We start from the raw sequence: 121896 nt of genomic DNA, 5'->3' as shown, positions 1-121896 counted from the left end.
AATTTAATTTGTAATCTTTTTTTATATGTTTAACCCCCTGAACACACACAACAAATGTTTACTATCTATCTTTTTCACTCTGTATCGAACCGTATCGTTCTTAAACTGTATCGAATCGTATCGAATCGTTCGGCCGTAAGAATGTAGCGTTTTTTAATCGAATCGTAACCTGTTTATCTAGATACATATCGAATCGGCTTCATGCCAGAGATTCCCAACCCTACTAATAACCATAAATAGTGCATGTAATTATTATGATGGTGACCGATTGAATTTGGCTGTAGGTCCTGTGTTCCACTTCTGGGGGTCGTTCGCACTGTATTGTCAGTCCATTGCCCTGTGTTTCCTCTACAAATATTTACAGCTAAAATACAGTTCAGACTTGAGGGAGGAGATAAATTGCGTGGGGAGGAGTGGTGGTTGGCTGCTGCGTTATCATCAGCCAAGAGAGGGGAGGAGGGATTACATGCCCAGTCCGGCGGAACATCCTGCAAGCACATCTGAGACTGCACAGAACTCTGCGCAGACCCACAAGTCCAACGCACAAGCTTGCTAAAAGGAATGCAGCACGTGTCCATTCTCACGCTGGTGAAAAGTTGCGTTCAAGTGTTGTAGTAGCCGCCTGGATCTGCAGTTGTCGTGCGCCGGACTGAACCGAACCGAGCCTACAGGTTGTTGTGGGCCCGGCTGGACTTATGTGTTTATGTTTGAGTGCACAGCGGTGGGACATCCGGAATGGGGAACCCGTAGACGGAGACTCGCACGCGCTCGCGCACAAAATGGATTTGAAGGGGACCACTTTTGGAAGGTAATGATAGAGGAAAAATGCTCTTTTCCCCCAAGCAATGGAGCAGAATGATTAGGTATGTGTGTGGGCATTCGCTATTGTGCGTGGGAACTGCACCTCATTCTGTAACTTTTTTTTTTTTTTTTTTGCAGTGTATACAATTTCGTTCTAGCCAAATAATTTGTGTTATTTCATTTGTAAAAGTACTCATAGTCTGAATTTAACCATTTATTTTAGGACAGTCGTCACGACCGTGGAGAGCTTTCCAAAGTTGACACTTAAGAGCTTTAAACCCTTATTGGGCAAGTTACTATTTTTTGGCCATTAAAAAGCATTTATTATTACATTATGTAAAATATATTAATCATAATTGTGTTTTATGCTATAGTATTTAAAATATATTAATCACAATTGTGTTTTATGCTATTTTTTTTTTTTTTTACAATAGTAATTACATTTATAAATTAATGTATTGTCAAAAACTTGAAAAATGAATTAAAAAAAAACAATACACACTGGTTAAACCCCAAGTAACACTCTAAAGTTATTATTATTATTATTTTTTTTTTTTTGTCGACAGCTTTTTTTATCTACTAGTGCTAAACTCACTTGTGGGTTGGTGCATCGAGGCCAGAAGAACAACAAATTTGTTCTCTTAACCAGTGGTGGATGAAGATCTTTAAACTCTTATCGGGCAAATTACTATTTTTTGGCCATTAAAAAGCATTTATTATTACATTATGTAAAATATATTAATCATAATTGTGTTTTATGCTATAGTATTTAAAATATATCAATCACAATTGTGTTTTATGCTATTTTATTTTACAATAGTAATTACATTTATAAATTAATGTAATGTCAAAAACTTGAAAAATGAATTTAAAAAAAACAATACACACTGGTTAAACCCCAAGTAACACTCTAAAGTTATTATTATTTTTATTTTATTTTTTATTTTTTGTCGACAGCTTTTTTGTCTACTAGTGCTAAACTCACTTGTGGGTTGGTGCATCGAGGCCAGAAGAACAACAAATTTGGTCTCTTAACCAGTGGTGGATGAAGATCTTTAAACTCTTATCGGGCAAGTTACTATTTTTTGGCAATTAAAAAGCATTTAATATTACATTATGTAAAATATATTAATCATAATTGTGTTTTATGCTATACTATTTAAAATATATTAATCACAATTGTGCTTTATGCTATTTTTTTAGAATACTATTTACATTTATAAATTAATGTAATGTCAAAAACTTAAAAAATGAATTTAAAAAAACAATCCACACTGGTTAGACCCCAAGTAACACTCTAAAGTTATTATTATTATTTTTTTGTCGACAACTTTTTTGTCTACTTGTGCTAAACTCACTTGTGGGTTGGTGCATTGAGGCCAGAAGAACAACAAATTTGGTCTCTTAACCAGTGGTGGATGAAGATCTTTAAACTCTTATCGGGCAAGTTACTATTTTTTGGCCATTAAAAAGCATTTATTATTAAATTATGTAAAATATATTAATCATAATTGTGTTTTATGCTATACTATTGAAAATATATTAATCGCAATTGTGCTTTATGCTATTTTTTTAGAATAGTATTTACATTTATAAATTAATGTAATGTCAAAAACTTAAAAAATGAATAAAAAAAAAACAATCCACACTGGTTAGACCCCAAGTAACACTCTAAAGTTATTATTATTTTTTTTTGTCGACAACTTTTTTGTCTACTTGTGCTTAACTCACTTGTGGGTTGGTGCATCTAGGTCGGAGGAAGAACAAATTTGGTCTCTTAACCAGTGGTGGATGAAGATCTTTAAACTCTTATCGGGCAAGTTACTATTTTTGGCCATTAAAATGCATTTCTTATTACATTATGTAAAATATATTAATCATAATTGTGTTTTATGCGATATTATTTAAAATATATTAATCATAATTGTTTTATGCTATTTTTTTACAATAGTAATTACATTTATAAATTAATGTAATGTCAAAAACTTGAACACTCTTAAGTTATTATTATTATTATTTTATTTTTCTGTCGACAACTTTTTTCGTCTACTAGTGCTAAACTCATTTGTGGGATGGTGCATCTTGGCCAGAGGAAGAACAAGTTTGATCTTTTAACCAGTGGTGGATGAAGTACTCACTTTAAAAAATTATTCACTCGCATATATCAAACTTTTTAACAAATTACGTCACACTGAAAAAAAAATGGTGTCTGTAAATAAGTCACGGATATCTACCTCATAACTATCGCTTAGTTGTATTTTTTTGTTGTTGTTGTTGCTGTATTTTTTCTCCGATATGTTAGATAGTAACAACGGCTTGTATCGCGAGCGCCTGCCATTCTAAACTTTATCCGCATGTAATTTTTTAAACCCGTCATTACCCGTCGACGGTATGTTTTGCCTGTCGACGCATTTACGTCATCGATGACGTCGACAACGTCGACTAGTCGGGACAGCTCTAATACATACAGAGATCTGAGTCAACATTAAGGAAAGAACCAGAAAAATCATTGACTGCTCAGTTTTATTTACAACTATGCAGAATGGATAAAACAAACAATAAAATGGACCTCACTGTAAACAGAATCTTAACAAGCTTAAAAACAAAACAAAAAAGGCTTAATTGCGGATTGCAAGCAACTATCAGGTGCATACCGCCATCTACTGTACAAGAGTGTGTTGGTTTTTAATTTGTCAATATCTTGTTCACCTGCCTAATCTTGCTTGTACTTGTGTTGCTGCCTCTAGTGCTCAGTTACGATATAGTTGCACGGGGCTTATTGATTGCGCCCCAGGCATGAAAATGAAACTAGCAATTGACAATGAGACAAAAAAAACAAAACAAAATAACGTGTAACGCAGGCAAAGTGTTGGAGTAGAAAGTACAAATACCTGCAGTAAAATGAAGTGAAGTAAGAGTAAAAAGTACCACTTCATATTTGTACTCAAGTAAAGTACAGATACACAAAAATATACTTACCGGTAAGTACAATAACAAAGTACTTTTACTTCGTTACATTCTACCACTGCTGTTAACTTATAGGCTGTCATTGACGGCGCTAGACGTATAATTTACTTTGGCTGGGAGGGGCGAATGAACGCGCTTTCATTTGCCCCTCTCAGACAGATTAGATAGAGACTTTTTAATGGCGGAAGTGTTTGTTGTTTTTAAGCAAAAGAGACAATGCATTGACCATCGTAATTCCTGGATATGACAACTTTAAACAATAGATGGGGAATAGCTTGCTTCTCAAAATCTGTTCCATCATTATAGTTACCGCTGTTTGTTTCCTGTCCCTCCATGTCATTCCTGTCTTTGTATTTTCCTTCTTATGAGACACCCAAAAACAGTTTGACATCAATTGACATTGCAGCTCTCATTTTACATCTTGGTTACATTTGTCATCTCATCTTTCACTGACATCACTTAAGAAACACCAAATCTATTCTATCTATTAAAATCTACAGATAGACGACCTGTATTTAAAAGTAGGGAGTATAAATTAAGTAAAAACACTTAAGAAAAACAAACACTCGCACATAATACAGCTGCCTGTAACTTCCTACCACGTCTGTTGGGTGTCTTGACGTAACCAGGAAGGCACGCCTACAACCTGTGAGGAAAAAATTCTAACCTCAAACCTCAAATTCACGGTAAAAGTTTGGCAGGTGTGGTTGCCAGGATGTAATCATTAAAAAACTGGAAAAGCATAATAATGTAAAAATGGTTTAGTGCTTCAGTAAGCGTCAATTTAAGGTTTTAGATTTCTTATTCTTTTTTTTTTAAACTGAAAATCAAAATAGTATAAATTTAACATTGTTATGTTTTATTCGGTAATTAGGATGTAACTACTCCTGATGGTGGTGGTATCATGTCACTCCTTTTCTGCACTGCAAATTTATAACGTCTTAATTAGATTATTTTTCTTAAATCTAGTCAAAAAAAATTTCTCCATCTTGTTTTCATTGTTAAAGACTTGTTAACAGATTTGGCGTCATACTATTCCGCTTTAAGTAAATATTACTACTTCTTATTATTAAACCCATACATCTAAAAGTTGGTCATTTATCACCAAAATCAAGAAAGAAAATGCTTTCAAATAATGTTTTGAACAATATCTATTCTTGAATTAGGAACATTTCTGACAAACAAGCTTTTTTAAAGATTAAATACACTAATTAGTTGCTTAAAATAAGTCAAGCTTATTTTCAGCAAGCTATTATTTCAAGAAGTCTTAAGTGAGTAAAATTACTCGAAGTGGTGGTCGATAATTTCACTGATTTCTAGTAGATTTACATTGAAAACAAGGGAATTTAACTAGTCTTAAGGAGATGTGTTTTCCCCCACTGCACCAGTCAGGATTTGAACTCAGGGCGTGGGTTTGCATAGGGACGGTAGGGACAAAACACTACCAACTTTTCAGGATGCTCAATTTGTCCCCACCAACTTCTAAGCAACCTTATTTGTGTTATTTAATGACTTCAGTTATATAGGTCATTTAGATTGTCTTCCCATATGTTTTGATGGTTGTATATGACCCCACCATTATTAAGTGAATTATTTTCATTATGTTCAGACTTACAAGTACCCCTTTTCACTTGCTGAATGTGCCGGTCCATTTTTTTAAAAAAAAACTCCTAAACGCACATTTGATTGGCTTAGGACTTGAAACACACCCACACATATTAAATGTTTTTTTTTTTCAGCCAGCAGCAGCCACGATGAGAAATGTAAAAAGACGTCAATGTTGTGGAAGTGGGGAACATACCACTAATTTTGCTACTGAAAGTCCGACCTGCATCAGTTAGCATAACATTAAACTGTGTGAACTTGCTAACCTGGCAAACTCAAGCAGGAAGTTGCTTAGAGAGGAGTCCTCCTGTATGTGTTTTCTACTGCAAACGTTAAATTAACTGAGAAATGTAGTGAACTGAGGTTTAACCTTTCTCCCCAATTTGCCCTATTTTATTCATGCTGTCTTAAAGTAGCCCACAGGAGCTTTCATTTTTTTGTTGAGTTTGGCTGTGCTTGTGGACAAAAGCAGTAGTGTTCGACCTGAAGGACGGCTCCAGTTTTATTTATTTTTGTTATTCCTTGACAAAGTTTTTTCAGTTATATTTACAGTAATGTCTTTATTTAGACAATGTTAAGTGACCTTCAGACAAATGTTGATTTTTTTCCCCAATTCCTGGATAGTTAAGAGATGAATTACAAGCTTGTATTTTTTGTGTGTTTTAATATACTTTAAGTGATTTTCAAATAATGCAATTTAAATTTGCTCATGAAATCCGGACATTTTTCAAAAGTTTTCAAAAATGTTTCTTTGGTAGTTTTTGAAAACAAAAGTTTGAATTGAACGGTGTACTGTAGGTTGAACCAATACACATAAAAGTTGGTATACAGTAAGTCAATCCAGATTTATTTTGCACTGATCATTATGAACGACCCATACCCGGCAAAAACTGTACATGCAGGTTATGCTGTTATATCGTCCCTCCCAATATTGAGACCAAACATATGCCCTTGATTTGAACCCACACTTATTTTGTCAGTCAAACATGCTAACTTTTGAGCTACTGTTGACCAGTTGGTGGGGGTTCTGTGGTGTTTAGAATATTATGAAAACATGAGTCTGTGTGAGCTTAAAGAGTGTACTGGCAGGTGAAGGTAGCCTAAACAGTAGTTAGCACACCTGACTGCCACAGTGAAAGTTTGAGTTCAAACTGTAGTTGGAGAGCAAGAAACGGAACACTGTGATTTCACCACCATCAGAATGGTTAGATTACATACAAACTTTATTTGTAATTTGAGGTGAAACAACAGTTGTACATTATATAAACATATTAGCGATCGACCGATATGGGTTTTCAGGACCGATACCTAATGATATAACGATTATTAGTATTTAGAGGGGCCGATAACTACTTTTTGGAGCATATATTTTTTTGCCGTAAAAGTGTAAAAATTGGCGTGAAAAAAATGAATAATGCAAACACTGAACTTCATTGAAATGACTAAAGCATGTTTTTGATGAATCACACCAATAGAAAATAATATCTAATAATAGGGTGTGGTATGGTTAAGTGGTAGATTAGTTGTTCCCTAACGCGGAGGTTGTGGGTTCGATTCTCCGCCCTGATGACCTCGTCTAAGTATCCTTGAGGAAGATACTAAGGGGCCGTTTACATGGTGACGCTCTGAGAATACGACAAAATACATGTTTCCGTTAATATGGTTCCGTCTCCATTCAAAAGATGTCGTAATTACATGTGGAAAAAGATGTAGTATTCATGCCAGATCCTAGGGGGCAGTGCAGATTTACAAGGTGACAGTCAGTTATGCACTTCCTTGACACCATCAACCTCCTCAGCCCGGAAGACAACATACCCGCTCACTCCAAGCAGTGGCATTTTAATTTTGCTCCAAAAGGCACAAAAATGCAAACAAACATATTTAAATTAAACATATTATAAAAACAGTAAATTAAAGGTGACATTCCGCCATGTTTGTTGTTTTCAATGTTTAGTAGCAGCGCTGCGCAGGCCAGTGCTTAATTTGTAAATCATAAGGTGCCAGAACGCAAAGTACATTTGACAGCGCAGGGATGATGAGATGGGCACGAGTCCCGGAACATACGCAGAAAATGGTGCTGAAAACAACACACCTAAGTTTCAGTTTAATATAAATGTTATGACATCAATTTACAATTATTTAGGCTATACTCTGCACAGCACGGGCAATTGCCCACATAACCACAGGTGGGGCTTACAATACACAGTCAGCAATTACCGTAATTTCCCGAATATAACGCACACTTTTTTCCCCCCAAAATCAACTTGTAAAATCATGGTGCGCATTATAAACGGGTACATGGATGGAGACAGAAATATATACAGTGGGGAGAACAAGTATTTGATACACTCACATTGGGAAAACCCATTGGCAGTGTATCAAATACTTGTTCTCCCCACTGTACATATTATGTACGGTATATATATATATATATATATATATATATATATATATATATATATATATATATATATATATATATATATATATATATATAATCCGTTTTTTTTTTTTTTAATTGACATGGCCATGTTGTGTTGAAAAAGCGCATGCGGCGATCCGTTGCTGACCATTACGGTACGTGACGTCACCATTTTGTTTCAGTAATACTTCACTCTGATCGCTCGAATTATTTTGTCTGTGTTAAATTCTGCTTTTTTCACTCTTCATAAAGCACAGAATTTAGTTTCTTGAACCCATTTGAGTCAACGTTTATTGCAGCTCCGGAACTCAAACCATAACAAACGTAACAACACAGACTTCCTGTGTCCGTCAACTATATCTGTTCCTCGGGAAACTCAAACCCAAATAACAATAGTTCCTATTGTTGCTGTCGTGTCGACAGCGATGAGCTCTCTCGGATTTCCGACTTATGTTCTCACTTTCATTTTACCGTATCAATCCATGGAGGAAACATTTATTCATCATGATGAAACGAGTAAGTTATATAGCAGCCTTTAAAAGAAAAGTCACATCTGTTTTGTTTTCTCCTGGATTCTGGTAAGTTGAAGAAGTTATCAGATTTTATTAGAGTGCATATTGTCAGTTTACGGTAATGTTCTGAACTACCAATGTGCTATGCTTGTGCTGTGTTTCACCAGTCAGTAAAATGACATTTCTGTATCTGTACACGAGCTCTGTTTTCTTGTATTCTTCTATTTATTGATGCTAAAATTAGGCTGCGCGTTATACACGGGTACAATAATTTTACCTAGATTTTACAAGTCAATTTTGGGTTCGTGTTATACATAGGTGCGCCTTATATTCGGGAAATTACGGTAGTTTCTCAACAAGTCTAACTTGTAAAACATTAAAAAAATAAATAAATAATCTGAGATTACAATAAATAACACAAATTCCCATTCCAAAACTTATTCTTTTGCGAGTTTCATCCCCCCCATTTTCTCTGGCCCCAAAGTTCCCACCGCCTTACAAACCCGAATTTCCCATAAGCCCATAAGCACTTGTTGCTCTGGCTATTGGTGGTCCACCTGTCTGACTGCTGGCGCTGTAGCTGGCCCCCACTCCGGGTGGCGCTGAACCTGACCAGCTGCTGCCACAGTAGCAGCCTCCTGCCCTGGTTTGGCTGGCACCAGGTCCTGCCCGTTAGCATGATCGCTGCAGCTGCCCTCAGCTAGATTTTTGGGGGATTTTATGGGTGAAACATAGTAATAAAACAAGGGTCGCGATGCAGAAATCGCAGACATTAAGGAGTGGTCGAGATTTTTTTTTTTTTTTTAATATATATTTACCCTTTTAAACGTTTTTTTCTTAATTTTTCTTTGTTTGGATTGATTATTTTATCATCTAACATTTCGGAGAAAATGCGACAGTAACAAAAAAAATACAATTAGGCGACAGTTATGAGGTAGATATCCGTGACTTTTTTACAGACGCCATTTTTTTTCATCGTGACGTAATTTGTTTAAAAGTTTAAAATATGCAAGTGAAAAATTTTTTAAAGTCTTTTTTTTTTTTTTTTTTTTTAAACGAAATATTAGACATCAATTAATGATTCTAAGCTTAAAATGATGGACATTTTGACTAATAAATATAATTAATTACCTTCATTTTATGAATGGGTTGAAACAAAAGCGGTTGCGCGACGTCTGTAAACAGGGTTTCAAGGGTAAAACGGACAAATTTAAAATATTTCTGGGGCTTAAAGCAGTAATGTGAAGTAATTTCATAACATGCCAAATAGGGTCACAATTAAAGTAATTAAACATTGTCCAACAAATAAAGCATGAAAAAATAATTTATATGTTGTATATTTGACAAAATAATTGCGTTTCCGAAGTTCGAGCCTGAAAGGGGACGAACCCGGAAGTGCTACGTCACACCGGGAACAGCGATGGCAGCCATACGGCCGCCATACAAAGCCCTTCAAACAATGATTCAAATAGCGATATAAGCGATAGATCGAGCGCCAGGGAGGAGATCCAAGTTTTTGAAGAGTTGGAGGAAGAAGAGGAGGTTGGAATTTTATGTTGGACCTAACATGTATTAGCCAGACGCCAGGATGCAAATAATGTGCCTAGACTACCTGACATGGAATGGATACAAGACCCATCGAGATTACAAGATTGGTAAGATATAGGTTGTTATTATTTTCATGATTTGAAGATGCAGGCATTTGCACATAATTTTATGTTTTTGTCTATCTGATGACATTCTTAAAAAAAATAATAATAAGACTTCATGTTCATTTTGGCAGATCCGGCAGCTCTCGTGAATATAAAATAATAATATAAAAACGTTGGGGGGAAAGAAGGAGATGAGTCGTTGATGGCTTTCTCCACTTTATTGTGGCAACAATAAGAAAACAAAATAATAGCGGACTGCCGCCACATTCGACCGCGAAGTTTTGCTTCTCGCTGATCTCCTCCTCGCCTCCTACTACTCCAGCGTCTCTTAAACGGATCGTGCGTAGTGTCTCGTTATGAGCTTTTTGTTTACAAATGTATCGAACACACGACGTGCTGACAAATTTGTTTCTTTATTACCACATGGAGCTAACAGTACAACACGGATCGGGGCTCTCGGCAGGAAGTGGCGTCTGATGGCGTGAGGAAATGTAGTTTTTTCACACAAGCGAACAGATTACAAAGCACCACTTCAGTGTTGTCCCGAGACTACATTTCCCATGATTCACTGCGTGACCTGCGCGCTCGCTGATTCGCTGTCAGACATTAAAAGCAACGCGCTTGTTGTTGTCACCTGTCAGCGGCTCTCGTACAGTAAAACACAAACTACACGGCTATCAAGCGATCACCGTGAAAGAAATGCCGAACCGTACAAATGCAATGCAATGCTTGAAGCATGAAGGTGGAAATACATAATACAAATACAAATAAATGTGCACAAACTCACCGGCGGTGTGTGTCGGCAACGTGACCGTGAATTACCGCGACGCCGACCCGCTTATATGCACATCCACACCCCTTTCCCGACTGACAGTGGATTAACCCTTTCGGACAAGATCGTAGATGACGCACGATTTAAACACGCTTAACCTAGCGAGTGCAACAACAACTATGATCGGGGATTGCCACGAGTTAACTTTCAGCTAACGTCGCTAGCTTATACTGTTCATTCCACAACAGTTGGCAGCTCTGCTTTGACAAAGTCATCAGTCATCTATCCAAAAATCACACTTACTTTTTGTCAAATCCTTGATCATAAGCAGATCGGTTAAGGAAGCAGGCATCTTCGAAGTGTTTGCAGCAAAGAACACTACTCAATGATGGCGTGAAATTCATTTGCTTCGTGCGAACGAAAGATGTCCATTTACGTGCCCTGCTATCCTTTGGCCACTCATACAACTTTTCGTTTGAGTGAGAACAAAACATCGCCACACACCGCCGTGGCATCTTACCGAGAAGCAATGCAACAAACAATACTGTTCTATGGCGGACTTCCCTTGCACTTCCCGGTGTGACGTCATTTCCGAAGATTTCCGAAGATTGCCGAAGAAAAGCATTTTCGTTGTCAAGGGCGTTGCTATGGGTTAAACAAAGAATCTGGAAGGGTTGCGTTAAAAAAATATAACGAAAATATGCTTATAACTGTGTAGCCATTGATATTATTCAAAAACATGGTTGGCCTACCTTACTTCAAATTATTGCTTTAATGCGCCATGAATCTGCTATGGCAGCATATAGACATATTGTTCTATCAAACACCACACTTCTTTTGGCTTTTAACTGCTTTTTCAGTCTTGTCTGTGTTTTCCGCCATATATACATATACATATATGTATGTATGTATGTATGTATGTATGTGTATACATAAAAAAACAATATATTACAATTTCACGCACTTAAAATTGTGGGTGCGTGCACAGTCATGGGAGTTGGCAATACAGCGGTCGTGAGAATCTGAGTTGGAGTCCCAAAGGAGATTAACTTGAGCATTAATGGAAAAAGTATTCACCCAGGAAACACACAAACACATACAAGTACACCACATTTAAATGTAACCGATCCTATTAACATATGGAATGTGCTGAAATGCCTTATTACAGCCAAAGTCTCAACTTAATGTGAGAAAGACACACATACTCACGCACACCTATAGGCATTTACACAGTGTGTGTGGTACAAAAGAAGGGACAGTGTGTGCCCAAACCAGAGAGGAGAATAGTCTCGCTGATGATGACAACAATGTCTCCTCTGATCAGTCTTTGCTTCCCTTCAGTCCAACTACACAAACACACTCACACGCACAATTCCGTCAGAAGCAATTAGAGGACATCACAGTGCAACACTCAAGTCCATTGATAGCCTTACAACAGCGCCCAGAAAAACAGGGCTGTACCGAAAGACAAAAGCCCACACTTGAGTTTTCTTTAGCCAAGAGGTTCTGGTGACACAGGTAAATATTTGCCTTCATTAACTTATTGACTGCTAGTATTAGGGGTGTGACAATTTATCGAAATTGTGATATATCGTGATACTTTGTCTCCCAAAAGGTTATCAATATACTCCTGCCAAGAATCGATATATCGTTGGGGCGCTTACAGCTTGACCACCATTGGCGCTCAATTCGTTTGAAACGGGAGGGATCTCAGCTCAAACAGATTGGACATCTACTCTTGATAAACTCATTCCAATTCACAGCAGGAGGATGAAAATAGCTTGTTTTTCTGTTTATTAGTTGTTTTGTAGAATGATTTCCTGTCCAATGTATCAATAATTGTTGTATCGCCATATCGTGAGATCATCGTTATTGTGGGCTTTGTATCGTATATCATATCGTATGGTCAGTTACCAAGAGGTTCCCACGGTCCCACCCCTACCGGGAACGTTCGTTCATTTGAAACCAGAGCATTCACAGTAATTCTGTCCGATTTTCAGGGCATTTACAGGTCACTTGCTGTTCATGTTAAGGCATTTACAGGTCATTTCCTATTGAGTTCGAATCACTGCCTATTCATTTGAGTGATTCCCAGGTCACTTCTTGTTCTGTAACTCAAAATAAACAGGAAGTGACCGATAAAATACCCCCAAATCAAGAGACTTTAATTGAAAATCAGGTTAATGACCTTTAATGGCCCAAAATTACTTCATTGCCTGACATTGGCTGCCACTGACGCCCATAGACTTTCAATTCGTTTGAACTGTGAGCTGTGAATTGGAATGTGTTTATCACTTGTAGACGTCCAATCCATTTTAACTGGGAGGTTCGGCAGCAGTTTTTCAGACAGTGAGTTAAAGAAACACATACTGATATCGTTCTGTACGCAGAGATGGGTAGAGTAGCCAAAGATTTTACTCAAGTAAGAGTAGCGTAACTTCTAAATAGGCATGTGCCGCTACGATTTTCTGACGTTCTGATAACCTTAAGCCAAAATATCACGGTTTCATGGTATCACGGCATTGCAAATACAGCTCTAAAATGTGTTACTTTGAGACATCTGGGTTTAAAAAAAAAAAAAGATCATGAATTTTATTTTACAAAACATAATAGCAGTTTGGAACATAAGTGAAGTGTTAAGTTAAAATATATTTTAAAAAATAACAAAATATTCTAAAGAAGAAATAAATTCAGTTCTTTAGGTGAGCCTAAACCCACAGCAACAGCTCAACATTGTTACCATCAGAACAAAAATAATTGAATTATTTTCCGTAAACGCACATGTGTATCATGATACACACGCTCTCTTTCTCAACACAGTTGCCAGAGAGGAAAAAACGTTTTACTACCGTTAGACACGCTAACACGCTGGAGTTAACTCTCGTAGCTTGTGGGAAACGTTCATGACAGTGTTTACTAACCCTTTAATTTTGTATAAATGCGAAATCCTATTGGAGGTATATCTTCTTCGACAGCTACTCTCTGCAAACATGTTCTACATGTCAGTTGGCCCTTCTCCTCTATACCACGGTCGTCTGTAACTTTTCTACAGCCAAAGTGTTCCCATTCCAGCGATTTCGTTTTTTTCGTGCGGGAAAAAGTTCAGGAGTTTCACCTCCTCCAGCCACCGTGTAGCACAGCTGACTCACTGACACAGAGCTATGTAATAATGTAACATAAATATATATCTACAGCAACAACCGGTGGGGGAGGGTTGAGCCTTGCAGCTGCAGGCGAGGGATTTCTTTTTGTATTATTGGGACATAAAAAATAGCTAATACCTTATGGACGGTATGACAGAACATTTTTCCGGTTTTAAAACCTTGACGTTTTCATACAACGGTACACCTTGAAACCGTTAATTGCCACATGTTTACTTCTAAATAATATTACTAAGATAAAAGTAAAAGCAGTCATCCAAAAATGTACTCAAGTCCAAGTAAAAAGGTATTTGTTGAAATGAATACTCAAAGTAGTGAGTGAAATTGTAAATGCCTACAATGTCTGATACTTTCAAATACTGTAATGGTAATTTTTTTCTCAGCACAACTTAATCTATATGAACTGTTATCATTATACTGTACTATAACCTATTACATGACCATATTAGGCCAAAAAGACACAAAAATAACTGAATTCAGGCCAAAACAAAAATATGAAAACTCACCCATCCAAAGAGCATGAGTCCCTTTGGGTGGAGAAAAAAACAATTATTACCTCTGATTGTTATAATGGAGTCATGTGGTTATTGTTGTGACCAGTGTTGTTAATCTTACTTTAAAGTAATTAATTACAGTTACAAATTACTTCTCCCAAAAAGTAATTGAGTTCAATTACCTGAATGTGAGAGTAATTAGTCACTTGGAAAAGTAAGTGGCTTTACTTTTCATGCCCGCCACCCTAACCAACATCGTAACGCATAGTAACGCACGCCTTTCCCGTCTCAGTAACGGTAACGGCGTTGCCAAGATGAGAAAAGATTAGATTACTCACTACTGTAGAAAAAAACGCCGATAGTAACGCCGTTATATTCTAATGCCGTTATTAACAACACGGAAACGTTCATGACAATGTTTGCTAACCTTTAATTTTGTATAAATGCAAAATCATATTTAGAGGTATTGCCCCCTCGGCAGCGACCCTTCGCAAACATGTTTTACATATCGGTTTTCCCTCCTCCCCTAAGTCGCGGCCGTCTGTAACTTTTCTGTAGCCAAAGTATTCCCATACCAGCGAATTTGTTTTCTTCGATGGGGAGAAAAGGTTCAGGAGTTTCACCTCCTCCAGCCATCGTGTCGCACGGCTGTCTCACTGACACTGTGCAAGAAAATGGTGGAAGAGGGTTGAGCCTTGCAGCTGCAAGCTAGGGATTTCTCCCTACATTTTTGGGACATAAAATAATAGCTAATACCTTAGGGACAGTATGATGGCAAATTTTTGCGGTATTGAAACTGTGACCTTTTTATACAACGGAATACCTTGAAACCGGTAATCGGCACATATCTAATGCCAACTAGAATTAGATAATTAGATATCTTGACATTTTAGCAAAAATATGTATGCTACGGTGCTGCTTCTTTTTACACTGGATAGTTTTAGGTTGCAGCACTACTTGATATGTTTAACATTTGTTGCAGCTCTGTGTAATGTCAATTCAAAAATAAATTGAGTGGGGCAAAGCTGTCATAATTGTTGTGTATTATTTTTTCACCTAATAATTAAAAATGTACAGTATGGTGGCATATCGACATCATGATTTACAAGGACCCATATCTTGATATTTTTTCCAAATCGCACAACATTGCACCCACTTGTCACCCTCCTCTCAGTAAAGGTGCCAGTGAGTATGTGTTGCAATGACACATTGACAGAGAAGTGCAGGAAGGCCAGTAAAAAAATCCGAATTCTAAACTTTTTGTCTAGAGTGTAGCATACTCCTTCATCCGTAAAGGCTTTCCACTCAGTGCATAGTATACAGGTGTTATACAAGAGGAGTTATACAAGAGGGGTTTTGTGTTTAATACAAGAATTGAGTGCTCTCTGAATTTAGTGGAATCAATGGTTACAACAAACAGATGTACTGTAGGTGTGCCAGGGGCAAGAAGGATGCTTGCCAGCATGTTTGTGAGCGTTGGAGTGCTCTCAGTGTGTAATTAAATAACACAGCTGACCCACACAGACGCACCTGTGGCCCTGGGTAAAGCTTGCGCTGTGGATGTGTGTTCATCTTGCTGCATTAAGTGTGGTTTTGTAACATCCCCAGATGTGATTCTTTTCCCAGGGATTTATATAGGCTTAAATTGCACACGCAAATGCAGGGCAAGACTTGACTAATGCAGTCTATCGTAATACATTTTTGATTATAAAAAACTGATGAGATTTGGTGTAGATGACGTCTATGATATACTGATCATCAGGAAATTGATTTTAATATTCATCTGAAGCATTGTTTTTGAATTGTTCTTAGGTTAGGATTTTGCATTCTAACAGCAATTTTTGGACTATAAAGACCAAATTATACCGGATGCGTTTGCAGTCCTGGTCCGCCAAGTTATGTGTTGACTGTGTGCTCCGCAGTACCTCAAAAATAGGACAAAACACACCGGCTGCGGTGTGGCAGCTCTGTCCCGTCGTGAGCTCTCACCTGATGGCGGGCATTAAAAACAATGACAAACACACGGAGTCTGTGCTCCACAGAGAAGCAGAGAGAGGTAGACTTGATTTAACTGAACATTTTTTCCAGATTTTTTTTTTTTCTTTTACCATGGGTAAGTATCCTATTAAGTAGAGAAGTCCCGATCGATGCCGACCGATCGGGTCCGATCACGTCATTTTCAAAGTATCGGAATCGGCAAAAAAATATCGGACATGCCTTTTTTTAATATACAGTGCCTTGTAAAAGTATTCGGCCCCCTTGAATCTTGCAACCTTTCGCCACATTTCAGGCTTCAAACATAAAGATAAGAAATTTAATTTTTTTGTCAAGAATCAACAACAAGTGGGACACAATCGTGAAGTGGAACAACATTTATTGGATAATTTAAACTTTTTTAACGAATAAAAAACTGAAAAGTGGGGCGTGCAATATTATTCGGCCCCTTTACTTTCAGTGCAGCAAACTCACTCCAAAAGTTCAGTGAGGATCTCTGAATGATCCAATGTTGTCCTAAATGACCGATGATGATAAATAGAATCCGCCTGTGTGTAATCAAGTCTCCGTATAAATGCACCTGCTCTGTGATAGTCTCAGGGTTCTGTTTAAAGTGCAGAGAGCATTAGGAAAACCAAGGAACACACCAGGCAGGTCCGAGATACTGTTGTGGAGAAGTTTAAAGCCGGATTTGGATACAAAAAGATTTCCCAAGCTTTAAACATCTCAAGGAGCACTGTGCAAGCCATCATATTGAAATAGAAGGAGCATCAGACCACTGCAAATCTACCAAGACCCGGCCGTCCTTCCAAACTTTCTTCTCAAACAAGGAGAAAACTGATCAGAGATGCAGCCAAGAGGCCCATGATCACTCTGGATGAACTGCAGAGATCTACAGCTGAGGTGGGAGAGTCTGTCCATAGGACAACAGTCAGTCGTACACTGCACAAACCTGCCTTTATGGAAGAGTGGCAAGAAGAAAGCCAATTCTCAAAGATATCCATAAAAAGTCTCGTTTAAAGTTTGCCACAAGCCACCTGGGAGACACACCAAACATGTGGAAGAAGGTGCTCTGGTCAGATGAAACCAAAATTGAACTTTTTGGCCACAATGCAAAACGATATGTTTGGCGTAAAAGCAACACAGCTGAACACACCATCCCCATTGCCAAACATGGTGGTGGCAGCATCATGGTTTGGGCCTGCTTTTCTTCAGCAGGGACAGGGAAGATGGTTAAAATTGACGGGAAGATGGATGCAGCCAAATACAGGAACATTCTGGAAGAAAACCTGTTGGTATCTGTACAAGACCTGAGACTGGGACGGAGATTTATCTTCCAGCAGGACAATGATCCAAAACATAAAGCCAAATCTACAATGGAATGGTTCAAAAATAAACGTATCCAGGTGTTAGAATGGCCAAGTCAAAGTCCAGACCTGAATCCAATCGAGAATCTGTGGAAAGAGCTGAAGACTGCTGTTCACAAACACTCTCCATCCAGCCTCACTGAGCTCGAGCTGTTTTGCAAGGAAGAATGGGCAAGAATATCAGTCTCTCGATGTGCAAAACTGATAGAAACATACCCCAAGCGACTTGCAGCTGTAATTGGAGCAAAAGGTGGTGCTACAAAGTATTAACGCAAGAGGGCCGAACAATATTGCACGCCCCACTTTTCAGTTTTTTATTTGTTAAAAAAGTTTAAATTATCCAATAAATTTTGTTCCACTTCACGATTGTGTCCCACTTGTTGTTGATTCTTGACAAAAAATTAAAATGTTATATCTTTATGTTTGAAGCCTGAAATGTGGCGAAAGGTTGCAAGGTTCAAGGGGGCCGAATACTTTTGCAAGGCACTGTATATATATTTTTTAATTAAATCGTTTTCTAATTGTATTTAACGTTACAGACATCATATGTTACACTCATCCAGAGTCTTTAGCATAGGCTTAAGGTAGGGTTATCAAATTGATCCCGTTACCGGCGGTAATTAATTTAAAAAAAAATTTATCACGTTAAAATATTTAATGCAATTAACGCATGCGCTGCACGACCCACTCACGCATTATCGCATTCAATCTGTAATGGCGCCGTTTTACCTATATATAGAGCTAAAAGGCAGCGTAACATGATTAGAGTGAATTTTGGCAGCAGTTTTTTAATTGGCTAAAGCCTTACAATCCCTCTCCCTATGATTAGAAATTTCGTGGGAAGCAATGTGGGGATGAAAGGTAGTAATTGATCTTTTTCGTAACACCCTATGTTATTTCCCAATGCAGAGAAGATATATCAATTGGTACCACTACGCACAGTCATGGGTGCACTTCCCATCATGCATTTGGTCACAACCGTTAAATGGCTACAGTATCATTTACTGACATCTCAACAAATACACTAGATGGCAATATTTAGTCACAATATACAAAGTCACATTTATCCTTTAAGAATTACTAGTCTTTCTATCCGTGGATCACTCTCACAGAAAGAATGTTAATAATGTAAATGCCATCTTGAGGATTTATTGTCATAATAAACAAATACAGTACTTATGTACCGTATGTTGAATGTATATATTCGTCCGAGTTTTATTCATTTTTTTCTTAATGCATTGCCAAAATGTATATGATCGGGAAAAATTATCGGGAATGATTGGAATTGAATCGGGAGCAAAAAAAAGGCAATCGGATCGGGAAATATCGGGATCGGCAGATACTCAAACTAAAACGATTGGGATCGGATCGGGAGCAAAAAAAAACATGATCGGAACAACCCTACCATTAAGAAATAAATTATCTTAATACATTTTCTGATTCTGATGACCTTATAGCTTCTGCTATTGCGTTCAATGCAGCTTCCTTTTTCATTTTTTCCTTATAAAAAGGATGTGCTGCATCATAAATAACCTCTGTGACTTTCCACCTCCATTATGAAGCGTTCTTCGTCCATGTTCGCTGGTGTTTAAAACGTGAATAAGCACCTGGCCTGTTGACTCCAGGCCTGGCTACGCCCTTTTTGATGGATGATTCTCTGGGAAAAATAGATAATAGCTAAAACCATTGGCAGGCTCTGGCACGTTGGAGAAGGTCCGCAGTCAATCCGTAGTGCTGTCGCGGGCGGTATAATTTGAACAATAGGATAGAATGAAACGGCTTGTTTCTGGCGCAACATCTTGCCGGACTCGGACCGCAAACGCGTCCGGTATAATTTGAAGACGCACCTGACGAGGAGCCGCTGCCATCAAATCTCGAAGAAAATGTTATTTGTTCACAAATAGGTCGTAGGGATATTCAAAACAAAAGTCATGCCGCTCCGGAAATTGGATAAATCTATGAAGAAGTATCAAGTATACCATAAGTACAATAATGAAGTGATGGTAGTACAAAATCAAGCTCATTAGCCTGTAAAAATCTATATATATGATGCACTAAACCATAAATTGTAGGGTTCAAAGCAGGGGGAAAAAGTAGCACTTTCTAGTCTGAATATTACAGTATATAGGAATTAATTTTGCATCAAGCCATTGTCCTCACCTAGGTCATGGTTGTGTGGGAACTATCCAATCTAATTTTGGACCCTGGTAATCTGGTTGTCAGTTAATTGCAGTGTGTGTTGGTGTGTGTGTGTGTGTGTGTGTCTTGGGGATGGTGTGTAATTTTTAATATTGGAATAAAAATGCACTAATTATTTTTTTGGTTGACTGACATATAATTTAATATTAGAATACATGTTTGGGTATGTATAGAACCACAGTATACTGTATGTATATACACTGTTGGCCAAAAGTATTGGCACCCCTGCAATTCTGTTAGATAATGCTCAATTTCTCCCAGAAAAATATTGCAATTACAAATGCTTTGGTAGTCATATCTTTATTTATTTTGCTTGCAATGAAAAAACCCAAAAGACAATGGGAAAAAAATTAAATCATTATCATTTTACGCAAAACTCCAAAAATGGGCCGTACAAAAGTATTGGCACCCTTTGAAAAATCATGTGATGCTTCTCTAATTTGTGTAATTAACAGCCCTTGTTACTTACCTGTGGCACATAACAGTTGGTGGCAATAACTAAATCACACTTGCAGCCAGTTAAAATGGATTAAAGTTGACTCAACCTCTGTCCTGTGTCCTTGTGTGTACCACATTGAGAATGGAGACCAAAGAATTGTCTGAGGACTTGAGAAGCAAAATTGTGAGGAAGCATGGGCAATCTCAAGGATACAAGTCCATCTCCAAAGACCTGAGTGTTGCTGTGTCTACCGTGCGCGGTGTCATTAATAAGTGTAAAGCCCATGGCACTGTGGCTAACCTCCCTGGATTTGGACAGAAAAGAAACATTGACGAGAGATTTCAAGGAAAGATTGCTCAGATGGTGGATAAACCTCGACTAACATCCAAACAAGTTCAAGCTGTCTTGCAGTTCGAGGGTACAACAGTGTCAACCCGTACTATCCATCAGTGTCTAAATGAAAAGGGATTCTATGGTAGGATACCCAGGAAGACCCCTCTTCTGACCCAGAGAAATAAAAAAGCTAGGCTGGAGTTTGCTTAAACTTACCTGAGAAAGCCACAAACGTTTTGGCAGAATGTTTTCTGGTCAGATGAGACAAAAGTAGAGCTTTTTGGGAAAAGGCTTTAACATAGAGTTTACAGGGAAAAAAAACAAGGCCTTCAAAGAAAAGAACACGGTCCCCACAGTAAAACATGTTGGAGATTCCCTGATGTTTGGGGTTGCTTTGCTGCCTCTGGCACTGGACTGCTTGACCGAGTGCATGGCATCATGAAGTGCGAAGACTACCAACAAATTTTGCAGCATAATGTAGGGCCCATTGTGAGAAAGCTGGGTCTTCCAGCAGGACAATGACCCTAAACACACTTCAACAAGCACTAGAAAACGGTTTGAGAGAAAGCACTGGAGACTTCTAAAGTGGCCAGCAATGCGTCCAGACCTGAACCCCATAGAACACCTGTGGAGAGATCTGAAAATGACAGTTTGAGAAGGTAGTGGCACCCTTCAAATCTCAAGAGACCTGGAGCAGTTGGCCAAAGAAGAATGGTCTAAAATTCCAGCAGAGCTTTGTAAGAATCTCATCGATGGTTCCCTGAGTGGTTGTTCGCAGTTATTTTGTCTAAAGGTTGTCCTACCAAGTATTAGGCTGAGGGTGCCAATACTTTTGTCCGGTCCATTTTTTGAAGTTTTGTGTAAAATGATAATGATTTAATTGTTTTTTTCATTCTCTTTTGTGTTTTTTCTTTGCAAGCAAAATAAATGAAGATATTACTACCGAAACATTTGTAAATGCAATCAGTATCTGGGAGAAACTGAGCATTATCTGACAGAATTGCAGGGGTGCCAATACTTTTGGCCAAGCGGTGTATGCATGCATATATACATATATATATATATATATATATATATATATATACATATACATATATATATATATATATATATATATATATATATATATATATATATATATATATATATGTATATAAATTCTATATATCTCTGCAATTATATATATATATGTATATATATATATATATATATATATATATATATATATATATATATATATGCGTGTGTGTGTATATCTATTTGCAAAATAATGAACATATTCTTAAGTACATTATGTCAGAAGTTGACAGTGACATCACCAGTCACTATGGCAACACATTTTCCAAAGTAACGATGGGGCATGGTAAAATTCCAACAGTGTGATGTGGATTAGCAGCATTTAAATCCTGCAAGAATGAGCCCAACAATCACATCCTTGCATGCATGTGATAAAATAATCAAGTAATAAACTAACTTCACTACTAAAACAACAACCACATATTTTCTTTGTGTTGTCAGGTTTATGAATTGTAGGGTTCCGGCCAATAAGAGATACCAGCCGACGGAATATGAACATGCTGCTAACTGTGCTACACACGGGGTGAGTCACACAAAAACAAACATAGCACGTGTAAAATCCCGGAATTAAATAGTTGCAACTCATTGTTTTTTATTTCCTCTATTTCCATGACTACTAAGTATATTTTTGCTGAGTGATGTCTGTAAAGTGAAATCCCTGAAAAAGATGCAGAGGATTGAGGCAAAACAGCAAGGATTTGGGGCTCTCTGCTAGGGACACTGGACCATAATCCGCGATTCAGCCTGTGGCGTTCCCTAATCTGCTGTAATCCCTGAACGCTTTTGGCCTTGCGGGTAGAATGAGTGAATGAAAGATGGAAGTGAGCAGGGAGAAATCGGTTATGCTGACAGTTAAGCCTCACGCAACAAGTGAAAGGCGAACCGCGGATCACAAGCAGTGACATGCATGTTCACCTTGCGTAAAGTATGACATCATTCAACAGAGGTTGCAGTTGTGCAAGGATCCGGGCAGGAATGTTAATAATGTCAGTTTCAGTGCCATTAATGATGAGTGGCGTCTAATCACGTGGCTTGTAAAAACTGCATTAAAACACTTTATATGAGTTAATCTCTAGTGGATGCCAAAGGTAGCCAATGAGTTAAAGACGACTGAGAGGAAAACAAATGTTCTCGCACCCAGCACAGTGAAAAACAGACACAAATACAACAAAAGATTTTTTAACGGATTTGAATGATTTGAACACTTGAGTTACTACATTATTCTGTATTATTATTTCGTATGGTAAAGCAAAATTACTATAGTTTAAGACCTTAACACAAAATGCCTAGTTTGATTCCCTTATCTTACTATTCTTTTTGAGAGTTTTGTGTTTCCTCCAACATTCTGCTGATGGCACTTGTAAAACAAGCCACATTTTATTTTCTTGCTTTAGAGAGCAGTTAAGTTTAAATTCAGAAAATGCATGCAATTTTTATTGGCCATTCATCCATGCTTTCATCATTGGGATAATGGGTGTGTTGGATGACCAAATGATTTTTTGGACTGGACTGCTCACCTGCAGAGCATATATAAGCAAACAACCATTCGTATTAACACCGGTTGACAATTTAACACCTTTAATTAACCTAACATGCATGTTTTTGGAATGGAGGGGCAATAAACTTAAACCTTTTACATTCACAATAACAGTGTCTTTTACTGGGTATCATGGATATCCATTCCTTTATTCAATATGCTCGATATCCACATTAAATCCACGTATTCGGACATGCTTTCACTGTTGTCACGATCAGGGCTGTCAACAAACTTGCAGGGGCCCGGGGACAAGAGACCATTATAGGGCCCCCCCCAACCCACCCCATCCCTGCCACCGGCTTGTCACGACAACATCCGCAGTACTTTTAATGCTTTGCAAGCAACGACAGTGTAAATTTTCAAATTATTTGAGATGGACAGTTACATTTAACAGACTGTAATGTGATGTGACACAATATAAACAATTTCCATCTATTGTCCCATGTAGGCTAGAATACAATACAACTGAGAGTGCTACGCCTGCCTGCTAAGCAACAAAACAGTATAACTAAACATTTATAGCGTTTGCTATAATACACAGTAGGTTGTAAACCCAAGATAAATTCAGCCGCCGGACCAGAGTCTGTTCAGCCTCGCGCACCTGCTCCCCACAGACTAACATATATCCCTGATCCCCCATCATCTTCTCTCTCCTTGGCTCAACATGAGCAGCATGTCTTGTCATACCACAGCTCAATAGGCTACAAGCGGCTGGTGACAGACTCGAATCAGGCTTTGATCACGGTGATCGCGTATGTAAACGTTCAGTGTTAGCGGCTGTTGTTCACTTACCGACATCACTGTCCACAGCCAACTCTAGCCCTAATTCTCTGGCTTCTGGTCCCCCTTTTAAAAACCTCATAATTTTTTTCTCGTTCACCTCTATATCTTCATCTTTTTCTTTTTTTTTTTTCCTTTTCTGCACACCTGATTTATGATGACTCGCCATGTTTAGAGTTGATAACAATGACAGATTTTAATTTACCGCTTCAGGGCACGTACGTAGTGTAGCCTTGAGTGCGCCAGAGCGGGGTCAAACCATTCTCTGCTAAGACAGAGTGGGTGGGGGGGGGACGTGGTGCAAAAAAAGGGAAAAAAAATATTTGAAATATTAAATATGTTAAAGTTTTTAAGTATATATCGAGTAAAAATGATATTTAATCAGACAATTGCCACGTTTACATGGAGCCAAATATTCCAATTACAATCGGAATATTTGTTCAAACCGAATAAATGTGTTCCATATAAACACCTCATTCGGAATGAACAGGCCCAAACCGAATGGAATTTCATTCCGATTCACAGGGGTGGAATATTCCTTTTCCCAAACCTATTAGAAGTAAAATTATATCATGTAAACAGGGAAGCGGAATGGTGTCTGGTTGCGTTCTTTCTGCGCATGCTCCGTACTGACGTGGTGACGTCACTTGGTGACGTAAGTAACGTCACTTGCAACATGGCTTCCAAGCACACGCACAGCGCACCCACACAACTTTTTAAATGAACGGCGTATCATTCTGAAGTTTTGTTTCCACTCGAAAAGTTAAAACAGCAGCTGATCTGACGATCGATCTCCATGTTTTGCAACGTGACGCTTTGTTTTGATTAATCTGCGCATGTCAGACGGCAGTTGTCAAACGTCCTTTCGGAATAAAGGCAGTCACATGTAAACGCTGGATCAGAATAGATGAAGTGACATGTAAACAGCTGATGTGAAATTAACATTCGGAATGATTTGAATCGGTATGAATAAAAGTCAGCATGTAAACGTGGCTAATGATTTAAATAAAAAAGAAATATGTGAATGTTACGTAAAATAAATTAAGGGTCATTCAGGGGCCCCTATGGTCCTGAGGCCCGGGACAACATACCCGGTTGCCCCCCCCGTCGATGGGCTTAGTCACGATACAAAAAAATCTCAATTCGATACCGATGCTCCAAAGATACTCCATACTATTATCGATATTACATAAATAAAAATAAAAAAAACACAATTAAACGTTAATTTTTTAAATGAACTATTTCAGTATTTTTCCACTGGTGTTTGATATTTCTGACGCCCCCCAAAATTTCCTCAAGTTGCCCTAAAGTTAACAGGAAATTATCCATAATGTACAGAGATCCTGAATGCCCCAATATGTAATGGAAGTGACACAAAATCAACAGGAAGTGCCCCACAAATTAACAAGGAAGCAACCGAAAATGTACTCATTGTCTTCCATTGACAATGTTCAGTTTCATTTTACCAGTTTTTTCACACATCATTCAAGGTACACACAATACATGGTCATATACAAACAGTTCATCTGTTAAGATGCGCGAACAGGATACTCCAAACAAGCTATTTAAAGCTTTGAGTAGGGGCCCAGTTGGACAGCATACACGTACACACACCCATACACATCCATACAATTAACTATGGAAAATTTCAACGTCCAATTCCGTTTAATTGATCCAGTTGACAAGGAAAATTAAAAAATATCCTCTCTTATCAATAGTTTCTAGTAATAGTGCAAAATTATAGACTCCACCATCAGTTGACAAGACAGCTCCCGCAGACATTGCACCACGAAGGGTGCCGACCCAGGCAGAACATTGAGTTGGCTTTCACTGCGATAAACTCAAACACACGCTGCGTTCTAATGCTGGATTTACGTTAAAATAGGATGAAGGTTTCACTGCATACAAGCAGGCAGGAGTGTCTCAAGAGTGATTTGGTCGATGAATCAAGGTAATTATTATATTAAATAGCACCATGCATGCACTTTGAAACATTGTGAAAAAAATCAATGGATAAAATTCGTGTAACTTTGGCTTGAAATATTTATGTAAAATGAATGCTAACTGCCCATTTTTTGCTTTTAACCAAGATTCTAGACTGTTTTACGTCCATATCAATAGAAATTCTGCAATTTAAGCATTTATTTACTAGACTTTTCAACTTAAAAATCTCTTTGTGACGGCTGCCATGTTGGATTCAACAATACCGTAACTTTGGCTTGAAATATTTACGTAAAATGAACGGTAACAGCCTGTTTTTTGCTTTTAACCAAGAATCTAGACTGTTTTACGTTCACGTCTATAGAAATTCCGCGATTTAAGCATTTATTTACTAGAATTTTCATCTTAAAAAGCTCTTTGTTTCGTGACGGCAGCCATGTTGGATTACACAATACCGTAACTTTGGCTTGAAATATTTACGTAAAATGGACGATAACTGCCCGTTTTTTGCTTTAAACCAAGAATCTAGACTGTTTTATTTTCATATGTATAGAAATTCCGCGATTTGCAAGAATTTTCAACTTAAAAAGCTCTTTGTTTTGTGACGGGTGCTATGTCGGATTTGTATCTCTACACAATAGCGGAATTCAACCTAAATAACTGATTGTATGTAGAAAAAGGCTAATTTTGCTTTTGTTGAGCCATATTAAAATGATTCTGCATGCTTCCATCAAGTATTAAGTTTCTGATGTGAAAATTGAGTGATTTATTAGCTGTTGAAAACTTGCACTAAATTGAAAAAAAAAAAAAAATATGTTGCTATTTCGGGCAAAAACTAGAAAACTAAATATTGCTATTGATCCTGAAAATATAGGTGGTTATCCCTGCATTTGGTGATTTTTGTGCATGTAGTGTAAAATTGGAGAATTTTATAGCCATTTTAGGTTATGTTATGCTTGTATAAACAAAATAATTAAGCAGTATTTTATTAGGGAATGACTGAATTTTTAAATGTTGCTGCTCATAGAGACTCATACAGTTGTGGTCAAAAGTTTACATACACTTGTGAAGAACATAATGTCATGGCTCTCTTGAGTTTCCAGTTATTTCTACAACTCTGATTTTTCTCTGATAGAGTGATTGGAACAGATACTTTGTCACAAAAAACATTCATGAAGTTTGGTTCTTTTATGACTTTATTATGGGTGAACAGAAAAAAGTGATCAAATCTTCTGGGTCAAAAATATACATACAGCAACGCTAATATTTGGTAACATGTCCCTTGGCCATTTTCACTTCAATTAGGCGCTTTTGGTAGCCATCCACAAGCTTCTGGCAAGCTTCTGGTTGAATCTTTGACCACTCCTCTTGACAGAATTGGTGCAGTTCAGTTAAATTTGATGCCTTTCTGACATGGACTTGTTTCTTCAGCATTGTCCACAAGTTCTCAATGGGGTATAAGTCAGGACTTTGGGAAGGCCATTCGAAAACCTTAATTCTAGCCTGATTTAGCCATTCCATTACCACTTTTGATGTGTGTTTGGCGTCATTGTCCTGTTGGAACACCCAACTGCGCCCAAGATCCAATCTTCGGGCTGATGACGTTAGGTTATCTTGACGAATTTGAAGGTAATCCTCCTTCTTCATTATCCCATTTACTCTCTGTAAATAACCAGTTCCATTGGCAGCAAAACAGCCCCACAGCATAATACTACCACCACCGTGCTTGACGGTAGGCATGGTGTACTTGGGGTTAAAGGCCTCACCTTTTCTCCTCCAAACATATTGCTGGGCATTGTGGCCAAACAGCTCGATTTTTGTTTCGTCTGACCACAGAACTTTCCTCCAGAAGGTCCTATCTATGTCCATGTGATCAACAGCAAACTTCAGTTGAGCCTTAAGGTGCCGCTTTTGGAGCAAGGGCTTCCTTCTTGCACGGCAGCCTCTCAGTCCATGGAGATGCAAAACATGCTTGACTGTGGACACTGACACCTGTGTTCCAGCAGCTTCTAATTCTTGGCAGATCTGCTTTTTGGTGATTCTCGGTTGAATCTTCACCCTCCTGACCAATTTTCTCTCAGCAGCAGGTGATAGCTTGCATTTTCTTCTTGATCGTGGCAGTGACAAAACAGTGCCATGCACTTTATACTTACAAACAATTGTTTGCACTGTTGCTCTTGGGACCTGCAGCTGCTTTGAAATGGCTCCAAGTGACTTTCCTGACTTGTTCATGTCAATGATTGTTCAAGTCAATAATCACTCACAAGAAATTGCTAATTCGTGTTGCTGTATGTATATTTTTGACCCAGCAGATTTGATCACTTTTTCTGTTAACCTATAATAAAGTCATAAAAGAACCAAACTTCATGAATGTTTTTTGTGACAAAGAAGTATCTGTTCCAATCACTCTATCGGAGAAAAATCAGAGTTGTAGAAATAACTGGAAACTCAAGAGAGCCATGACATTATGTTCTTCACAAGTGTATGTAAACTTTTGACCACAACTGTATATGCTTAAGGGAGCTGCCTGTTTTGGTTTTGGGTCGCTAGCAGCGTTGGTTTTGAAAATATTTGAATTTTAAGCACAGACTTCATAATGATATTGACAGGACACGGGCACCGGGCCGATTAATCGGAGGGCTGCATTGTTGGCATGGCAGTCAAAACTGACTGAGTGGAATCGCAGACAAACAGCTTTCTTCGTTGAAAATTCTTGTGAATAAATGTGCAAATCCCTGAATTCTTTATAGATACGGACGCAAAACAGTCTCTATTCTTGTTAAAAGCAAAACAACGTGCAGTTAGCATTTATTTTACATAAATATGTCAAAGTACGATGCTAGTTTCTTAGGGCCCAAATACACCAGATGCATGATAGGTTCCGGTCCGGCTCAATGCTGACTGCGTGCCATGCAGTACGTCAAAAACAGGCAAATCATACCGGCTGTGCACGGCTGCGGTCCGCCAACTCCGCTCGCGTTATCGCGCGCTATAATGTGCCATTTAAAACAACGAAAAACACACGGAGTCTATACTCATCAGAGAAGCAGAGAGAGAGCACATTTTTCTTTGCATATTGATATTTTAGTTATGTCTGTCTCTTAATTCCAGATTGACTGCATCATGTTGAGATCAGGGCTCCATGTGTGGGGGCTAGGGGGGCGGGGCCCTATTATGCCCTTGGTTGTGTCGGTGGGTTTATATCTTTGTGCACATTTAAAATTTAAGGCACATAACATCTCATAGAGCTGTTATAAATAACTGTTAAATATTCTGTAATATTTATAAAATGGATAGCGAATTATATACTACACCAGGGGTGGGCAAACCGGTCCTCAAGGTCCGCAGTGGGTCCTGGTCTTTGTTCCAACTGACCCAGCACAGCTAGTTTAACCAATGAGGTTTCAGCAGAAATGAGAAGCACCTGACTGCAGTCGACTGATTACACGTGTAAAACAGCAGATTGGTGAAAAGGTGTCCTCTTTTGCAACAAAAACCCGCACCCACTGCGGCCCTTTGTGGAATAGTTTGCCCACCCCTGTACTACACGAACTTAAAAACAGCGTATTTGGAATTGGTGTCTCAACAGATTCCTGTGCCCAGCGCAAACTGTTGGTTTTTCAATTAAAAGTCAAGTAAAATGTAGGAAAGAAAGAGAAACGTCTTTAATAGACCACCAGGTCGAAACTTGTGGGTGTCTCTTTATTCTCTTTCGTACTTTTCCCCCTCAACTCTGTATACAAACCGACATTGTGCGTGCGGCGGGCACGAGAATTTCTGCAGTGGAACCACTTCCAGATACGCTTTTTTTTCCCCCCTCAAAGTTGTCAGCATGTCGTGTGTTTGATATCATTGCCAGAAAAACACACATAATAGGACACCTTGCAGCTTCGCTTTTAATGCTATCCTTATAATAACGATCTGCTGCATCGTATATCACTTTGTGACTTTCCACCTCCATGATGAAACGTTCTTCGTCCATGTTCGCTGGTGCTTAAACCGTGAATAAGCAACTGGGCTGTTACGTCCAGGCCCAGCTCCGCCCATTTTGTCAGATGCGTGTCCGGCAAAAATAGAAAATAGCCTATACCATATACCATATACTATCCGGAGCACTGACGCGGGCGGTATACGTTGAAGAATTGGATATAATGGGAACGGATTGGCTCCGGCGCTATTTTTTTACCGGAGCCTGACTGGAACCGCAACGATCATGCATCTGGTGTATTTGGGCCCTTAGTCAATGTGGTGGCCGCCTTATGTAAACAGAGCTTTTCCGGTGAAAATTCTTGTGAATAGCTGCTTAAATCCCTGAATGCATTATAGATATGGACATAAAACAGTCTCGATTCTTTGTTAAAAGAGCAAAAAAACGGGCAGTTAGCATTTATTTTAACTAATCATGTTGAAGTATGATGCTAGTCTGTTAGTCGATGTTGCGGCCACCTTATGTAAACAGAGCTTTTCCGGTGAAAATCTTTGTGGATAAATGTTTGAATCCCTGAATTCTTTATAGATATAGACATAAAACAGTCTCGACTCTTTGTTAAAAAAGCAAAAAAAACGGGCAGTTAGCATTTATTTTACGTAAATATGTCGAAGTAAGGTGCTAGTCTGTTAGTCAATGTGGCGGCAGCCCTACAACAGAGAGCTTTTTACGTTGAAAATTCTTGTGAATAAATGCTTAAATCCCCGAATTATTTATAAATATGAATGAAAAACAGTCTCGAATCTTTGGGATAAGAGCAAAAAACTGGGCAGTTAGCATTTATTTTACATAAATATGTCGAAGAATGATGCTAGTCAGTTCCGCAATGTGGCGGCAGCCTTACAACAAAGAGCTTTAACGTTGAAAATTCTTGTGAAAAAACGAAAATAATAATTCACTTGAATCCTCGAACAAATCCTTCTGTTTTTACAGTATGTGGTGCAGCTTTCGTACTTTTTCAATCATAATCTGGCGTTGATTGCTGCATGTGTCGCTGCGACCGACTGCGAATAACTGAAGTGGATTGTGGGATGGCCCCCTACTTGAAGGCGTGGCGCAGTGAAGGTCGAATCTGACCAGTCAATATCATTATGAAGTCTATGATTTTAAGTTTCTGAAAATAGGCCCCCTACGGATCCCGAGCCTCGTCAACTGATAGTGAAGTCTATTGCGAAATCAAATTTTCTACAAGAAAACAAACCTGTGGTCATGCAAAAACAGATATCTGAGTATTGATACTTTTGCAATCAAATATTATCCCCCAGATACATTTCTGTTTTGATACTTCAATATGTTTCACAACCCCAACACACTTTGTCCTCAATAGTGGGACTAATAATGCGCTGGATTCTTTTTAGAGTGAAGAAAAAGTGTACTAATGTAATACATACATACATATAAAGAATATGGGGGGAAATGGCCAAACTGCTTTACTCAGATGCCTTTTTGTACAATTAAAAAAACTACTGGTCTCTTGACAGTTATGGATTCTACCGAGCCTGGTGGGTGGTTCTGTGCTGTACTTCCTGTCAGGGGACCTATGGCATCGCATTGCTGCCTGGCTATATGGCAGCGGACTCACAGGCCTCTTTGTCACCTCAACACTCTTCCATGCTGCTGCCTGGAAAATCAGCCACCTCAGGTGTTAGTGCGTGTGGTACATGTGTGTCATGATTTGCCAGATGCGAATGTTTGTGCTCCCAATTGCAAACACAGTTTGTTCATTATACTGTTAATTATGACATAGCCAAAGGTGTCGAAGTAAACAACAGATGTGACCTGGTTGCAAAGATTCTTCAACACATTCACACATCACAGACATCCAGTCATGTGGCTCTTTTCATCCTTCTGCTGTGAATTTAAATGAGTTTATCACAAGTAGCGTCCAATCTATTTGAGATTGTGCGAATCAGCGTTCGTTCATTCCCGACCGCTCTAATGGTCAAGAAAAGAAAAAAGGAGCCTCTCCCAAATGACTCATGATGAGACGTGTAGAACACCGTCACACGTTATCAAGTCTGGGTAGTCATACGTTACACATTTGCTTGAGTAATTTTTTGAGAAAAATGTACGTCTAAGAGCAGTTTTACTAAGCCATACTTTTTACTTTTACTTAAGTAGATTTGTGAAGAAGAAACGTTAGTCTTACTCCACTACTTTGGGCCACACTAGTCGTTATATTTCTCCTCTTTATTCTACATATTAGAATATACCTTTTTTGCCAGAGATGCCAACAGTGGCGCTACCAGTTTCACAAATGAGACGTTGCAACAACAATCATATGACTTTAGTATACCAATCAGACTCAAGATTGCCGATCTATGATCACGCCGGCCTGTTCAATCACGTGGCGTCTTTAGAGCATTGTAAAAATTGAAGTATCTGACACAGAGTGCTGCCGTCAACATGACTCGAAAGTGCGGCTTTCCAAACAGGAAAGGGTTACTTATCGACTGCATTACATGTCATTGTCTTGGTGACCGGTAGCTGGCTAAGCGACCAATCCAGCCTGACAACTGCTTCTCTAAGCAGTTGTGAAAACTTGATTTTTCCATGAATGATGAATCAAAAATCGCACATGATACAATTACTTTATAGCTCTTTATATTTATTCATATTTTTTTCATTTTGGCACTCCTGTGGTTCCATAGATACAGTATTACTTCTACGTACGAATTTAATTTGTTCCAGGACCTGGTTTGTAAGTCGAAATGGTCGTATGTCGAGTGGGATTTTCCCACAAGAATAATTTGGACTGGGTTTTACAAGTTATTTTTTTGTTTTTTTGTTTCATATCCTGCACCAGGTTAGCCAATTAGTGGGAGCTCAATAACATGTAAAATTGCCTGCATCATAAGACACTCTAAAACATAGGCAAAAGATAATGTGTGAGTGTTTTCTCCGTGAGCCTTTGAAAACAAAACATCTTTGTGAAAGTGCACTCCTGTGGAAAGAAACTTCATCATATTTAAGTTCAAAGACTGATATTTATACAAGTTAAAAATAGCTCTGTGAGAAATTCATAGTTAATTGTCAGTTCATATAATTTAAAAAAGAATCGAGAAGTTAATATAAACTACGCAATTTTTTTTACCCTGGCTATTAAAAGAATCGGAATCAAGAATCGTTTGGAACCGGAATCGAAACGTGGTATCGGATCCGTTCAAATTCAGCCGATGCCCAAACCTAATCATAATAATGTAACGAAATGGGTTCTGATGTGTTTGCATGCTGTTCCTGAATGCACTGTGTGACTCATGAGAGAGAGCGGTGCGGTAGAGTGGGAAGTTTTTACTTTTTTTCCATGTTGATGTTGGCGTCGGCACAGGCGGTTTTTGCTATGGGCAATGTGGGCGACCGCCCAGGGCGCAATCTATTTGGGGGCGCACAAGCGCCCTCGAGGGGAAAAAAAAAAAAAAAAATCCGCTAGTTTTCTAGACTAATACCGTTCATTTACACGTCTAGTTAGTAGAGTGGGCGCTAGGGCGCCCCCAGAGGCGTCGCGTCCCATTAGGCATACGCAGGCAATTGCCTAGGGTCCCCAGCCCGCAGGGGCCCCCAGAGGGCCACGAGATTTGGCACACAAAGATTTGGCATACTCAGCTTCCGCGCACTGTTGAAGCTAAAAGTGTTGGGTGTGATAAAATACCATGGAATTATTTAGCAGATTATCTATCAATTCTGTTATCAGTCCCAAAGAGTATGCATGTGTATACTACTCCAGTCAGTTTTGACACTGTAAGTATGTGCAAAGAGTGGTACACTAAGACCTTTAAGAAAAGTCTTTACTGTAATATTGGTTTTCACAGGCCACCTCATTAGTCATGTCAAGAAATGGTGATTTTTCCAAGAAAGTCTATTAATGGGTCTATCGTATTCCTCGTTGAATACTCCATAAGAAAAATATAACATATATGCATCTAAAATAATCCTAAACGATTTTATTAGCAATTTTAATACTCCTTTTAGCAAGGTTCCTTGGGTATGCGGTATGCCGCTGCGTACGTTCCCATAGCAACCAGTCCTGTTATTGTCCTACGTCACAAGTGCTGCATATTCTGAGAACGAGAATAGACCCTACCCACCGACGTCACAAAATCACGTGATCGCTGTATTGTTCCGCCCCATTGTCCGTCATTTTGTGTCTGTATTATCAATGGTCTCAATTGATCGAGCAATTTATAATGCATTTCATGGAAGCCCCGGTGTTATCTGACGCCGTAAACTCATTGGATGCGTTGCATAAAAGGGGTTATGTGGAAAAGCTTCAGTTTATCCATTCGCCAGATCCATATTTCATGCCTAAATCGATGTTTTTCGACCCGCTGTCTTCACCGTCTTTGCCTGACCCTGATATTTACAACTATCTTGTCCACACAAAATCCGCCTATTCTCACGAAAGTCTGAAAAACTTTAAGAGCTTGGAGGCTTATAAATGCTACGTTGCTGGTTGGGTGAAACAGGTCCTCGTACACGAAAATTCGGCAGGAATCTTGTGCTCGGAAGGTGAGTTACGAAATTTTCAATTCAAAATCTTTTGTTCTTGCTAACATCCACTGTCAAGTCTAATGTATTTCATGTCATTTGTCAATGGAGCTAGGGCTTTTAATGTTTATATGGTTTAGCGATAGCACTCTCACTACATACATATATAATATGTAATAAATATGAAGTACGATAGCACTACTCCAGATTGTCCCTAGTTGAATTTATTTTTTGGCTTTTGACCTCAATAGTGAAATTGTTAAATATGTTAAAATATTTAATGCAATTAACGCATGCGCTGCACGACCCACTCACGCATTGTCGCGTTCAACTATAATGGCGCCGCTTTACCTATGTATAGAGCTAAAAGGCAGCGTAAAATGAGTAGAGTGAATTTCTGGCAGCCTTTGGAGCTTTTTTTTAATTGGCTAATGCCTTATTATCCCTCTCTCAACAACTAGAAATATCGTGGGAAGCAATGTGGGGAAGAAAGGTAGTAGTTGATCTTTTTCTTAACACCCTATGTTAATTTCCAACGCAGAGAAGATATATCAATTGGTGCCACTACGCACAGTCATGGTTGCACTTCCCATCATGCATTTGGGCAGAACAGTTAAATGGCTACAGTATCATTTACTGAAAGCTCAACAAATACACTAGATGGCAATATTTAGTCACAATATACAAAGTCACATTTATCCTTTAAGAATTACAAGTCTTTCTATCCATGGATCCCTCTCACAGAAAGAATACTAATAATGTAAATGCCATCTTGAAGATTTATTGTCATAATAAACAAATACAGTACTTATGTACTGTATGTTGAATGTATGTATTCGTCAGAGTTTTATTCATTTTTTTTCTTAATGCATTGCCAAAATTTATATGATCGTGAAAAATTATAGGGAATGATTGGAATTGAATCGGGAGCAAAAAAAAAAGCAATCGGATCGGGAAATATCGGGATCGGCAGATACTCAAACTAAAACGATCGGGATCGGATCGGGAGCAAAAAAACATGATCGGAACAACCCTAATAAATACGATTACTTACCTTCTTTTTATGGCTAGGTTGAAACAAAAGCGGTTGCTCGACGTCTGTAAACGGGGGGTTCCAGGGTAAAACGGACAAATTAAAACTAGTTCGGGGACTTAGTCATTAATCTGCTCTGGCAGCATATAGACATATTGTTCTATCAAACACAACAGTTCTATTGGCTTAAAATACAGCAGTTTATTTCAAAGAGGGGTGCAACAGCAGAAACTGCTTTTTCAGCCTTGTCTGTGTTTTCCGCCATATATCGTTTCTATTGTCAGTTCGTACAGTATTATGAATATATTTAGGTTTCTTTGTAGTTAGAAATACCTTGGAAGCAGAACAGATAGCATTCAACTTTGGAGGTTCCATTGCATCTTAGAACACTTCCGCTTATGATTAAAGTGATTAAATGACTCAATAGAGTAGACCTGACTGCAATAGTCCATCGGTTGACAGCATTTTTGAAGTCCCACATTCTTTTCTTTCAGTGATTATGGAGGATTGAGTGGATTATTATTGTGAATCATCCCAGTGCCATTGTGTGTGTATTTAAAGTACTGTTCTTATTCCGCTTGCTTTAACCTTATATAACAGCATCATCGCTTTTCAAAGGATTTAAACTCGCAGAACAAAATGTGCAGCTCCTTCTAGATGTGTGTACAGTATGTGTAGATATTTTCATCGTTTTATTAAATATTAGTTATTGCTGTGTAGTATTAGATGTGCAATTGTTGTATTGACTGTGTTTCATCCTGGAAATTTCTTTTTTAACCTTTTTCCCCCCTTTTTGCAGAAAGGTGGAGCAACTTTTCCACATGTGTGACCGGATGGCCATCTACTTCTTCATAGCGGCTTCATACTCTCCCTGGTAGGTCTGTTAATGAGACAAATAAGATGATAATGTGGTGTGACGGGTGACCCAGGTCACGGCGGAGTTGCTGTGACGTTTGCCTGACGTGTGTGGACAGGTTGATGCTGAGGGAACTGGGCCCGTGGGCATGCCACATGCGCTGGCTGATTTGGGTCATGGCTTTTTTCGGGTCAATATATGTCTTCTTCTTCCATGAGAGGTAATATCATCAAACCAAAAAACTACAGTATCAAATACTCTGTCAACTGAGGCATTGTCAATTTCTGTGGGCAGGTACAAGCTGGTAGAGTTGCTGGGGTATGTGGCCATGGGAGCTGTTCCTGCTCTGGTCATCCTGTCTATGGCAAGTAATTTGAAGCATTGTACTGCATAAAAAAAAAAAAAAAAACTCTTGTAAACATGGTAGCGTGCTTCCTGCCATTGTGCAGGCACTGAGGAGCAGTCTGGGAGTGCAAAACGTCTTGCCAGGTGGCAACACTTCAGTTTTTTGTTGCAAGGTCAACTGATGGGTCGTAGGCAAGGGAAGGATATGCTCACTAAAACTCCAAAGCTTAGGCTGACAAATATGGCCTGACATCTGTCCCTACCTGAAAAAACTTGTAAAAAAATAAGAAGTACACAAAATTTTGGGGAGAGGAAAATTGATTCTCCACAACATACCATGAGTAATCATCCAACCACAACAACAGCCACAATTTCACAAAATAACGAAATACACATGGTTCATTAAAAAGCGCAGTTTACAAAAGATAATACAGTGAGCAAAACAAGTATTTAACACCCTACGATTTTGCGTGCTCTCCTACTTAGAAATGATGGGTGGTTTTGAAATTTTCATGGTAGGTGTTTGTCCACTGTGAGAGACAATCTAGAGAGAAAAAAATATCCAGAAATCAGTGTGATTTTTAAACAATTTATTTGTATTATACTGCTGCAAATACACATTTGAACACCTGTCTATTAGCTAGAATTGTGAGGCTCAAATACCTGTTAGTTGCCTTTAAAAAGTCCAACAAATAAGTGAAATGAAGGTGTTATTATTATTTCATCAGACTTTTTGAGCTGTTCGAAGTGGTTAGTTGCATATAAACACCTGTCCACCCCATACAATCAGGAAGACGCCAATTGCTAACATGGTCAAGACCAAAGAGCTGTCCAAAGACAACAGAGACAGAATTGTAGACCTCTACAAGGCTGGACAGGGTTACGGGGCATCACCGTGAAGATCTGCTAACAAAAACTGGAGTTCTAGACAGCACACAGGCTCTCGCTTCGTTGTCATTGACACGCACTGCTGCAAGTTCACCACCAGTTTTGCCCAACTCTTGTCTCATCCAGTCTTTCCCGCTCTGAATTTTGCCTTTGCTGCTCGTCCTGTGAATGACCGACAGTGCTGTCCTGCTCATCATTTTTCCGCTCCGTCTCAAATTGGAAGGGCAGAACCGATGACATGTTGGTGTAGCAAACGAGTGACACTGTGGAAGTACGGCAGCGCTGCCATGTGACGTTACCGCCCAGAGTGCATTGCGTAGTCAACAACAATGGCGACCTACTAGTTAAACTAATTTTCAAAATTGGATGAAAACGAAAATATTAAGAAAGGTTTGAATATCAAATTATTATGAATGAATGAATGAATGAAATTTTTATTGTCATCATCATCGGTATCATTGACAATTACAAAATGTGATATGATTAGCCCGAAGAAAGAAAGAACCGAAGAAAGACAAGGGCAGACGGGAGAAGCATATGCTTATCAATACCCGTCCCCCTACAGCCAAGGACGCACAGTCAAACATGGTAGAGTTGCATACATCACATTACATGAGCTTTTCTTTTTTTTTTTTCTTTTTCACATGAATAATCTTCCCAAAAGTTATTAATTGCCATGGCACTTAAGCAATGTTGTCGATTAGTGTGAGTTCATTGATTAGGGTGATTGTCAAGTTTGTGTAGGGAGGGATAGCCGAGGGAGTCATGGAGGCCCACATCCGCTGCAATCCGCTCAGGTGGGTTAATCGTCATCCGCCCTGGCCCTGTTCCCGTGAGCGAACCTTTCTTGATCCCGGATCTCCGTAATGATTTTCGTCACCATTTGAGCGGCGGCATCACTAAATGCTGCTTGTTCCTTCTTCACCTGGGACAATTAATCACAGGCCTTGTTGACAGGGTCACCGGTGTTACGAGCAATCTCCATTGCCTCTTTGTGTTGCCGCATCACTCTCACCGAGAATCGGTGTATCCAGAGGGCACCAATAAGCAGCGGGAGGGCGAGCGCCAGCAGTGAGCTGAAGATAAAGAGGTCTTCCACGTCCTCAATCTGGAGAGCCGTCAAGCATATGGGCCTCCATTTTCCCCAGGCATCCTCCGCATATCCAGACGTGAAGGTGTTGGCCGGACATGGCCGTCGGTTAGGTGTAGGTCGCATTGTTGAAAAAATTCTGTCCAGTGAACTTAGCGTCCAATCAAGCAGCTCCATTGTACGGTTGTTGAGATCACACAGCAGGCACGTGCACGAGCAGATTGGTGATCTGAGTTTGCTACAGGGCATATTTTCAGGGCGTAACTCATACAACATTCTTTTAAGAACTACAAGTCTTAATGTCCGTGCTTCATTTTAAAATCATGCATGGCACGAAAAGTTCCCCTGCTTAAACCAGCACATGTCCAGGCCCATTTTAAGTTTGCCAATAACCATTTGGATTATCCAGAAGAGTCATGGGAGAAGGTCATTTGATCATATGAGATCAAAATGGAACTTTTCGGTCTTAATCCCACTCATAGTGTTTGGAGGAAGAAGAATGATGAGTACCATCCCAAGAACACCATCCCTACTGTGAAGCATTGGGGTGGTAGCATCATGGTTTGGGGGTGTTTTTCTGCATATAGGACTAGACGACTGCACTGTATTAAGGAGAGGATGAACAGGGCCATGTATTTGTGATTTGATTTGGCAGAATAACCTCCTTCCCTCAGTTAGAGCATTGAAAATGGGTCGTGACTGGGTCTTCCAACATGACAGTGGCCCGAAGCAGACAGTCGGAATAACCAAGGAATTGCTTCGTAAAAAGCATATCAAGGTTCTGGAGGGGCCTAGCCAGTCTCCAGACCTAAACTCAATAGAAAATTTTTGGAGGAAGCTCAAACTCAGTGTTTTTCAACGACAGTCCAGAAACCTGATTGATCTAGAAAAGATCCGTGTGCAGTCTGTGCAAACCTGGTGAAAAGTAAAACTTGTCAGTGTGGTTCAGTTGGGGCTTCACGCCAGCGAGTGATCGCCGGCCCAATGTTTATTCTTGAGTGTACTGGTAGCCTCCCTTTTTTTCCACCTCGGACAAAACTTTTTGTCTCTTTTTTTGCTCTGCCATATTTCCAGAATTCGCGTCAAAGCGTTCGCATTGACTTCCATCTTAATAATGAATGGGGAAAGAGGGGAAGTGGCATAAGCCGTAAAGCAGTCAGCACATTTGTAGTTTTTTTTGTGTGGCAGGGTTCCTGCCACCCTTCTCAAAGTGAATTAGCACCGGTGAAAGCAGTACAGACCCCCTCAAAATATATAAGAGGTGTCATTCAACTAGTAGTCAGTCAACATATCACAAATGTTACGAAAATATTTTATAAAGGTTGAAATGTCACCTAGTATTGCTTTCCGTATTGCAGGTGGACCACGAAGGTGTGTGTGAACTCGCCATGGGAGGAGTCTTCTACGTAGTGGGTGTGGTCTTCTTCAAGAGCGATGGTTTCGTCCCCTTCGCTCACGCTATTTGGCATCTTTTCGTGGCAGCCGGAGCAGGAATTCACTACTACGCCATCTGGAGGCACCTCTACTTGCCTCAGACCCTCATGGAGACCTCCAGGTGATGGCGAGCCTCTCTCACACTGAGAGAATCCATTCCAAGTTGCTTGCTGAGAAAACACAATGTCTGAGGCAGAAAAAGAAGTGGTCTTAAATAAATAGCTGCTATTTGATAGGTCAGAGACGATAATGTAACTACTCTAAACAAGTCCTTGATGATAGTAAAGCACAGCGTTGAAACCCTTGATGCCTGAATTTACATAAAGCATTGGTGGAATACGAATAGTATTAATACAAAATATAGAAAATTAAATTGAAAAAAATACAGCGAAAAATCGGAAAATCTTTTAAAATAATTAAAATGATATATTTTTAAAAAGTTGAAGTAATTATAGAAAATTAAATAAAAATTGTATTTAACAATAAATGTTTTGGGTATAATTAAAAAAACATTATGAATAAATTGGAATTGTTCTCATAAATTCATCCTTTTTTACTTTTATATTGTCACATTGAAAAAAAATCTTTATAATGTTCTTATTTTTTTTCCGTCAATGCTTTTTGATGTACAGTGATCCCTCGTTTTTCGCGGTTAATGGGGACCAGAACCAGCAGTGATGAATGAATAACCATGAAGTAGCGCACCCCCCCCCCCCCCCGCTCTAATTTTTTTTTGTGTGTTCACTGTATTTATTCAGATTTTTCATTGGAAAGAGATACATATAAGACTTTTTTCTTCAATATATATTTAAAAAAAACTTTAATGTATATATAATTTCAATAAATTGTTTTTATGCACTTCAAATGTAATAATTATAAGTTTTAAACATGTTACTGTCCCACTGAAAGAAAAAATGTTGACGCCCAATCTATTTAAAAAAAAAAGTTGAAAAGTGTTTGTCTTTATTAAATGCGTTATTGAGTGACTACTCAAGCTGCTCACTTACACACAATGAGTTGCCACAGCAAGTTAAACTTTGAAATCTCGGCCTACCAGCGCCTCTGGCAAGATCAAAGCTTAACTGTTGGTCAATCATCGTTCACCCTAATAAGCAACTCCAGTACACTGCCTGACCATTAAAGAGCAGGTAGAGGGAGAGTGAGACAACGCGATCGGCTCGGGACGGCTCATCTGTATTTAATTTTTTAATTGAAAAATCCGTGATGGACTGAGGGTGCGAAGTTTGAAGCGCGAAGTAGCGAGGGATCACTGTATACAGTATATGTTACGCGTACATTCAGGCAGCACTAAATCACTAAATATGCTTCTATAATCATTTTGAGAGGACTAGTCATAGTAGAAGTCTTTTATTTTCATTACCTTATAGGTACAACATTGATTTGCAACAACGTTTAGATGACCAATATTTGGTTAAATGAGAACTCTGAGATGAATATTAACAGCAAAAGAATATTTTACTCTCCTGGGTTTTAGCTTGCATCATTTGCACTAGGTGGAATACCCAAGGTTATGTTACACTGTACATTCAGGCAGTTTTAAGGCAGGAAATCAAGCCTAATTAGAATGTTTTTCATTTTTTTCCCTCTGTTCCAATGCATCAAATTTCACTTTTTCACTTTTGTTAATGAAAAATGAAAGTACTTCAAGTTCACAAGCTGGTGCCGTGGTGCCGTGTGATATTGAATAAAATCCATTTTTTATCACAATAATGACATGCCTTGATATAATACATTTGGTGAAAAACTATCAATTATGATAGCTTTTCACACTTTTGACTTGCCATTAAATTGACCTGCAACAAATGTTAAATGCATCAAGTAATGATGAAACCTAAAACTATCCGGTGTGAGCATGAGCAGCACAGTAGCACACATACTTTTGCTCAAATGTAAAGATAGCTCATTATTTACTAATACTTATGTGTGGTTTTGAATTTTAAGACAGCTGTGTATTAAGTTAGAATAATAGCAATAATAAATTACTTATAAAATTGGAACGAATTGTGTTGTCTGTGTTGATTAATGTGCTACTACTTTTGTCTTGCATGCATTACTCATGTACGGTCAACAGGGGAAGCCAATTTGCTATTGCGTGGCGATAGGCATATCTGGTGTCTGATTGCTGGTGCTAATATGGCATACGGCAGGGGTGTCCAAGAGATGTAATGAAAGCAAAATTCTTGGCCAAAACTGAATATCGGAAACACTTGGCCGAATAAACGAATAATACTCATGTAGGCCTATACAATTCAACTTTTTAATTTTTAAAATTTCATTATTTTCCAATGAATCACATCACAAGAGGAGTACGGTTTTTCACACTTTTCGGTGGTAATATAAAACTGAGAATGCAATTTTAGCTATTTTTGGTGCAGAATTTTCGGTCACATCTATAGTGTCCAAACTTAAGGGCCGCTGTGGGTCCTGGTTTTTGTTCCAATTGAGCACATACCGTTTAACCAATGAGGTTTCTGCTAAAACAAGCAGCACCTGACTACAATCAACTGATTACACTTGTTAGACACCAGATTGGTGGAAAGATCCCTTTTTGTTGAAAAGAAATCCAGCATCCACTGCGACCCGATATGGAATAATTTTGGGACCCCTGGCATATGGAATCCAAACTTCAGCAAGTCAGCAAAGTTGGGCGCCATCTGCTGGCCAAAATGTGCATTGCAGGAACAGGTCTAATTATGGCGATAATGACAAAATAAAATAGGAAGTTTTATATCATTTTGGCTACACATACTGTACTGTACAGCACTACTATGCAGCAGTAGTCTCATCATTCAGTTCAGTTCAAATTTGTATGAACAATATCAATGCTCATTTGAAGTGAAGGTTCTTTGATTTGATGACGCTCGAGTCCTTTACAGATGAGGTAAAATGTCACTTGCAACTGTTATTTTTTTTTGTTGCCATATTTTTGTCAAAACTTTATGCACTTTTTACTAATAAATCCCTATACTTCAAAAACTTCCCCAAATGTTTTGCAAACACCTCTGACCGGCAAATCTGGAGGCTCTGGAGATATTTTTTCCCCCACATTTTTCTATAAATCAAAATGATTTGTAAAATGAAATTAAGTTGCATTAACTCTTTCAGTGCTATTGACAATGATAGATTTCCATTCATCCTTCTCCCGTGAATTGAAATGAGTTCATCATTAGCAGACGTCCAATCCATTTGTAGGGGGCGGGTGGCAGCAAATTAACATTTGTTCACTCACTGCCACCTGTCCCACTTCAGATGACTTGGACGTCTATCGCTGTCAACGGCAGCAAAGGAAAAAAGATAATATATTACTGTAAACAGATGTGTTTTTCATCTTTTTTCCTCTCATGATTAGGCATGTATTTACAAAAAGTGCTGCAGTATAAAGGTGGATAATTTTGTTCATGGATTACTCAAAGGCTCCCAAGTTCAAATCTCAAGGACCATTCAGCGAAAAGTCAGTTGTGAAAGATTTCAGCTCACCCTCAACTCTAAACAGAAGCAGGTATACAGCTTGGACACTGATGTTGGTTTACATGCTTGTATAGGGTGACGGAGAAGTAGGCGTTTGCTGAGAACGTGACGTGTGCCCCTGCATGAGTGTTGTGAGCGCTCGCAGTTGGAGCGGCATGGCCACGTTGGCGTCTTGGTGCCACTGCGGTGTAGTGACGTGCGGTGGTGGGTTCAGGACGCTTTGTGCAACACCAGGAGTCTTCAGGAGAGCGCACAACTCCTCCCCAAGAGTTACTATGGAAGCAAGGTCCTCTTCGTCCTCGCACCATGAAACAGATCCACCACTAGATACTTTCCTCAGTTTAGAAAGGAACAGGGACACCCTATGGATGTTAAAAAAACAAAAACATTACAGATCATACAGTTCTCACGAAATTTTCAACTTGATATTGATACTCAAAAATATAATTCAATTTTTGATAGTACACAGAAAAAACAGTGTTTCTCCATTGCTGGTCATTATTATTGTGAAAAAATAAAATTCTCGAACTGCCCAAGAATAAACAGAAAGTGACCCAGAACAAACAGGAAGTGACCCAGGAATACACCAAAATCAACAGAGACCGAGAGTGACCCGTAAGTACCCCAAAACCAATGGAAGGTTGCCCATAATGCCCAAAAATGTACCAGAAGTGAGTAGTGACCCATAAGTACTGTAAAATTAACAAGAAAGTACAGGTAGTCCCCAGGTTACAAATGAGTCCCGTTCTCACGCTGGCGATGTAACCAGAATTTCCTCGTAAGGCGGAATGAACCCTTTTAAGTACCCCAAAAATTCACCCTAAATCTCAAAATAACTATGTAAAAACTTGTATTATACGTCATTGTACTGTCCTTACCAAGACGTTCCAGCTAAGTCTTAGCTAGACAGCGAGCTAAGCTGTAATCTTTCCCCTCTCTTGCTCTTCGTGTGCGCAAATACGGTCTTCTTTGTGTGTACATGCGCTCTTACTCGCGTACGGAAGTACTATCTGCTCTATATGGTGGCCGAGAGGTGTCAGGCGAAATGCAAAGTCCAAACACTTTGCAAATAGAAAAAAAGCACGAACCCAAATTACAAACGCTTTGCAAAAGAAAAAAGCACGAATGCAAACTGCCACAACACGATCCCCAATTCCTAAAGCGTGATTGCAAATTGGCAAAAGCACGAACCCAAATTACAAACACTTTGCAAAAGAAAAAACCACGAATGCAAACTGCCACAACACGATCCCCAATTCCTAAAGCGCGATTGCAAATTGGCAAAAGCACGAACCCCAACTGCAACAACACGACAGCAAATGGCTCGCAGCACGAATGCAAATTGTCACAACACGATCCCCAATTCCTAAACAGCGATTGCAAATTGGCAAAAGCACGAATCCCAACTGCCACAACACGACAGCAAATAGCTCGTAGCACAACAGCAAACGGCTCACAGCACAGCAGCAAAATCACGCAACACAACGGCAAGAGGATGACCCGGAAGTTTAAAAAAAAAAAAAAAAAAAAAAAAAGACGACACTTTATACACTTTAAATGTGCTTTGTGACCATCTATACGGACCTCCATGAAGTTGCCCCCATCAGACGCAAATTTATATAAAAATGATGTCAATCGTTTGTGCTGCAACGGTTTTGTAGCTCCAGTGTTATGCTTTTATTGAGATATTAATTTCGAGTGGTGACATCACTCGTAGCTTTTCCTCAGTTTAGCTCCCGAGGCTAATGGAGCGTACCAACTCTCTCAATAACAGAGGGGTGCCATAATAACTAGCACGACCATAACACAAATTCGGGTCCATTTTGCAGTAAATTGGGGGCTTGAGATACTAATTTCGAGTGCTGACATCCCTCTAAGCCCCTCATTTACAGCAAAATGGTTCCGATGTGGTGCCATTCGTTTGTGCTACGTTCGTGTTTGCTAGTTCTTAGGACACCCCAGTTGGGATTCGTGCTTTTGACAATTTGCAATCGCGGTTTAGGAATTGGGGATCGTGTTGTGACAATTTGCATTCGTGCTGCGAGCCATTTGCTGTCGTGTTGTTGCAGTTGGGGTTCGTGCTTTTGCCAATTTGCAATCGCGCTTTAGGAATTGGGGATCGTGTTGTGGCAGTTTGCATTCGTGCTTTTTTCTTTTGCAAAGCGTTTGCAATTTGGGTTCGTGTTTTTTTCTATTGGCAAAGTGTTTGGACTTTGCATTTCGCCTGACACCTCTCAGCCACCGTAGCTGTACGTTTCCTGCGCCAAAATAAAAGCATGCATCACAAAACAAAAGTCAACATTATAATCGAATACACAGTTCTCTAAAGGTCAAAACAGTCCTATTAATAAAGTAAATGAAAAATAAGATACTGTGATGTACAATAAGGTACTGTTGGTTGACAAAGTGGCGGACGAGACTCTGGCGTCGTAAAATCAAAATCAAGCCAAGTTAACCCAGGGACTACCTGTACTATAATAACTCAATGCCTGCCTTTGACATCGACAACACCCAATTCATTTCAACTGGGAGGACTAACTGTGAATGCTCAGCTTTTAGTGCCGTTGACGGCACGAGACGTCCAATTTTTTTGTACTAGGAGCGAATGAACTTTTGTTCATTCTCACGTCAGTGGCAACCAGTGAGTTAACAAGGAAAATGCAAAGATATTCTCCATTATTATCAAGAGTAGTGCAAAATCAAATTTACCCCCATGAGAACAAATTCTGGTGACCTGTGGTAGTGCAAAAACAAATAATTGAGTATCGATACTTTTGCAATCAAATATCATTCTGGATGCAACATTTCGGTATCGATACTTCAATACTTGTGACAACCCTAATAGATTGACATGCAGTTAGAGTTAGTTAATATTGTATAACATTCCCTGAGCCGACCTGGGTATTAGGTCATGTGATCGTGATGCCAGCTTAGCAAGGGCGCTTATCAGAGTGGTGATGACGCGAGGGGCGGGGCAGCTGGCTCCAGGAGGCGGGGCAGATGATGTGATCTCAAACAACACTGCTTCTAAAGTCTCAAAACAGGAAGTGATGAGCTTCACGGAGCAACGAGCGTCATATGACACAGAAAGGTACTCGCCAAGCACCAAAACCTGAAAACGGACACATTTAAAATCAAATCAATTTGGAGAACATCTTAACACTCAAATCTATGCAGCTATTGCAATATCAGTCAGAAACCACCATTTAAAAAAATATCTTTTTTACCACATGTGTGTAAATTTCTTGTTTGCTGTAAACATTGGACGTGGCTCCAGCAAACTCCAGCAGCTCGTGGGATTGGTCCATAACCAAAGAGGGGTGAAGTTTGCACAAGCTCGTAAGCTGTAGGCTGAACACCCTGCAGAGACAAATTAACCATGTTGAAACAAGCCAACTTGACCACAGAGGATTAGCACTTTTTTCTTCTAGTACGTGCTACCTGTGTATCTCTGTGATGTACTTAGGAATGTTAAGGAGGAGGCTACTTCTCTCCAGGAGTACCAGAATCACTTGGCCTAAAAGCTTCTTGTCAGCCACCTTTGACATATAAGCATTTGTGAGCACACACTTTTCACTTCGTAGTCACGTAACCTAACTGGCTTACTAAAGGTTGGTAAAGACGCCCCCAAAACATTAGTTTTCCTCACTTTGACGACTGTGTTGAAGAAAATGTGGAGCAGAATAGGGACGATCTGGGCACACTGAACAACTCTCGGCCAATCTGCAGCCTCGGATAACAGCTCGAGGAGTGTGCTCAGTCGGTCAATCGTGTCACCTGTGCAAAAATGACACAGACACAGTTGTTAGTAATATTTGTGCAGAATTAAATGTTGCCTATAGTCTGGTCTGGTGTTGTCATAACACCTCCGTGATGTTCGCCCCCTATTAGATGCAAATGTATATAAAAATGATGTCAAGTTTTGTTTGTGCTGCTATCGTTTGTAAGATATTTACAATTATTTTATAGGTCAATCTTAGGTCAATCAGCCCCCCCTTTTGAATAAAAATGGCGTCAATTGTTTATGGTTTGTTTCTGCTGTAAAATTTTTTTGTTAGTGCTCGTTTTTGAGACACTGAGATATTAATTTCGAGTGATGGCGTCACGCAGCCCCCCATTTATTGCAAAATGGACCCGAAATGGTGCCATTCGTTTATGCTAGTTTTGTGCTGTAAAATTTTTCGTTTGTGCTATCGTTTTATACATATTGAGATATTAATTTCGAGTGATGACGACAATTGCAGCCCCTCCGTCGCAGCTGACTGAGCGTACTAACTCTCTCAATAACAGAGGGGTGTCCCAACAACTAGCGTAAATGTAGCACAAACAAATGGCACCCCTCCAGGTCCATTTTGCAGTAAATGGGGTCTGCGATTCACATCATTCAAAATTAAAATCTCAAGCCCCCCCCATTTACTGCAAAATGGACCCGAACGGGCGCCATTTGTTAGTTCTACGTTTGCGCTAGGTGTTGGGACACCCCTCTGTATTTGAGAGACTTGGTACGCTCCTTCAGCCGCGGGAGTTGGATACAGAAAAGCTGCGAGTAACGTCATCACTCGAAATTAATATCTCAATAACTACAAAACGATAGCAGCACAAACAAAACTTTTTACAGCACAAATGATGCGTGCGATTGACACCATTTTTTAATCAAAATGGGGGGGGGGGGGGGGGGGGGGGCTTAGCACAAACGATTGACATCATTTTTATGCAAAAAAATGCATCTGATGGAGGGCCAACTTCACAGAAGTTGTCATAACTTATCCCTATTCCACACTAGGGTTGTCAAAAGTATACCGAAAGTTTGTATTCTGATATTTGATTGCAAAAGTACTGATACTCAATTATTCGTTTTTTGTAGTGCTGCAACGATTAATTGATTAACTCGAGTATTCGATTAGAAAAAAATATTTGAATAAAACTTTGTTGCCTCGAGTATTCGTTTAATTAAAGTGGTGTTGTAATGTTATATTTTGAAAGTGTTTACATTTAGTTTATTGATTAGGGTGGATACCTTGCCCTCTGGTCTGCCTCATTTCACATGGCTGAATCAAACTGCTCCCTGTTAAGACCAGCATAAGCCAAGTTTTTCTTTGGGCTAATGTTTTTTTAATGCATTCATAATTAAGTTTATATGTATATTGAGCAGTTTCTTGTGGGAATATGAGTCTGAAGCATTTGTTAAGAGCATTGGAAAAACCCCGTATTTTATAGCATTTAAGCTAGCGTACTTTTGCCATGTAAGGTAGCCAGTTGTTCTTTTGTTGTACATACTCATTTATTTTTAATACCATTTGAGGCTCAGCTATTTCCATTTTTTATGTTCCTTTTCCGATTACTCGATTATTCGAACTAACTAGTTCATAGATTAATTGACTACTAAAATAATCGATAGCTGCAGCCCTAGTTTTTTGTACTACTGTTTTTGCACTACAACAAAAATCGGTCATGTGTTAAATTTGATTTTGCACTATGGTAATGTAGATTTTAGCATTTTCTGCCATTGACGGTACTAGATGTCCAATTCATTTTGGACATATAGGGGCAAATGATCAAATAGAAAATCATCACAGCCAGCCGGCTTAAATTAACTGAATTGGCAGACAATAAGTTAATTAAGGGTCACTTCCTTGTTAATTTTAGGGTATTTCTAGGTGACTTCCTGTTCATTTTTGGGAGATTACATTATTACTTCTTGTACATTTTGGATCATTTCCTGTTGATTTCAGGTCACTTTCTGATGATCTTGAGGCCATTCCCAGGTCACTTCCTGTTAATTTTTGGGGCAATTTGAGGAAGTTTTTGTGGTGAAAAATAACAACCACCAATGGAGCAACACTTCGTTTAAAAAAAAAAACATAAAAAAATTTTTTTTTTTTTTTTTTTTTTAATGTCGCATCGAAAATGGCATAGAGCATTTTTTGGAGTATCGAGTTAAAAATGTTAATATTGTGACATCACTTCCAACCTACAATGTTTTAAATTCAAACATAAAATTGTGTGATTACCTGAGCCTGCTTCACTTCGAAGAAGGAAAAGAAATAGGCCTCTGTAAGACGGATTTCGGAATGCGTCCATTAATGCCAGGTTGCGACCTCCCGAATCAGAAATGGGAAGGAACATAGACCTGCAACACATGTTGGTTAAAAAAAAATTAGCCCAAGTACACGCCCCACCCAAATCTGGCAAATGTTCATCTATCAAATGTGCACCTGAGTTGCAAGAGCAGGGTAGCAGAGAGACAGGGGAGGTCCAACAAAGTATGCAGAAGCTCCAGCGCACTAGCCGGTGTCACCATAGAGGGCAACAGATCAACAAAATCATCCACTACCGCAGGGCTGTCCCACGCTAAGAACTGTGAGACATAAAGCATATGCTCGTCAGCATGTATACAGTGCTGGCCAAAAGTATTGACCCCGCTGCAATTCTGTCAGATAATGCTCAATTTCTCCCAGAAAAGGATTGCAATTACAAATGCTTTGGTAGTAATAGCTTCATTTATTTTGCTTGTAATGAAAACACACAGAAGAGAATGGGAAAAAAAAAATTAAATCATCATCAACTTACACAAAACTCAAAACAAGTATTGGCACCCTTTGAAAAATCATGTGATACTTCTCTAATTTGTGTAATTAACAACACGTGTTACTTACCTGTGGCACATAACAGGTGGTGGCAATAACTAAATCCAACTTGATGCCAGTTAAAATGGATTAAAGTTGACTCAACTTCTGTCCTGTGTCCTTGTGTGTACCACATTGAACATGGAGAAAAGAAAGAAGACCAAAGAACTGTCTGAGGACTTGAGAAGGAAAATTGTGAGGAAGCATGGGCAATCTCACGGCCACAAGTCAATCTCCAAAGACCTAAATGTTACTGTGTCTACCATGCGCAGTGTCATCAACAAGTGCAAAGCCCATGGCACTGTGGCTAAACTCCCTAGATGTGGACGGAAAAGAAAAATTGACGAGATTTCAACGAAAGATCGTGTGGATGGTGGATAAAGAACCTCGACTAACATCCAAACAAGTTCAAGCTGTCCTGCAGTCCCAGGGTACAACAGTGTCAACCTGTACCATCAGTTGGCGTCTGAATGAACAGAGACTCTATGGTAGGATACCCAGGAAGACCCCACTTCTGACCCAGAAACATAAAAAAGCCAGGCTGGAGTTTGCCAAAACGTACCTGAGAAACCAAAAAACCTTTTGGAGGAATGTTCTCTGGTCATATGAGAGAAAAGTAGAGCTTTTTGGGAAAATGCATCAAGATAGAGCTTACAGGAAAAAATGAGGCCTTCAAAGAAAAGAACACGGTCCCCACGGTCAAACATGGCGGAGGTTCCCTGATGTTTTGGGGTTGCTTCGCTTCCTCTGGCACTGGACTGCTTGACCGTGTGCATGGCATTATGACATCTGAAGACTACCAAAAAAAATTGCAGCATAATACAGGGCCCAGTGTGAGAAAGCTGGGTCTCCCTCAGAGGTCATGGGTCTTCAGCAGGACAATGACCCAAAACACTTCAAAAAGCACTAGAAAATGGTTTGAGAGAAACCACTGGAGACTTCTAAAGTGGCCAGCAATGAGTCCATACCTGAAACCCCTAGCACACCTTTAGAGATATCTGAAAATGGCAGTTTGGAGAAGACACCCTTCAAATCTCAGAGACCTAGAGCAGTTGGCAAAAGAAGAATGGTCTAAAATTCCAGCCGAGCCTTGTAAAAAACTAATTGATGGATACCGGAAGCGGCTGTTCGCAGTTATTTTGTCTAAAGGTTGTGCTACCAAGTATTAGGCTGAGGGTGCCAATACTTTTGTCCGGCCCATTTTTGGAGTTTTGTGTAAAATGATCATGATTTATTTTACTTTTCATTGCAAGCAAAATAAATGAAGATAATATTACCAAAGCATTTGTAATTGCAATCATTTTCTGGGAGAAATTGAGCATTATCTGACAAAATTGCAGGGGTTCCAATACTTTTGGCCAGCACTGTACATTTACAATTAAGGATTGTAATTTTTTCCCAGTTGTTTTACCTTAAGAATATTTGGAAAGTTGCGTGTGTACTGGGGAACTTGGAGTTGCACATTCTCGAGGTTTAGTCGCAAAAAGCGCAGAAGCTCGTGGGCTAAAAAAGGGTCATTAAAGAGCTCGGCTGGGTACCGACCAAGCACTAGGTTCCATACATAGTCACAGTCTACAGCAGCCATTTCACCTATAAAGAACAACAACAACAAACAAAAATTAGTGCTCAGGTATTTACTATTTAGGTACAAACATTTTTTTGAAGAGGTGTTTGGCTCCCACAAAAAGAGCAGAATGAATCTAAAATAGAGGTGTGAACATATGGTAATACGGTATACTAGTCCTTCTAAAAAAATTAGCATATTGTGATAAAGTTCATTATTTTCTGTAATGTACTGATAAACATTAGACTTTCATATATTTTAGATTCATTACACACACCTGAAGTGGTTCAAGCCTTTTATTGTTATAATATTGATGATTTTGGCAAAAATGTCAAGAAAAACCAAAAATACCCATCTAAAAAAATTAACATATTTCATCCAACCAATACAAAAAAAGTATTTTTCAATTAAAAAAAAAAAAAGTCAACCTTCAATTAATTATATCAGCTATGCACTCAATACTTGGTCGGGAATCCTTTTGGAGAAATAACTTCTTCAATGCGGCGTGGCATGGAGGCAATCAGCCTGTGGCACTGCTCAGGTGTTATGGATGCTTCGATAGCGGCCTTAAGCTCATCCACAGTGTTGGGTCTGGTGTCTCTCAACTTCCTCTTAACAATATCCCAGAGTTGGCAGGCCAATTGAGCACAGTAATGCCACGGTTAGTAAACCATTTACCAGTGGTTTTGGCACTGTGAGCAGGTGCCAGGTCATGCTGAAAAATGAAATCTTCATCTCCATAAAGCTTTTCAGCAGATGGAAGCATGAAGTGCTCCAAAATCTCCTGATACCAAGCTGCATTGACCCTGCCCTTGATAAAACACAGTAGACCAACACCAGCAGCTGACATGGCACCCCAGACCATCACTGACTGTGGATACTTGACACTGGACTTCAGGCATTTCCTTCTCCCCAGTCTTTCTCCAAACTTTGGCACCTCGATTTCCGAATGACATGCAAAATTTGCTTTCATCTAAAAAAAGTACTTCGGACCACTGAGCAACAGTCCAGTGCTGCTTCTCTGTAGCCCAGGTCAGGCGCTTCTGCCGCTTTTTCAGGTTCAAAAGTGGCTTGACCTGGGGAATGTGGCACCTGTAGCCCATTTCCAGGTTTCTGCAGGTCCCCCAAGGTCTGGAATCAGCCCTTCCTCAAAATTTTTCTCAGGGTGTGATCACCTCTTCTGGTTGTGCAGCATTTCCTGCAATACTTTTTCCTTCCCACAGACTTCCCACTGAGGTGCCTTGACACAGCACGCTGGGAACAGCCTATTCGCTCAGAAATTTCTTTCTGTGTCTTAGCCTTTTGCTTGAGGGTGTCAATGATGGCCTTCTGGACAGCAGTCAGGTCGGCAGTCTTGCGGTTTTGAGTAATAAACCAGGGTGGGAGTTTTTAAAAGCCTCAGGAATCTTTCGCAGGGGTTTTGAGTTAATTCGTTGATTCAGATGATTAGGTTAGTAGCTTCTTTAGAGTACCTTTTCATGATATGCAAATTTTTTGAGATAGGGATTTTGGTTTTTCTTGACTTTCTTGCCAAAATCATCAATATTAAAACAATAAAAGCCGTCAACTACTTCAGTTGTGTGTAATGAATATATATATAAAAGTCTAATGTTTATCAGTACATTACAGAAAATACTGAACTTAATCACAATATGCCAATTTTTTTTTAGAAGGAATAGTATCACGATACTTTGTATTAGGTTATCGGTATAAAGGAACCAAAATTTTCCATGAGAAGTCCCAGTGAAGAGATCGCTTCAATTGGTTCGGCTATGATGAGACAAAAAAAACCTACGTTTACTGTGAGGTGTACTGATCAATGTCCACATATGCGGACAAGTAAGTTCGAGAAAAGTTAACGAGTATGAAACCTATGGTATAAACATAACGTGATAATTTATCCGCGTTACTACGGAGAAAATATCGTCATAACGATGGTCTAGCTTGAAAATCGTTAGCCATGGACCGGGACGTCCAGAGAGCGGTAGGGGGAAGAAAGGAAAGCTTTGCCCAGGCATGACTATCCCACAAGCCCCGTAAATGCTTACGCCACATGTCAGTTTGTTACAAGCCGATGTTACACAAAAATAATAAAAACATTTTAGCGCAGAAACTGCCTTTTCATTAAATCTACCTAAAAAAAATTAATGTTATCCAAGCAAATTGTTCTTTTTTTCGTGATTATTAGAATCAATAACTGACGCGTTGACCTGGGCCAGTGGCTTATTTCTTTTATTGTCTACCCCTGCAACGAGACGTACAAATGCGCGCATATGATAATGTTGTGCATATTACTTGCCATGATTGAGATAGAACTGTGCCACGGGCAGTAGGACTCTGGTGAATGTCAAGTCTGAGCTGAGACGACCAAAAAGCGCCTTAATACACGGGAACACCCGGTAGACAAAGGACGCATCCTCTACGCACACACAGTCCAAGATAGACACCGCTTCCACAAGACACTGGGGAAGACACAAATACAATACACTCATTAGAAATTAGTTTTCCAACATAAATAACACAAAAATACTAGTCGCACAGTAATTTCGGAACACAGTGTATCTGACCATCTCCCACACAACTGTAGTGTGATTGAGGAAGAAATAAAGATAAGCTCACAGCTTTTTGTAGATCCATATCTGTCCTCTTCTGGGCCTCTGAAGATTGAAAATGAAACATTACAGCCGTCCAGGTACACACAGTGTATAGAAATACCAACACAACACTACAAAGTCTGTTTATCAAGAGAGCTGTTGCTCACCTATATGCAATAGGGAAAAATTTACTATATTAAGAAATCATTGCTTTACATCCAACCCGAGTATGACTCTTAAATTGATTTTTTATCCCCCAGAGTATTTAACTCATTGCATGCCATTGATGGCGATACACATCCAATTCATTTAAACCGGGAAGACCGGCTGTGAATGCTTGTTCATTTATCGCCCCTCCCAGTCAAAATGTATTGGACATCTAGCGTCGTCAATGGCAGCCAGTGACTTTAATGAATGCCCTATAAGTGGGGAAAAAAATAATCATAATTTATGCCTGAAAGGATTAAATTCACATGCACTGACAGTCGCACACATACTGCGATCACTCTGTTCAATGAGGCGCTGGCAGTACTGGAAGGCCTTTTCTCTTAGGCGTTCCTTCGGTGGAAGCAGGCGGCTGGAGGAGGATGTGGCAGAAACCATGGAAACCACAGACCCGTCAATCTCCGACCTATCGTCTGTAACACAGCGTGACACAGATCAGAGCTTGAGATGACTACAGATGTCCACAGATAATTGCGTTGTTGCTAGATAAAGAATTGGAAATAGAAAGTGCAATCAGATGAAGAGTTTGCTATGATACAAAGCAGAATTATCAGATTTGTCAGCTTAATGTCATTTTACAAAAATTCAAACTAAGAATTTGTTTTTTGAATTTTGTTTCTGAAAGGGTATTGTGTAGCGTTTACCCAAGATGCCAGCTACACAGAAAAAGCAGAGCTTGTCGTGCTTTTGAAGATTATAGACGGCCAATCAAATGACATCCAATAATTTTTCTGTGGATTGAGTTTATTACTAGTAGGCATCCAATTCATTTAAAGTGGGAGGGTGGCAGTGAATGAACATTCAATTATTCGCTGCCAGCCCTTCCACTTCAAATAAACTGGATATCTAGCACTGTCAATCGCAGCCAATGAGTTAAAAAAATAAACTTCCCACCAATTAGTTCTTCACTAAGGAAATGTCCATCCATTCATTCACTGTCACCATACCACTTCAAATGGATCGGACGTCTAGCGACGTCAATAACAATGAGTTAAGTGGCGTCCGACAGAGCCATGATAGGAATTAATTTACAGTCAACTGAGTATGTAGCAGTTTAGTATTAAAAATAGAAATGTACACTGTATATATATTATTTCAAAAAAACCTATCGGTACAGTATCAGCAGTGGCCAATAGCACACAGCTGAGTGTCGGAATTTTGTATCAGGAGCCAAAAGTATCAACACTAGATCAACGTAGTGTGAAAAGTAGTAGTAGTAGTGTGAAAATCCTTGGTATTTGAGAATGTTTGTTCAAAATGGAATTTTCACATAGATACTGTAGATTCACTACACAAAGTGGAATTTTTTTTTTTTTTTTGAATTAAGATCGTCTAAAGATGTGAGAAAAATATGAGACAAAATGATATTAATCTAAGAAATAGTCTTTAGAAAAGTATTTTTATGAGCATTTAACTCAATGGCTGCCATTGACAGCAAAAGGCGTCCAATCCATTTTCAAATGGAGTGATAAACTCATTTCAATTCACAGCAGGAGGATGAAAAAAGACAAGATTGGCTGTTCATCATCATCAATGGCAGTCAAACAGAAATTGTAAAGAATACTGTTTTTTTAAGGGTCTCAAGTGGATAAAAATGGGGGTAAGAAAAGAAACTGTCACATGAATACACAATCTACGTAGATTAATGAAATGACTTTTCATTATGCAGATATTAAATCCACAACAAACCTGAGACAGTGAGAAACAAGTTGCGAGTGCTTCTGGATGGCTCATGCTTTAGATAGAGGTTATTAATTATCAGACAAAGGATTTAAAGTGGAATAGAAGCTGTGAGAGCATTTAACCGATTTATATTCTTTGATACACATGCAAGGTGCAGCTCCCAAATTCACTTCTTACCATTTGAAAATGAGTGAGAGAGGGAAAGACTAAGCTGTAACTTGTTTGCTGGAAATGATAAAAACACAAAAGCATGTAATCTGAAATTTTCTGAAAGCTTTCATCCCACCAAATATTCACACTTGACTTGAGGTAAAATTGAGGAGATTATAAATGGACTCAAGTGCATTAATTTTGGTTAAATAAAGGCTGAATTAGTGCTGTATGATGTGACAATCTACAGTATAATTGCCAAAACGATGGAAAATATTCTGTATATATTTTACTATTGTCATTGTTGCAAGATACACCTGTTCCTGCAATGCACAATTTGGCCAGCAGATGGCGGCCAATTTGCACACACTTGCTACATAGATGGGATTAAATAATTATACAATTGTAGTACCACTACTGTAGTTTCCCTACAAAACAAAAAACAAATATATGTAAGTACTGCATGCAATAAAATTGAAAACAGCAGCTGCCATCATCAGGAGGCGGGACAAACAGCTGTCAATCAGTAATGACGACAGAGGCTCTGTGTATAATGATAATAACAGTTGTCTGCTCGGATCAACACATTTGCTATAAACAAAATGGAAAAATTCACTGCTTGTTTTGTCTGCGTGTGAGGGGGAGGAACACAACTATGTGTCCCGGTCCTTACTGGATTGTGACTGCAAATCAAAGAAGAATTAAAACAAATTTCATTTCTCTTGCCTTGCCAACCAGCTACATGAAAAATAAGTAGCACAATGCACTAGTTTGTACAATCCTGACCTGACGTGAACTGCTTTGAATGTTGAGCTCATACCAGCGTCTGTTATGGTGCCACCAGACACAGAGTGGAAGGTGAGGAGCCAATGTCGTAGCATGGAAAAGGAGTAAACATTCATCCACTGGTCTTCAGTAAAAACTTGACCTACACACAGCACTGTGAAGAAATCTCCTGACACCGTCCCATCCAGCTCCGCTATTGGCAGCGGCTAACGGAACATACAAAAGGCAGGAAGTTTGAAACAGTACAGTGGCTTTTTGAAAGACAAATGTTAATGATATCACTCAAATACTAGTGTTGCAGCGATACCAGTTTTTAATGTCAATGCACAATCAGGGCTGCAGCTATTGATTATTTTAGTAATCGATTAATCTATCAACTAGTTAGTTCAAATAATTGAGTAATCTGATTAGGAACACTTAATGCATTGCAGAATAAATTTTAGGAGATTTAAAACAAAGTCTTGCTAAGATTACACTTTCAAAAGAGGATTAAATGCGAATAAAAAATAAAATTCCTGAGTGTTTCTTCAAACTATGCAGGATTGCACTTTCGTTTAAAATAAATTAAAATACCTGGGCTTAGCCTCAAAATGTATAGAAAAATAAATAAATGAGGATCTAAGTATAACAAAAGAGCAATTGGCTAACTTGCATAGCAAATGTCCGCAAGCTCAAATGCTATAAGATAGTAGCATTTTTTTAGTGCTCTAAACAAATCGTTATAACACCTATTCCCACAAAAATTGCCCAATATACAGTACCAATAAAATAAATTACAAATGCATAAAAAAACATATTAGCTCAAACAAAACTTACCTTGTGTTGGTCTTAACAGGGAGCAGCTGGACTCATTCATGTTAAATGAGTTGTCATATTCACTGTTGCTACTAGGGGGCAGTGCATCTATGCAAATCAATAAAACTAAATGCAAACATTTAAAGCAAAATTTGATTCAAACCTTTTTTCCCCTAATCGAATTACTCAAGTTAATCGATTAATCATTCCAGCATTAGTTACAACTATCTTATTTCTCAACCAATTCTTAACAGATTATTTTAACAATGTCAAAGCGTCAGGTATTTATTCAGTTGCTGCCAATGACTGCGCTTGACGTCCAATCCATTTGAAGTGGGAGGATGGTAGCGAATGAACTCATTCGCTGCCATCCTTCCACTTCAAATGGATTGGACCGTTGGACGTCTTCTAGTGATAAACTCATTTAAATTCCCAGATTGATTGATGAATGGACACCACACTATTAGATGTTTATAATCAACCTGGGAAGGGCCACAAGTGCTCCTTTTTCTACAGCAATGTGCATAGCTGGTGCCCATTTTGGGTTGGGCGACTGGCGGTTGGAAACTAGATCTTGTGCATATTGCGCAGCGTCGGCATGTTATTTCTTAGTCCTCTCCGTTGACGTCATTTTAGTGCCGTATCGGTACTACAGATACGAGCATCGGTGCAACACTATCAAATACACACCTGACGTGACCTGGATCCAGTGAAGAATCCTCCTGAAGAAGCCCCACCTCCTTGCGTAGTGCTTGCATACCGCAGCCAATCAACAAGCTTTTTACTTAGAAGGGTTATGTTATCTGTAGTGATTCAAATGTAGGAAAATCAAGGCTTAGAAAAATATTATTTGTAAAAGCAAACACTACAAATTGAACATTTGAAAGGGGCTTTTTTTTTTAATTTTCTTTTTTTGAACATTACCAAGCTATACTGACAACTTTGCAACTTACCTTCTGTAAGACTCTCAGGGCTGTGTGTAAGGATGATGTTGACAATTGGCAGGGTATGTGTGAATGAGTAATTCGGCCCCTCTGAGGGTCGGTTTTCCAGACTGCGGAGGAGCTGAGCGCAAAGAGCTGACAAATCATCTCGGGATTCAGCCTGTTTGGAGCAAAATGTGGACAAATGCTCAGTAAAGTGAGGAATTGGGCCAATCATGAACAATACACAAATATAAAATTTGATAAATACATTTATAAATTAGAAAAAAGAATGTTTTCATATTCTAACCCGATCAAGCCCATTCCAGTCAAAATTTTTGTCCAAATGAGAAGGGAGGTATAGGTCCCTTTATAATGGAACAAATTGTCTTTACCGTGCACGTTTGTGTCATTTTTCCCTTTCTCTCAGCGGTGTTTTTGTTTATCGGGAGTGTATTACGGTGGTCATATACTGTAGTGTGTATACTCATATGTTGTCCATTAAGCTCCTTTTGGACTTGTAACCTGCTAAATTCCTGTTTAATGTGATGTGGGATTTCCATGTGTCATGGCTTTCAGACATGGAGAGATGTACAGGGAATTACCCAGGTTGGATACTTTCAGACTTGTGCCGTCTTGGCGACGCAGCGCTTTCTCTGCGGGGAGGGCGGGGGACGGAATTTTACAACCTAGACATTACGTCATTTTTGGTTGGCATCGGCAACAAAATAAACCACATATTTCCAAACATGGACGGTTGACGGTCTCTTCCTCAGCTCCTTGATCCAGTAGCAATTTAATTTCGTTATGTTTCCAATTTAATTTAGTCATCTTTCCACTTTTCCATGTTGATAATTGCGATGTTTGTTTGCCCCTTTTCATCTAACTGTGAAGAAAGAAGAAATGACGATCGGCCCACTATGATATTTACATGATTCGCCTTCGCGCGGTGACACTGGTCATAACCGGCTGCTTTCACACATTATGCTTCACGGTTAAGTCCCGGACATTACACTAGGACACGACCCGTTCAATGTCCGGGACAGTGGTACCTCTACATACAAATTGAATTCATCACAAACGTGCCTGGTGTATTACAATGATAGACCAAGATGAAAATCAAAAGCCCCCCCCCCCCCCCCCCCCCCCAAAAAAAAAACATTGGTTAAATCCAATTTGACTTGTTCAATCACTGCCGGCCCCCCCAGTCAAAATGGATTGGAAGTCTATCGCCATCAATGGCAGCAAAGGTGTTGTTAAAATGTGATCGTGCTTTTTTTTTTTTTTTTTTTATTAGACGGTGGACTAAGTCAGGAGGGACAACCACTGCCTAATACAGTATTTCATAGACTTCATAACCTATGATGTGATGATGTCTATGAGTATTATTTCGTATAATAGTGAGTCATTTAGCCAAATGAACTTAAGCATACCTGAGAGAGCAGCAGTGCTGCTGCATGGCTATTCAGCTGACCATTGCTGTCCTGCTTGTAGATGTCTGCCTGACCAGTGAAAGGCAGTGCCTCTCTGAGCACAGCTGAGCTCAGCACCTGAAGCTGCTCCACAGGTGAAAAGAGGAGCGGTAGAAGCCTCTTTTGAAGCTCGAGTGGCAACCTTTGGGATTAAAAAAACATGGGATCAGACACATGAATAAACACTATATATTGGACTACGAGGAAACTGGGGGTTTGCAAAGCATGGGTGGCAAATACACTTACAGTGGTATGAAAAAGTATCTGAGCCTTTTGGAATTTCTCACATTTTTGCATTAAATCACCATCAAATGTGATCTGATCTTTTTTAAAATCGCACAGATGAAAAAACAGTCTGCTTTAACTAAAAAAAAAAAAACACCCAAACATTTATAGTTTTCATATTTTAATGAAGAAAGTATGCAAACAATGACAAAAGGAGGGAAAATGAAAATAAATAAGTGAACCATCAAATTTAATATTTTGTACCCCCTCCCCTTCGGCAGCAATAACTTCAACCAGATGCTTCCTGTAGCTGCAGATCAGTCTGGCACATCGATCAGGACTAATCTTGGTCCATTCTTCTCTACAAAACTGCTGTAGTTCAGTCAGATTCCTGGGTATTTCGGGCTTGAATCGCCATCTTTAGGTCATGCCACAGCATCTTGATGGGGTTCAAGTCTGGACTTTGACTTGGCCACTCCAGAACTTGTATTTTGTTCTTCTGAAACCATTCTGAAGTTGATTTACTTCTGTGTTTTGGATCTTTGTCTTGTTGCAGCATCCATCCTCTCTTTAGCTTTAACTATCTGACAGAAGGTCTCTCAGGTTTTCCAACAAAACACCCTGATAAAGTTTTGAATTCATTCTTCCTTCCATTAATGATCGCAATTTGTTCAGGCCCTGAGTGAGCAAAACAGCCCCAAATCATGATGCTCCCTCCACCATGCTTCACGGTGGGGATGAGGTGTTGATGTTGGTGAGCTGTTCAATTTTGCCTCCACACATGATGTTGTGCGTTACTCCCAAACAATTCAACTTTGGTTTCATCAGTCCACAAAATTGTTTGCCAAAACTTCTGTGGAGTGTCCAAGTGCCTTTTTGCAAACATTAAATGAACAACGTTTTTTTTTTTTTTTTTTTTTAAGACAGCAGTGGCTTCGTCCGTGGAGTCCTCCTATGAACACCATTCTTGGCCATAGTTTTACATATAGTTGCTGTGTGCACAGGGATATTGGACAGTGCCAGTGATTTTTGTAAGTCTTTAGCAGACACTCTAGGGTTCTTTTTTTACTTCTCTGAGTAATCTGCGCTGAACTCTTGGAGTCATCTTTGGTGGACGGCCACTCTTTGGGAGAGAAGCAACAGTGCCATTCTCTCCATTTGTAGACAACTTCTCTGACTGTCGATTGATGAACAGCCAGACTTTTAGTCTAGAGATGGTTTTGTATCATTTCCCAACAATCAACAATCCTTGATCGCCGGTCTTCAGACAGCTCTTTTGACCGAGCCATGATTCACATCAGACAATGCTTCTCATCAAGACAATTTTTAGCAGGTGTGTGTTTTATAGTTGACAGGGCAGCTTTAGACCACTCATCAGTGATTGGGTACACACCTGACTTAAATTGTTTGGTAAAAATTGATTTCAATTGCTCTTTAAGTCTCCTTAGGTAGAGGGTTCACTTTTTTTTTTTTTTACCCCTTCTATCATTGTTTGCATACTATCCTCATTAAAATATGAGGACCTATAAATGTTTGGGTGGTTTTAGTTGAAGCAGACACAGTTTTTACATCTGTCTGATTTTGACAGAGATCAGAACACATTTGATGGTGATTTCATGCCGAGATGTTAGAAATTCCAGAAATGTAAGAAATTCCAAAAGGTTAAGATATGTTTTCATACCACTGTACTTGTAGCTACTACGAGTCAGAGGATAAACCTAAAATACTTTGAATACTCTGACACTTGTAATAAAGACTTGTAACACTTACGTCCTTGTGTACTTGGTGGCAGAGAGAATTAGGTGCAGCCTTTGCAAGGAGTCCACAGTCTCGTGCCCATATTCTTTTCCTTGCAGCAACTTGATTAATCTGTTATAAAACTTTTGCAACTCAGACTCCTGAATCTCTCTGAAACAGTGAAACACTCATCAATAAGCTCGTATGTGGCATTTTATTTAGTTTTTCATATTATAAAAAGCGGAGGAAATGCGGAAGCTATTTCGCAATGGCATAAACAAAAATTACCAGTGGCAAAAGTGTCAATAACGGAAGATATATGGCTATTACATTCGTAAGGAATAGCTGTTTCACAGACTTACCTTGCTTGTTTAATTAAACTTTCGGAACCGTGAGAATACATTTTGCATTTTATCCAGTTTGGTAGCGTGCTAACACTTCCGCCTGCAGCGGAAGGTAAACAGTTCAACTTTTTATAGAGTCCGGCGGGAAACAGGATTTTACAGATTCCGTTTTTGGGTCAACGCAATCGTTGACAATACATAAATACGGCATTTAACCCTTTATAGAGCATGTGACTATTTTTGTAAAAAAATGATAATAATAAAAAAAACATACGTAAATTAAACATAAATTGTGGTGTACAAATATGTGAACGTCAGGTGTCAATTACACTGTAATTTATTAAATAATATTGTATTTCTAATTTTTAGATATATAATTATATTTATATTGTAATGAAACGGTTGAACTCTCTCTCTCTCTCTCTCGCTCTCTCTCTCTCTCTCTCTCTCTCTCTCTCTCTCTCTCTCTCTCTCTCTCTCTCTCTCTCTCTCTCTCTCTCACTCTGACAGTTTTGTAGAAAAACTGTCAGACAATAGTTGAACTTCTCATTTTCTGGTTATGAAAACATATATGCACTTTAAAAGAGACACAGCGGCACGCCTCGTCGGACTTTTAATTTTCACCCGTCTTTACTGACTGCTTATCGTTCACATCTCAGGTAAACCCAGTTTGACTTTTGACTATCGTCCAGTGAAATGCAGTATTGGTCTGTTTACCTTCGTACAAATAATGTTGTTAGGATTTTTTTTTTTGTTACATTGTTGCATGAAGAAGGAATAATTTTACGATTTTTCTAACCGCATGCATAATACAACAAGGAAACGTCTGCATTCTTCTGATGTTCACGCTAGTACAAAAATATTTCTCACTTCTGAGTGTCATTTTTAGAAAGGCGTTTATTTAACATTATGTTATAGGAAAATATTTAAATTTATACTGGGGCAAACACAGAAAAAAATTAAAGGGCAAAACCTTTTTAACTTACACATAATTCATTGACTGCCATTGACGATGATAGATTCATCCAATCCAATCCATTTTGGATTGGATCGTCCGATGAAAGGTGCTTTAAAAATGTATACTGGAAGCTATAATATTAACCCCTTGATGCCTAAATTTACATTTAACAAATATACACTCTATTACAAATTAATATCACATTGAAACATACAGTTAAAAATGTGAAAATTCAAATTGAAAGAAAAAAGTTTAAAAAAAAAAATATTAAAAGTATTAAAATGAATTACTAATACATTTCAGGAACTATTCATTAATATTTTTTCCTTTTTATAATTTTTTAGTATTAAAAATAGTTCTTTAAAATATTTTTGAAAATTCACCCCCCCATTTTTTAATTTATTCAACTATTATCTTTTTAAAAAATAATTTTGTATTTTCCAATTTTTTGTTATGTTTTCATTTAAATCTATATTTTGTAGTATTGTTATTATTTTATCGTTATTATCATCATGCATCTATACATTCCCCAAGTGCTTTTTTTATGTATATTTATGTATGGTATAGGGCCGCAGCTATCGATTATTTTAGTAGTCGATTAATCGATGAACTAGTTAGTTCGAATAATCGAGTTATCAGATAAGGAACATAGAAAATTAAAATACCTGAGCTGAGCCTCAAAAGGTATAAAAATAAATACATGAAGATCTAAGTACAACAAAAGAACAATTGGCTAACTTACATAGCAAAATTCCTCCAGCTTAAATATTATAAAATGCTACTGTTTTTTTTACAATGCTCTGAACAAATGGTTCAAACACATATTTCAACAAAAAACGGCTTAATATACCAACAAAATTTCGACTGCATTAAAAAAAAAAATTTAGTTCAAACATAAACTTGGCTTATGTTGGTCTTAACAGGGAGCAGCTGGATTCAGCCATGTGAAATGAGTTATGTCATATTCACTTTCACCACTACAGGCCAGTGCATCCACCCAAATAAATAAAACTAAACGCAAACACTTTCAAAACAAACCATTACAACACCACTTTAATTAAACAAATACTTGAAGCAGAAAAATTTCATTTGAATCTTTTTTCTAATGAAATTACTCGAGTTAATCGATTAATTGTTGCAGTATGGTATTCACATTGTATGTGTTGTAGTAGTTAGTAAAATAAGATTACCATGTCTATTAAAAACATCCATTGACAGGGCTAGACGTCCAATCCATTTTGACAGGGAGCGTTGAATGAAAATGCGTTCATTTGCCCCGCCCAGTCAAAATGCGTTGGACATCTCGCGCCTTGGCACTAAAAAATAATCATTCAACGCCAGCAATCTCAGTTCAAATGCATTTGACGTCTATGCCTTTAAAAGCAACTTTTATTTTTACTAAGTTAATGTTTTTGCCCAATTGATACTTCCCACAGAAAATGTATCTGCTTTTTCACCCTAGTGAAGGCTGGCTTACCTTTTAAAAACAATGCAGGCATTACAATCGTCCACTCACTACTCTTTTCCCTCTTGGATTCAGGCTGACACACACATATCATATTTCTTAAGGCTTGAACAATGAAGTCTTTATGATAGTTTGCACACACCTGACCCATTTGCATCTACATCAGACAAATTCCAGAGCAACATTTAATGATGCATGATCATAGACTTCATGAAGTCTATGGCATGATCTTGTTTTAATCGAGGTTTGATACAATATAATACTGAAAGGTTCATCTGTTAAGGTTAAGAAAATTTATGAATGGAAGAAAGAAATGCCTACAATCTGACTCAGAGGTCTATAACCTTTATGAAGGGCTACTGATTAATGAAAATGGCTAACTGCTCAAAAATATGTCGATGGTTACTAGCATAGAGATTTAAAAGCTATTGCTGCACAGAGATTGGCATATATTTTTAGACTAATGTCAAATCCATATTTGCAGGTCAAAAGGTAATTGTAGTATTTTGTTATTCATGTTTTTTTTCTGCTATTTTCTTGCTTACGGCCATAATCGGAGAGAGGAGCCAAAAATTGTACTCAAGTAAGAATAACGTTACTTCAAAATAATATTACTCAAGTAAAAGTAAGAGTAGTCGTCCAAAAAAATGTACTCAAGTACAAGTAAAAAAGTATTTGGTGAAAAGAATACTCAAGTAATGAGTAACATTGTAACTGCTTACAAATTTGATTTTTTTTTTTTTTTAAACAATGTTGTTTTTTTTTCTCTCAGAACAGTTATGTATGTGAACTGTTGTTACAATGATACTGTACAATAACCCATTGCATAACCACATTAAGCCAAAGAAAACAAAACAAAACAAAAAAATTGATTGAATTCCGACAAGAGAAAAATGACAGAAATGAAGCATTATTTGTCCAAAAAGCATGAGTGCCCTCTAGTGGAGAAAATAGTTCCTGGTTTGAATAATGGATACTGTAGTTCCTTCATGGTTACCATTATGAAATTAAAAGGATCATATCTCTACTTTTCCGTGGTCAATCGGTGCCAAATAAAGACTGGGAGAGAGGTTAAAATCTGTGCTTTCGAGTCAGTTTGAGGGCAGCGCTCTATGTCAAATACTTCATTTGTTACGGTGCTTTAAAGACGCTACACGATTGAACAGGCTGGCGTGATCATAGAACGGCAAGCTTGCGTCTGATTGGTATATTATAGTCATGTGATTATTGTTGCGACGTCTCATGAGTGAAATTGGTAGAGCTACTCTTGGCATCGCTGGGAAAAAAAGAAATATATCTAACGTATTGAATAAAGAGGAAAAATGTAACGACTCCTGTAAAGCCCAAAGTAGAGGAGTAAGAGTACCGTCTTTTCTTCACAATCTACTCAAGTAAAAGTAAAAAGTATGGCTTATAAGTACATTTTTCTCTAAAAGTTACTCAAGTAGATATAATGGAGTACATATAACACGTCACTTCCCACCTCTGCTTACGGCTAACAAACTCCAAGGTTTCCTTACATTGTGGCATTGCTAAATTGTTTAAGGGCCATTTGCATGGCTTTGCATCATGACTGCCTATTATGTCCCCCTTCCTGCTCCCCCCCAAAAAATAATATGAAGCATTGACCTAATTTCACAAAAGAAAAGGAAGACAAGTTAGATCAAACAAATGATAAGAGATTCAGCTGTGCAGATTGTTGTTGTGGTTACCAAAAGTAATAAATCTAGTTCACATCAAGTGAAGGCATGTTCAGACAACAAAAATTCCAGAAATGTGAATGCAAAAGGCACATTTCTGATAAACCCAGTGTGCCCTGTTGCTCCTCATACAATATCTAAAACGATTGATTTTATTTTACAAACTTATTAGGATCACTGGCGAGCAAAAAAAGTCACCATAATGCATGATAACGTACAAAAAAAACAACAATGTGCTATTCGTAACGAAAAGAAACTAAGTTGTGACTAAATAAAAACTAAACCAAATAAATACAGTTAAGTTTTTGGGATATGAAAAACAAGAAAAATTGTCTGATGTTGATCGTGTCGGCGTACTGATGCTAAAGACAGCTAGAAATTAAGGCAGCTATTTCTTGTGACTTTAAGCGCATTTCTTGGTAATTTCCAGTAGATTTTGAGTTTTTTTCTGACCACTTCCTGTTGATATTAGGTAATTTCCCTTCATTGATAATGAATTGGGACCATTTAAAATAAATGGCAAATTTTGGTGGAAACATTCTTTTATTATTATTATTTCTAGCAAAAACTGTATACAAGTTGTGTGTGGCTTGATTTCCTGAATTTTTGTAATGTGTAAATTATGTGAATTGGATAGAAAATGTAAGACTAGATGCATTCGGAAATGTTGACATTAATTTTTTTTTTGCTTTTGGAAATAAATGAGGCTTATTTTTTGGTCAAAAAACCTGTGCGTTTGCTGCAGCCGTAAACAATAGGGGCAAAATCAAAAGGGGAACAGTGTCGCATTAATACATTTTTGGAACGTTTGGAAGTCGGAACGTTGAGAATCAGTGCATGCGAGGCGCCGACAAAGTGGACAGGGAAAAAAATAATATATGTGGAGAGCTTTGCAAAGCATCACGACAATAATATTAAAAAAACAGAATAGAACAGAATGCAGATATTTAAGATTAAAAGGTTATTCAAAAAAAAAAAAAAAGCTTTAAAAAGACCTCAAATGCAATAATTAAAGAGAATGTTTTTTAGCGTACTTAAAAACATTAACTGTTTTGGTTGACTTAACTTCTGTTGCGAGTTTACCCTCAGAGAATGTTTAAAGACATCCAACAATGCCATTTCATGATATCAATCAAATACCAGAGCTGTTTTGTATTGTTCTGAAAAGCATTTCTAAGCTGTTTCACCAAAAGCTGTCACACAAGCTCACTTACTTTAGAACAATTTATTTTACATGTTTACAAACTACTAAACCTTTGAAATTTTGAAAATACCTTAAATAAATAAATAAAATACTGTTTGTTTGTGTTTTTTGTTTTTGTTTTTGTTTAATGAGAAGTAAAAGAGTGGCACTGAACCTCGCATCTAAATTTCAGTATATGCCCAAATCTACTATCCCATTTTCACTACTGTTGTCACAATACAGTACTAAAATAATACTCAATATCAATACTTAATAAAATACTCGGTAACATTTTCGATACTAAAAAAATACAGTCAAATGTTAACATTTTCAGTTTTTTTTCTCCATTTATGGTCATTATTTTTAAGCTCCCCCCTCTAAAAAAGAAAACCCTCCCAAAATTGAATTTCCCTAAAATGTACAGAAGGTAACAGGGGTAGCCCACAAATCATCAGAAAGTGCCTCAAAATCGACATGGAGTGACCAATGAACCGGAGGTGACCTGGAAATGCCCCAAATCAACAGGAAATGGTCCAAAATGTACAGGAAATGACCTCAGAATGCCTCCAAATGTACCAGAAGTGACCCAAAATCAACACGAAGAACAAGACGAAAACTGGTTGCCGGCGAATGGCCAGCAACCAGTTCAGGGTGTACCCCGCATACTGCCCATAGTTAGCAGGGATTGGTTCCAGCGTCCCTGTACCCCCCGTGAGGATAAGCGGCTCAGAAAATGACTGAATGAATAAATGCATTGGGCTACTGCATTACACTGAAACAAGCCATAAATGAGAAACTGATTTTAATTCAAAATTGGATTTTTCACTGATTTACAAAATTCCATCTAAAACTCCATTTAATTTTTATTTTCCCTTATTTCCTCAAATCTAAATGCAAAACCTCAATTTTAACTATTCAAGAACATTTGATGTACATTAAAATTGAAGATAATGTAAACATAGACTTTTTTTTAAATAATAAAGATATAAGTAACACACATTAACAAAAATAAGTACAAATCACTTACATTATGCACAGTGAAATGGAATATATTTTGATGATGAAGCAAACGTTGACCTTTTTTTTTTTTTATTATAAGGAAATAAATAAGCAGCCATACATAAATGAACAAAAATAAGTCCAAAGTGCTAATTAACATGGAAGATGTTCTGAACTTCCCAAATAATATAAAATAAAATAAAATAAAACCTCATCAACTCTTTCCTTTCTCTTAAAGATTTGATAAATTTTCTGTTGCACTGCCCTTTTAATTCAACAAGCTTGTTTTTTCCCCTCTTTTTGTTGTTCCCAAAAATGTGCATTTGAACCAATCAGAGCTAACTATCCATATGGATCACATGTCAGAATGTCAGCCAATTGAACGGACTGCAGAGTCCAGGTTTTTTTTTTTTGCTGCCTGCCTGTGCACAGCAACGCGACTTGTTAGAGAAAAAGAGACCCTGGGAAGAACTACGTAGAATAAATAAATGAATAATAAACATTGGTGGACATGGATTACGTTACACAAGCACTTTATTAGGCTTGTTGTTAACACTGTATGTAAATCTGACGTTGGTAGATTGGTAGATTGTTTTCTTCTTGGAGATGAGATGCGTGGGTGCCAGCGTGGCAGGTTTTTTTTTTAAACAGGGGTTTTTGCCAGTTGGCGTCATATTTACGGTGGCAAAGCACCGCACCCTGAATCTTTTACCGGAACAGCATGATGAACCGCTTTTAATCCTGCCTGTAAGTGCCCAAAATGAACAAAGAACAGATTGCCTTCCATTTAAACCCCAAAACAATCAGTTGCTGAGAATATCCAACCAAGTTTGTCAATACGTAATATATGAGGTAATACTAAAGAGATAGATTTAGCAATTGTCCTATTCCAATTCCAAACTGGAGTGCATCTAGAAATTGGGGCGTGTCAGGCCATACGTCACAGCAAAGCATTAATGATGCTCCTAAAACACTTCACAACAAAGCACCAATGATAACACAAGGAGCTTGTTAAATAAAGGTTTTCCTAAACATCTTCCAAATTTAATTTACTCTAAGTTCTTGTATTTAAAAATCTAACTAGCTAGCTTCCGCTAGAAGCCTCGTTGACGGGCGCGTCACTAAGGTTAGGGTTGCGAACAGGGTTACCTTTAGACCATGTGCCAATTATGCATTACCATTGACGCCCTCATTTCAAGACGCTCCTCCGTCTTGTGAGATTAAGATAAATCCTTAATTCCTATTCTGCCATTTAGTTAGACCCGCTGCAAAATATTGTCTAACTGGCATTCTGATGAAAAAGGCAGTGGTAGATGAAGTACTCACTTTTTTTTACTGAAGTAAAACTACAGATACAGGTGCAAAAAAATACTTAAGTACAAGTATCTAAGAACAAAATTTACTCAAGTAAAAGTACAAAAGTACTTACCGGTACTTTAAAATTTACTAGTAGAGTAGTAGAGAGTATCTTCTCCCGATGGAAAAATTTAATATACCGTATTGGCCCGAATATAAGATGACCCTGATTATAAGACGACCCCCTCTTTTTCAAGACTTAAGTTTGAAAAAAGACTTTGAACACCAAATTAATTTTTATACAGAAAATAATTACTGTACATCTGAAACAAATGATTATAATAATATATTTGAGAGAAAAAGCATGGTATTTTGCCTCATTCAAATCTTAATATCTGAACATTTAAATATGTAAGCTAAAGTGCAATCACATTCGTAAATGAATGGTTTCTGGTTTTTGAAATGTAAATAAACCAATCTAGTGTGATAAAACAACAAAATTGCAATAACTGCATTAACCATCAAAGGGAAGTCTAACTGTAACTGTAGTCTTGAAACAAATCTGAATAAGGAAAAACATTGCAATAAAATAATGCAAACTGGTTAAACTTGAGAGTAGCTGAGATCTGTCATGATAGAACATCGCTTCAATGATATCTGGTGCCATCTAGCGTCGTGAATGGGTATAACGTCTAGACCGCGAATATAAGATGACCCCCTCTTTTTCAGTCTTATTTCAATGCAAAGAACACCGTCTTATATTCGGGCCAATACGGTACATGTATATACAGTATATACACCCATACATGCATACAGAGATCTGAGTCAATATTCAAAGAAAGAACCAGAAGATTCATTGACCGCTCAGTTTTATTTAAAATGTGTAGAATGGAAAAAGCAAGCAACAAAATTGACTGCACTGTAAACAGAAGCTTAACAAGCTCAAAAATTTAGCTAAATGGTGGATTGCAAGCAACTATCACATGCATACTGCCACCTACTGTACAAGAGTGTGGTGGTTTTTATTGGTCAATATTTTGTTCACCTGCCTAATCTTGCTTGTACTCGTGTGGCTGCGTCTAGTGCTCAGTTACGGTACAGTTGCATGGGGCTTATCGATTGTTCCGGAGGCATGAAAATAAAACTATCAATTCACAATGAGAAAAAAAGAAAACAAACAAAACTAACGTGTAGAGCAGATGACAATTTGAAAAGTAGTGGAATAAAAAGTACAGATACCTGCTGTACAATGTAGTGAAGTAAAAAAAAAAAGTACCACTTCATAGCCTATTTGTACTTAAGTAAAGTATAGATACACAAAAATGTACTTAAGTACAGTAACAAAGTACTTTTAATTTGTTACATTCCACCAAAGGAAAAAGGGAAATGCAATGTTTGGCTTGACCTTGCCTAAACATGGTCCATCTTCTCAATTTCTAACACCAAATCCGAAGCCTGCAAAAGTGGCAGTATAAACGCTGAGAGGGCACAATGCAAGGGATTTCGAAGACTATGAAAGTGAAACATGCTTGTGCGTAAATTGCTCTGAAATTCGAAATTAGGCCGCTACTCACATCTGGTGTGGCAAGGAGGAAGCAGAGATAAATATTCTCACCAACAAACTCTAAAATAAGAGAAAAGAGAAGAGGAAGCATATCTGCGGTTTCTGTAGAGGTGTGTGCCTCGTGCATGCTGACATGTCTGAGCGTATGTGTGTTTTGGTCTGTGTTTTTGAGGTTTCAAAATCTGCACTGAAAACTAGCATGTACACAGTAAATGTGAATACACAACTTTAAATATTATAAGTGAACCAAACTCAATTTTAAACTTTTTTTTTATATATATAATTATTTGTTTTTAATTCCCTTAAATTTTCTGAGACATTAGTTAGCACAAACTTTCAGGGACAGTGGTCACTGCAATGGACAGCTATTCAAAAGCCGATAATTATGACCTTTAACCTTATATAGAGCAAATGTTTAATCTATCTATCTATCTATCTATCTATCTATCTATCTATCTATCTATCTATCTATCTATCTATCTATCTATCTATCTATCTATCTATCTATCTATCTATCTATCTATCTATCTATCTATCTATCTATCTATCTATCTATCTATCTATCTATCTATCTATCTATCTATCTATCTATCTATCTATCTATCTATCTATCTATCTATCTATCTATCTATCTATCTATCCATATGGCAGAAAACACAGACAATACTGAAAAAGCAGTTTCTGCTCTTGCACTCTTATATATATATATATATATGTATATATATGTATATATATGTATATATATGTGTGTATATATATACATATATGTATATATATATATGTGTGTATATATATATGTGTGTGTGTGTGTGTATATATATATATATATATATATATATAAATATATATATATATATACATATATATGTATATATATACATATAAATAGGCTATATATGTATTTATTAATAATCATTATTGTATTTTTTAAGGGCTTAGCTCGATTTATGTTGTTCGCCCCAGGATACCATACCATTTCACTGAATTTGTCTAAAATTTAATTTTTTCTCCCTGACTTGACTTTTTTTTGCATTTTTCATGTCAGACCACATGAGATGGAAAACGGCACACTGGGGCTACTTGATGATGTTGAGACCCGGTGGGAGAACGTCGAGTGCAAACGCTATGAAATTTGCCGCGTCATCTCTCCGGCGAAGCTCACTCCCTACCTTCGACAGTGCAAAGTGTTGGATGAGCAAGATGAAGATGAGATTCTCAACTCCCTGTTGTTGGTCTCCAAAGCAAACCGCACAAGTATGTTGTCAATGAAGTTTCCTTCTTTTCTTTTCTCCTTTTTTTTTTTTTTTTTTGTTCATAAGAAACTTATCTAGGAAAACATTTTGAACAACATTATCTCCTCAGGTCGCCTTCTTGACATCCTCCACTCCAAGGGAGAAAGGGGATATGTGGTGTTTTTGGAAAGCTTGGAATTTTACTATCCTGAGCTCTACAAACAGGTTACAGGGAAGAATCCCACTCGTCGCTTTTCCACAATTGTAGGTGAGACAGACATTTTAAAATGAATTACCGAGTACACTGTAAAAACAAACAAACAAAAACACCTAACTCAAATTTACAGTATAATACTGGCAGCTGTGGTTGCCAGAATTATACCGTTAAATATACTGGTACATGGAAATCGTAAAATGTTTAGTGACAAATTAACAACAAACGATTATAAATATAAATAAAAAAACTCTTAAAACCACCGAAATGCGAAGAAAACTGCTTTTGGCACAGTTACACAATGAACACACAAAGACATGCATACATTAGTTTTATTGTAACAAGGCATTCATTCAAAATTGTATTTTTTCAATGATGTGTAAAATAACAGTTCAGAAAAACACAAGTAACCCCAACCTCCATCTCCTAATAGTATTTTCCCTTCCTATCTACATGCAAAACCTCAATTTTAACTACTTCAGATCAGAATATAACTTGACATACTGTAGTTTGTACATTAAAATAGAATACATAATGTAAACATTGACTTACTTATATCTTTATTATTTAAAAAAATAACATACATTTACAAAAATAAGTACAAATGACTCTTATGGTATGCACATTGAAATGGAATATATTTTAAAGGTAATGTAAACATTAACATTTTTTTTTCAATTACAAGGAAATAAATAAATAGGTTAATATAAATTAACAAAAATAAGTCCAAATGTAAACATTAACATGGAAGATATTCTGAACCTCCCCATCAGAACAACAACAAAAAAAAGCCTCTTTAACGCTCTCCTTTCTCTTAAAGATGTTTTTTTTTCTTTTTTTTGTTCCAGAAACCATGTGCATTTATACCAATCAGAGCTAACTATCCATGCTGGTCACATACCAGTCTGTTAGCCAATTGAATAGACAACTGACCAAAGTGATTTGCTGCGTGCATGCGCACATCGATGCGAGTCGTCAGGCTTGGCCCAATTACATATTTTTCCGTTTGAGTTTGAGTCAACTCAATTTGAGGATCTGCTGATATCGAACGCTAATCTGATTAGAGAAAAACAAGCTGATGCAAGTCTAAAATATTTCCATACTTCAGACATGATCACTTGTTTCTCCTGATTATACTTTAATTTAAAATTTTTTTGGACAATATCCATATAAGTCTGGATTAAAGATGTCATCCCGATCGATCGGGTCCGATCACGTCATTTTCAAAGTATGGGAATCGGCAAAAAAATATCGGACATGCCTTTTTTTAATATATATATTTTTTATATTTAAATTGTTTTCTAATTGTATTTAACGTTACAGACAAAATGTTTTACACTCATCCAGAGTAGTTTTGGCTTAAAGTAGGGCTATCAAATTTATAGCGTTAACGGCGGTAATTAATTTTTTTTAATTAATCACGTTAAATAATTAATGCATGCTCTGCACGACCCACTCACGCATTGTCACGTTCAATCTAGAAAAACGCCGTTTTACCTATAGATAGCGCTAAAAGGCAGAGTATAATGAGTAGAGAGAATTTTGACAGCCTTTGGAGTCATTTTTTTATGTGGCTAAAGCCTTACAATACCTCTCTCAGCAATTAAAAATAACGTGGGAGGCAATGTGGGGAAGAAAGGTAGTAGTTGATCATTTTCTTAACACCCTATGTTCTTTCCCAACGCAGAGAAGATATATCAATTGGTGCCCCTACGCACAGTCATGGTTGCAATTCCCATCATGCATTTGGGGAGAATTTAAATGGCTGCAGTATCATTTACTGAAAGCTCAACAAATACACTAGATGGCAATATTTAGTCACAATATACAAAGTCACATTTATCCTTAAAGAATTACAAGTCTTTGTATCCGTGGATCCCTCTTACAGAGAGAATGTTAATAATGTAAATGCCATCTTGAGGATTTATTGTCATAATAAACAAATACAGTACTTATGTACTGTATGTTGAATGTATATATTCGTCCGAGTTTTTTTTTTTTTTTACCATGTTTATTTACAAACGTTTTCAATGAGCAACAAACGGTGACTATCAATTTCTATCAGTTGTTGGCATTTTCTACTGTCTTCTTGACATACAGGAGACGAGATACACACATACATAAATATAAAACAACCCAAAAAAAAAAAAAAATTCTCCGCATGAAGAAATGTATGTCAAGCTATACAACTGTATACTCTACACAAGTACATTTCCCCAAAAATATATGCTATACAAATTGCAATACATATACACAAAAACACAAACACCTTGAAGTACTCATCACATTTTCTTTTCTTTTTTGTTTTAACCAAAGTCCATGTATACATCAAATGATGACAGGAGGAGAGGAGTAGGGGTCTGCTATAAATTCAAGTGTTCAAAAATTGGTTGCCATACAATCAGAAACTTTTGAGGGTTCCCTGATACCTCATACCTTAGTTTTTCTATATGTAACACTCCTATAAATTCCCTAAGCCAGGTTTCAAAATGGGGTGGGACATCAGACTTCCATAATTTTAAGATACACCTTTTGGCTATTATCATGCCGTAAGCAATCACAAAAGTCTTATCATGACCCAGTTTTTGCAATGTTTCAGAGAAACCAAACAGAGCAATTATGGGGTCAGGATCAATTGGTGTTTTGAATACTTTTGAGTACCATTTAAATATTGATGACCAGAATTCTCGAATCCTTGGGCAGAGCCAAAATTGATGTGCTAATGTGCTATCCATTATCTTACATCTTTCACATACGGGTGATGTTTGTGGGAATATTTTGTTTAACCTCACCTTTGAATAATGTAACCTAAGAACAACTTTATACTGAATTATCTGTAGCCTGGAGTTAACAGAACATTTTTGAATGTCACTCAGCGCTCTCTGCCATATATCCTCCCTGATTGTAATATTGAGATCCTCTTCCCATTTTTCTTTAATCAAAGATGTGGAACGAGTATATTTACTCCAAAAATTTTTTACTAGTGAAGAGATTAAATGTTTAGATTCTGGGGGCACCATTAAGATTTTAAACAAATCGTTTTCCGAAGGGAGACAGTTGGATGTTGGGATGTTTTGTCTGACATAATTCCTCACTTGTAAAAATCTAAAAAAATGACCTTTAGGCAAATCATATTTTATTTGTAATTGTTCAAATTAGCAGAATTTATTGTCAATATACACATTTTTAATCGACTCTATACCCATCTGACTCCATTCCCTAAAAACCGGGTCCGTAAATGAGGGAGCGAAAGCATGATTATGCCACATTGGAGCATGTACAGCTGTGCTAGGGAGATTGCAAAATTTACGAATCTGCAACCAGATTTTCTGGGCGTGCAGCATGATAAAATGTTCTCCTCTCTGAGATGACAATGGTCTAGGCGAGGAAAAAAGAATTGCCCGGAGAGATGTTTTTGGGACTAAACTATGTTCTATTGTCAACCAAGAGGGAACATTCTCCAACGACACCAAGTCAGGATTAATTTGCTAATACACCATGACTCTTACGTTGGCTGCCCAATAATAATGCAAGAAACATGGCGCACAGAATAGCAAAACAATACCTCCAACAAGCCAAGGACTGTGGATTCGTCCGAGTTTTATTCATTTTTTTCTTAATGCATTGCCAAAATGATCGGGAAAAATTATTGGGAATGATTGGAATTGAATCGGGAGCAAAAAAAAAAGCAATCGGATTGGGAAATATCGGGATCGGCAGATACTCAAACTAAAACGATCGGGATCAGATCTGGAGCAAAAAAACATGATCGGAACAACCCTAGTCTGGATGCATATTTTGTTGCTTTGCAGCCCTTAAAAATAAAAAAAACAAAACACTAAATAACTGCAGCCTAAAAACCAGATCTTTTTCACCCGATTCCGAACCTCTGATAATGATGCCATCGGGCCTGATTTATGATCAGATAATCGGATCGGGAACATCCCTAATTTTTACTATCATGATTTTCACAAAAAAAAAAGAAAGAAAATCTAACGCAAAATAGATATTGCACTAGGGCTGCAGCTATCGATTGTTTTAGTAGTCAATTAATCAATGAACTAGTTAGTTCGAATAATCGAGTAATCAGATAAGGAACATAGAAAATTAAAATACCTGAACTGAGCCACAAACGGTATGAAAAATAAATAAATGAGGATCTACAGTAAGTACAACAAAAGAACAAGTGGCTAACTTACATAGCAAAAGTCCTCTAGCTTAAATGCTATAAAATGCTAAAGAATTTTTTTTTTTTTTTTTTACAATGCTCTGAACAAATGGTTCAAATACATATTCCAACAAAAAACGGCTAAAAATACCAAAATTACGAATCCATTAAAAAACATTAGCTCAAACAAAAACTTGTTGGTCTTACTTGTTGGCTCATGTTGGTCTTAACAGGGAGCAGCTGGATACAGCCTTGTGAAATGTCACCACGAGAGGGCAGTGTATCCACCCAATCAATAAAACTATGTGCAAACACTTTCAAAACAAACCATTACAACGCGACTTCAATTAAACGAATACTGGAAGCAGCAAAGTTTAATTTGAATCTTTTTTCTAATCGAATTACCAAGTTAATCGATTATTTATTGCAGCACTATATTATACCATTGTTTTATGCAGCTACTGGTACAGTGGGGCAAATAAGTATTTAATCAACCACTAATTGTGCAAGTTCTCCAACTGGAAAATATTACAGAGGCCTGTAATTGTCAACATGGGTAAACCTCAACCATGACAGACAGGATGTGGAAAAAAAAACCCAGAAAATCACATTGTTTGATTTATAAGATAAGAATTTATTTGCAAATCATGGTGGAAAATAAGTATTTGGTCAATACCAAAAGTTCATCTGAATACTTTGTTATGTACGCTTTGTTGGCAATAACAGAGGCCAAAAGTTTTCTGTAACTCTTCACAAGCTTTTCACACACTGTTGCCGGTATTTTGGCCCATTCCTTCATGCAGATCTCCTCTAGAGCAGTGATGTTTTGGGGCTGTCGTTGGGCAACACAGACTTTCAACTCCCTCCACAGATTTCTATATGGAGTTAAGATCTGGAGACTGGCTAGGCAACTCCAGGACCTTGAAATGCTTCTTACGAAGCCACTCCTTTGTTGCCCTGGCTGTCTGTTTGGGATCATTGTCATGCTGAAAGACCCAGCCACGTCTCATCTTCAATGCCCTTGCTGATGGAAGGAGACTCTCACTCAAAATCTCTCGATACATGGCCCCATTCATTCTTTCCTTTACACGGATCAGTCGTCCTGGTCTCTTGCAGCAAAACAGCCCCAAAGCATGATGTTTCCGCTTCCATGCTTCACAGTGGGTATGGTGTTCTTTGGACACAATTCAGTATTCTTTCTCCTCCAAACACGAGAACCTGTGTTTCTACCAAAAAGTTCTATTTTGGTTTCATCTGACCATAACACATTCTCCCAGTCCTCTTCTGGATCATCCAAATGCTCTCTAGCGAACCGCTGACAGGCCTGGACATGTACTTTCTTCGGCACTTTTCTTCTTTCTCTGGCAGTGCAGGATTTGAGTCCCTGGCGGCGCATTGTGTTACTGATAGTTGCCTTTGTTACTGTGGTCCCAGCTATCTGTAGGTCATTCACTAGGTCCCCCCGTGTGGTTCTGGGATTTTTGCTCACCGTTCTTGTTATCATTTTGACGCCACGGGGTGAGATCTTGCATGGAGCCCCAGATCGAGGGATATTATCAGTGGTCTTGTATGTCTTCCATTTTCTAATAATTGCTCCCACAGTTGATTTCTTTACACCAAGCGTTTTACCTATTGCAGATTCAGTCTTCCCAGCCTGGTGCAGGTCTACAATTTTGTCTATGGTGTCCTTCGACAGCTCTTTGGTCTTAGCCATAGTGGAGTTTGGAGTGTGACTGACTGAGTTTGTGGACAGGTGTCTTTTATACCGATAATGAGTTAAAACAGGTGCCATTAATACAGGTAACGAGTGGAGCCTCGTTAGACCTCGTTAGAAGAAGTTAGACCTCTTTGAGAGCCAGAAATCTTGCTTGTTTGTAGGTGACCAAATACTTATTTTCCACTCTAATTTGGAAATAAATTCTTTAAAATCAAACAATGTGATTTTCTGTTTTTTTTCCCACATTCAAACCTGTCATGGTTGAGGTTTACCCATGGTGACAATTACAGGCCTCTCTAATCTTTTCAAGTAGAACTTGCACAATTGGAGGTTGACTAAATACTTATTTGTCCCACTGTGTTTTACCTTAAATTCAAGGGTTCTTTGTTGTTGTTGTTTTGTCTTCTTTTCTTTGTTGCCTGGTGAATATAGCTCATGATACTGGCCCAACATATTTTTCTTGTCTCCACTCTGCAGTCGAGGAGGGTCATGAAGGTCTGACCCAGTTTTTGATGGATGAGGTGGTGAAGCTGCAGCAGCAATATAAAGTTAAGACCCTGCAGCACGTTGAGCTCAGCAGGAAGAACTGCACCCTGGAGGATGAGCAGAAGAAACTGCGGCTTGTAAACCAGGAACTTCAGACTTCACAGCAGAGTAAAAAAATCTTACTCTCCCTAACAAGTATACTGTACTTGACTGCTCGGTGTGTGGGGATGCTTTGCTCTCCCATGGGACAATTCCTGTAGATTTTTGGTCACCTCTTTTTAATTTAGGATAATTTTAGCGTCACTTACTTATTATCTCATTGGCTGCCGTTGACAGCGCTGGATGTCCAATCCATTTGGGTGGGGGGAGCAAATGAACGAATATTCATTCGCCCTTCCCAGTCAAAATGGATTTGATGTTTAGCACTGGAAGATGAGCATTCAAAGCCAGTCCTCCGAGTATTCAATGGATTGGATGTCTATGAATGTCAATGGGAGGAAATTGGTTCAGTTTTGGTCGCTCCCTTGTTAATTTTAGGGTACTTTGGGGTTACTTCCTGCACATTTAAGGATATTCCGGGGTTCCTGTATATTTTGATTTGCTGTTGATTTTAGAGCATTTCTGGATCACTTCCTGAAGATTTTGGGGCGTTTTTGGTATACTTACTATTGATATCGGGTCATTTTTTCCCATTTGGAAATGAACGGTGCCATTGGAAATTCAAATTAATGCAGATATTTTTGTCAAATTAAAGTGGAACCTTATGTTTTTGGCAAAAACTGCATACAACTTTGGTGCACCTTGATTTCCTCTTTTCTTTTAATGTGTAAATTATGTGAATTAGGTAAAAAACAATGACGGAAAATGTCCTTTTGGAATTTCAAATGTTTTTGCCATAGTAAATTAATGGCCTTTTTGTCAAAGGAAAACTTGTTTTTGACCAAACTATTACCATTATAGGCGAAATCAGAAAAGAGCATGCGTTGAGTGAATTTTTGCAACGTTTCAAAGTTTGAATGATTATAATCAGTCAAAGCACATGGGCTCTGATGGAGAAAAGGGGATTGGGGAAAGAATTTGCTTTGCAAAGCATCCCCCAAGAAATGATAAGGCCTACTGTATTTTTATTTATAATGCTATTATTCACAGAACACTTCCTGTAGCTTAGAATGTTTGTGGTAAGGAGGATCTGGAAAGGTGCAACCCTAAAAAACATGTTCCTTCATCCTTAATGTCATTTAAGAAAATGGACTACTAGTTTATGTATTATTCCTGATTCAGATTGATGACAAATTCCGTGTGCGCAAATATTTTTACTTTACTGCATATCATTTATAGTTGACAACAGTCACCCACTGGAGAGGATATTTTTTTTCACCAAGTACTCGCTGTTTTAATGCTCACTATCTATGTGGATGCAGGGTACAACAAAATGAAAGAAGAAAGAAACACTTACAATGACGAGCTACTTAGAATCAAGGATGAGAACTACAAACTGGCCATGAGATACGCCGCTCTGAGCGAGGAGAAGAACTTAGCAGTGATGAGGAGCAGAGACCTTCAGTTGGAGGTGATGATGATGAAAAGCTATGCATACCAATGTTAATGACACTTATTAGTGTCCTGAGAAATGCATATGTACAGTATCTACTAGAAAAGGGAATTTCTGGAGAATTGCGTGGGGGTGGTTTGCTCTCCCATGGGTTGCTACCTGTAGATTTTCGGGTCACCTCCTTTTTAACTAATCGGCTGCTATTGATGTCGGTTGACGTCCAATCCATTTAGAATGGGCAGAGCGAAAATTTTATCTGGAGCCGAGAAGTTAAAGATTAATTTGGTCTAATCGAAATCAGTAAAAAAAAAAAAAAAAAAACTTATTCTGGGCCGTTGTGAAAAATCATGGTGATGTAATGTGTTTTGGTAAAAAATATTGACAACCAATGTAGATATTTTTGTGGGTCCCAGTCAATGGGTATAGATGTTGTTGCTCCCAGTCACTGTCAATAGGGCCCAGTAGGGATTTGTCTGTGGGTTGGGGTTCAGTATGACTGGGAGCCAATGAAGGTGTATTTGTTAGTCCAATATCATTGACCATAGGTTCAAATTACTTAAATGCTTTTTTTTTTTTTTGTGTGGAATTTCCCCCTTTTCCCCTTGATGAGCAAGAAAATTAGTTTGTTATAGTTGGAACAGTTGATATTTTTCGAAAAAACAAAGAAAAAATCTTTAGATCCCTGTTGAACGTCAATAGGATTGAATGGAAAGATTTTGGTCAAAAATCACAACCACCAATAGAGATAGGTTTTTGGGTCTGTCAATTCAGATTTTTTTAGCAGGTCTGGGTTGAGAATCAATAGGAGTTAGTGTTTTTGTGCCATTAAAAAAGAAAGGGAAAGTGTTTGTCAAATTTGGGATGAAAGATATGTTATTGGCCCATAAAAATAATACCCTGATGCGTCTTGATAACCCTATTTTTTATGTATAAATAAAAAAAAACTAGATACATTTTAAAATTCTTTTTTGTTGAAATCGCGTTTTTTCGGGAGAATGGTAATTTGTTGGGTGTCAAACAAAAGGATCTGTGCATTGCGCAACTATTCCTGTCAATTTGGTATTTGAATGGTGTTGTTCTGTCAAACAGCGTTAGCTGTGTGGCACCTCGAGAAAAGCGGGAATAAGATTATTATTAAGTGGAGAAATTATTATATATGGCTTGCAAAGCTACCCACAACAATTGCTTTTTTTCTGTGTCCTCTCTATGACAACAGATTGATCAGTTTAAGCACAAGCTAAACAAGATGGAGGAAGAGTGTAAAATGGAGCGGAAGCAAAGTCTCAAGCTGCAAAATGACATTGAAAATCGGCCCAAGAAGGAGCAGATCCTAGAGCTCGAGAGGGAGAATGAGACTCTTAAGATCAAACTACAGGAGCTGCAGTCGTTCATCCAGGTGACTACAAGCTTGCATTTAACTAATCTACAACAAACTTCCCGAAAACATTCAACAAATGCAAGACACTGGTATCTGTGTGTTCGCTAAATGGAACGTGGATGAGTTACTTTCTCTCAATTAACTTACAATTTGTACTCCACAAAAATCCAGAAAATCTGCAGAGATATATAGGTTTTTAAAAGCCAAAAGTCACAATTATGCTTTATAACAGTTAACAAGTTTTTTTTTTTTTTTTATAATGGGCAGCCTGGTCCCCTGTTTACATCGGACAAAGACATCCTTGACATCTTGGAGCATGATCGACAGGAAGCGATTGAAGACAGACAAGACCTCGTCAATCGCCTCTACAATCTCCATGAGGAAGTCAGACAGGCAGAAGAACTACGAGACAAGGTAACTAACAGATACCATCAAGGTTCACACTACTCTGAGTCTCTTAGGTATGAAGAAAGGTGCTTTAAAATGAAAATTGTGGGGATGCTCTGCAAATCAAATATTCATTTTTTTTTTCCCTGTACAGTTTTTCGGTGCACCACACAGCCCATGCACTTTGACCGTTTGTAACTGTTCCAAACTTGAAACGTTCCAAAAATTCCCACGACGCAGGCTCTTTTTCAATTTTACCCCTAGTGCAGAAATGCATTTAAAAAAAAAAAAAAAAAAAAAAAAAAAAAAAAAAAACTTGATTTGGTTCACGTGGTTTACACAACCTGTTAACCTAACAAAAACCTTACTACAATCCACAAATTTTAAACAAAGATGGCAACTACAACAATTGATAAAATGCATTGTGAAGCTTCAATCTGGATGATCTTAGTAGGAAGTGATTCCTGTCCTTGAGGTTCACAGCAATAGATAAACAAAGACATTGTTCGCATCATCTTGAGGTAAAAAAAAAGCTTCTTTTTTTAAGGCGGGGTGCAAACGTGGTGGCATTTGGATAGGATGACAAGTGGTTGGAAACTAGCGCTCGAAAAGTACATATTTCACTGCATCTACACGTTATTTCCTAGTACTTCCTGATACTGATGATATCGTTTTAGTCCCGGATCGGTACTGATACGAGTAACGATATCAGTGCAACACTATTTTCAATCACACTTGGCCCCCTTTCATTAACTCATTCACTCCCAGCCATTTTCACCAGTGTAACCCCCTTCGCTCCCGATTTTGATCCTGATTTTGCAAGGCCCACAGAAAATTCTGTTCTATTGCTATATAAACATGGAACCCACCAAAAGAAAGATTACACTCTCTTCTTTCAGCAGGAAAAAAAGTAAGTTCATATCTTTTTCCATTCTTTAGAAGTCAGCATTAGAAAATAGCTTAGTTAGAGCAATTTTCCGATTTCTGATGAAAAAACAGAGAAATTGAGCTTTTTGTGAAAGCATACATTTTAAACATAACTTTGACTTTAACACAGCTATTTTTTATGCTTTAGTTACATCCCAGACATCTGAATAATGGTTTCCTTTTACAAAATAACATAAACAACAAGACAAATAGAGCTTTTGATAGCAAAGTAACAATTTATTTACACATAACTAACTGAGAGATGACGTTGTTGTGGCTGCGACAGCCGGGTAAACTTTTCCCTCATGGCCGTCCGTCTCATAAAGATGGCTTTTTTTGAGTCTCTGTGGGGTCTGCTCGGCGAGCAGCACAGACTCAACGGCATTGTCCGCTGCACTGGTGGTGCCAGTCGTTCTGCCCGGTCGTCCGGCGCCTGGCATACCAGGCGTCCGCTAGGTTGTTCTCTATTCGGTTTTCTTCCGCCGGCGCCCCGGCCGTGCGGCCCAGCCGTTCGTTGCCGTTGAATCGGGTTGCGGGTCTTACCAAATGCACTACTGCCCTCCAGTGGCCAGTGTTACTGCTTTAAAATGGATTTTCAGCTTTGTGCTTTGGAGCTAAATTGAATCAGAACCCAGAGATGTCTCTTGTATAAAAAAAAAAAAAAAAAAAAAAAACGTAAAAGACGTATAAAAACATCTTTGGAACACTGAAACAATTAAAAGTAGAACATTTTTATACGTTTTTGGGAGCAAATGGGTTAATTGTATGTTCTTTGGTATGTGTAGTACTTGGAAGAGAAGGAGGACCTGGAACTGAAGTGCTCCACGTTACAGAAAGACTGCCAAATGTATCGCAACCGAATGGACACCATCACCATGCAGCTCAAGGAAGTGGAAAAAGAGAGGGACCAGGTAACTTCATACACATTTACACACATACATACAGTAGATAGTTTTTTTTCTTTATAACTTTGCATGTATAATATGTGACACAGGCCTTTCGGGCCAGAGACGATGCCCAGCACCAATTCTCCCAGAGTCTGATTGACAAAGACAAGTATCGCAAGCAGATTAGAGAGTTGGAGGAGAAAAGTGATGAGCTCCAGATTGAGATGGTGCGGAAAGAAGCCCGGCTGGTCACACTAGAGTCTCGCCTGCGACGGATCTCCAAGGACATTGCCTTAGATCAAGTAAGATGAAGAAATACATTTTCCTACATTGCAAGGAATGTTGAGAAAATTGTTCTTTTTTTTCTTCAGAGCCTACCAAGGGATTTAGCCCCGGCAATCCTCTGTCAACAAGAGAGTAAACCTGCCCAGAGTCTTTTAGAATGGTCAAGTGATGAGTCACCAGAGGAGAGGATTTTCCCTGAAGAGTCCCGCCTAAGACGCAGACCCAATCTGAAAGCAGTGGTCAGGCAATATTCACCCACTCGTTATGATTGGCTTTTATCTCATTTTGAAGAAGAGCATTTGGTGTGTTCTCATAAACTCATTGGTTGTAATTAGCAGTGATACAGTGCTCGTTTAATCCAGAATTGTTCATTAAAAATTCAGCAGGGGAACCATCTGGACCTGAGGCTTTGACTGTTGTGCAATTCTGCGACGATTGATTCAAATGTCGAGAAAATAAATACTTCCTTAGCCTTTGAGTTTACGTGTCCAGAGTTTAGAGAATCCCTTACAGACCAGGGGAAATTAATTCATTAACTGCCATTAATGAAACCAAGGGGTCAAACATATACTCATCACTTAGAGGTATTTATTTCATCTTTCAGAACAGAGCCAAGTCTCCTATCTGCATACCCAAAGACCTTCCAATTAACATAGAGGCTGTTCATCCTGCTGGTAACACCGTTAACATTGGCATTCATAAAATACATTCCATCAGATGCATTGGCTGATATACCTTAAACTTGTCAAAACTTTCTCCATTAGCAGCCAATGTGGGAGACCTTCTTGAAATTCAGATGAAAAACATGCCAGCCAACAGCAACTCCCTCCCTCCTTCCCCCAGTTTCCCCCCCGTATTGCCTACGTATCCCAACAACTCAACCCCCGCCCTCATTTCGTCCTCCTCTTCTCTATATCATCCCACGACTGAACAGTCGAATCGGCCGAATATGGTGAGGATTTCTAAAGGAGCAATGCTATGCAGGAATAGCGATCACTTTAATTGTTTAACCAGCTCTTCAGATGATATTTTTTTGCTAAAAAATTTCAGATGCGGAACCGCAATGACAGCATTCAATCCACGCAGCCAGAGCCCCCCGAGAAAGCATCGCTGTACCGAAGAAAAAGGGAGAACGAAAACGATTTCCAGCCCCGCAGGTATGCAGGGCGACATGTCAAGTGACTGTGTACACTCAATGTAATCAGGCACACTTGCAAAACTCTGATCATATCAAAAATTGAAATAAAAAAAATTAACCAATGTTCATTCACCCTCCCAGTCAAAAGTATTGGACATCGAGAGCCATCAATTAATATTTTTGATATACCGTATTGGCCCGAATTTAAGACAGTGTTTTTTGCATTGAAATAAGACTGAAAAAGTGTGAGTCGTCTTATATTCGGGGTCTAGACATTATACCCATTCACGACGCTAGATGGCGGCAGATATCATTGAAGCGAATGCTGAACTTGAAGAGTAATGTTTTGTCATGACAGATCTCAGCTACTCTTGTTTAACCCATTTGCATTATTTTATTGCAATTGTTTTTTTTCTTATTCTGATTTGTTTCAAGACTACAGTTACAGTTAGACCTCACTTTGACGGTTAATGCAGTTATTGCAATTTTGCTGTTTTATCACAATAGATTAGTTTATTTTCATTTTAAAACTCAGAAGCCATTCATTTACGAATGTGATTGCACTTTAGTATACAAATTTAAATGTTCAGAAATTAAGATTTGAATGAGGCAAAATCACATGCTTTTTCTCTCAAATATGTTGTTATAATAATTTGTTTCAGATGTACTGTAATTATTTTCTGTATAGAAATTAATTTGGTGCTCAAAAAGTCTTTTTTCAAACTTGAGTCTTGAAAAAGAGGGGGTCGTCTTATAATCTGGGCCGTCTTATATTCGGGCCAATACGGTATATGTAATTCTTTTTTTTTGTAACTACCACAACACATACAGTACACTGTGAATACTTTTACTTTTTACTATACTATACTTCTTTATGTAGTCCTCCAAAGCTTTATGTAAATTTGTTAAATATAAATTCAGGCATCAAGGGGTTAGTTAATACTATGGCTTCCAGTATAGTGTTAAGGAACCCAAATGAAGGGAAAAGGAAGAGACGCAGAGAGGCGAGGCAAAAATGATTTAATTAAAGCCCCAAAAAAACAAAGTACAAACCAAAACTGAGGTGATCCAAAAAACAGAGGCAAACAAAACTCAGGGTACTAACAAAAGACTGGGTATAAAAAACTTACTTTGAGGAACTCAAGGGCTGGAACGCAGAAATTAATGATGTCACGAGGTGCACCGAGCCTTCGAAGCGTATGTCGAGTAATGAAGGGACTTTTCCGTGAAGCGCGTCCGAAGGCTTGCTTCATTTAGGGGAGGTTCCGAAAATGATGACGTCCGAAGCCTCGTTGCCCAGCTGTACCATGTGATTGCTTCAGGGAGTGCTTTAGATTTGCTGCACAGTTTGACAGCTCGCTACAGTTTATCAACACCTCTGGCTGCATTCAAAATGTGGGTGTTTGAAGGAGAGTTGCAATCAGGTGAGAGTTTGGATAGCTTGGAGAGTGAAAAGTTTGAGTTGAGAGAAGGGTACAGTAGTTGATACTAGGACAAAGCCAGCAAGAAAGAGGACTTCCTCTTTGTGGAAAAAAATATTTTTTGATAAAACAATAAAAATTCCCACCATCCTGTTGCGACATAAATGTCCGAATTACACAAGCACCTTTAGTGTTCTCTCCCTGCATGTAACGGAGACATGCAGGTCCATTTTGTGGAAATCGCCCTCTCCATGCCTTCATGTGGGTGCGCTGGCAGGTAGAGGTGGTAGCCCGGGTTTCTGGCTTGGTGGTCAGAGCATCCGCAGGACGCGTTGCGCGCGTGGGTTCGAGTTCTGTCCTGGGTAAGGGGGATAGATTGCGTGGCACGGATCCATACAACCCCGGCTACATATACTCACATGTCATTTTCAGAAAAAAAAACATTTCACAACCTGCCACATTATGATAATGCCAGTTTTGGAATTATTTTCACACATACACACACAACATTAAAAAATATATATTGTAGGTTTTACTTAATGACTGATGTTCGACTGTGACCGTATATGGCCACTCCAAAGTTCATACGTTTATATGTGTAATTCGTTATACGTTGATTTTTGGGAAGCTGCTTGGCACTGCTGACCCAAGGGAAACATCGCCATATCATATATTTTTATGACTCTGAGGTACGTTTTTGTTTCATATGTATAGGTCCTTTTTGTTTTTTTCTTTTTGATTCAGGGGGTACTGCCCCCCATACATTATGGTCACTCAGGTTATGATTTTGATCCCATTGCTGAAGATGTTTGGCAAATTTAACTTCTGTGACTGGAAAACAATGAAAGGAAAGTTGAATAAAAAAATCTATATGCTTATGTGATGATCTATGTACATCGAGGATTTGGTCAGACAATATTTTGTTAAATAATACCTTATTAATGGCAACAAACAAAAATGGCAACATTCAGTTCAATTAATACCTCATTTAATTAATCTTTCTAAATGCAGAAAGTATTTTATAAATCATATCTCCTTAAATATGCATGTAGAGATATAATACAGTGGTCTGTGGCCATAGGTCCTCTTTGGATTCCATTTTTGCAAAGGAAATTTACATTACTTAGAAGAATGCTTTGAAAAGTTGCCGCAATGAAGGAAACCTTTTGAACCAGGCCACCAATATATCTTGTTTATTTCTCTGTTATATGGATGGCAAAAAAAAAATTCCCCCATTTTTTTCAGCCTCTCGGACTTTGACAGCGACAATATGGAATTGGAATTTGGTAATATAAAATTAAGAAAACTTCCAGCTTTCAAAGCTGCAAAGCTTCTGACCTAAAGACCTAAATCTCTCCCAAAATCCATCCTTAGAAGAAGAAGTGAGGCGTGGTCCATCATCTGTCCACTCGTCTTCCTCGTCCCATCAGTCAGAAGGCATGGACGCTTATGACATTGAGCAAGTCAACAATATCTTCAGAAAACTTTCTTTAGAAAGGTACATGACACACATAAGCGCTTTCTCATAAGTCCACAGAATTCCTCTATTGTTCATGTCCATATTTGTGTGCAGGCCATTTCGTCCGTCTCTGTCCTCCTTGTCTAGTATCCGCTCGACAATGAAGCCTGTGCAGGAGTTTACATTACTGGGTGAAAATCTGCTGAACGACACCACTCTTGTTGGCGGCAATGACAGTGGGATTTTCATCTCATCTGTCCAGCCGGGCTCTGTCGCAGAGAAGACTGGGTTGCGCGAAGGTCATCACCTCTTATTGGTGAGTTCTAGTTAAAACAGCTACAGGGCATGCGTCAAAGTTTGTTCTCCTTACTCGCACATTCAATGAAAATTATTTTACATACTCACAACTAGAGATGTTGTAAAAATGATGTGATCGGACCCAATCGATCGGGATGCCGATCGATTGGGTCTGATCACGTCATTTTCAAAGTATCGGAATCGGCAAAAAAATATCGGACATGCCTTTTATATATATATATATGTATATATATATATATATATATATATATGTATTAATTAAATCGTTTTCAGAGTCTTTTGTTTAGGCTTAAGATAGGGTTATCAAATTTATCCAGATAAAGGCGGTAATTAATTTTTTAGAAAAATGTATCACGTTAAAATATTTAATGCAATTAATGCATGCGCTGCACGACCCACTCACGCATTGTCGCGCACAATCTGTAATGGTGCCGTTTTACCTATATAGAGAGCTAAAAGGCAGGGGTAAAATGAGTAGAGTGAATTTTGGCAGCCTTGGGAGCCTTTTTTTAATTGGCTAAAGCCTTACAATCCCTCTCCCTATGATTAGAAATATCATGGGAAGCAATGTGGGGAAGCAACATAGCAATTGATCTTTTTTCTTAAAACCTTATGTTATTTCCCAACGCAGAGAAAATACAGTATATCAATTGGTGGCACTACGCACAGTCATGGTTGCAGAAAGGCGTGTTACATCCACCCATCATGCATTTGGGCATGGCCACAGTATCATTTAATAAAAGCTCAACAAATACACTAGATGGCAATATTTAGTCACAATATACAAAGTCACAAGTCTTTCTATCCGTGGATCCCTCTCACAGAAAGAATGTTAATAATGTAAATGCCATCTTGAGGCAGTACAGTACTTATGTACTGTATGTTGAATGTATATATTCGTCCGAGTTTTAGTCTTTTTTTTCTTAATGCATTGCCAAAATGTATATGATCGGGAAAAATTATCGGGAATGATTGGAATTGAATCTGGAGCAAAAAAAAAAGCAATCGGATCGGGAAATATCGGGATCGGCAGATACTCAAACTAAAACGATCGGGATCGGATCGAAACATGATCGGAATAACCCTACTCACAACACATTGGCAGGATTTGTATTTGGTACTTGGGATTTCAATATTGACTTCTGCGACTTAACGACCTCATATTATGGGTTTTCACTGAAGTTGTCCGATATTATCGGGTAGCCAATAATATCAGCCGATAAGAGCATTTTAAAATGATATTGAATAATATCGACATCGGTTTTTCATTGTTGTTTTTGAGCCAAAATGCTGTTGCCTTTAAAGTGAAAGTAGAAGCCTTCTGCGTTCAGCCTGTCTACAAGGGCTGGTCACATCTTTGCAGTGCAGTTATGCTTATTGATCATCAGATGTCTTCGAACAAAGATGCTTGGGATTTCTTATGTGAGCAGACCACCTGCATACATGGTGCAAAAATTAAATGAACAATAAATGATTGAAAAATAATGAATTATAAATTCATTACATACAGTATAACTACGGCGTTACCAGAAAGAAATAGTCACTAAGAAAAGTAGTGAAATAATAATATGCAAAAGCCTAGCAAAATCCATTTTAGGAATAACAAATTGACAATACATTGTCTGGACTTGTCTGTTCTTTTCCCCTGCCAATGGGTTTTCCCATTGGCAGTGTATCAAATACTTGTTCTCCCCACTGTATATTGGTGTCGGTTTGATATTGGTATCGAGTTGGACAATATCGGGATATCGGTTAATAAGTCATAATCGGACAACTCTGGTTTTCACCCTATTTAACCGAAATATATGGCATTGTTGATGAAGGGGAACCATTCAGAAGTAAAAAAAAAAATGAAGAAAATAGTCTAGAAATTTGGTTGCTTGACGCTTTTCTCAAAACATAGGGTAAAATGAGTGGTTTTTTTTGTGTCTGTAACTTTTCTTTGTCACAAAAAGCTCCCACCGCTAACTTTAAGGTCCTGCCTTTGAGTCATTTTACAAAAAGTGCCGTCAACACGTCTATTTTAAATCTTGAGGTTTTGGGAACATACTCAGTTGTTGTGCATAGTGACTTCAGATGATGAAAAACAATTTTCACTTGGGTAAAAAAGTATAATATGTGGCCTTTAATTAAAACTGTTATATCTTAAACATTTATTGGACTTTTCAACATCGCAAGAGTGTGAATGTGATGTGTGTCAACCAATCCCAGCCTGCCAGTATTCACTAATACATATTTAGTAAATGTTCATCATCATCATGTTCATCATGACAATATACATATTTGATTTCATTACAAAGTTACATCACAAACCGTACATGCGCTCACCAAGTTATGAGCTGATCAGAATATCTTTTTGCGGCTGTCTTTCACCACGCTGTACGCTTTGCTACACTTCCTCTGATGACTGCTGCATGTTTTCTATCTCAGGCATCGTGTACACAGGATCAAATGATTAAATTACTCTTAAAAGTCTGTCAACTGATATTGTTAAATTACTTGGAATGCACATCTGTAGGTGCGAATTCAGTTCAATCTGCCGCTGATAACGATTTCTCTGAACATGGCGCCCCCTCATTGATTGATTACGGTATTTAATCCTTATTTCAGTACCACGTTTTGACTAGTGCTGGCTAGTGGTCTAATGATACATCGATCGGCATTGACACATAGATTGGTTGAGCAAAGAGCCAATCAAATCGATTAGAATGCAAAACATTGATCAACATTGTAACTTTTTTTTTTACAGTTATACTGTTTTGTTAAAAAGAATGGTTTTCATTCAAATACCGCAAATGTTTCAGAAAAAAAAAATTCTCAAAAATATCAAAATTGCTTTGTATTTTTATTGCTTTATGTGGACTGTAGTCTATAACTGTGTTAAATGTCTACATAAATTTATATTAAATCTTAAATTTGACTGGGAGCCCTGGCAACGATTGGACGAGTGAAATAAGATCATTCAATACCAGCCATCCCAGTGCAAATGTATTTTATGTCCATAACTCTCAATCACAGTGAATGATTATATTTATGGAGGAAAACACAGACAAGGCTGAAAAAGCAGTTCCTGCTCTTGCACCCCTCTTTAAAATAAACTGCTGTATTTTAAGCCAAAAGAACTGTTGTGTTTGATAGAACAAAACCTCTATACAGTATGTTGCCAGAGCAGATTCATGGCGCATTAAGCCCCCGAACTATTTTTAATTTGTTCGTTTTACCCTGGAGACTCCTGTTTACATACATCGCGCAACCGCTTTTGTTTCAACCCAGCCATAAAAAGAAGGTAATTATATTTATTATTCAAAATGTCTGTCATTTGTAGCTTAAAATCATTAATTGATGTCTAATATTTCGTTTAAAAAAACAAAACAACAAAAAAAAACACTTTAGAAAATTATTAACTCGCATATTTTAAACTTTTAAACAAATTACGTCACAATGAAAAAAATGGTGTCTGTAAAAGTCACGGATATATACCTCATAACTATCATTTAATTGTATTTTTTTTTAAATTTATTATTCTAAATGTCCGTCATTTTTAGCTTAGAATCATTAATTTATGTCTAGTATTTAGTTAAAAAAAATAAAGACTTAAAAAAATTATTCACTCGCAACTTGTAAAGTTTTAAATTACGTCACAATGAAAAATCGAATGAATGAATGAATGAAAAAAATTGTGTCTGTAAATACTGTAGATATATATATATATATATAGATATAAATGAGGAACAAGATCTCGTCTTCAATTTTGCTTGGCTATGGTATAATGACAAATTTGCAATATGATATGTTAACGAAATAGTCTCGTTGCTAATATGGACAAAGTTATTTTCACCAACACTTATATTTTTAATATGATGAGACAATAAAGTAAAAAAAAAAAAATGTTTTAAATACATGGTAACAGTGCAGCCAAGAAAAGCACTATTAAAGAGAATAGAATGGTGAGCGGAAATAATGCTGCACCTCAGATATCATGCCTTGCTCATTATGATGTTTTTTTTTGTGTGTGTTTCTTCTTATATGGTGGGTTTATCAGCTTGAAGGCCACATACGTGGAGAGAACCAGAGAATATCATTGGAAATCAGCACCCAGGAGGAAGCTTACTGGGTGCTGCAGCACTGCTCTGGACCAATCAGGTTGCACTATAGAGCTAATTTTGACAGTAAGTATGCGACCTTATAGGATTGAATCGTTTTTATATTTGACTCAGATTACTGTATGTGCACGCCAGTTTACCGTCGTCTTCAGTGGGACCTCGCAGAAGGTAAACGGTTTTCTGGAGACTCCTTCTACATCCGGGTGAACCTCAATATCTCCAGCCATCTGGACAATTGCTCGCTGAGTGCGCAATGTGATGAGGTAGTCCATGTTCTGGACACAAAACATCAAGGGCTATGCGAGTGGCTGTGTGCCCGCGTTGACCCCTACAGCGGGTGCGACCTGCAAGAACGTGGAACTCTGCCTGGCAATTCACGGTAAAACTTTATGAAAGTGTTAAAGGTCTTGCCTTTGAAGCCCTTGGTTACAGGAGATTCTGACGTGATGTCAGTATGCTTTAAACTGATCATGAAGCAAATCTGATATAACATTCGGTGGTGGATCGGGGTAGGAAACTCCGGTTAACTGCAAATATGATACAATTTGCTATACAATGTTACAATTATCTCACAATGTGGCGATACACGGGAAATCAATCAATCAATTAGCTGCATGAGGCGTACGTTGGACTTCCGTGGTTAGAAGGCGTCCTGTAGCTGTTCTGCCCTATTCTGCCCGTTGTCTTGGCGCTGCAAATTCTAATCATTTCAAGTCCAACAGTCCACAACATCAAATATATTCTGCTTGTTTTTCTTAAACTATGATATAAATGCTATTTATTTCATACTGGGTGTGTTAGAGTAATAGAAACAGTCAAACAGTAAATACAAGAAAACAAGCTATTTATGAATGGAAAAATAAACAATGTTCATTATTTGCACTGTTGCTGACAATCTGTCAAAAACATTTGTCTTCATCACAGACGAGAGGAGAATAGTTAATAATGCATTTATTTATGTATTTATTTTTATAAATAAATACAGTAACACTATAATATTGTAACGCTGTTGTAAACATATGAGTGTCTTTCTTAACACCAGTTTTAGTTTTTGGCAATTTTTGATGGTAATATATTAGTCATATTTTAGTTATTTCAAAATGTGTTTGTCTTCCTCTAGTTTTTATTTACGACAACTCAGACTAATTTCATCTAGTTTTAGTCGACGTTTACATAAAATATTTTTAAATTATATTATTTAAACAGTTTTAACCTAATGCTAACACAAATGTGACTGCTATGCTAATGCTACGAGTTACATTTAGTGTGTGATCACTCAGCACAGGCCTTTAAAAACAAAAGCAATATTGCATATTCTCTCTTGCCAACATAAGAAAACAAATCTTACCGTGTGTTACAAAACAAGCAAGCCTGGAGAGGACACAGCTAAGATGCAAGCTAACTACATATAAAAATACTAATGGTGCATTTTCGTCTCGTTCTCGTCTCGTCAGACGAAACCTGGCATTCGTTTTTAGCTCATTAATCGTCTCGTCGTCATGAAAAATTGTTCGTCAACGTTATATTTTCGTTATTGTCATTGCTGACGAAAACAACACTGGTTAACACATTGCTTGACATTGAAGGTGCTAGATGTCATTTTTTGAACATCGACTTCAGTCAAAATGAATTGGACGTCTAGCCCCAACATTGGCCTCCAATGACACTATTCAGATGGAAAATTTGCAACCTTTTGGTTCCTTTATTAAACAGTGACATTCAAAAAAAATGTAAAAAACTGGATACAACTTTTGTGGTCCTTGATTTCCTGATTTTTTTTTTACGTGTATATCATTTGAATTGGATTAAAAAAGTAGGACAAGATATATTTTGAAATTTTAAACATTATTGCCATTGGAAATGAATGGAGCTTTTATGTCACAAAACACTGTTTTGCAGCAACCGTAACCATTAGTGGTGAAATTGAAAGGGAGTCAGTGTGAATTTTTAGAACGTTTCGAAGTGGGAACGCAGAGAACCGGTCAACGTTCGTGGGCTTTGCGGCGTGCCACACACATAATAAAAAGGAGAAACTATTTTAACGTTTCTCTTCTGTTGTATTATAAAAACAAGCATTGAATATTGTTCAGTAAATTTCAATTTTACATTTTGTTTTTTGTATATTTGTCTTTTTTTCCCAGGAGTTGAATCAATACTTCTACTTTTAACAGTGATTTCTTTTCATTAGTTAGTTTTACTGTAAATAAGTCAGTATTTTTACGTAAGTACATATCAATCTTTAGCACACGTGCACGTTTTCATATTTCATGTACACAATCTGTTGGCAACATCTTAATGATAATATTTTGAGTGTGTGTTATTTTAAACCTAGGGCTCAGCAACTCCTTCTTGTAAAGATACAGAAGTTGATGTGTCGAGGCGGAAGAGAAGAAAATGAAATTCAGCGCAACGTAAGGGTAAATATAATTTCGGAACTGTGAATTTGTGTGAACTCTTTTTTTTTTTTTTTTCTTTTTTTTGAGAACATAGATTCAGTTGAAATAATGACATAAAAAAAGACTTATGCTATAAAGTTACAGTATAACTGGTTGCACTTGAATAAGTCTATTAGTTGGATATGTAACATGTACATGTTATGCACTGCTCTAGAACAATTTGCTGCCAGAAGAAGGCAGCCCGTCTTCTGACCCCAAAGCCAGCCCACGCATGTCGAGAGCGAGCATCTTTCTCACCCAGATCCTGCAGGTAACCAATCATGAACGTACTGCATGCTCCAGATCTACAACAAGCAACTGTCTCTAAAGTATACTATAGTTCCTTCTAGGCTTGCATGATTTATCGTTTCAATAGTGCCATCGCGATGTGCGCATGAGCAATAGTCCAATCGCAGGATGTGAAATCATTATGATTATTTTTTTTAACACGTTAACTTTTGGTTTGCTTCATAAAGGCAGCAAGTGTGCAGAGACATGGCTTCATGTTTATATTCAGCAATATTGATGATTCACAGATAAACCCCCTTAGCATGGATTAAACAAATTATACGTAAATTATGTTAATACAATCAAAAATTGCGGCTCTGCAATTTTTTGCACTTTCAGTTCTTAAATAAATGAAAAATAAATGAATAGAATTAAAGTAAATTGAAGCACCTTATATCTATAATGCAACAACAAAAAATACAGAAACTAAATTAACATTTTTATAATGAAGAATATGATAAATTGTTTAAAAAATATAAATTAAAGACAAAAATTAAGAATACAAGCATAAATGAGAAAAACAAGGGGGAAATAATCTTAATAATGAAGGCAATACAGTACACTAATACAAAAACATGGGGAGTCAACCAGTCTTCCCGAACATAGCTATTCAAGTCATCTGGTGAAAATTCTTCTAGTTTTAATATTTCAATACATATCGCAATATATCGTAAAGTCGCAATTTATGTTTTTTCCAATATCGATCAGCCCTAGTTCTTTCCTTGAATTATTGTTGGTGTTTTCTTTTGTTTTTGTTTTAGCTCGTCAGCAGAGCAGAAACTAAATACAAGCGACTCAACAGCAATGAGCGTGTGAGGATCATAACCTCCAATTTCTCAACACTCCCCAAACAAGGCTTAGACACATTAAAAGCAGAAGGTTAGTACAAAGTGATGTCTCCACTACTGTGACACTACACTACACACGACACTAGTATCGCTATTGGTACTAATACATTAAAATTACGTTATTGGTATTGGAGAGTACTACTAAGAAATAACTCAAGTGCACAATATGTACTCCTCGAGATTTAGTTTCCACTTCCATTTCCACTCATAGAGATATAATCTAAAAAATTATAGATATCACATTGCCTTATTTTTAAATAACGTATTTGTAATTTACTGGGGTTCATAAGTATTTGTACTCCTGAGGATCAGCAATAATTATGACGCTCAAAGAGATTTCAGTGTACTTTAAAAGATTCCACCTTTACCTCATGAGTAACCACCCACCCATCACCCGTTTGACCACAATATTGTCACCTGTGCACCCCGCAGTAAGTCATAATCCTACTGCTACCATGGGCAAGACCAGAGCGCTTTTGAAAGACACCAGAGAAAAAAATTGTTAAGCTCCACAAAGCTGGAAAAGGAAAGCAGCTTGGTGAGAATAAATCAACAGTTGCAGCAATTTTCAGAAAATAGAAAAGGCTAAACATGACTGATAATCTACCTCGGACTGGGGCCCCATGTAAAATCTCTCCTCGTGGGGCATCACTCATGAAGTGAGGGCTCAGCCTAGACCTACACGGCTACTCAATGACCTGAAGAGAGCTGGTTGTACAGTTTCAAAGGCTACTGTCAGTAGAACACGACAGTGCAACAGTTTAAAATCATGCATTGCTCAGAAGGTTCCCCTGTTGAAGCCAGTACATGTGAAGGCCCGTCTGAAGTTAGCCAGGGACCATCTGAATGATGCAGAGGGGTCATGGGAGAAAGTCATGTGGCCAGATGAGACCAAAGTAGAAATTTTTGGTGCAAACTTTACTTGTCGTGTGTGGAGGAAAAAGAAGGATGAGTACAGTCCCAAAAACACCATCCCTACTGTGAAGTATGGGGGTGGAAACTTCATGCTGTACTGCAAAAAGCCGAGGATGAATGGTGAAATGTATTGTCAGATCTTGAGCCACAACCTCCTTCCATCAGTCAGAGAATTAAAGATTAGTCGTGGCTGCATCTTCCATCATGACAATGATCTGAAGCACACAGCCAAGCTGACCAAGGAGTGGCTGCGAAAAAAGCATATCAAGGTTCTGGAGTGGCCTAGCCAATCTCCAGACTTCGTGTTTCTCAACGACAGCTCCGAAACCTGACAGATCTGGAGAAGATTGTGTGGAGGAATGGGCCAAAATCCCTGTTCCCAAAGTGAAAACCTAGTGAAGAACTACAGAAAGCGTCCGACCTCTCAACTTGCGAACAAAGGCTTCTGCACTAAATATTAGCACGGATTTTCTCAGGTGTACAAATACTTATTAACCCCAGTAAATTACAAATTATTGAAAAATCATACAATGATTCTGGATTTTTTAAAGATTATGTCTCTCTAAGTGGAAATGCATCTATGATTGAAATTTTGACCTCTACCTATTTTCTAAGTGGGTGAACTTACAAAATCACAAGGGGTGCAAATACTTTTGCTCCTAACGCTATATATTGTTAAAAATAAATAAATAAATAAAAATAAAAAACAACAACAACAACAATAACAACACGGTATTGCCGTTAAAGCATCGGCCAATATCACACATCAGAAGCGAAAAATGGTATTGATGCAACACTCGTACCTTCACATATTTTTCCATTATCTTAATACAACTTACTTACTAACAACTCACTTGTTAGTTTTTTAATATTTGTCTCAAGAACTTGTCTTTTTGCATGCACTGTTTTTGTTGCAAGTAGACGCCACCGATTCTGAGGGGGAGATGAGCAGAAATTTGAATCTGATCCCCTACAGCCATGTCACCCCCCGATGGACTGAGAGGAGGAGACCGGTACTCTTCACGCCCACAGCTTTAGCCAAAACACTTTCACAGAAATTAGTCAACATGGGGGGCGCCGTGGACTTTAGTGTGTGCAAACCAGGTCAGTCTGTAGTGTATACCTGTTATGATTTCAAGTCCTTAACAAAATTGACACATTTACTTTAGTTGTTGTTGGTACTGAAAGGTCAGTCTCAAGTTCGCATGAATGTCTCAATATAGCACAACTTTCTGTTCCTCCTGCTTGCGTGAAATGTCTTAAGGATACAGGCATCACTTGCTTAAACGTTCTCGGATATTTTCTCTTTTATAGACATTTTATCCAAAGAGGAATTTAACCACAAACCGGGTGCAGACTGCTACGTTTACTTCAAAGAAAAAGGTGCCTCTTTCGAATTCATCACCAGGGAGAGTTTGGAGGCCATCACTGCAAAGGTTGCTTGCACAGCCAATCATGACCAGATTTACTTTCTCATCCTTGACCTTGTGTGATTTGATAGCTTGTTCTCCTTGAGGCATCTATGATTTTCTTTCTTACCATCCCCAGGGCAAACACTGCCTACTGGACGCCGAACTGAGCTGCGTCAAAAACCTACTGAGGATGGAAATGTACCCAATCATCATTTTTGTCAAGATCTGTGAAAAAAATGTCAAGAAGCTGCGGTAGGGAAAAAAATTCCAACACATTTAACTGTTTATTCAAAACAAAACAAAACAAAAAAAAACACGAAGATGATGTGCTGTTATATTGCCTGTTTTGTTAGTGTTGCACTGATATCCTGTATATACAGTATATACTTTTTATATGTCAAGGTGTCGCTACGTGCCTTGTTATGAATAATGCTTGCAGCAGCCCCATCAGCCTTTGATTTGTTTTTTTCTCGATTCCGTGATGAACGTCATGGGGCTTTAACCCATGTGGGGTTGCTATATGCAACAAGCACACAAAGATACTGTTGGAACTGTTAAAAAAAAGTTAGTAGTTGTAATTATTGTTGTTCGTTGAAAGTTAGTAGTTGCAGTAGTTTGTTATTATTGTTGTTATTGTTTGTTAGTTGTTCAATTGACATAAATTCTGTTCATCGCTTTCTCCGCTGTGAATCTTCGCTCCATCCTGCCTGAGTCAGTTGGGACAATGTTCCAACGGTCGACCATTTTATATACTTTACTGAAAGGTGCACAAGCCAATAAGTTTAAAACAAAATTCGACCGATTAGTCGGGTCATAAAGTGAGGTTCTGTGACCATCCTCTGGCAAGGATGTTTTGATGATTGATTTGACATCTATGGACCATTTAGAAAAGATTTAGCCCCCAGGTCCCTCCCAAAAATTCCGGCATTTTTTTCTAGAGAGGCAAATTCAAAATGGCGCCTCGCCACGTCTCAAAAATTAACTTTTGATCTGATTGACCTAAAATCATGTATGAAGGCACTTTTCCATACAAGTAAACCATGAGGATTCCAAATCTGACATTGGTTAAATCATTAAAACTAGTTTCGGCATTAAAATTAAAGATGCCTTCCGTCTAGTGCAGTGGTTCTCAACATTTACAGGCCGTGACCCCTTGTTGTGGGCTATATCGTTTCTTCCGGGATATTTTTTTTTCTTACATTTTTAGAGAATATTTCAAGGCAGCCTTTAAATGCGTATGTCGTCATAAGAATCTAGTTTTATACAATTTACCATTTCGTCAAATGTACAGTTATCGTTTCTAAAACTTACAAAGTCAACAAAACCAGGATAAAGACACTTTTTATACGGGAAAATGCTAAAGGCTAGTTAGGCTCAAATAGAGAATATTCAGATGTCTTTATCGTCCATGCAGGATAGCTCATTCACCTTGAGACCTCTCTGTTGAATTACAGAAAATAGATACTTAAGACATGCTGCATGGCACAACAGCTTGATTATTGAAGAAAACAATATATCAACAGGGACAAATATGACTGCATGTGCTCTTCAATGTGGTACTCTGTGTAATGAAGCCACAGATACCATTAGGTCAACTCAGCGATGGGAAAACATAAAACAAAAGTCACTTTTATGGAGTGGCCTTGACAGGTTTGGGCAGGTCTATGCAACTGTTGATTGGGATAAAGGTCCAGTTGGAAAATTTGTCCACGAAGCATGTAGGTTAACGCTATGTAATGCTAAAAAACTGGAACAAGCCAAAACAAGACAAAGAAAACAAGAGACTAATGAATGCCCATCTCAGTCATCTTCTATATTAGATGAATGTCTCACAGCTGCAGATCCACCTGCCAAACGACTGCGATCAAGTCTTGGGCAGATACATGATAAAACGAAATGTGTCTGGTGTTGTAGGCCTGAGTCCCCAAAGTACCCAGGCACAAAGTTGAGCCTGATTTCCTATGATCATGCATGGGCAGCTTTCAAGAACCATACAGTGGCCCTGGAAGATCAGGCAATGCGGGACAGAATCAACTGCCTCATCGATTCTGCAGCTGATCAGCCCTATGCACTTGAGATCCGATATCATTACACATGTTGGATGAAATATGTGACAAAATACAAGAAAATGACAGAAGATGACAAACTCCCACATATGCACAATGTCACTCTACGTGAGGCACAGACTATGTTCTTTAATCACGTAACAAAAATTATTTTTGAGGAACATGAGTTAAGGTCACTGCAGAGCCTCCTCCAAGACTACAACTCTATAATTTCTCGTTATGGATTCCCAACGTCTGGCATTAAATCATTTTACATCAAAGATATTCTGACCCGGAATTTGGGAATAAGATTGGTTTCCATTCATGCTCACAGAGGAACCAGAGTGACCTAGTCTATGAGACGTCTGGAGGTGGGTCATATGTTGAAGCTGCACTAAACTCCATTGGCGTCAGTAATGAGCAGCTGGTGTACAATGTGGCTGAGCGGATCATGGATGATATAAAATCTGTAAAACTCATCCGATGGCTGCCAAGGGTTGAAGAACTGGAGATTGAGGAATAGCTCTCACCTCTCCTTCTGCAGTTGCTATCTGCTTTACGGAGGAGGAAGGAGATAGATTTGTCTCCATGCGCACGTTCCCTCACCTCTCTCATCGCACAGTATGCCATAAAACGACCCACCGCAACAGCCATCAATACCTCCATCACTCTTCATGGTTTGACTCACAGCAAGGAGCTTGTTGACTGCTACTACAACTTGGGCATGGGGATCAGCTACCATGTCGTGCTTCTTTTGCGTGATAGCTGGACCTTGCATGATATTGAACAGTGTTCTGTGTGTTCTGATGACATTGCTGAGGGAGAACCAAGTATCAGTATCATTGAAAATGATGACTTTCAAAATGACACCTTGACGGGGAGAGGTACTGAACAACGCTGTAACTGGATGTTTCTGCAGCGGTTAGATCTTCTTGCACAGAAGGAGCAGAAAATCCAGGATGCACATGAGCGTACAAAAGACGCAAAAACTGTTTCACAGGCTCTGACTGAGAAGGCATCAGCGATGCAGGCAGTTAGACCATATAAGAGGATCCAGCGTGGAGAACCTCCCATTCGCCCTAGGCCCACTACTTTCTCATCAAGTACAGAGCCTCAACGCAAGCGGAGCATTATTCATGCACTTGTTCGTGCAAGAAAGAATGGTGAACGTCCAAATGCAGCTGATCAGACTATCCCTTCCTACAATGGGTTTCATGCCAGCTTGAATAAAGAGCAGTCAAAAAGCAAGGCTTATTTCCATATGTCTTACAATCAACATCCAAACAAGTCAGTTGTGAATGACGTCATGGAAAAGCTAGCTCACATCATCAACTCAAAACACATGCCCTTTGCCTTTTTAGTGGGAGATCATCCTGTGTACGTTCTTGTCACTCTGCTGAAGGCAGAGAATCCAGACAAGTACCGTGCCATTGTACCCTTTCTTGGTCCTTTCCATACACAGTGTGTGATGATGGGTACCATCTACAAGTGCTACAAAGGGAGTGAGTTAGGAAATGTACTGGTCGCGGCTGGAGTTATTTCAGAGGGATCTGTTGATTCTGCTCTAAAAGGCAAGCATTATAAGAGGGGGCTTCGTTGCTTGAGGCTGATGTATGAGGCACTTATGTGCCAGCTGGCCAAGGAGAGCCTGATACCCAACCTAGCGCAGGAGACAAGAGAGAATCTTGAAATTCTGAGGAATACAAGTCTCTCCCAGGAAGCCCGTGCTGCTGCTCACGTAGCCCTGGAGGATGATGTTGTTCTAGATGGTCTCATCAACGACCTTTTCTCCCAAGAAGATGTCAGTGACATGGTAGACTACTGGAGGGACTTCCTGGCCATGACAGATGCTCTAATGCAGAATGTGCATGCAGTCCATATCTGCAACTGGGACGAGTTTGTCAGCTCTTTGCGTGCAATGCAACCATGGATGGTAGCATATGACAACAATAGGTATGGGAGGTGGCTGCCTGACTTCTGGGCAATGCTGACAACTCTCCCTGCTGAACAGGTTGCTTTCCTTTGTTCGAATTTCAGTCAGTCTACCACAGGTAATGCCTATTCCAACATGGCCTGGGGCATGTGGATTGAGTGCACTATGAACAAGGGCAGCAAAATGAAGTCAGGCTGGCTGTCAATGCTCCAAAATGAGAAACAACTGCTGGTGCACTCAAGAAATGTCAACAATGTTACCCGCATAAGAGCAGCACTCAACTCTCTTGCTAGCCGAGAAAAAGCAAAGGGAAAACACACGGAAAGTGGTCCAAAGCGTATACGTGAGGATGAGCAGTGTGTGCATAACCTGCTTGCATGCATGGATGAGTTTGACTCATTCCCATTTAATCCGGCCTCACCCACACTTCGTACCCTACAGTCAGCCATGCCTGCCTCTGATGAGCTCATTGCTGACTTCAAATCAGCTCATTCTGCAGGAGAGGCAAAGTTGAACATCTTCCTACAGGACCAGGTGTTCAGTAAGAATAAATACATCCATTCACCTGTCAGTTTGAGCAAACGTTTGTCATTTTCCAAGCACGCATGCATTGAGAAGCCTGGTGAGGAACTCAAGGCAACAGCTGCTGAAATGGAAAGAAGTGCTCTTAAAGCAGTTATCAACCTGGTTGAAGACAGTAAGCTTGTCAAGCTTCCTGAGCTGCTGGAACACCGTGTTGTTGAGGAATGTGTGGCCTTATTCAACCCCAATGGCACATACACAAAAACACAGAAGAGCAAGCTCATCCAGAAGCTTTCCCTCCAAGCAACTGTCATCAGACAACCCTACATTGCTCTTGTTGACATGGGCATGATCTGGAGGATGGCAACTCCATCATCTGAAGATCGACAGACCGAAGACGGCAGCCCATATAAGTGGTTGGACTATGTCCAAAAGGTGTCATCCATCATCCTAGCCCGCCATTCTAATGCTCACTGTATTATTTGTGTGAACGATCCATACAATGCAGCTTACACAACAAAAGATGAGGAGCGAAACCTGCGGATACAAGGGAAGGTACATGTACCAAACACCTACATGAAATTCGATGACCCCTTTCCCTCTGCCAAGGCATTCAAAACGCTACTGTGTAGTAACAGCAACAAGGAGCGGTTGCAAAAACTAATATGCAGCCACCTCTCTGACCTGGCACAGAATGTGAATGCGGAAATCGTCTACTCTGTTGGCCCAAAGTGTACAAACTTGACAACACAACAACCGATGAATGACTACGGCTTTGAGCAGTCTGAAGCTGACACCATACTTTTCACTACTTATGCTGGTCTACGGCAGTCAGGTTATAGTGGTCCTGTTGTTATTGATGCAGCGATGTATCCATTGCCGCATCAGTCATGTCACAGCAGCTCCCTGGCATGCTTTGCATCAAAAGGAATAAAGAGACAGTCCTCTGTTCAAGCATGCTGACAGAAGAAATGGCCCACTGCATTGTGCAGCTACATTGTTTTACAGGTTGTGATTCCAGCTCGGGTTTCTATGGCAAAGGGAAATCATCAGTGTATGAGAAGGTGGCAAAGAGCGCTGTGGCACGGCAGCAACTCTCACGGTGTGGAGACAGTCTTCACCTTGAAGAGGAGGTAGAACAAGAGCTGTTTGCATTTACAAGGCAGGTGATCTATTGAGACAGGAAGAGTAGCACCATGTCTGAAGCCCGTGCTTTCAAATGGAAGACCATGAAAAGAAAATCTTTTATCCGTCTCCCTCCTGATGCAGACAGCTTACGCCAACACTGCCTCCGAGCCAACTACCTGGCGTATCTAGTGCGCCACCAAGCACTGAAGAACCACCCGTCGCCACTCGGAAATGGTTGGGAGTTGGTGGGTGGTCATTGTTGTCCTGTCCGCCATACTCGGCCTGCTCTCCCCACACACCTACCTGCACCAGGGTTGGTTGAAGATGACGAGGAAGTTGAGAGAAAGGAAGTTGAGAGAGAGGATCTTGAGGAGGAGGATGTTGCACAGAGGAGGGTGGAGTCATCTGAATCTGATTATTCAGAAAGCAGTGACTCGGAATGCTCTGATTCAGACTGATACATGCTTTCTGGTTACAGGTGTTGCCGTTATTGATGATACCTTCCTCTCCACATACAGCAAGTGGCACCTCTGAATTGCATTTTTGTAAAAATGCCCCCAAAAAATCTTTAAAAAAACCCAAAATAAAACAAAAAAAAATACCCTCTCCGGGAACCGTCACCTTACCGTGGTGGAGAGGTTTGTGTGTCTCTATGACCCGAGAGCTATCTTGTCTGGAGCCTTGTGCTCTTGGTAGGGCCTCCCATGACAAACTGGTCTCTGGTGAGGGGCCTGACGAAGAATGGTTCAGGGCAAGATGGCAGGCCCTAAGGGGGAAGTACCCCCAGCTGGTTATCTGGCAATTTTCACTATACTGAATGTCGGCCATCTTGAAATTTAATGTCAAAACTAGTTTTAATGATTTAAATGATGTCAGATTTGGAATCCTCATGGTTTACTTGTATGAAAAAGTGCCTTCATGCATGATTCTTGGTCAATCAGATCAAAAGTTATTTTTTTGAGATGTGGCCATGCACCATTTTGAATTTGGCTCTCTAGAAAAAAACATGCCGGAATTTTTGGGAAGGACCTGGGGGCTAAATCTTTTCTAAATGGTCCATAGATGTCAAATCAATCATCAAAACATCCTTGCCAGAGGATGGTCACAGAACCTCACTTTATGACTCAACTAGATGGATCAATAACCTTTGAGATTCAAGGAAGTACTTTTTTCCCCGTCCTTTTGTGGGTTTTGACCTCTGCCTTTCCTTCACCTTTGATGTTAGAAACGGGCTGGTGTCTCGACCAATGAAAGTGCAGGATTTCAAACAAAACTTGCAATTTGCGTGAGCACACACTCACACAACCCCACGATTTCAAATGACACTAAACTTTCGTCAATAACTTATGCAATTCAGTCTTCCTGCAAGTGGAGCGCGTGCAGGAGCGTGCGCGTGCACGTACGAGCATGCACGACCATTCATAGCCATGCGTGACCATGAAGTTTTGCAGCAAGCAGTCGCGGAGAGAAAGAAGGGCACCAATGTTTGCGTTGGTTTGCAAGGAAAATCACTAATTGGTCTCTGGCGCCACCCGTTGGTTCAGCGGTCCAAACACACTTTAAGCACAACACGCACATTATTTGACCGCCTTTGAATAGATTTATGCAAAAATCACGGAAATTGCAACGAATTACATCAGGTGTACAATAAACCAAAAATTATGAATTATAATGGAAGTCAATGGTTACATATTACTTAATTTGAATTCATACGTTCTCAAATTCTCTACCTGCTTAATGCAACAGTTTAGAAATGACGGTGTTCTGGCAGAACAACGGCACTGTTCCATTTTGATCGTCTGCCTTTTTTAGCAATCCGGTGGATTATTCAGATCCCTAGTGTTTTTATTTCTATGCTTACTCTTTGATGTAAAAGAAGAAAGCATCAAAAACGTTACAAAATATGTAAATCTCGCATGAGGGTTAAGAGTGAAAAAAGCTGAATTTAACAAAGACGAAATCATTCGGCCGATCAGAGTGAAGTATTACCGGGGGGGAAAAAATGGTGACGTCAGGACCGCCGCATACGTTTCTTCAACACAACGTGGCCGTGTCAATAAAAAAAAATCGGTATATAAAATATATATATATTTCTGTCTCCATCCATGTACCCGTTTATAATGCGCACCATGATTTTACAAGTTGATCTTGGAGGAAAAAAGTGCGCGTTATATTCGGGAAATTAAGGTATATTATGCAGAGTGAAATGGAATATATTTTGAAGATCCCGCAAATAAATATAAGTCCAAAGTGCACGTTGACAGCTAAGATGTTCTGAACCTCCCCATCAGAGCAAATCAAACTAAATATGATAAATAAGTCTCCTTAACTCTGCTTGCTCTTAATTTTTTTTTCCATTTTCTATTGCATTGCCATTTTTTCCCCTGCTGTTTCAGAAAACATGCACATTTGAACCAGTCAGAGTGAACTATCTCTGGTGACCACATGACAGTATGTCAACCAATTGAAGGGATAAATGAGTCCAGGCGTTTTGCTTTGCTGCGTACATTCACACATTGACGTGACTCGTCATCGTCAGACTCAGATAACTGCAGCAGCTGGGGAAACCTCCATGCCGTCCGTGGAATAAAATAAAAAATAAATATCAGTGGAAACGGATTACGCTACACAGGCACTTTATTATGCGTGTTATTAACACTTGTGTATGTAAATCTGATGTTTGTAGATTGTTTTCTTCTTGGAGATGAAATGCATGTTTGGCAGCTTTGTATTTTTTTTTTTACATAGCGTTTTGACAGTTGCCGTCATATTTTCGGAATCAAAGCACCATATACAGGAACAGCGTTCCGGCCCTGAATCTTATACCGGAACTGCGTTCCTGACCGTTCTGGCCCGCTTTCACCCCTGTGTGTTCGTCATTGAAGAAATATGCGCCACATCGCGCTCAACATTTGTTCAGAATTTGCTTCTCACTGGTTACAATGTGGCTTGCGCATCATTCATTTACACAGCATCACAGTCTTTCAAACAGTGTGGACACAGTGCATCTCCAGAGTTGAGAGTGCATTGTTCCACTACAGCGAAATGCGACAAGTCATTGGCTGAAGGCGGGAATAATCTCAGGGGGTCAGAATTATTGGATGCCACACAGCACGATTGGACATCTATCATCATTTTAGGAGTGTGTGTCGCTGGCTTGGGTAGCGCGACCATTGATTGGAAACTAGATCTCGAAAAGCACATATTGCACAGCATATGCACGTTATTGCCTAGTATCCCCCAATGGCTATTTTAGGGCCGTTTCGGTACCGACGCCGACACTAGTATTGGTATCAGTGCAACACTACTTTTTGTTTAGTATTGTTTTCTATAATTGTGCGCCACGCGCACCCTTGTTGCAGGTTCTCACCGTGCTCAGTAGGTGTATGATTCTACAACACTCACCACAACAGAAGCATTTCCTTCCTGTTTCCTGTCCACGCAGGAAATTGCCACTGCGCCTAGAGTCAGAGGAGGAGTTTCTGAAGTCATGCAGGCTGAAAAAGAAGGAGCTGGAGGGTATTCCGTGTCTCTACGCGAGCCTCGAGCAAGATGCCTGGCCAGGGACAGATGACCTCATCAGAGTTGTCAAAGAGCGGATATTTGAAGAGCAGAAGAAGACTGTGTGGGTGGAGGAGAATCTCCTGTAGGCACCAATAACATTTCTTATGACTGAGGGTACGAGGAAAGAAACGTATGGTTGAACCGCAAAACCAAAATAGCGTTAACTTTATACAGTACATGCCTCGTATTTAATGTTCAATTAACCCTTGCATTCATATAAACCCTTGCATTCATGAATTATAGACATATATACAGTGCCCTCCATAATTATTGGCACCCCTGGTTAAGATGTGTTTTTTAGCTTCTAATATTTGTTTTAAATTCAAATAATATGGGACCTTAATGGAAAAAAAAGAAAAATCCAACCTTCAATACAAGTGCATTTATTCAGTGGGGGAAAAAATCCCACAGAAAGAAATAATTATTTGACATTAAATAATGTGTGGCACAATTATTAGCACCCCTGGTGTTAATACTTTGTACAACCCCCTTTTGACAACAAAACAGCACCTAATCTTCTCCTATCGTGTTTCACAAGCTTGATTTTGTGTCTGGTGAACCATTTCTGTGTAGATTTGGCCATATGTTTAGGGTCATTGTCTTGCTGAAAGACCCAGTGACGACCCATCTTCAGCTTTCGGGCAGAGGGCAACAGATTTTTATTTAAAATGTCCTGGTATTTCAAAGCATTCATGATGCCATGCGCCCTAACAAGGTTCCCAGGGCCTTTGGAAGCGTAACAGCCCCACAGCATCACTGACCCACCTACGGTCCCACTTGAAGCCTGGGACTGTGTGCTTTGGTCAGATGAGACGAAGATTGAGCTTTTTGGCAACAAACACTCTAAGTGGGTCTGGCGTGCCACGAAAGATGCGCATGCTGAAAAGCACCTCATACCCACTGTGAAGTATGGGGGTGGGTCAGTGATGCTGTGGGGCTGTTTCGTTTGCAAAGGCCCTGGGAACCTTGTTAGGGTGAATCATCATGAATGCTTTGAAATACCAGGACATTTTAAATCAAAATCTGTTGCCCTCTGCCATAAAGCTGAAGATGGGTCATCACTGGGTCTTTCAGCAAAACAATGACCCTAAACATATGGCTAAATCTACACAGAAATGGTTCACCAGACACAAAATCAAGCTTGTGAAACATTATAGGAGAAGATTAGGTGCTGTTTTGTTGGCAAAAGGGGGTTGTACAAAGTATTAACACCAGGGGTGCTAATAATTGTGACACACATTATTTGATGTCAAATAATTATTTCTTTATGTGGGATTTTCCCCCACTGAATAAATGCACTTGTATTGAAGGTTAAATTTTCTCTTTTTTCCCATTAAGGTTCCATATTATTTGAATTAAAAAAAAATATTAGAAGCTAAAAAACACATCTTAACCAAGGGTGCCAATAATTATGGAGGGCACTGTATATTTTCCAGCTCCTACAGTGCACTCATTAATTCATTGGCCGCCATAGACAGCGCTAGACCAATTCATTTTGAATGGGAGAACAAACAAACCTGAAACTTCTGCATTAACTGCTAGTCTGCCCAGTTTAAATGAATGGAGGGCAATCGCCGTCAATGGTTTGGTAAAAAAAAAAAAAAAAAAATCTACTTTAGATTGCTATCAGTGCGTATTTCTGTTTTAATTCATTTTTATTTCATTAATTTATTTTGACATTATAGTAATCTATAAATTTATAATTAAAAAAAGTAATACAAAAGACAATAATGATGACTTATTTTAAAAAACATATACGGTAATAATTACTAATATTAAAGTTACTTTCCCTATAAAGAGTTAAACGTAAAACAAATGTAAAAACATAATAACATGTATGTACAGTATATAAATATATATATATGTTTTTTTTAACTACCAAACATAGTCACTTACTCCTCTACAAGGAGTTAAAGGTCTTAAGTGTCCACTTTTTAATAGCTGTCCCTTGTAGTGACCACTGTTCCTAATAAGGGTTAATAAATGCATTATATTTTCTTAACATTTGTCTTGCATTGTTTTGAAGACGTGACAGTAGATTACACAGGAATGGCTATACTAGTCTTGTGGCCAATGTCATAAATAAGAAATGCCATACAGTGATCCTTCGTAATCATCTGAATCAACGAATTAACTCAAAACCCCTGCGAAAGATTCCTGCGGCTTTTAAAAACTCCCAGCCTGGTTCAGTACTCAAAACTGCAATCATGGGCAAGACTGCCGACCTGATTGCTGTCCAGAAGGCCATCATTGACATCCTCTAGCAAGAGGCTAAGACACAGAAAGAAATTTCTGAGCGAATAGATTGTTCCCAGAGTGCTGTATCAAGGCACCTCAGTGGGAAGGAAAAGGTGTGGCAGGAAACGTTGCACAACCAGAAGAGGTGACCGCAACCTGAGAAAGATTGTGAAGAAGGGCCGATTCCAGACCATGGGGGACCTGCAGAAACAGTGGACTGAGTCTGCAGTAGAAACATCCAAAGCCACCGTGCACAGGCGTTTGTGAAACAGCGGCAGAAGCGCCTGACCTGGGCTACAGAGAAGCAGCACTGGACTGTTGCTCAGTGGTCCAAAGTACTTTTTTCAGATGAAAGCAAATTTTGCATGTCATTTGGAAATCAAGGTGCCAGAGTTTGGAGAAGAAATGAGGAGAAGGAAATGCCAAAATGCCTGAAGTCCAGTGTCAAGTACCCACAGTCAGTGATGGTCTGGGGTGCCATCTCAGCTGCTGGTGTTGGTCTACTGTGTTTTATCAAGGGCAGGGTCAATGCAGGTAGCTATCAGGAGATTTTGGAGCACTTCATGCTTCCATCTGCTGAAAAGCTTTATGGAGATGAAGATTTCATTTTTCAGCACGACCTGGCACCGGCTCACAGTGCCAAAACCACTGGGAAAGGGTTTACTGACCATGGCATTACTGTGCTCAACTCTCCTGACCTGAACCCCATAGAGAATCTGTGGGATATTGTGAAGAGGAAGTTGAGAGACACCAGACCCAATACTGTGGATGAGCTCAAGGCCGCTATCGAAGCATCCTGGGCCTCCATAACACCTCAGCAGTGCCACAGGCTGATTGCATCCATGCCACGCCGCATTGAAGCAGTCATTTCTGCAAAAGGATTCCCAACCAAGTGTTGAGTGCATAGCTGATATAATTAATTGAAGGTTGACTTTTTTGTATTAAAAATCACTTTCTTTTGTATTGGTCGGATGAAATATGCTCATTTTTGAGATAGGGTTTTTTTTTTTCCTTGACTTTTTTTTTGCCAAAATGATCAATATTAAAACAATAAAAGGCTTGAACTATTTCAGTTGTGTGTAATGAATCTAAAATATATGAAAGTATAATGTTAATCAGTACATTACAGAAAATGATGACCTTTGTCAAAATATGCAATTTTTTTGAGAAGGACTATATATATATATATATATATATATATATATATATATATATATATATATATATATATATATACATACACATGTTTTAATAAATGGTTTTCAAGCACTTCAAATGTAATAATTATGAAAAGTTTAAACATGTTACTGTCCCACCGAATTATTTTTCAACCAGAAGTAATAGAAAAAAGCTGGGCTTTATTAAATGCTTCATTGAGTGAATCCACCCAAGTTGTCACTTACACACAGTGAGTTGCCACAGCAACTGTTTGACAAGTTAAACTATGATTGACACATGGAGCGCTTTGAAGTTCGTGTCTCTGGCAAGATCAAACCCAAGCATCTGTCAATCATTGTTAACTTTAATAAGCAACTCCAGTGAACTCCTGACGAACAAAGAGCAGGGAGAGGGAGGGAGGTAGTGTGAGACTACGCAATCGGCTCGGGACAGCTCATCTGTATTTTTTTGTTTTTTAAATTGAGAAAAATCTGCGATGGACTGAGGGCGTTAAGTTTGAAGCGCGAAATAGCGAGGGATCGCTGTACTCTGTTATATAACAGAACTAGGGATCATGGTGGTTAAGAAAGAGTCAACATGTGTGTTTTGAGTCTTGGTTTTGAAAAGTGAAAGTGTAGATATACGGCGAAATTCAGGTGGTAGGGAGTTCCAGAGCTGAGGGGCACACTGACGAAAAGCTCTGGAACCAAAGGTGGAGAGACGGACACGGGGGACAGAAAGGGGGAGGATAGTGGAAGAGCGAAGTGGACGGGGTGGATTGTTTAAACGGAGTAGGTTGCAAAGGTAGGGAGGGGCCAAGCCATGGAATGCTTTGAAGGTAATGATGAGGATCTTGTAATTGATTCTTTGTTTGAAGGGAAGCCAGTGAAGTTGACGGAGGATGGGGGTGATGTGGTGTGTGGCAGGGGTCCGAGTGATGAGGTGTGCTGCTGAGTTCTGGAGGAGCTGCAGTTTTTGGAGGGATTTGTTAGGGACACCAGAGAGCAGTGAGTTACAGTAATCGAGCCGGGAGGTTATTAGACTACAGACCAGGGTGGAAGCATTATGGCGGGTGAGAGAAGGGAGGAGACGAGAAATATTGCGAAGGTGGAAATAGGCTGATCTGGTGATGCTGTTCATATGTGATCGGAAGGCGAATGTGCTGTCGAGGATGACACCCAGACTCTTAACCTGAGTAGAAGGGGAGATCGGTACATTGTTGATGGTAATAGAGAACTTAGAGTGTATCTCAAAAGTGAGTACACCCCTCGCATTTCTGCAGATATTTAAGTATATCTTTTCATGGGAAAACACTGACAAAATGACACTTTGACACAATGAAAAGTAGTCTGTGTGCACCTCATATAATAGAGGTAATTTATTTTCCCGTCAAAATAACGCAAAACATAGCCATTAATATCTAAATCCCTGGCAACAAAAGTGAGTACACCCCTTTGAAAAAACGTACATCCCTAAATGTCCAAATTGAGTACTGCTTGTCATTTCTTCTCCAAAATGTCATGTGACTCGTTACAGGAGTGCTGTCAGCATTGCTGCAGAGATTGAAGAGGTGGGGGGTCAGCCTGTAGGTGCTCAGACCATACGCCGCACTCTACATCAAATCGGTGTACATGGCAGTCACCCCAGGAGGAAGCCTCTTCTGAAGATGGTACACAAGAAAGCCCGCAAACAGTTTGCTGAAGACATGTCAACAAAGGTCATGGATTACTGGAACCATGTCCTATGGTCTGATGAGACGGGCGGGCTTTCTTGTGTACCATCTTTGTCAATCATCAAATTTGTAAATAAAATTCATAAGCAACTTTTTGAAGATCAAGATTCAATTATTAAGAAAGTTAGGATACCTCATCCAAAACTTCAAGCCGTGTTGTCTTTGTATTGAAAATAATAGACAGAAAATAGTGCATTTTTCATCAGTTTTTAAGATATTAACTTTCCTTATACATAAAAATGAGACTAATGTGGACTACACTGCTATGACTGGTCTCATTCATTAACGGAAATTCTAAGGAATTCATTTTCAACATACTAGTATAAAGTTTTGACCCCTGAGCTGATAGAAAGGCTCTGTTGAATGTCTAGCTTCATCTAGTGTTGAAACTGAGTAGTGCAACAGAGTGTAGGCTGAACTCAAAAATTCTTGTGCTTGCCATATTCAGTGAAATTTTCATGATTTGCTGCAGCCCAATAAAAACTGGGCCATGAGCTGCAGTTGACCTGCTGCCAGTAGTTTTGATAGCACTGCTTTAAATATTTATATAATTACGCTGTCTCCTACATACACCTGATTAAAGGCAGCAAAAATAAAATGGTTAAGCAATAGATTTTTGCCAAACATTTGGGGATATTTAATTGCAATTGAACCTCCTGCCTTTTATGCTTACTTTGTTGTATGTGTATTATAATGTACTGTTTATTGTATGTTTATTTATTGCTAAAGGTGTATTATACTGCATGTTTATTTTGTAATATTGAATTATTGTGTGTAGTGTATTGTTTGTAGCACGTTTTGGATGTGCACAGCCATCAAATGGCATAGCCTTACATACAAAAAGCCATTTTGCCACATACAAAAAAAATGTCACATACCAAAATCTATTTTGCCATGTAACAAAAAAAATGCCACATACCAAAATCCATTTTGCCACATCCCAAAAAATGCCACATAAAAAAAAGAAGCCACAAACCAAAATCCATTTTGCCACATGACAAAAAAATGCCACATACAAAAACCAATTTTGCCTCATACCAAAAAAATGCCACATACCAAACTCCATTTTACCACATACCCCCAAAAAATGCCACATACAAAAAATATGCCACATAACAAAATCCATTTTGCAACAAAAAAATGCCACATACCAAAATCCATCTTGCCACATACCAAAAACAATGTCACATACCAAAATCTATTTTTCCATATACCAAAAAAAAAAAAAAAAAAAAAGAAAGCCATCTACCCAAATCCATTTTGCCACATACCACAAAAATGCTACATACCAAAATCACACGAAACCACATAACAAATAAAAATGCCACCTACCAAAATCCATTTTGCCACATACCAAAAATGCTACATACCAAATCTATTTTGCCACATAAAAAATGCCACATACCAAAATCCATTTTGCCACATACCAAAAAAATGCCACATACCAAAATCCATTTTGCCACATACCAAAAACAATGCAACATACCAAAATCTATTTTGCCATTCACCAAAAAATGCCACATACAAAATAAAAATGCCACCTACCAAAATCCATTTTGCCACATATCAAAAACAATGCAACATACCAAAATCTATTTTGCCATTCACCAAAAAAAAAATGCCACATACAAAATAAAAATGTCACCAAAAAAAATCAATTTTGCCACATACAAAAAATGCCACATACTGAAATCAATTTTGCCACATAACAAAAATAAAATGCCAACAACCAAAATCCATTTTGCCACACATCCAAAAAATGCCACACATCAAAATCCATTTTGCCACATAACAAAGAATATGCCACATGCCAAAATCCATTTTGCCATATACAACAAAAAGCCACATACCAAAACCCATTTTGCCACATACCAAAAACAATGCCACATATCAAAATCCATTTTGCCAGATAAAAAAAATGCCACATACCAAAATTCATTTTGCCACATAACAAAAAAATGCCACATACCAAAATCCATTTAGCCACATACCAAAAAAAAAATTTTTTTTAATGCCACATACCAAAATCCATTTTGCCACATACAAAAAAAAAAGCCATATACCAAAATCCATTTTGCCACATAACAACAACTTAAAAAACAACAACCCACATACGAGAACCTATTTTGCCACATAAAAACTGCCACATACCAAAATCCATTTTGCCACATAAAAAAATGCCACATATCAATATCAATTTTGCCACATACCAAATAAAAATGCCACTCACCAAAATCAATTTTGCCACATACTCCAAAAAATACCACATGCCAAAACCCAATTTTGGTTATCGGCTCTGTTGAGAAAAAATATTGGAGTCAAACTATCGCGATACATAAGAAGATCTCGCTTGATCTCGGGAGGAGGGAAACGGGATCGAAGACTGCTGGCATCACTGGCTGGCTCAGCTGACGCGAGACAAGCAGCGTCACCAAAAAGAGGTAAAATAGATTACTTTTTTTTTTAATATAACGTCGACCAATCGTAGAAGGAATGTAAGTAAGTGTAATTCATTGAAGAGCAGAGATACCTGCGTTAGATTTAGCGAGACAAGGCGATCGCGTGAGAAAAACAATTTTCATCGCCTACAAGTACCTTGAATTATCACCTCCAGTATTTATTCTTTGGGCGAGCAGCTTTCCCACGAGAAGAGCCTCATGTGCGAGGCTTTCGCCCTCGGTCAAAGGCGACATTGTGCTATTTCTGACAGGACGGCGGCAGTAGATGCGCGCCGAGGGCTGGAGGGGGGTTAGCCGAGACATGTGTTGTCGTGCCGCTTTTGAAGCGTCATGTGCGGCTTGCACGCTCGCCTTCTCACCGCTCAGTGACGCGCTGCTAAATCAACACCGTCGATGATTTCAACTGGCCTCAGCTCGATTTTGAGTCATATTTTAGAAGCCAGTAATTTAGGGATTCCTTGAAATCGTGATTAAAAAGAAATATAAATTTGGGCAAAGAATTCAAATATCGGCCCAAAAAAATACAGCATATGCTGGTTATTGTGCAGCAGAACCTTGCTGCATTTGCTTTGTTTTGGTACTGGTCTTGCTGCTACAGAAACCGGCGTATGCTGGATTTCTTGGCAAGGCTCTTGTGCAAATTAATAATTTTAAAAAAGAGGTCATTAGTTACTTGATTGTTTTGATTTATAATGAACTCTTTCGCTGCTGTTGACCAGCATGGCAAGCCAGCTCAACTTTGGCCAAGTACAAGATACAAGTCAGTTCTGGTTTTCTTTAGTTTAGGCTGGATTTCAAAATCGATGCTTACATGTGGGGCTAAAACTACAAACTGAATCTGTAAATAACCAATCACAGAAGCATGGATGTGATTTAAACGCGATGCGATTCACACTGTCGTTTGTAGTCAATTTGTAGTTCACAAACAATGAGAGCGATAAGATCCGATATGTAGTGATTTCTCGATCCGACATGGCTTTATGGAGTATCGGACAGTATAAGATGTGGCCACAATATCGGATTCGATCCAGAATTCAGCACCATCGTGCTTTTTCGGCTGCTGTAAATGAAACCACGAGGCAAACATGTCAGCTGGTGGCACTACTTCTCTTTAGAAACTAATGATATTAACAGAGCATCGTGTAATATTTACAAACAGCATTGCTTGAGGAGGTACCAGCAAAGCTCACTTTTATACAAAAAATATTATTTGCTATTGACATTTACTGGTTGCATTATTTTTTTCTGGCCTAAAAATATGGGTATTGGTATCGGTAAAACATCTGGAAAAAATGTAATCGGAAGTAAAAATAAATCTGCATCTTGACATCCTGAAGTAGAACTGATGTTTTTTGTGTGAAAAATTTAGGAGTACATAGTGTATTGTTGTGTAAAGTACTTGTTTTTGAAAAGGAGTTGTGACGTAAAGTCTGCCTTTGACTTGGACTAATATCAAGCCAGTTTGTAGGCTATGTGCAAAATTTGATTTTCTCCCGTGCTTGGAACCAGACTTTACGTCGTACGAGCAATAGTGGGACGGTGAAAAAGGTGCTGTGGAGTCCCCAACAGCAGCCTTTTCATTGGATATATGGGGGGGGGGAAGATGAGAATGCACAGGCAACACCTTCTGTAAAAAAGATTCACCCTGGCTCCCCTTTATGACGCATGTCACAAAGTCCTGCCTCCCGTGCTGTGATTTGTCAGTCCAGATTAGACCAGAGTGGAAATGCAATTGATAATTATGCAATTGATAATTACCTTGAATCCTCGACCAAATCACTCCTGATACAATCCTTCCTGTTTGTCTGCGGTACAGCTTTTGTACTTTTTCAACATAAATCTGGCATTGGATCGCTGCATGTGTCGCTGCGACCGACTCCGAATAACTGAAGCGGATTGTAGGATGGCCCACTACTGAAAGGCGTGGCGCAATGAAGGTCGAATCTGACCCGTCAATGTCATTATGAAGTCTATGCGTATTTTGTATTTTTTTAAAATCCCTACAATAAACCTGGTGTCATGAACAGTAAATAATCATACAATCATTAAATAAGTTAACGCAACAAAACACTATTAAACGCCCATTTCTACTAGCCCAGATAAAGAACACCAGCAGTAATTGAAAACACAGGTAGTCGGCTACTGTGTGCCTCATATTCAATCGAATGAAAAATAACTGAGACGATGCAGCATGTGCAGATGTTTATTTGTTGTACGACACTGAATCTTATAATTGCCTAACGCTAAAAATTGTATTTCTCAATGTGGGCATCTAACGTACAGGCTAACGTCATTACCCAGGTAAGTTGGGCTACCCTGCTTGCTGGTAATTTAGCTGCCTACCGAGAAAGCTTTTGAATGGGGAAAAATATCTTAACAGAATTATTTTTTATGTTTCATAATTTTTTTGTACTGCAACGACATTCAATTTTATCAAAACTCACCCAGCTGTTGTGATTTGGAAGTCTTTTCCCGTTGTTATTTTTCACCCACTTTTTCCTAACTTCTTGGTCATCTGGGTGTCCAGGAAATAGATGCAACACGGGCAGTCTATGGCGGCGGCTTAGCGGCACACAGACTGCTTTTTTTTTTTTTTTTTTTTTTTTTTTTTTTAAAGGTGTTTTCAGTGTTCAAGTAAAGTACTCGGTGGCGTGCCTGCATAGTCGACCAGCACACACAGACGCACTAAAAACAAACAAACAAACAAAAGCCCAGTCAAAAGGGGCACTTTCGGCAGGCAGAGGGCAAAGGGGCAGTTGCTCAAGCACCCTCCGCCCCCTGCATGTGCCGGGGACTGGGGTGAATACTAGTGGGAGGAGGGAGAGGCGCGGCTGCATCTGAGCCAAAATAACCCAATTTTAAATTGATTTTTATAAGATCGGCCAGTCGGTTTTTAAAAAAAGGCCGATGCTGATATTGGTTTCAGAAATGGCTCATATGAAAGCTAAGACCCTCCCCAATTATGTTGAACGTACAAAAAATATATTTGTTAACTAAAAAAAGATTTATAATTTAATGAAGACATAGAGGTCAAATTTTTGCTAGACAAAAGTTTTGTCGCCTACAGAAAGTAGTGTGAAAATTGAACAAAAAATGTACTTCAAATACAAAAATATGTTACGTAACGTTAGAGAATTAAGTAGTGGTGCTGTGAGATCCAAATTTAATATTTTGTATGACTTCCATGGGCTCGAAGGACCGCATTCATGCAGTTCGGCAAGGATTCATACAATTTATTGATGAAGTCATCAAGAACATCAAAGAAAGCAGTCTTGCGTGCCTCCCAGAGTTCATTAACATTCTTGGGTTTCGTCTTCCATGCTTCCTCTTTCATCCTGTTCATGTCTGGTGACTGGGCTGGCCAGTCCTGGAGGATCTTGATCTTCTTTGCCTTGAGGAACTTTGAGGTAGAGATTGAAGTATGCGATGGAGCACCATCCTGCTGCAGAATTTGTCAATTTTTATGGTTAGGAATGTAAGAGGCAGCTAAGATTTGTTGATATTTCAGACTATTTACTGTATGTTGCCTTCCACCCTGCAGATCTCTCGCACACTCTCATACTGGATGAAACCCCAGACAATGATTTTTCCACCACCAAACTTCACTTTTTTCTGAGTGAATCTCGGATCCATGCAGGCTCCAGTAGGTCTCCTGCAATATTTGCGGCAACTGTGGTGTAATTCAATGGAAGATTCATACAAAATAATAAATTTGGATCTCACAGCACCACTACTTAATTCAGTTATGTTATGTAACATATTTTTCTATTTTAAGTACATTTTTTGTTAAATTTTTACACTACTTTCTGTAGGCGACAAAACTCGTCTTGCAAAAAGTTTACCTTTATGTCTTCATTAAATGATAAATCTTTCTTTCAGTGAAACAAATATATTTTTGTACATTCAACATCATTTGGGAGGGTCTTAGGTTTCATATTAGCCATTTCTGAAACCAATTGAATAATTAAAAATCAGATTGTTAGCAATTGTTTCTACAAAATGGTTAAGCAACAAGACTTTTGTCAGGGACTGTATGTCAAATTTCCAAATATTGGCGCCTCGGTCTATATCATATCATCTAGATAATCTTTTGGGATACAACGTATCGCAATATATTACCATATGACTGTATTGACACACCCATATTCCTGATCCTTCCAGTGTGAATCAAGGAGTGGGAGTCTTAGTTTAGAGTAAAGATTAGAAAGGTAGGAGTAAGGCATTCATGACTAATGCAGTTTCTTATGTATTGGATGTGGTGTTGTGTATAGTGGAGATTATGGAGAGAAGCGACGGTGTGATGAATTTCCAGGTCAAAGCAGCCCTCTTGGCTTCAAGGTACAGAAAATAAGGTGACGACTGTTGTATGAGAAATCCACATTGAGAAGGATGTCTGAGTGCCAAACAGAGCCTCTGTGAATTTCACACTGCTCATGAAGAGGAGGAAGGTCTGAAGGTGGAATCCAGACTTTCCAACCCTCAGCTCACCGCAGCGCAAATGTAGTAAATGCTTTTACCGCTCGCCCTGGCTAACAATTATTGCTGCAGGGAAATCAAAAGAGCCTGGAATGTGCATGGTATGCAGCACTTCCTTTAACTAGTATGTGTGATTTATTTTGTCTGGCTGTGGTAGGTAGGTACATCAGATTTCAGTGAACACCTCTTAAAACAAGAAAATGCAATTTCTGTCAAGTGTGTGGAGAGGCTTTTCTTTCCCATATTTCAACTCCTGATTTCAGATTTTCGGTCACTTCCTAATAATTTTGAGGCATTTTCGGCTCACCTTATTAACTCATTGGTTGCCATTGATGGCGCAAGGAGTCCAATTCCGTTTGTCTGAGAGGGGCGAATGAACAAAATTTGTCTGCAACAACTAAGCGATTACAGCAAGAGAGAGTTCACTGCTACACCCAGGTTGGGTGACTGAATCAATATTACGACGTGTCGATGGTTTGATTGTCTTTTGTGTTGTTAGATGCAGTGTGCCTCTGTCAGAGCAGAGTAAATCAAGCCATTTGTATTGTTAGTATTCTTTGCTGATGTGAATTCACTACTTAGCACAGAGCGCTAACCTGGTTAGCGATTATGCTCATCAGTGACTTAAGTATCCGTTTATATTGTTTTGGAGAAGCATATTACCAATATTTGAGTTTTTCTGAGTAAAGTTGTCTCACTTCTTTTTATAAATAAACCTCACATATAAACCAAATCATGTAACAACTTAGAGTTGCCTTTCAACACAAATTCCCATTCATACTGTAAATGTCATACAAGAGAGTGCTTTGGAATTGGATTTGGATTGTATTAATTAAAAACGGTTTGATAAAACTCATTCATTTCAGTCTGCCTCTTCCGTATTCAATTTGATTGTTTAATTTGTCGCAACAAAATAAAGAAATCATTGACACAACCTACTGTATATAAGCACTTTGCTCAGAAGAAAAAAAGTCTATCAGCAGCACTTTTTCTTAATTTGAATGAACAGCACTTTCGTCTGATTTGTATACCGAGAAATTCTTTTTATGTTTCATACTTATAACCTTTTCTTCAACAAATTTTATGTACTTAAAACAGTACAATTGTCAACTACAGTTAA

The 121896-nt window shown here is 38.6% G+C and overlaps 4 protein-coding genes across 11 annotated transcripts in view; 3 read left to right on the top strand and 1 right to left on the bottom strand.

Moving 5' to 3' along the window:
* Positions 1–486: 486 nt before the first annotated feature.
* Positions 487–45630, top strand: mmd2a (monocyte to macrophage differentiation-associated 2a). The gene is made up of 7 exons (XM_057861361.1): positions 487–808; positions 22238–22319; positions 31524–31684; positions 36360–36434; positions 36535–36636; positions 36711–36780; positions 40098–45630. The coding sequence occupies exons 1-7, from the start codon at positions 696–698 to the stop codon at positions 40296–40298; spliced, it is 804 nt and encodes a 267-aa protein (XP_057717344.1). The 5' UTR covers positions 487–695; the 3' UTR covers positions 40299–45630.
* ap5z1 (adaptor related protein complex 5 subunit zeta 1) lies at positions 41526–62923 on the bottom strand. 5 transcript variants are annotated; one of them, XM_057861360.1, is made up of 19 exons: positions 62805–62923; positions 62476–62613; positions 60442–60622; positions 59039–59189; positions 58776–58888; positions 57325–57496; positions 56532–56579; positions 54944–55084; positions 54472–54509; positions 54152–54314; positions 51700–51878; positions 49878–50020; positions 49674–49792; positions 47312–47439; positions 47104–47201; positions 46890–47022; positions 46560–46774; positions 46372–46396; positions 43848–44024 (listed from the first exon to the last, which is right to left on the bottom strand). In XM_057861360.1, the coding sequence occupies exons 1-19, from the start codon at positions 62843–62845 to the stop codon at positions 44004–44006; spliced, it is 2247 nt and encodes a 748-aa protein (XP_057717343.1). In that variant the 5' UTR covers positions 62846–62923; the 3' UTR covers positions 43848–44003. The 5 variants fall into 5 exon arrangements, with proteins under 5 accessions (XP_057717338.1, XP_057717339.1, XP_057717341.1 ...); XM_057861355.1 differs by lacking the exon at positions 46372–46396 and having other exon boundaries at positions 41526–44024; XM_057861356.1 differs by lacking the exon at positions 46372–46396 and having other exon boundaries at positions 41526–44024; positions 62476–62574; positions 62805–62881.
* A 377-nt stretch (positions 62924–63300) lies between these two features.
* card11 (caspase recruitment domain family, member 11) lies at positions 63301–109057 on the top strand. 4 transcript variants are annotated; one of them, XM_057817422.1, is made up of 25 exons: positions 63301–63445; positions 72997–73205; positions 73314–73451; positions 79760–79936; positions 81190–81338; positions 82537–82716; positions 82966–83112; positions 84798–84923; positions 85007–85201; positions 85271–85423; positions 85789–85858; positions 85952–86136; positions 86235–86341; positions 88989–89029; positions 89118–89241; positions 89317–89518; positions 93563–93689; positions 93759–94002; positions 95956–96040; positions 96234–96329; positions 97108–97225; positions 99028–99213; positions 99424–99545; positions 99658–99773; positions 108595–109057. In XM_057817422.1, the coding sequence occupies exons 2-25, from the start codon at positions 73007–73009 to the stop codon at positions 108797–108799; spliced, it is 3492 nt and encodes a 1163-aa protein (XP_057673405.1). In that variant the 5' UTR covers positions 63301–63445; positions 72997–73006; the 3' UTR covers positions 108800–109057. The 4 variants fall into 4 exon arrangements, with proteins under 4 accessions (XP_057673405.1, XP_057673406.1, XP_057673404.1 ...); XM_057817423.1 differs by having other exon boundaries at positions 85949–86136; positions 95956–96034; XM_057817421.1 differs by having other exon boundaries at positions 85949–86136; positions 99031–99213.
* A 7132-nt stretch (positions 109058–116189) lies between these two features.
* chst12a (carbohydrate (chondroitin 4) sulfotransferase 12a) overlaps positions 116190–121896 on the top strand; it is a 21320-nt gene continuing 15613 nt past the window's right edge. The window contains exon 1 of the mRNA XM_057817856.1: positions 116190–116282. The gene's annotated coding sequence lies outside the window, so the exon portion shown is untranslated. The remainder of the gene's footprint in view (positions 116283–121896) is intronic.

Source organism: Corythoichthys intestinalis, chromosome 16, assembly GCF_030265065.1.
Source record: "Corythoichthys intestinalis isolate RoL2023-P3 chromosome 16, ASM3026506v1, whole genome shotgun sequence".
Taxonomy (NCBI): domain Eukaryota; kingdom Metazoa; phylum Chordata; class Actinopteri; order Syngnathiformes; family Syngnathidae; genus Corythoichthys; species Corythoichthys intestinalis.
Note: the sequence above shows the minus strand (reverse complement) of the source record. Positions and strands in the feature narration are given on the sequence as shown.

Bases quoted from the DNA above. Each gene is read 5' to 3' on its own strand.
- mmd2a (XM_057861361.1), top strand. From the start codon at position 696: ATGTGTTTATGTTTGAGTGCACAGCGGTGGGACATCCGGAATGGGGAA. The intron at 809-22,237 runs GTAATGATAGAG...TTGTGTTGTCAG, and splicing joins AAGGGGACCACTTTTGGAAG to GTTTATGAATTGTAGGGTTC. The intron at 36,435-36,534 runs GTAGGTCTGTTA...GTGTGTGGACAG, and splicing joins GCGGCTTCATACTCTCCCTG to GTTGATGCTGAGGGAACTGG.
- ap5z1 (XM_057861355.1), bottom strand. From the start codon at position 62,845: ATGTATTCTCACGGTTCCGAAAGTTTAATTAAACAAGCAAG. The intron at 59,190-60,441 runs GTATGCTTAAGT...TGCTCCAAACAG, and splicing joins CAGCACTGCTGCTCTCTCAG to GCTGAATCCCGAGATGATTT. The intron at 47,023-47,103 runs GTAGCACGTACT...TTGTCTCTGCAG, and splicing joins TACATCACAGAGATACACAG to GGTGTTCAGCCTACAGCTTA.
- card11 (XM_057817420.1), top strand. From the start codon at position 73,007: ATGGAAAACGGCACACTGGGGCTACTTGATGATGTTGAGACCCGGTGG. The intron at 86,137-86,234 runs GTGAGGATTTCT...AAAAAATTTCAG, and splicing joins AGTCGAATCGGCCGAATATG to ATGCGGAACCGCAATGACAG. The intron at 96,330-97,107 runs GTAACCAATCAT...TTTTTGTTTTAG, and splicing joins TTCTCACCCAGATCCTGCAG to CTCGTCAGCAGAGCAGAAAC.